The sequence below is a fragment of the Salvia miltiorrhiza genome, chromosome 2, assembly GCF_028751815.1.
Source record: "Salvia miltiorrhiza cultivar Shanhuang (shh) chromosome 2, IMPLAD_Smil_shh, whole genome shotgun sequence".
Taxonomy (NCBI): Eukaryota; Viridiplantae; Streptophyta; class Magnoliopsida; order Lamiales; family Lamiaceae; genus Salvia; species Salvia miltiorrhiza.
The window spans coordinates 69711542-69823280 of record NC_080388.1 but is presented as its reverse complement, the minus strand read 5'-3'; the positions used below and the strand labels follow the sequence as shown (position 1 = coordinate 69823280).

At 35.7% G+C, this 111739-nt stretch overlaps 11 protein-coding genes and 1 non-coding gene across 19 annotated transcripts; 5 read left to right on the top strand and 7 right to left on the bottom strand.

Annotated features, from left to right (window-relative positions):
• Window positions 1–18402: 18402 nt before the first annotated feature.
• Window positions 18403–20283, top strand: LOC131008726 (photosystem I assembly factor PSA3, chloroplastic). Its single transcript, XM_057935749.1, has 3 exons — window positions 18403–19253; window positions 19317–19481; window positions 19758–20283. Exons 1-3 carry the CDS (start codon window positions 18894–18896, stop codon window positions 20079–20081), a joined length of 849 nt encoding a protein of 282 aa, XP_057791732.1. The 5' UTR covers window positions 18403–18893; the 3' UTR covers window positions 20082–20283.
• LOC131008757 (uncharacterized protein At4g28440-like) lies at window positions 20213–22549 on the bottom strand. Its single transcript, XM_057935791.1, has 3 exons — window positions 22353–22549; window positions 21675–21909; window positions 20213–20811 (listed from the first exon to the last, which is right to left on the bottom strand). The coding sequence occupies exons 2-3, from the start codon at window positions 21895–21897 to the stop codon at window positions 20618–20620; spliced, it is 417 nt and encodes a 138-aa protein (XP_057791774.1). The 5' UTR covers window positions 21898–21909; window positions 22353–22549; the 3' UTR covers window positions 20213–20617.
• A 1741-nt stretch (window positions 22550–24290) lies between these two features.
• LOC131008701 (protease Do-like 1, chloroplastic) lies at window positions 24291–28836 on the top strand. The gene is made up of 8 exons (XM_057935712.1): window positions 24291–24863; window positions 25313–25435; window positions 26005–26176; window positions 26641–26678; window positions 27119–27317; window positions 27441–27593; window positions 27746–27880; window positions 28579–28836. Exons 1-8 carry the CDS (start codon window positions 24469–24471, stop codon window positions 28654–28656), a joined length of 1293 nt encoding a protein of 430 aa, XP_057791695.1. The 5' UTR covers window positions 24291–24468; the 3' UTR covers window positions 28657–28836.
• Window positions 28837–29033: 197 nt separating this feature from the next.
• Window positions 29034–31202, bottom strand: LOC131008719 (carbonic anhydrase 2-like). Of its 2 annotated transcripts, none has more exons than XM_057935735.1 (9): window positions 30884–31202; window positions 30690–30754; window positions 30471–30617; window positions 30359–30407; window positions 30139–30255; window positions 29993–30046; window positions 29814–29899; window positions 29530–29635; window positions 29034–29425 (listed from the first exon to the last, which is right to left on the bottom strand). In XM_057935735.1, the coding sequence occupies exons 1-9, from the start codon at window positions 31058–31060 to the stop codon at window positions 29261–29263; spliced, it is 966 nt and encodes a 321-aa protein (XP_057791718.1). In that variant the 5' UTR covers window positions 31061–31202; the 3' UTR covers window positions 29034–29260. The 2 variants fall into 2 exon arrangements, with proteins under 2 accessions (XP_057791718.1, XP_057791717.1); XM_057935734.1 differs by having other exon boundaries at window positions 30471–30635; window positions 30884–31138.
• A 10542-nt stretch (window positions 31203–41744) lies between these two features.
• On the bottom strand, window positions 41745–43161 carry LOC131008738 (uncharacterized). Its single transcript, XM_057935769.1, has one exon. The coding sequence runs from the start codon at window positions 42730–42732 to the stop codon at window positions 41977–41979; it is 756 nt and encodes a 251-aa protein (XP_057791752.1). The 5' UTR covers window positions 42733–43161; the 3' UTR covers window positions 41745–41976.
• A 6783-nt stretch (window positions 43162–49944) lies between these two features.
• Window positions 49945–63122, top strand: LOC131008674 (serine/threonine-protein kinase BLUS1-like). 7 transcript variants are annotated; one of them, XM_057935644.1, is made up of 23 exons: window positions 50050–50278; window positions 50990–51013; window positions 51111–51175; window positions 51286–51601; window positions 53379–53633; window positions 53986–54110; window positions 54220–54264; window positions 54351–54432; window positions 54520–54588; window positions 54657–54827; window positions 54923–54988; window positions 59499–59567; window positions 59652–59771; window positions 59877–59950; window positions 60440–60688; window positions 61187–61278; window positions 61392–61468; window positions 61855–61977; window positions 62049–62091; window positions 62347–62387; window positions 62487–62545; window positions 62624–62675; window positions 62806–63122. In XM_057935644.1, exons 4-23 carry the CDS (start codon window positions 51434–51436, stop codon window positions 62890–62892), a joined length of 2067 nt encoding a protein of 688 aa, XP_057791627.1. In that variant the 5' UTR covers window positions 50050–50278; window positions 50990–51013; window positions 51111–51175; window positions 51286–51433; the 3' UTR covers window positions 62893–63122. The 7 variants fall into 7 exon arrangements, with proteins under 7 accessions (XP_057791630.1, XP_057791626.1, XP_057791633.1 ...); XM_057935648.1 differs by having other exon boundaries at window positions 50052–50278; window positions 62784–63122; XM_057935647.1 differs by having other exon boundaries at window positions 49945–50278; window positions 50990–51175; window positions 62784–63122.
• Window positions 63123–67127: 4005 nt separating this feature from the next.
• Window positions 67128–73400, top strand: LOC131008752 (uncharacterized). The gene is made up of 3 exons (XM_057935786.1): window positions 67128–67267; window positions 68505–68600; window positions 72614–73400. The coding sequence occupies exon 3, from the start codon at window positions 72670–72672 to the stop codon at window positions 73162–73164; it is 495 nt and encodes a 164-aa protein (XP_057791769.1). The 5' UTR covers window positions 67128–67267; window positions 68505–68600; window positions 72614–72669; the 3' UTR covers window positions 73165–73400.
• Window positions 73401–82458: 9058 nt separating this feature from the next.
• Window positions 82459–84622, top strand: LOC131008749 (universal stress protein A-like protein). Its single transcript, XM_057935783.1, has 4 exons — window positions 82459–82764; window positions 83629–83750; window positions 83920–84038; window positions 84216–84622. The coding sequence occupies exons 1-4, from the start codon at window positions 82575–82577 to the stop codon at window positions 84322–84324; spliced, it is 540 nt and encodes a 179-aa protein (XP_057791766.1). The 5' UTR covers window positions 82459–82574; the 3' UTR covers window positions 84325–84622.
• A 1313-nt stretch (window positions 84623–85935) lies between these two features.
• Window positions 85936–89469, bottom strand: LOC131008667 (PWWP domain-containing protein 3-like). The gene is made up of 2 exons (XM_057935633.1): window positions 89157–89469; window positions 85936–88842 (listed from the first exon to the last, which is right to left on the bottom strand). The coding sequence occupies exon 2, from the start codon at window positions 88753–88755 to the stop codon at window positions 86167–86169; it is 2589 nt and encodes an 862-aa protein (XP_057791616.1). The 5' UTR covers window positions 88756–88842; window positions 89157–89469; the 3' UTR covers window positions 85936–86166.
• Window positions 89470–94855: 5386 nt separating this feature from the next.
• Window positions 94856–95653, bottom strand: LOC131008747 (50S ribosomal protein L12, chloroplastic-like). The gene has a single exon (XM_057935781.1). The coding sequence runs from the start codon at window positions 95555–95557 to the stop codon at window positions 95003–95005; it is 555 nt and encodes a 184-aa protein (XP_057791764.1). The 5' UTR covers window positions 95558–95653; the 3' UTR covers window positions 94856–95002.
• A 118-nt stretch (window positions 95654–95771) lies between these two features.
• Window positions 95772–95843, bottom strand: TRNAP-UGG (transfer RNA proline (anticodon UGG)). The gene has a single exon. It is a non-coding gene; the product is annotated as a tRNA-Pro (tRNA).
• A 1014-nt stretch (window positions 95844–96857) lies between these two features.
• LOC131008693 (monodehydroascorbate reductase 4, peroxisomal) lies at window positions 96858–103022 on the bottom strand. The gene is made up of 7 exons (XM_057935702.1): window positions 102664–103022; window positions 101251–101302; window positions 100669–100749; window positions 99447–99565; window positions 98626–98845; window positions 98253–98371; window positions 96858–97813 (listed from the first exon to the last, which is right to left on the bottom strand). The coding sequence occupies exons 1-7, from the start codon at window positions 102781–102783 to the stop codon at window positions 97088–97090; spliced, it is 1437 nt and encodes a 478-aa protein (XP_057791685.1). The 5' UTR covers window positions 102784–103022; the 3' UTR covers window positions 96858–97087.
• Between the last annotated feature and the right edge of the window lie 8717 nt (window positions 103023–111739).

The window sequence follows — 111739 nt, the reverse complement described above, 5'->3', positions numbered from 1 at the left end:
TGTTTCAATTCATGATGAATAATTTTATTTAAACTATATTTATTCTATTAAACACTTATTATTTATCATTTTTGAAGTTGAGTTGATTATTTGATCGTTCTACGATCGTAACAATATTATCAATTTTATTATACACCAAATCAGACGCTATGATTGAGCATTGAATGTGAATGTTAAATTTGATTTGGTTTTGACCGGCTTCGATTTTGGCTCCTTTTTTTTATCTTTTTTCTTATTTATTGAAGTGAAAAATATAGATTCAATCTACAAAATAAATATAAGGAAGAATAAAGTTAACACAAATATTGATGTGCAACCAATTGCATCGTGCAACTGATTTTGAAAATAATAATACTTTATTCGAAAAATGACATTTTATCATTTTTGAATGACATTAATGTCATTCAAAAACTAATTGCACAGGAGAATGCCTCGTTAAGTTAATCGATTAAGACAAATAAGATACTTATCATTTTAATTTTAAGGGTTAATTGCATCAAAATACTTGACCTTTTCCCAAAATTTGATTTTTTGACAAACTTTTTAATTGTAGCAAAAATTTTAGCTACGTTTCAATTTATTGCAATGTCCGTCCCGCATATATTTCCGGCCAAATCCATTCATTTTCGGCCAATTTATTTTAGCTATGTTTCAATTTATTGCAATGGATTTGAGACGACAATGTTTCATTACCCAGCACGACATGCCACCTAAGCTTTACGGAGGTCCACCTCAGCATGAATTTGACCGGAAATATACGCGGGACGGACATTGCAATAAATTGAAACGTAGCTAAATTTTTTACTACAATTAAAAAGTTTGTCAAAAAATCAAATTTTGGGAAAAGATCAGGTATTTTGATGCAATTAACCCTAATTTTAATAATATAAAATAACTAAAAAAAATTGTATTAGTTTCAATCGGTTCGGTAAGAAACCAACTGACCAAAAATTCATTCGATTTTTACATTTAATAATGGGTAACAATTAAAATTGCCCTAAGCCTTAAGTTGTCTATGAAAAATGCCCTTTCTTATAAACTTAAGCATCCTATGCCCTAATTGTTGGCAATGGTCCATTCTACCCTTTAGCATGAAATTCTCAATAAATTCACCATTAATACCATTTTTTGTTCAAATTATCAAAATTCGATTAATACATAATCAGGCCCAACATGCTTCCGTACAACTTCTAAATAATTCAAAACATAAATCAACATTATACCTTTCGTCGACTGATCACCTTCCGGAGTTTTATCGCGTTTTACGGACTTCTTGCCTCCTCGGCCTTCGTCCAACCACCCACTCGCAAGTGATGGTTGCAACCTTCTTCCTTCACTGTGTTCCGGCACTCGCCGAATGGTCACCTTCAGGAATCAGTTTCCCTCCTTCGCTGTGTGTCGACTCCAAATATTTTTGTTGAAAAATGAAAAGAAAATATTTATACTAAACCGGAGTAGTTGGACAAAACTAAGTGTTTATAGAGGAATTATATAATAATTAATTTATTTCATAAAATATCCCCCAAGGGAGGAGACTACTTGTTTAGCTACTCATAGTAGCTAATCCTTGTGTACATAAAATAAATAAAAAGGAACTATACTAAAACGAAAAGCTTTAAAAACAAGAATTTAAAAAAACAAAAGATAATTTCTAGAGAGAGGAAGTGATGTGTGAAAATGTTGTGAATTTTCCCGATGGGTCTTCTTCTCTCCAGCTCTTGTGTTTATATAGAGGTTTGAGCCCCTCTATTATTGCTCGGTTGGTGGCCTCGGATTCCATCTTCGTGGCCAGCTTGCTTGAGTATGACATCCACCTTCTTTTGTCGGCCTTGATTGCCGACACTGGTTGGTGGCATCACATGGTGCTGGACCCTCGCCTTATCTTCTTGTGATAATGCTGGTAGGGGCCGGCTACTTTTCCTTCCACTCACTTTTGTCCTGGAGCGTTTGGTGAGTGGTCCTCCTGTTCTTCCACCCACTTTTGTCGTTTCTTTTGTGGGTGCGATCCTTGCTGTGAATCACATGATTCACCAAGTTTTGTCGGCCACCTTACTTTTTTGGTGCCCGATGTGTTCTTCCTTTTGGTGTCTGACGCTCATCGTGTTCATCAGACCGGAACCTTCTTCTGTCAGGTTTCGGGAGGAAACCTTTGCCGAATTCTGGCTCCTTCTGCGACGAACATTGGTCGCAGATCCTCTCGATCCAATGACTCAGATGAGCCATATTGCAGAATTTGCGACGAGTCTCTTTGCTCCCCGCTATCTTGTTTCCCCATATTGTATGCCTCTTGTTCTCGAAAGACTTTTCGGCAAACTGGGTTGTGGTTCCTGTCATGGTGTTGACCAGGAACGTTCCCAGATCTGAGCTCTGAAAGAACTTAAATCTGGACTTCATTTTGTCCATCTCTGTGAGACAGACCCAAAGACCCCATGCTCGTCTCGTGGAGATTTGATCCTCCGTGAATGTTGAGACGATTGCGGCATTAAACTCAGGAACTTTGATCCGGTTCAAGGCTCCTGTATCTGGTCTCCGAAGCTTGATGAAATGGAAGGCTTCGTAGACTCCTTTGCCAACTAGCTCTGGCGCTGCACTAAAGAAGTACAATTCCAGAACGTCTCCCCTTTTGAGGGACTCGTTGTTCTCCCATGCGTCGAACACCGTTTTCTGGATCCATTTGGGTAGACCCTTGATTTCGGTGAAGGCCGGAGAAGTGGTATAAACTGAGGCTAATGCCCCAAACTCATACCATTCCTTTACATCGTTTGGATTGGCTCCTGGAGTCATCCAAACTCTTGGGTATTTTCCTGCAACATCAACCCGGCAATTTCCCGGATTAATGCCCCTTCTTGTGAGAAGTTTCTCCCACCTGTCCTGATACATCTGCCAAGAAGGAGAAGAAACAATAAAATTAGTATCAACCTTAACTTGGCCTGTCATGGGCCTAAGGCTGATCTCTTCCTCTTTTACCCCAGAGGTGGAGGGTTGACATGTTGATTCAGGGAGTGACCCCTTAACAACATCTTTTCCTCGAGCGTCCGGCTGTGAAGCCATTCTCTCAGGACTTGGGCTAGGGGTACTTGAATCCCCTGCTACAGGTAATCCGCCCTGTACGGAAAGCATTGCTTTTGCCCGATTTTCACGGACAGCGCGCAAGAGCGGCTTTTCAGTTGCTTCCTGAAGATTGAACATCTTCATGAAACAGACATCAATTTGGCTAGATACTTTGGCTTCATCAGCCGCTTGTATCTTTCCCGCTTGTTTAGTGTGTAGTACACACTTCTGCCATTCTTGTTGTAGCAGCTCTAAGCTTTCAAAGAGCTGCCCCTGTATTGCCTCGATGGCCTCCGCTTCAGGGAGCTCCATCCCTTGTAAGGAAATCTGCAAGAACATTCTGATCAGATTTCAAAACGACAATATCATAAACATAATATTGGCATTCTGCTTGCCACCTAATCAATCTAGCCTTTTCAGGTTTAGATTCAAACTTTTTTGTTAAGAAAGCTTTAACGTTAGTGTTATCAACTTTCAAAACGAATTTTTTAGCAAGTAAGAAAAGCGGCCATTTTTTAAACGCCTTTCGCACTGCGAAGAATTCCTTCTCGTTAATGTGCCATCGCACAGCTTCGTCGTCGGAGAAAAGACCACTACAGTATCTGCATGGTTCTTCTCCATAAGGGGTGATCTTTGTAAGCACCGCTGCCCACCAAAAATCACTCGCGTCTGTATAGAGGACCAAATCATCCTCGTCTTGTGGTATTGAAAGCTTTGGGAGATTCTTGCAAATCTCTTTTAACTTCTTCATACCCTCTCGATGTTCTTCCTTCCATATAAATGGAACATCTTTCTTCAGTAAAGGACTGAAGATTTTCCGGTGCTCTGCAAGATTCTTGATAAACATTCCTGCAAAGTTAACAACCCCGAGAAAACTTTGGAGCTGCTTCTTTTCCTTAAGATCTTCCGGAAAATTCTGGACCTTCTCTACAATATGATCCTGTAGAATGATTCCAGACTCGTCGATCTCAATCCCCAGAAACTCCATCTTCTTGGTAGCAATGACTGCCTTCTTTTCTGACAGCACCAGTCCTTCTTGTTGGCAAACCTCTGCGAAGATCTCCAGATGTTTGATATGTTCATGAATATTTTTTGATGCAATAAGAATGTCATCAATATAAACAAACATAAACGAAGAATAATCTTTGAAGAGATTATCCATCTTTCTTTGGAATATCTGAGGCGCGTTGGCAAGCCCCATTGGCATGACATTCCAAACATAATGTCCTTGTGGAGTTGAGAAAGCTGTGAACTTCTTACTCCCTTCCTCCATGCGAATCTGGTAGAAACCTGATTTGCAATCGAACTTTGAGAATACCCTTGCACTTCTGATGCAGTTGATGAGGTGTTCTCTGCTTGGGATAAAGTATCCGTCAAACTCAAGAATGTCATTAATCCCTTTATAATTAATGACCAATCTTGGCTTTCCTCGCTTGATCTCCCCATGATTTCTCACCAGAAATCCAGGACTGCTGTAAGGCGACATCCCTGGTTCGATTAGCTTTAAATCAAGGTGTTCCTTGATTATACTCCTCATATCCTTTTGATCTTGGGTGTTCATTAGGATAGGTCTGAACCTAACAAACTCATGCTCCTTTCCAGTTTTGACTTTCAAGGTTGCTCTGAGCTGGTTCTTGTCCCACCATGCCAAAGGATCCTCGTGATAACACTTCTGGATTCTCCTTTTGACGTCAGCAATGGACACCTGTTCTTCTTCCTTGATATCTTTGTGTGATATCAGGGATACTTTGAGGATTTGAATTTCTTCCTCGGAGAGATCTGGGAATCCCTCAGTTCTGCATTTGAGCAAAACTTCTCCGAATCTCCTTTGATCCTTCATTTGAGCAAAACTTCTCCGAATCTCCTTTGATCCTTCATTTGGGGTCTCCGGAGTCTGCCATCATCACCACGCTTGCTGCGAAATTTGATTGGCATCGAACGATGAAAAGCTCCGTGGAGCCTTTGCACAATGATCTTGTGGTCACAATTGGTTGTGAACACTAGCCTCCTGGCCTCATTGTCTTGTATGTACCTCTTGAAACTTTGCAGAAAATTATTTCCGAATAATATATCTGCTCCGGTATCATGGAAATATATTGGTGGAGTCTTGACCTTGTACCAAGGTGTCTGTCCTGCTCCTCCGATCAATATTTCCGTCTGTTTCACTCCTTTTGATAAAAGCAAAATCGTTTTGGAGAAATCCCTTCCTGCAATTCGAGGTAGATCTTCTTCCACTTCTGCTGGAAAGACTCCTCGTTTTGCTGTACAGATTCCTGCTCCCGAATCCACATAAGCAGCAAAATATTCTGCTTTGTACTTTTCGTATAACATCCCTATAGAGATGTATATCGAGAACGGACTTGTCATTGGATCATCACTCTTTGGCGTCCAATGGTGATCTCCATTCCTCCTGATTTCCATGACCATGGTTTATATTTGTCAAGGAAATCTCGTCCTAAGATTAGGACATCCGCTTCTTGTCCGGCTTGGCCTTCGGTCTGGATTTCAAAATCTCCGACCTTTAGAGTTCCGATATATCGGTTGTCTCCTGGATTCGCCAAATAATACAACGAATTGCAAGGAAACTGGTTTTCCCTGTTGGTTGTATCGATTCTTGTGGAAACCTGTCTCCATCCTTCGGGACATTTGAGCTTAACCCTCATGTCCGGAACTGGTGTTTCCTGGATCGCCCTTCTCTCATATGAATGAGAGAAGCTCCTCGTAATAGGCCCTGAAGTTAGCCTATTTCCTTGAAATGATAGCCTGGGTGCCCCCAGTCTGAGACTCTGGGTATGGCTAAGCACCGGTTTGTCTCCAACATCGATGTCGATTTCCCCAATCTGAGGAGTCTCCACTCTGTTTGGATTTACCGCCTTGGCAACTGCCTTGAATATCTCTGGAATTTCAACAAATTTCTTTCCCAGAAATAACTCTGTGTGATGGGAATTTGATAAGGCATACGAGACTTGATAAGTCAGTGAGTATGGCCTATTTCCATCCGTCATTAGCTCCTTCTTCTTGTAGTCCTGATAGATTGTCAGGGCTCGGCTGAAGGATGAATCCTGCAGATTATAAGCGATTTGTGGGTAGAATTCGGTTATAATCCTCTTGGCATAGAGATTGCCTGAAAATGCTCCAAGAACTGAAGCTTTAGCATCTCTGATTCTTTTGTCGCAAAGTACGACATCAATTGGTTGGTCTGTCCCTGGGGAGAGGGATGATTTGATCACCAACTGGATTGCTCCAATATGAATCCATTTTATCGTGCTTGCGACTTCTGGCTTCATTTTCTGGAGGTCCTGGATAATATCCTCGGCCGGAACCAGCTGGATCTCCACCTGATTACTTGTGATTTCGATTGGAAGCGCCTTTTCTTGGTTTGTGACTCCAAAATAGACATGATGCTTCCTTTTCGTTGGAATCAAGCTATTTAAAACTCGATTCAACCTTCCATTAGAAAACCCCTGGTATGTTTGTACCTCTTCGGATTCCCTATTGAGTTTCTTCACGAGTTTATTCACCACCTCTTCTTGTGGAATCAGAAAATGACTGGAAAATCCATTCTGATCCTCCTTCTGTGTGTGGTGGACCTCGTGCTCCTCTTTAGTCTGACTCGTCTCCGGTTGATCCATTGGTCATCTCCGAATCCTCAGAACTAAAGTTCTCTTCTTGCTCATATATACTCTCATCAGAGGATATATCTTCAAACTGATACACGGGTATCAATTTCTGGTAGAAGATAGCATCTTCGATATCCGGTGTGGATTCGAATCTTCTCATCTCCCTTTTCTCATTGTCTGGGCAATTGGTTGAAATATGCCCCTTTGCACCGCACGTCCAGCAGTTGCAATCCTTGAAACTTTCATTTGCTTTGGCCTGAGTGCGCCTGAAAGTTTTCCTCGCCGGGATTCTCTTTTGATTTGAGAATCGGTTTCTTGATGGTCCGCTCCGTTGGCCTGATTTGTAAGAGCGTGCCTTCTGTCTGGTCCACATAGTTCTTGGCTTCCAAGAACTTCTTCTGGACTTTCTTTCATAGGGTTGATACCTATGTTTCTTCTGGTTCTTCCTTTGATACAGCAACTCCGCACCAATCTCTGTTGGCAGGTCAAGGTTGTCGCACATCAATGGAGATTTCTTGTTGAGTTTTCTCAATCTCTTGAGATTCCTCAGGTCCGCCGCCTTTTGACACCATTCGGACAGCTTCTTGTGAACATATGACATCCTTCTTGATGCACTATCAAGTGGATATTCTCCTGGTGATACGTATTCGTTGATAAGCATCTCCCTCCATGGACTCGGGAACTTTGTGAAAAAGAGGTCCTTGGCGGTTTGCGCATCAACTACCCCCATATGAACATATAGGGTATAAAGACGTAGAAATTCATCAAGAGCTTTTGGCTCTAGCACCATTAATCTTAGATTGTATAGTGCCTGATGATATTTCTTGCGTTTCTCCTCTGCGGATCCTTCGAAAAAACCCATTCCCAAGAAATGGATCTTAATCTGTTTAGTAGCCTCCTTAATGATATCATAAGGTTTTGTGCTAGTAAACAGTTCTTCCCTTGCTGAGATGTCGATTTTATCCCAGTATTGTTTTGCCATTCCTGCAAGACTTGCTTCGAAGATTTTGGCAAACTCCTTTTTATCGTACTCTATTGTGGTGACTACGATATTTAATGATGAAGCCCATTCATCGATCAGATCCTCCCAATCTTTGAAGCTGGCTTCGTCGATGTTGAGAATCAATCCATAGGGATGGATTGGTTCAAGTGTGGCCTTTCCTACAGGAGTATCCCGCATCTGTGGCCTGCGTCTTCTGGTTCGTTGGTAATGGCTTGCATCGTCTGAAGCCCCACCCCTTTTTGACGAACTTTCTTCTTGGTGCTCGGGTTTGGGCACCTCATCTCCTTGGTTCATCTTTAGATCAACCATGTTGAGGTTAGCAAAGGATTCTGTTAACTCCTGTAGATCTTCTAATCCGATTCTGTCAAGGCTATTCATGATATTTGCCTTTCATGATTCGGATTATATCCTTCGGCTGCAACTCCTTGGGTGCTGCATCAAATATAGGGGAATTCGTTGGGTCGTTGGACCATTGCTTCCGAATTTTCCCGGAACATGGTTTCCGCCTTTCGATTTCCTTCATTCTTTTCTGGATATCACACAAGAGGGTTAATATTTCCTCTTGTTTGAGTGATATTCTGCTCAGCTCCATCGGTAGATCGTACAGCTTGACGCCATAATATTCCACCGTCTTTTGGATCTCCAGTAAATTGACGTTGTCGGAAGAGCTTGGCTCGATCTTTTGGTAGCCTGGAAAAGCTACACTCGCCTTGTCTTTTGGGTCCATTAGTAGTGAGACCAATGGGCATCCTCCATGTTTTGTTCAATGGTCGCTCTGGCTGCGGCCATTCTCATGAGGTGCTCGTGGTAGAATTGGATACTCGCGATGATATCACGAATAAGCTCGATATCTCCTCCTTGCCTTAGATTGGTAACGAGGGCTCGATTGTTCCATCTAAGGTCGCCAATTAAGCGACCCATTTCAAACTCCAAATTTTGGAGAGAGTTCCTGTAGTGTACACATCTCGGACACTCGTCCGGATCCATAAACTTTTAATGGAGTCTCCTCCCACATGGGTTAATAATAAAATAAATTAAAAATTACATAATTCCTCTATAAAAACCCGCTCTGATACCATTTTGAGAAGCGCGGGATCAATTTGAACAATTTCCAATTTAAATCATTCTTTGCTTAACAGTACGTGGCGTTGTCTCACAGTCCAGACCCAGTTTACCGAAGTAACCTATCGGGCACGAGGAAAGTTTCCAGCCGATATACTAGTCAAGCTTAATTAGGTAAAATAGGGGAAATAAAGAGAATTTCCAATTGCTCACTTGTCCATAGCAAAATAATTCTGGACATAGTAAGACTAGGAGTGGAAATAGCTTAGGGGTATGGATGTCAATTAGGGTATGAAATGCTTTGATTTATAAGGAAGGGTATTTTTCATCTACAACTTAAGAATTGGGGCATTTTTGCATGTTAACCTTTAATAATTGAGTTGAACAAGAATTCAAATATCAATCAAAACTAAACCAACTGAAATCTATGTTTTGTTTCCTCGTCCCTAACCTCTAGTTAAACAAACTGGTAGTCACAATGGATCACACTAGATATTTAATAACAAAATTAATACTAATATAAAAGTACAATTCAACAATGAGTTTTAAAAATTCTAGGTTAATTTTGAATTTTGATATCAAATGAATATTTAAATCTTAATTCTAGCACTCCCTCCGTCCTGATAAACTTGAGCAATTTCTTTTCGGCACGAATTTTAAGAAATCAGTATTTTGTGTGTTAAATATGGTAGGTGAAAAATGTAAATAAAGGAAAAAAAATTACCATATAAAGAAAATGTTCAAACTTCGTGGGACAATTCAAAAATGAATACTGCTCAAATTTCACGGGAATGAAGGAGTATTTTAAAACCCTATAGTATATTTTAAAAGTTTGACCCGTGAAATATATATTCTCTTTGGGGTGATTGAAATTCATACAAGAATTAAAAATTTATTGAAAATTAAAATATATAAGTAAATTTTCTTGTATGTTCATATTTATTATTAAATAATTAAATAAAATATATATTAAATAACCTATATGTTTGGGACCTTCAAAAAAAGAAAAATAAACCTATAACGGATTGAATAAGTAAATTTTTAAAGATAAACTTGTGATTTATTAGGTTTATAATATTTACATTTACTAGTGTATAATTCGTCGAAATTAAAAGAAAAATATTTAATATTATAATTTATTTAAATAAACTCAAAAATTATACTACCGCTGAAATTTGTTGTGAGGGTAAATCTAAATAGAAATTCCTTCAATCCAAAAACTATTGAAATAAAATTTGAACGTTTAAATTTAATATTAAAGGGCGAGAGGGGTTCAAACTTCAAAGTTTAAATATTGTTGAAATGACGCTGCAACGCTGCAAAGGCAAATTTGAATTGATGTTATATCAGTTTTGAACCTGACCGTGACACCCGTTTAGGTTATGGATCAATCATTATATCACAGATATTTACCTAATCAAATATATTTAATAAATGAAAATCATCCGGACCATCAAAAAGTACATTTATTGGTAGGCTATAAATCTTCGAACTCCATATGAAGTAAAAGAGTGATGCTAAATAGGAATATTGTGGGTGCAAGTAGACTAGTCAATTAGGAAAAAATATTTTATTTAATTCAGCTTTTAAATAAATATAATTTAATTGTTTTATTGTATTTTTAACATTTTGGTAAAAAAAATTGTACTAGTACTATTTTTTATAATTTAGTATTAATAAAATGACCAAAAAAAACAAAAACTACAATATAGAAAATACAATAAAACAAATAAATTATTTTTCATTAAAAAAATAAACATATCCATTTTTTCTATTAAAATAGTGTGGGCAGCTATAATGTGGTTGCATAGCTTTATTGTTATAGAAATGCATGATGCTCAACATAATTAATATACAATATATGTATATATATAAATTAATTTAAAAAGTAATTATTAATATAAATAATAATATCAAAATATAGATTATAATAAATTATATTCTTTCCGTCTTTAAAAAGTACTATATCTATTTGAGAATGACACGAAATTTCAGAAATTAATTGACTGTGTTACAACCAGTAGAATATAAGGCTCCACTTTATTGTATTAATAATAAGGTGATGGTTGATTAAGTTATGGGTAGAATTAGAGTGAGAACTAAAAATACAAGTACGATAAATAAGGGATAGTATTAAAAGTGCTTTTATTTTATATGATTAATAAAAATAAGATACATGATTGAGTATTTGTATCCTCAAAAGTATGATTTATTTAAATTCATTCTTTTAATGAGATATGAATCAAGCAATAACTTTATGATATTTCAAAGTTTCAATGTATCTAAATAAAAATAAGGAATTAGTCTTATTATTTTTATATTTCATTTTTATATTTCAGAACTAATCCTCACGGGCATAAATAGTTTTTTTTTAGTTATGTTTCCACGCATGAATATGAAATTTGTTACATTAATCGTGACATATCTTTTTACATTCAAAGGGCGTGTTTGTTAGGGGTTACAAGGGGGTATTAGCTTATTTATCTCCCCTAATTGCATGTTTGATAGGCAATATGAATAGCCTCGGCCCGCAAGAAAATCGAGGCCCGCTGTAATTCTACTGTTACACTTAGATAATGGAACCCTGCCTCCCCCCCTACCCACAATCCCTTTTCTACAGTAGATGACACTAATTTTGGGTCTTCCAATTTTGGCCTCCCTCGTCTCTCTCACGGTCCTCCTCTCGCCTTCCGTCAACCACGCCGCCGTCTCCCTTCCCTTCCCTCAGCCACGACAGCCTCAGTCAGCCGGAAGGCCGCCATCATCGCCTCCCTCATCAGCCGCTGCCGACCGATGATAGGGCCCCTTCCTTGCCCGCTCTCATTCTTGCGGCTGGACGGCGAACGACGAAGAGTTGCCGCCGCCTCGCCTCCCTTTGAGTCTCGTCCCTTTGGACGGCGAACGACGAAGAGTCGACGAAGATAGGGCCCCGCCTCGCCTCCCTTTGAGTCGCCGCCGCCTCGCCTCGCTTTGGGGGTTGGGCAGATGGGGTTGGATCTGGTGCAAGGGGGTGCATTCTCGTTGAATAAATTGGGCAGATGGGGGTTGGCGAGGCTGAGAAGAAGAAAATGGGTTGGGGGGGGGGCGAGAATGAGAAGAAGATGGGGTTGGATCTGGTGCGGGGGGGGGGGGGGGCGAGAATGAGAAGAAGAAGAAAATGGGGTGGGGGGTACGTGTACAATCACCCCATTTTTGATAGTTTTTTTATATTTTTTTATTTCTTAAATAAAGGGCAAAAAGGTAATTTACTAATTTAATCTTTTTTTTAGACAATTTGTTCATTTAATCTTAACTTATATATTGTCTATCAAACAAAAATATTAGTTATCTCAACGATTATATCTAATTATCAAACACCTATAACATATTAACAATCTCACTCAATCTATATTATTTATCTAGGTTTTATTTATTATCCATTATCTCATTCCAACTATCAAACAGGTATATAAGACTTTAAAGTCAATATCACCGGACATGACAATAATGCAATCGAAATTAAGTTGTGCTTTTTTTTTTACTACTCCCTCCGTCCCTGAAATGGCTTCCTCTTTGGGGACGGCACGGGTTTTAATAAAAAGTTGTAAAGTGTATTGATAGTGGAGAAAAAGTGATATAATTATTATTGGAAGTTGTGAAAAGTGATATAATTAGTATTGGGAGTGGTGAAAAGTGAAAAGTAAGAATAAATAAAGTATTATTAGTAGTGGGGTAGGTTTCCAAAAATGGAAAGAAAGAAAGAGGAAGTTATTTGAGGGACGTCCCAAAATGGAAAAAGAGGAAGTTATTTTAGGGACGGAGGGAGTATTATTTATTATTTAAACTTATGTCTGAACGTGAGACAAAAAAGAAGAAGCAAGATTTAGATTTGGAGTTGCATGTGCAAGACATGTTAGTGTCGGATCCCGCAGCAGAAATGGATCAATGACTACTGCAACACTGCCCATTTCAACGAAACAACGCAAAATGCCAGAATACCACACCACATGGCTCACTAGGCTAGGGGAGGATGTAGGAAAATAAAAACAAAATACTACTATGGGTCATGTAAAAATAGTTTTAATTTTATATTTTAAAACTGTCACAAAAAATAATTATACTCCCTCCGTCCCTGAAATGGCTTCCTCTTTGGGGACGGCACGAGTTTTAATAAAAAGTTGTAAAGTGTATTGATAGTGGAGAAAAAGTGATATAATTATTATTGGAAGTTGTGAAAAGTGTTATAATTAGTATTGGGAGTGGTGAAAAGTGAAAAGTAAGAATAAATAAAGTATTATTAGTGGTGGGGTAGGTTTCCAAAAATGGAAAGAAAGAAAGAGGAAGTTATTTGGGGGACGTCCCAAAATGGAAAAAGAGGAAATTATTTTAGGGACGGAGGGAGTATTTTATTTATACTCTAAACTCCATCTTCTATTCATTAAGGTGTGTCTCTTTGAAGTGAGTCATATTTGTACTCACAATACACTTAATTACAATTATTAAAACTCGTACAATTCACTCTTAAAATTATTTTTATAGGATAAAGGAAGTATATACTTTCTCCATTTACGAAATCGTTTTTACTTTATGGAAGATACGAGTTTTAAAAAGTGAAGGATAATAGTTAATAATAGTGATATTGTTGTAAATGGAGTTTGAGTCTCACTATTATTGTGAGTGGAGGTTCATAGACTTTACTGCTATAAATAAAAGTGAAAACGATATCGTGGACAGACCATAAATGGTAAAAGTGAAAATGATATCATGGACAAAAGGAGTATTAAGAATAATAGACGTTATAATAAAAAAATTCCAACAATATGAATATAAGGTCGAAGAATTGGTTGGGGGAGGTAGAGGGCAAGATCCCCCGAGCACCCCTGCATCCGTCCCGCCTTGTGACGGAGAGGAAGATTCGATTTCGTGCACGCGCAGGGAACATATCATTTATATTTTATTTTAACAACATCATTATATTTAGGGTAAATAATATTTTAAACCTCAAACTATATATTCTCACACTATTAATTATATTTTGAACTATCGAAAATGACTTTTTAAACTTTGAACTATCAATATAAGGGTAAATATCACTTTATTCATTTTTCACCCTTTAAAGTTTTACTAATTAATAAGGCATATAATCACGTAATTTTATATAATATAGGTCAAAAAAGAATAATTTCGGCATGGGGTTATTGACTATGTTCTTTCATTACTTTTGGTGAGATTATAACTTAAATCGAAGTTGCTTGATCTCTTCGTTTTCATGGATGAAAGATTCTACAAATGTCACATGCATGTTACAAGTTTTCTTCAAGAAAATTGTATGTGAGTTGAACAAAAACTGTCTTAAAATTATAAAGCACGAATTATTTATGTCGGACAACTCAGGAATGTTGGGGTGAACTTAAAAAATTGGAATTTGGATAGAGTCAGTCAGATCCTTCGACTTTTAAATTATTAAGATCTATGATCTATTTGTGTAGATTTTCATCGATTTATTAATATATTATTTTTCACAATAAATTCATTATTTTCAGCTTGTTAATTATATCTCATCAAAATACTTTTTTTAATTTTATGGTCGGCTCGTGGGTTGGAGACCCACAATAAGCGTGGATACACTTAGGGGTCAGCCGCGATGATAACACTTACTTTTCTATAGTTTATAATGTTCTTAAGATGTCAATTTAATTTATAGGAAATTGGATATTTGATATATTTGTTTTGTGCTTGAATTGCTTAATCTTGTGAAACATAATACTTATTCGTACTTTAATGAATGTTGCATAAATATTAAGGCTAAATTATGTTGAATAATACGAATGAAAGTTGAAGTTCGTCTTGATACGAGTTCGTGGACACAAACAGATTGCAAATCATAGTTCAAACAAAGAAGATATCATCGAAACAAGAAAATCCGCGCTTAACGGGTGCAAAAACAGCAACAGAAATGGCGGGCACTGTTTTTGCATCGAAAGGGCCATTATCACTCTAGAAATTTTGACAAAAAGGACAATGAAAATGGTGGATGCCGTTCTTGCACTTTTCATGAATAAAAACAGCGACAGATGGAATTGGTCGTCATTTTCATCTCGGATTGAGTTATATTCGAGTATTTTTGTGTATTTTCAGTTTTTGTGTTGTGTTTTTCCTATGTGCCTATATATATAATATAGGTCCTTTTGTTGACCTACTAGACACCTTTTCACACTCTTTTTCGTGCCATAACTTTAGAATTTATTGTTTTCTCATTCTTCATAGCTTAGATTTATATATATATATATATATATATATATATATATATATATATATATATATATATATATAGGGGTGGGCTAGGATGAAAACACTCTTAAGTGTATAAATATAAACGTTTTTTCAAATTACGAATTTTATCCAACAGTGTTACGAATTCATCCAATATGATTACGAATTGTGAAAAATAAATATTTGCTACATTTGGGATTCGAACCCAGGATCACGAATTCGTCCAGGAGGGTTACGAATCAACCGTAGATCTTGATGATCTAAGGGCTGAGATTCATCCATATTTTATACACTTAAAAGTGTTTTTATTCTAGCCCTCCCCTATATATATATATATATATATATATATATATATATAGGGTGCGGTTATAGTGAAAACCACAATTATCGTGAGAACATAAGAACCAATAAAATTACTGCATCTGCTATACAAATTAATGCATCCGCTATTAAATTTAATGCATCCGAAAAAAATAATTTTTTTGCTCCCTTCAGGATTCGAACCCAGCACCTGCATCCATCCACCGTAGATCTTGATGATCGAATGACTTAAAATAGTTCTTCGTTCTTATTTTATTAGTGGTTCTTATTTTATGTGATAGGTGGACTATATGAAGCTATGCCTGTGTGTTATTTGAAGTTAATTTATTGTTTTGAGATTGAATATGAAGCTATACTTGTGTGTTCTTTGAAGTTAATTTATTGTTTTGAGATTGAATATGATAGGGAATTTATTAATTTTTAATGTTTTGTCTAGATATTGAATAAGTATTTGTGCTAAATTATTCATTGTATTAATGCTTGTCAGTTTCTGTAAATACGATACTTTGCTTGTTATATATATATATATATAGGGAGAGGTTCAAATAAGAACCACTAAGAAAATAAGAACGGAGAACCATTTTAAGCCATTCGATCATCAAGATCTACGGTGGATGCATCATCTTGGTGGATGGATGCAGGTGCTGGGTTCGAATCCTGAAGGGAGCAAAAAAATTATTTTTTTCGGATGCATTAAATTTAATAGCGGATGCATTAATTTGTACAGCAGATGCAGTAATTTTATTGGTTCTTATGTTCTCACGATAATTGTGGTTCTCACTATAACCGCACCCTATATATATATATATATATATATATATATATATATATATATATATATATATATATAGGAAGAGGTTCTAATAAAAACCTCTGTTAAAATGAGAACTAGGAACCTAATCTTGACCTTTTAAATATTAGATCAAATGGTTAGAATTTAGTCAACAAAAGAAACTGTGCATCTATTATATTTTACCGTGCACTTAAAAAATATGCAATTTATGCAATTGAAACCAATAATGCAAAATACTCAAGCAAATCGAAATTGTGCATCTATGCAATTGAAACTGTGCATCTAGGGCTGTCTAATTGGTTATCGGGTTTTGGATAATCCGTTAACCGAACCGAAATTTTCGGGTTTGGGTATCCAATAACCGAAATTTCCGGGTATCGGTTCGGTTTCGGGTATCATTTTTAGAAAAATTTCGGGTATCGGTTAACCCAATAACCGAAACGGGTTAACCGAAATAACCGAAAATTATTTAATAAATTATTTAATATATATATTATATATATTTTAATTATTAATTCATTAATTAATTTATTTTTTATTTAAAAATCGAGTCTTAGCTAAAATAAAATTATGATATGTTTAAAGTTTAAGAATAAACTTTAGTCTAGTGGATAAGTTGCTTTGTGTATTTTTAGAGACTAAGGTTCAAATCCTCTATCTAGCAAATTATTTGAATTTTAATTTTTTAAATGGGTATTTCGGATACCCAAATAACCGAATCGGGTAACCGAACACCTAAAACGGTTCGGGAACGGTTAGTGAAATATGACAATTTCGGGTTCGGGTAACCGAAAATTCGGGTATGGGTAACCGAACCCGAACCGATCGACAGCCCTATGTGCATCTATGCAATCGAAATTGTGCATCTGTAGTTTAATCTCAGCCGTCTATTTTATTTAAATCAATGTCTTTAAATTGGTTCCTAGTTTTCATCTTAACAGGGGTTTCTATGTTAACCCTACCATATATATATATATATATATATATATATATATATATATATATATATATATATATATATATATATATATATAGGGTTGAGTTCAATAGAGAATTATCTTTTTATTCATTATGAACAAATCTGGTGAAGCATGAAATCTTACCCTAATTAAGAAACGATAAACGAGACAAGATGTACGTGGTTCGATCATAAATGATCTACGTCCACGGGAGTTCTTCGTTGGTTTCACTATACTTTGAGATAGTATTTACATATTACAAGTGTTGCTCAGAAATAAATCATCCTCTCTAATGCTAATGCTAACCTTCTATTTATAGATGTGATAGTAAACCCTAAAGGCCTTAGGCCCATGAGCTTTGATAATTGGGTTTAGGCCCTTTAAGGCCTTAATACACTTTAGTCCTGATTTGACCCATCTGCGCTGTCCTTCGTTGCCCGTGTTGAGTAGTTCCTTGAGCTGCGCAGGCGAGTCTGCACCGCTAGGTCCCTTCGTCTATGCTGCCGAGTCCGGCTCTTCGTCTACGCTGTCAAGTCCGGCTCTTCGTCTACGCTGCCAAGTCCGGCTCTTCGTCTACGCCGCCAAGTCCGGCTCTTCGTCTACGCTGCCAAGTTCTGGCTCTTTGTCTACGCTGCCGAGTTCTGGCTGTGTAGCTCTTTGTCTACGCTGCCAAGTCTGGTTCTTTGTCTACGCTGCCAAGTTCTGGCTGTGTAGCTCTTTGTCTACGCTGCCAAGTCTGGTTCTTTGTCTACGCTGCCAAGTTCTGGCTGTGTAGCTCTTTGTCTACGCTGCCAAGTCTGGTTCTTTGTCTACGCTGCCAAGTTCTGGCTGTGTAGCTCTTTGTCTACGCTGCCAAGTTCTGGCTGCGCAGCTCTTTGTCTACGCTGCCAAGTTCTGGCCTGCGCCGCTCTAGCTGCGCAGCTCTGCACTTTGGCCAAGACTGATTGACTCTTCGTATTCATTTGTTAGTAAGTCTTTTTAATTAGACATGCGCTCGTTAGTTCCTTTGATAATAATAACAATAATCAGGTAAAGTAGATTTAAGCTACTAAGCACAGCGCTGATGAGTATTCCAGTCCTCATCAAAATCTATTCATTTTACGAACAGATCAACATAAGTAATGAACAGGCGTATTTAGTAAAAATAAAGAAAAACTCGCCACCAGCAGGATTCGAACCCTTGGCAAATTGCTGTTCATGTGGTACATTGATCTGTTCATTAAAATTATAAATATGTTCATTTTTATTTTACGAATTCTCTTTCTCCACAATATTTAGCTTCTATGTTGAACTCTTCTCTCTCTATATATATATATGTGTGTGTGTGTCTATAATTGCACTGTGTTAATTGCAATTATTATTGCTAATAAAATAATGATCAACGATGCTGAAAAAAAAAAAAACAAGTGGCGGCAACGACGTTGGAAAATAGAGAGGGATGCTGGGTGGTGGTGATAGTGGCACGACATGGGGTGGCCGAGTAGTGGCAGTAAGTTTTTTTTTTGGAATTAATTTTTTTTAAAAAAATAATTAAAGATATACTATTAGTATATGTACATAAAAAATGCAAGTATTTCCAATTATTATATTTATGAGTAAAATTTTGTTTTGCTATATGAAATGGAATAAAGTGGTCTATTATCTCATTTTTCTTTTTTGTTTGAAAAAAAAAATTATCTCCTTTTTCTTTCTTACCCATAAAATATTATTCATATTAATTATGCATTATTTACTTTTAAATTGATAAAAATATCTTGGAGATAGTAGAGCAAGCAGCATACTGCATACATGATCCCAAAACGAGAGGTTAGAATTGAAGAAAGAAAGAAATAATGGCAGTAGTCTCCCCCCTCCAAACAAACCCTCAATCCTCCCACATCTACTCCACCATCTGCAAACCCGCCCCTCCATCCCTCCTCCGCCTCCGCCACCTCTACGCCGCTCGCCGCAGCCGCCGCAAGCCCAATGGCGGCGTCCGGGCTTACATGGAGGACTCCAACACCCTCGCCGGCTTCGCCAACAAAGTCCTCGGCTCCCTCCCGGTGATCGGCCTCTTCGCCAGAATCATCAGCGACGAGGGCGGCGTCGGCGGCGACATCATCGACTTCGCCGAGTTCCGGCGGAGAGTGGGCAACAAGTGCTCCGTCAATGACTCCAGGGCTCTCTTCGAGCTCCAAGATCGACGAGGCAAGGTAACCTATATATTGCGCTCTAAATTATTCGATAAAATAAAAACTCGTTTCAATTGATTGTAGGCTGGGGATCCTCTGTATGTGCTTCTATGCTGTTGGCTAGCTGCAGTTGGAGCTGGTCTGCTTAAATCTGAAGACATTTTGGAAGGAGTAGCAAGACTTAGGATTTCCAATGATATTGAATTCGAAGAGGAGAATTTCATTGCCATGATCAAAGAAGCAAGAGAGGTTTGTGCATTTACCATTTTTCACCAACGCACCAAATTAATAATGAAATATCGTGACCATTTTTGGACAAATTATGTCGTATTTGCATTCGTGTTGAGAAGAGGTTTAACGGATCGTGTTTGATCTTAGCATGTCATATCATTATCGTGTCGATACGATAACATGACACGATAATGATACGAAAACAACTTTTCTTAGTAGAGTTGGATAGCAATTCAAATAACTCAAGCTCGACTCATTTACACCTCTACTAACGCGAGTTTGTGTTGCTGGCAGAAACGAGCGCGACTGAATGCTCCAGCACCCAATATTCCGATGGCAGTTCGGGCTGAGAAAGCTCTGGAAGCCATATATGTATGTTGTTTTGGGAGAGATGCTATAGAAGAAGAAGATGAGGAATTGCTGTGTACAATCTTGAATGCTGTGTTCCCGGCCGCCGGAAAGCAAGAGATAGAGAGAATTGTGAGAGAGAAAGCACAGAGAATTGCAGATGGAACCGACGAAATCAAGATCCCAGAGCCTAAACCCTTGCCCAAAGAAGCTGTGCAGCTGCAAATGAAAGACCTCGAATTCCTCAAGCAAGGAAGCGACACATCGTAAACACATCTTGTCTCTCTTCATCTTGTAGCATAAACAACCATGGTTTTAGCATATCTTTCACACACTGTGTTTAGAATATAGAGCATCATTTCGAGCCAGTTTGTGTCGTGTATTAACCCAGAAACCACATAAGAGCAGAAATACTTGCAAATATGATTAATACGACTCGGAATAAGCATTAATACAGTAGTAGTTCATCTCATGGGAGCAGTTCCAAGTTATTCATTGATCCATACAAGAAGACATTTCTTGATAAGAGAGAATTCACGCGGTTAGAATAGACAAGCTAAAGCAAATCTGGACCGTGAACCAAGCTGCGATGATACCTGCTTTTTACGTCCAGCTGCAATGCTTACTTACCATCGAGTAATACTTAAGATCTTCTTTCGTACAGACGGGTTCAAGAAGCTTTTTTGTAAACCAGAACTTCATCACAAAAACGACAAATTATCACCTTGGCTGTCTCCTAAACACACTCCAGTTTCAGCATTTCTTTATAAGCACCGATCGAAGCAAAAAGGAGGATACCAGCAGCTTCACTCCTCAACAATGTTTACTAACTCATATTCAACCAGTGAGAGGTTATTATCTTCTTTGACAGTGAAGGTGGCAGGATCAGCTGCTGCTTCCACACGCCCCCATTTGTCCACAGCTAGTCTCATTGATCCTTTGAACATGTCGATTTTGGCATTTCTCAGAATTACAGTAGTTTCAGGCTTCATGACCTCCACTGCACATTGGAGTTCACATCAAGATCATGAGCAGTTTGTAACGAAGGGGATAAGGCCAATAGTTATGAGGCCTTTCACATAGTGGGGACAAAATTGCACTTAATGTCTATAAAAGAAAAGAACAGAACAACAACCAGTTCAGCTAGATCAGTTGGTCATTAGTCATGATATCCTTTTCCAATCTTAATTCCTAAGGGTACGTTCTCTTCGATGGAAAAGGGTGGAAAATATATATTTTCACCCTTTACCCACCATTTTCACATGTTTTGTAGGAAGGATAATTTTCCTAGGGCAGGATGAAAAAAAAAATTCGGGCAGCCCATTTTCCCTCTTTTTCACTCCAATTCATCGTAGTATTATCATGGAGGATTAATGTGATAAATTATATTTTCCACCTAAAAGAACATGAACATGAGATAAAAAAGATGGGGAGGATAATTTTTTTTAATCTTTTCTTATCCTTCATTTTCTCAATGATAAATTTATAACCAAAGAGAACGCACCCTAATAGTAAAACTACCATACCTCATTATGTCACATCCAAACTTTGTGAATGCCTAGCAAAATATGAACACAAGCAGACATGTATCTTGTGTTTTCTCTATCCTTTTATTGGCACCATCACATTCTGTGATAACCAAATCACTATCTAAAGTAACATCATATCCTATAATTGTGAGATGCAATGCCTCTTATATTCTACTAAGAACCCTATCAAGATCACAAGATATTGAATTTGACCCACAAACAAATCCACCATTTTCAACCTCAACGTAAACATAATAACGATTCAACAAAGGTTACTCATAAAATGATGAATGCATATCATTGTCATCCATTACTCAAGCACAAAGCACCATACCTTGTTCATTCCTAGCCGTAAACAAAATAGTCCCAGTTTCGTCTCCAACCAGACACTCAGCAATCCGCATCTGATGAACTTGAGGCCCATCCGGCCTACCCTTTTGCAACACCATCTTCGAACTCAAAACCTTCACTACGAGATTGTGCCCATTTGTGCCAGGGCGCAGCTGATCAACCTTGGCAAAAACTGGCTTCCTCATAGATGATTTCTTTTCCGCCATTTAAATCAAATCCTAAAATAAGAGGAATTCGTAAATTCTCCTCACTTCAGCAGAATTTCAACTGCGAACACATTTGAAAGCTAAAATTCCATGCATAAATCATCGTTCAAATCTCAAATCATACACACGAGGCAGAATTCATCGCGATCAGAACCAAAGATATAACAAATGGCTAATCAGAAAAAAAAAAAAAAAAAAATGAAAAGGGAAATGAAAGTACGTTAGATGTCTACCGGCCATCACTGATCAGAATTATATATCGAATTTGGACGCAGTGATAAAGATTATCTGAATAGATAAGACCAACACTCTACACTAGTAGCCATACTGAAACCAAATAACAACAAATGAAAACCCTAATTATCAGATCGAATACCAATAAAAATGAAATCTTTTTAGAATTTACACAAATACATGACAAATTGCACATACAAAAATTGTGGCATTCGAATTACCTCGGGAACAAGAACAGAAAAGTGGGATCTTTTGCGGGCGAATTTGGTCTGGCGAGGCGACCGTCGAAATGGCTTTTTGAATGGAAAATTCATCAAGTTTTTGACCGTTGATCTTCCATATTTCCTCAGCAGATCTTGGCCGTTGGTTGTAGTAGTGCTAAAAGCGTGAGAGCTAGAGAACGAGAACTGCTCACTACTAAAGTATGAAGCTTTTTGGTTTGTTTATTTGTTTTTTTCCTACAAATTTAAACTGTAAATTAAATCGAGTTTAATTATATTTATAGGATTTGGTTTGATTTACTATTTAAAAAATATAATTTGATTTATGTATTAAAAAAAATATAATTATCTTTTTAAATATATGAATCAAATTGTAATATAATTAAATTAACTATTAATTATTATTATTACTTCCTCTGTCTCATTTGTATTGACCTTTTACTTTTGAGCACATAGATTAAGAAAGCCTTTATTTATGAGTTAAGTATGTGGAATGCTTTACTTTTGCCCACTTAGAAGCCCTTATTTTTGCTATTTTAAGAAAATTGTCAATACAATTCGGACAACCCAAAATGGCAAGGGGGTCAGTACAAATGGGACGGAGGGAGTATTATTATTACTTTTACGTCCCATTACAAATGTCTTAATGTTTTTGAACACAGAGATAAAAGAATGTGTAATTAGTAAATAAAGTGAATTGATGGGCAAAGAAAATATATTGAAATTTGTAAAAATAAATATAGAGAGAAAGTTAGTAGTGGACTATTAGTTAATTAGTCTTTTTAATTTATTTATTAAAAAAAATGAGACATTTATAATGAGACATTCCAATATAAAAAGTAAGACGTTTGTATTGGGAAGGAGAGAATATTATATACTAAATGATAGTAATATTAACTTGTATTTCTATCTTTTGTCTCTGTTATTATCATTAATATACATTTGGTTGCAGCTGTAGTACTAAAATACGAGTTAAGACCATAATATAGTGAGTTTTTGGGAATAGTGAAATTAATAGTATTGGATATTTTAATTGCATATCTAGATGGTTTTGGAGATCAAATTATTAAATGACTTAAATGAGTAAACTTTACCCTTTGTCTACATAGAAATAAATTAGCATATTTAAGTTCAATATGCAGTTAGTTTGATTCGTGAAAAATTACCAGTTAACACTGACACGAGTTCTATCTATTTCATTGTAGATTTTTTTTTTTGGTATAAAATAAACAATATTTGTAAACCACAAATCAAATCGTACCAAATTGTATTAATACAATTTAATTTGACTCTTGTATTAAATCCCATCAAACCAAACTACGTAGACCTCTGTATACACTACACATTATATGAGTTTCACTTTTAAACAAAATATTAAAATACAATTAGTTTAACAATTAAAAAAAACACACAATTAGTTTAATATCTTAAATTGGAAAAAAAAAGTTAGAGGGTGTTTGGCTGAGCTTATAAGCTCATTTAGAGTGTTTGACAAAATAAGCTCCTAAACAGCTTATAAGCTTAAAAAATAAGCTCTAAAAGCTTATAAGCTTCCCAAAAAATAAGTTCATCTACCCTAACTTATTTTTTTATAATCTCATATGCAACAATCTTTTTACAAATATTTTTCAACTATAATTTATTAGTTTCATCATATATCATTCAAGTTCATTTTCTTCAATTTTCTCTTTTTAAAAAAATATTTTATCTATCTAGCAAAAAAGTTATCTCTCTAACTTATAAGCTCAATTATCCAAACACTTTGATAATTTATAAGCTTTTAAAAATTACATTTTATAAGCTCTTGAAACATCTTATAAGCTCTTGAAGCTCCAAAAACTTATAAGATGTTTAAAATAAACTTAGCCAATCACAATGATTGGAAACTTAAGTTGAGATCGACTTAATACCTTTGGCCCAAATTCCTAACGTTGGGTCTTTCATCTTACAAGGCCGAAAATTAATGCACCCAACTACTTACAATTTACAAAACTCTATAAACCATTTTCAAATAACCCACGGAATAAACACATCCACAAAAATTATAGAGAGAGAAACCAAGCGTAGAAATAATTTGACCAATTACTGAATTCCAACTCCCTCTCTCCACTCCTCAATGGCTGCACTCGCTTCCACGTTCTTCGCCATCACTCCGAAAGCATCGCGCTCGAATTCAATCCCCAAATTACCGCTCGCGAGATCCCTGTCTCAGTTCAATCGAGCTACTTTGATCACTCCGATCATCGTTTCCGCTTTCCGCGACAAGTTTGTTCCGAGCAATTCCACCTCGGAGCTCGGTTCCAGCAATGGGCTGAAGAAGCTCGTGGACTCGCTGTTCGTGCTCTGCACTTCGGTCGCTCTCTCGGCGACGCTGTTCGTCGCCGATGTTGATTCGGCGTCGGCTTTCGTAGTTACTACGCCGCGGAAGTTGCAGTCCGATGAGTTGGCTACAGTTCGTCTCTTTCAAGAGAACACTCCTTCTGTTGTTTACATTACTAATCTAGCTGCGAGGTACTCAGTTTTTGCATATTATGTATCTAAATTTAGTATATCTTGATTGCAAAGGCAATTTTTAACCAACTTAATACTGTTTGATTAGTATTTGTGATGATGTAAATATGTCAGATTGTGCTGGCTGCTTTAATACCTTGTGGTCCTAATCACTGGAGAATTAATGCTACTTCATCCGCGTGTTCTGATGTTAACTAACTAGTTAATATATTATTAAGTCCAATGCAATTTGATTGTAGGCAAATTACAAACAAAATATTTCTTATGCAGCTCAAATAATAGATATGATTTAGACAAAATAACTAAATAAGAGTTGCTTAATAGCAGCCGATGTAATTTCTAGGGTGTTGACTAGAAGCTTGTATATGTTATAGGTGAAGTTGGAAGTAGATATTGAATTTGGAATGAGTTGTTGATGTGGTGAGTTCATAGTGTGCCTTTTGTTTTAGGCAGGATGCCTTTACGTTGGATGTGTTGGAGGTGCCGCAAGGATCAGGATCTGGATTTGTATGGGACACGCAGGGCCACGTTGTCACAAATTATCATGTGATTCGTGGTGCATCTGATCTCAAGTACTATTACCCTCTCTTATGGTTTATGTCTCAGCATTTAATTACTTAGTTATTACCTAACAAAAAGAGTTATTGAATCAGCTAATTAATTCTTTCCGTCTAGGCTTGTTTTGCACTGCCTGGTTGCTTTCTTATTGCGTATTTTCTAGTACATGTGTTGGTTTTCTTATTGAGTAGTTTCTCATACATGTATGCATATAGTTCATAGTATGTGTGTTCTTTTAGCTACAGTTACATCTTCAGAACAAAAGTAAAATGTTTGTTTGATTACTACGAAAATCTTCAGCAATGCATGGGTATCTGTATGCACAAAGCCCCTTCCTTTATGAGAAATAACTAGCAAATTAATTGATGATATGAAGCTTGACAATCCATCCTCAAGATACGATCTCTAGGTAGGAAGCTTGTTATATTATGCAAACTGTGGTAAGAGTTTTGATGACACGAGAAAGTTGCCATGTTGAATATCAGTACTCCATCATATTGATGGTTAGTAGTTGGCCATGTTAACTGTTAAATTAGTGTAATATTTGTTTGCGAGTTTTTGATGAAGTGATGGTTGTGTTCAGGGTCACTCTTGCAGACCAGAGTACATACGATGCAAAAGTTGTTGGGTTTGATCAGGATAAAGATGTTGCTGTTTTGAGTATCGAGGCACCAAAAGGCAAGTTGAGACCAATACCAATTGGCGTATCCGCGGATTTGCTTGTTGGTCAAAAAGTATATGCAATTGGAAATCCTGTAAGTGTGATTCCTGCTTATGCTTTTTCTGGTTTTGGTATCTTTCGCTTTTCTGGTTTCTCATCAAATATACAATTTCAAACATAGACAAGTGGAAAGTGTCAGATGTAGCTTTTGACTAAGTCCATTCTTGATCTCCCATTCTGGAGCAGTCCATAATTCTCATTGTTATAAAACATAGTGGCATGGTTTCAACTGATTGATACCGTTGGACAAAGTTTACGACCCAACCAAGTCCTGTCTATTATAGACATTCCACGGTTTCCTATGCGTTTCTCTAAGTTCTCCCTTCAAGGAACTTTATAACCCTCACACCGCTACTCCCAGATCGTTATGTTTCATCAATGTTGATTGTTATTCCCTTGGAATGACTCAACTAGACACACAATCTTCTTTTATATGGTACCATATCATTTACCTTTCTCTGACAATATGTTTGTGCTTCACTTTTTTCTCCTTGGCAGTTTGGACTTGACCATACGCTTACAACTGGTGTTATCAGGTAGTAACAGTACTTGTAATAATTTCACAATTTATCATTGTACTATCTTTGGTTCGTTATGTAGACCTAGATGGATGGTATTTTTTAGCGAGCAAGTTTGTTGGTTTAGAAGGAAATTGAACAGTGCGACATGTATCTAAAAAGTTTGCACTTATAGTTTTCACATTGTGGAAACTATTATACTTATTACTTATTGTGTTTATAGTATTAGTACCTCAATACAAATCTTAACTTCCAACATATCCCCGATTACCTTGTTTACTTTTGCCTTGTCATGATTATCAATACCAGGAGCATGATTGAATCTTATGTATATTAATGTAGATCAGTTGTTTTCCAACCTTTAGATAATACCAGCTTTTTCAAAATCTGTTAGTACAACTGGCTAATCTTGTATCCTTATTGAATTAGGGTGGCTAACAAATTCATTCTTTTTGTAGTGGGCTCCGGAGAGAAATCAGTTCAGCTGCAACTGGCCGTCCAATCCAGGATGTCATCCAGACAGATGCTGCAATTAATCCAGGCAATAGTGGGGGACCACTGATTGACAGTGCAGGCAATCTTATTGGAATAAACACAGCTATATATTCTCCCTCTGGTGCTTCATCTGGCGTGGGCTTCTCTATTCCAGTTGACACAGTGAGTGACTGTTTTAGTTAGGAAGATTTCTGTACTGTGATATTTTTCTTTTTCTTTTATCAATACTCAGTGTAATATTTATTGCTTACTAATCTTTTACTGAAAATTTTCCTTTACATCCAGGTAAGCGGCATTGTTGATCAATTGGTCAAGTTTGGTAAAGTCACCAGACCAATTTTGGGGATTAAGTTTGCGCCTGATCAGTCAGTGGAGCAACTAGGAGTTAGTGGGGTTCTTGTCCTGGACGCTCCTCCAAATGGGCCAGCAGGCAAAGCAGTATGTCCAATTTTCTAACCTTTCATTCATTTTGGTTTTGATGCTTTTATAGATTGATTTGAAATTTCATTTTGCTTATAGGATCTTCAAAATGTGGTGACTTTAAAAACATGTAATGCTGATTACAGCTTCCGTATTCTTGGTACTTGCAGGGTCTTCAATCAACAAAACGTGATGCCTATGGACGACTTATTTTAGGTGACATAATTACATCCATTAACGGAAAGAAAGTTGCAAATGGGAGTGATTTGTACAGAATCCTCGACCAATGCAAAGTTGGTGATAAGGTAAGTGTTTATAGTAACTGCTACTATGCATCCTCTAAAAATATAGCGTGTGAATGGAGAACTTGTGGTCTTTATTACCTAGTATTGGATATATAGAAACCGGTATCTCATTTTCTTTTTGGAATCAAATCGAACATTGTAATATTTTACCATCATCGTTTAAAAGCGCGCATGGATGTGTGCATATTGTAGTTAAAAGGATGTTGTATAGGAATGTTCAGAGTACTTTCTGAAAGGGTTTTTGGCCTATAAATACACAAACCTTGTAGGCAATTTATGAATTGCACATGAACTCTAATTTTGGTAATGACAATACATAAACTTTCAATTTTATATGATTTTACCACGAAACTAAAGTCCCCAAATTTCGTTAATTTTTTAAGAGAGGTGTAATTTTCGTTATTTGGCATTGTTTTAGCTTGAATTTGTGCATTGTTTTAGCTTATTTCTTCAAACTTTTTCAAAGTCATGGATTTTAGCTTGATTGACTTGAAATGGATTTAAATTTGGGGATTTTAGTTTTGTGGTAAAATCATATCAAAATTAAAGTTTATGAGCAATTCATGAATTGGCTAAAAATTTGTGTATTTACAGGCCAATATCCATTCATGGAATGAACCAATAAGAAGCAATAAAAGATGAGAACCGTAAGAAAACTATGAGAAACTAACTTCATTTTGAAATGTTTTACTTTGCAGGTCACAGTAGAAGTACTTCGTGGTGATAAATTGGAAAAGATTCCTGTACTCCTTGAACCAAAGCCTGACGAATCCTGATGTAGCAAGCGTTGTAAATTGTAATTCATATTTATATTCATATTGCAAGTGGATATTGTTATGTTATATCTGATTAGCCCTCAACGTTGTACATAATCTCGGAATGAAACTACTGCGTTCAAAGCGCTATCTCAATACTGTAAAGCTATAATCCTTATGAAGGAGATGCATTTGCCTGTAGCCATTTATTAGTGGTTTAGTTTTAGTTTCTTATATTCGGACTATAGATTATATCCGTGTCAAGTTACTTAAAATTAAACTAAACTAGTTAACCCTCAATTTTATTTGCATGTTTGACTGCAATATATACATAATATCTCTGTATAGGTAGCATGAGAAGCAGCCCCGTAAACTCTGTATTCAAGTTACAGTTTAAATATCTCAAAGCACGATGATTTTATTCCGCTCTTGCCAGAAGATTTAGGGGTTCGTAGAAGAATTGAATCTCTTATAACTGATGTACAACTTTACATGATTAAGTGTGCTTTGCAGGAAGGCGCTGTAGCACAAAAGGAGGAACCACTGGACTTGCATTCTGTAGCAGAAACTACCAGGTGAAATGAGGGGAAAATAGGTGACATTGACAATGGTAATGGCTCCAGGTTCATAGAGATACAGGTGGAGAAAGGCTGCAATCGAGTCCCCAGAGCTCGAGATTTCCTTTGATGAAATCATAATGGGCACCCTTGAGGGCCAGAGTTCCATTCACCACTCCTTGTCTAACAAATGGATATGATAACAGGTTTTCAAGCGAAACATTCACTGCCTCCTGTAACAATTTGAAAAGTAAGTAGTGTATAATAGATTGATTCTCTAGTCTCTACAATGCTGCAAGATTTATTGTTGGTGAGAAGTTCAAAGTTCTTCTTTTACCTTTTCACACAGCACGCACTGATCACCAAAAGCTGTGTCCCCATGCTCAGCTGTCACCTTGGCCTTTGCAGGTAAGCAGATTTTCACCCAGTCTTCAATGAAATCGCTGAACAACTCAAGCAAATGATGCAATTTGTCACCAAATTTTCCGAATCATCTCAGTATTTTCACTACAAGTCTATAAGTAAGTAGTATAAAGATTCTTTTCTTCTTGTTTGATCCTGATTCTGTTACTGTGCCTATGGAAGTGGAGTTTGTTCGTATAAAGAAAGCAGGCTACTAACGTTGAGGAGGATCCATCGTATGGGAAGGACATGAGCCCCTTGATTCCACCGCAGGCGCTGTGCCCCATCACTACTATCTCTTGTACCTGGGAGATTGGTTGCCTTGTTTACTACCAACTGAAAACCTACTAATCTTAAAAAGGGCAAAGAATGGCTGAAAAGTATCTACGTGGTTTCACCTTCAGGTGCAGAACAGCATACTCTATAGCAGAGCCTGCTCCAGAATATTGGGTCTGTAGCAGCAGAAACAGTTATATGGACTGTCAAAGCAGAAGAAGCCTATGATTTAATGAATCTGGTATAGACTATAGAGTATTTATAAGACCTTGTCATATGCAGGGACCATGTTAGCAACATTTCGAACCACAAACGCCTCCCCCGGTTGGATGTTTAGTACATGCGATGGACACACGCGTGAATCCGAGCATGCAAAGATCATATACTGTGGTGGATAACTGATCGATGTCAATCACTTACAACGTATGGATATAGTCAAGACTCAAGAATATGTACATTGAAGAGTGAAAAGAAATGTGATAATGTACCTTGGGAGTCTGGCCTCTGGCCAGCTCACTGTACAATCCTGGTTTTAAGCTGAAATGTTGAGGGAAAAAAGTTAGAATTCATAAATCTTTCATTGTTCATTTGGTAACTTACTTGTATTTCTTATGTTTGAAGGTGAGGAAGCCGGTCTTCAATCTTTCAACAGTGGGAGAGAGAGCGGCGCTGCCATTGTCTGTCTGCAGCTCCGCTGTGATTTGATCTATTTTTGCCGCCGCCGCAGGTGCTAGTTCTCCCTTATAACTATATGAAAAATGATGGCTAGCATACATCAAAATGTTATAGAAAAAGGTTTTAGATTTAAATAAAGTTAACCTTAGTAGCCTTTCGAGTTCAGCTATGGCTTCCTCGTATGAATATTTTCCCAAGTCATCATCTCTCTGCATCATTTTTTCAAATGCTTCAGAAAGATAGAACACGTACAGATATGAATTCTTAGTCTTATTCTTGTCATAGTTGACTTGATTCTTGAATTCTAGTGAATGAAGCACAAAGATGGAAGAGTGTACCGGAGCAGGGTGGATGATGGGAGCTGGAGCAGCGAAAAACGGCTCGTCTCTGATGAGGCTGGGCGGCGGAGAAGGGGAAGAGCTAAGCTTCGCGGTGGCGGTGATGGGCCGGCATGCCGCTGCCGGCCGTGATAGACGGGCGGCGGGTGGAGTGAGGAAGCCGTTGACGGTCGACATTGCTCAATAGGCCACAGGTATGTGCTCTCTTTAACTGACTGATTTAGAAGCAATGCATGCATGCGAAACCATAGGATAACGAAAGCGAAAGATAAGTAAACCACAGCTTCTACACTTGCAGATTGGATTTCTCCTTTTTTCATGGCCAGAAAATAAGAATAAATAATTTTTTTTATTAGATTATCAATACTAAATTTGACTGTAGGGGAACCCAATTAATTTCGCTAGCACATACTACAGAGCCACAGACGCGGCTGACAGAAAAGCAATAAATCAATAATCAATATATGATAGTATTAAATAATAATCAATATTGTATGGAACTTTTTACTATAGTATAATAATTACTATATTAGGGGCAAATGTTAAAGTAGCCACTTTGATTTTTGAGATTAAAAAAAAAAAAGCATTTCTAGCCACTTATCTAGCCATTTTTCATTTTAAATCCATAAATGCTCCTATTATAAATTTATAATTGAGAGAAAACCGGTTTTGAAGAAGAGAAGAACTGGTAATAATAAATGATGATGTATATGATTGAATAAAATTGTGGGTCCAATAAAAAAAAAGGATATGATTTATTTCAGTTGTTGCATTTCACAAATTAAGATTTTTGGGGACAAAATAAACGTTTTCTTTTTTCATGTTTTGTTTTCAAATTACAAACTACCTAAAATATGCAAAGAAATAATAAAAAAATGTATGTCTATCATTCTATCAGTAATTTATTTCTAAACCTGAAATTAAACGAAAAAAAAAAAGTTATTTCTAAAATTAAGTTATGTTGCATTTGAGGTCCTTTTATTATATTCTCCCTCCGTCTACGAAAGAACTTCATATCTTTCCTTTTTGGAACGTTCACAAAAGAACTTCCTACCTATATTTGGACTATACCCACCACTTATAATCCTCTTACTTTTCACTTTTCACCACTCTCAATATTAATTATAACACATTTTCACCACTCCCAATACACTTAACTTCAATTTTCAATACACTCAACAATATTTTTTCTTAAAACTCGTGTCACTCCCTCCTAAGAAGTTCTTTCATGAACGGAGGGAGTATTTATTTTCCAAAAAATGTCTCTTTTGTTTTTATTGGATTAATTTGTTACTGATGACAATGAATATATATACCAAGATCTATGGGTCAAGGCAAAATATTACCTTTTCGCTTGGATAAAATATAGTAGTATATACTATATACATATCGTAATTTTTATTTATTGCAAATTAATCTTGAAGTAAGAAATAATTATAACCATAAGCAGGATGCAATAAAATTAAATCACATTAAAACATTTTACAAATTTAAAATTTCCTGTATATAATTATATATTAATTGTGTTGACATATGAAAAATAAAGTCAATCAAAATTCCTCTAAATTCAAATAGAAAAGTAATTTGGATAGTGCAAAATCCATTGGTAAACCGTAAAATTCCTCTGAAGAATGATTATTTAATAAGGCCATATAATAAATTTATATATTTCCATCAATGACATCTAATATTAATATAGTTTACTATAGTTAAATAATATTTATATCTTTTTTCTTTCTTTACAATAAATATAAAAAAATTAATTAGGAAGTTGAATAGGGCTCATCGATTTTTTTCTTTTTTCTTTCTCCCTAAATTATTTTATTAATTTCGAGGGTATTGTTGTCTTTTGCCACCAAAAATGGCTAAAAAAATATTTTTTTATCATAGTGGCTATAAAAATATTTTTCGTTATCAACTTTGGCTAATTTTATGTATTACCACTAATAATTATCATTATTCTATTTACTTATTATAGAGAAATATAATGGAGATATCTAAATGGAATATGAAAAAATGGCATATATATTTGATTTAATTCATAACATTTTATTTTCTTTCTCCCCAAAAATAAAGTGTTCACATTACTCCATGAAGCACTCTCCTGTGCAACCGGTTGCACCGTGCAATTGGTTTTATGAATGACACTAATGTTCAAGTGTCATTTTTCGAATAAAGTAGTGTCATTCTGGCAACCAGTTGCACGGTACAACTAGGGATGACAACGAGCCGGATCTGGATCGGATCTCATCAATACCAGATCCAAATCCATTTTTATCTATTAGATCTAGATCCAGATCCAGATCCGCGGATCTGAAAATTTTGGATCCAGATCCGTCAGATCCACGGATCCGCGGGTCCAGATCCATGGATCTACTGTTTTGAAATTAAATTTTAAAAAAATTCACAAAATCAACAACATCTAATTTCCATCTTAAAAAATATTGCACAAAATACATTCATGCAATACAAAATCTTAACATAGAAAATCAAGTCATCAAAACATCAAAATAATTCTAATTTGTCTATTATTTTTAATTTTTAATATATCTAATATTATTAATAAAATAAATATAATAAATAAATAATATATATTTAATAGCAACCGGTTGCACAGGAGTATTTGTGTTATTCTATTGGGTCCCAAAAAATTATTGACTTGTATGTTTATATAAATATGATATACAATGCAATTTTATGTAATTATTTTTATACAAATTATCGAGTTTCTATTTATTAATGTTAAAGTGTAAACTACCAAGCTACTTTTTATTAGGACCTTGTACATTTTTAAATTTAACAACATTTTGATGTCAAAACAATTAAAATTTCTCTGTTCAATTCCAACTCGGCTTTTAGCGGGCACATAGTATTCTTTTTTTCAGCACTGGTATTCCTTGACATAATTCTTAAAAGTTCATATATCTTCTAGACTGCAAAGTATTTGTGAAAAGGTGAATAGTTTATGTTTTCAAGTGTGATTCTTTCTTATCAATTCATACGGAAAAAATTGACACTGAAAATAATAGTACGAGAATATTATCCCTTGTATTTACCTCTGCATCGTTTTACACATAAATAAATAAATAAATAAAAAAGATTATGGCCAATATGGCATGAAAGGATTAAAGTTGAAGGCAAAGAAGGTGGTGAAATCCAGATGTAGGCAGAGGAAAGCATGAAGAAGAAAAAAGTGAAGATGAAGCAATGAGGCCAACAAAACAACGCAACCTCTGACAGCAATATATCTTCTTCTTCACCACTAATTATGTAAATCATGTCCACTCAATCCCACTAAACAACCATTTTGCTCAACCACGTTTTCCGAACTTTCAGAAAAGGAATTCTTATCTTCACATTTATTGATAATAATGGATGTTAGTGGGGCTCAATTTTTGGTTACCCGAACTCGAAATTGTTATATTTCACTAACCGTTTTAGGTGTTCGGTTACCCAATAACCGCTTCGATTATTCGATTCGGTTATTTGGGTATCCGAAATACTCATTTTTAAAAATTCAAATTCAAATAATTTGCTAGATAAAGGATTTGATCCTAATCTCCAGAAAATACACAAAACAACTTATCCACTAGACTAAAGTTCATTCTTATACTTTAAATATATTATAATTTTATTTTACCTAAGAATCGATTTTTTTTATTTAAAAATAAATGAATTAATGAATTAATAATTAAAATTTATATAAAATATATATTAAATAATTTTCGGTTATTTCGGTTAACCCGTTTCGATTATTGGGTTAACCGATACTCGAAAATTTTCTAAAAATGATACCCGAAACCGAACCGATAACCAAAAAATTCGGTTATTAGATATCCAAACCCGGAAATTTCAGTTCGATTAACGGATTATCCAAAATCCGATAACCAATTAAACAGCCCTAGATGTTACGATGCTATATTTATTGTTATCGGATCGTCTCGTATGGTTTTATTGAGTTGCGAAGAGTTTAATTCATCTTATAAATAATATGGCAAAATAGTACATGTGTATTTTTATATAGAATATACATATGCGGTAAATAGATATAACAATAATATATACTACTCTCTCCGTCCCATAAGAGTGTCCCCTTATTTCTATTTAGGACGTCCCACAAGAGTGTGCATTTGTTATTTTTAGACACTACACCACCATTAACTCCTTATTTTTTACTCTTATTTTATAATAAAGTCAATCACTCTTTCAATTCCCAATACATTCATCTAACATTTTATTAAAATTTATGCCACTAAAAGTAATGCACATTCTTGTGGGATGGAAGGAGTATAATTTAACGACGAAGTGAGAATAGATTGTACGACAACAAAAGGAGAAAAGGTGGAAAATAGGGGGAAAGAGAGAAAACAACATAATATGTAGAAAATGGGGGAAAACTTTAATAGGTACACAAATACATAAGTAACATAACAAGAAATAGCCCTAGTGCAAGTCTCTACATCGAAACTTAGAATTACCCACCACGAATTCTATTGGTAAGTTTGTGTTTCTCTCGTTGTGATGATTGATTCCATGTAAGTTTCAAGATACTTACACTATTATTAGGATATTTTAGGTATTTCCATTATAATTGTTTGTATTTACTATTTAAGACTTGAACACTTATTCATAAATTGGGCTAGTGTAGATGCTAGTGTAGATATCTTAACCCAATAACTATTTTGTTTTTCCCCATTACAAACACAATTATAATTCATCTCTTGTCAAACTAACGTTTTTCAAACACTCGAAAAACCATTAGATATACATACCAAACATGCCATCAACATTTAAGGGTGAGTAAGAAGAAAAATGGCTGTCAAGCAAAAAAATGATCCAATCAAATATTTATGCGTTTTATTATGATTGTGCCACATTGTCTGAATGAATTTAATATGTCACAATTTTGGTAGTCCGCTAGCTGTCTTGTCTTCCATTACCTGCCTCACATCATCATACATAGTAATTATATATAGTAGTATAATTTATTTTTTTTAGGTAGCATATAATTAAGCTTTTCCCTCATTTTGAGAGAGAGAGAGAGACTATATACTATATGGTTTAGCAGTTAATTTTTTTTTTTTAAGTTACAAGAGATATCTGAATACAATAATTATGTCAATTAAAGCTTTAGATGTCTGATAAATAATATGAAGTGTTTGTTTTATGAATTAAAACAGAATATATGAAGCTCTGAAATTAAAATAAGGCCTTGGGTTTTTCTTTTCCCCTTTCAAATAAGGCTTTGATCGCTACCTTGCTTGATCCAACCATCATTTAATTAGTTATAATATCGTCATTCTTCCAAACGCAATCTACCTATATTAATCAATTAGATGCAAATCCAAATCCAATTAATACAATGATGCATCAATAAGAAGCTACAATTTTGAGCCATTAATCAGTTACGTATCAAGAATATCACAAGTATTATTCATCTTAAATTATATAATTATATTTGTACTTTATGACAAACGAACATGAAATCGTCATTGTTTTACTTCGTTAATCTCGGTGAGCACTTTTTTTATTATTAATATTGTACTTTATAACAAAAGATTATGATGCTACGTATCTACCGTAAGCACTTTTTACGAGCACCGCTCACAATTAGTCCATTTTAATATTATTTGTTTATTTTATACATTTATATTTGATTTTAATACTTCAAAAATAATTATTGACATCATTAATTTTATAAATTATATAAAAATCAAAGTTCGATTTATTTATTTTTATTCATTTATTTGAAGTTAAAAGAAAAATGAACAGATCAAACTATGATGTTTATGTAAGTTGTAAAATTAATTATATTAATAACAACTTTTGAAGCATTAAAATCAAATTAAATGTATAAAAAAACGCTAATGTAAACTAAACATGATCGGCTAGATATATACCATTTCACTTCACATACTTATATACTCACAACGAGTACACCCCACAAGTTTCTCCTAGTGGTAGGAGGTTAATGCCCAAGACATGAGGTTCTGGGTTCAAGCATCGCCCGGTCTTTAATTTTTTTATTTACTTATGTAATTTATCTCAAAAAAGTGAGGATTAAAAAAAAAAAAAAAAAAGGAGAGATATTAAAACATTAAACACACGATAGTTTCATCAAATCTTTGTTGATCTCGGCGCGATATTTAGAACACTATTATCTCATGAAACAAACACGTTAATGTCCACCTATAAATATGCAATCAGTTTCAAAGAATAATTACTCATGACATAAAGTAGAACTTCAAATAGGACAATACATATTAGAGTTTCGAACGTTTGTATCTCAATAACTTTTGTTTGCGGCGGGTTATTGTCTACGCATTTGTAATTTATAAGCAACTTAATTCCTTGTCTATGAGAAAATTGCAAAAAGTCTTTCTACTTAAAAAAATCTACGAGAAATTCCACTCCAACTATATATTATTATGTTTGTGGTAGGTAACTATTCAGTATTATTTGATAGAGATAATGGTGAGGATTATGAAAGCTCGAAAATTTGAATTTGAATCTGAATTTGGAAAAATTTATAACTGAGAATTTATCCTAGAGAATTTGATTTCGTCCATACAATAATTTTCAAAGACTAGTAGGTAGATTTGTTTTCTGATATTAAATTGGGATGTATTTTTTCATAAAGAAATGTTTACATCATGAGTTGTGAACTTGTGATGTTTCCTTTGCAGGTTGTAGTTGTCGTTTATCAGTCATGAAAATATTGTATTTCATATTAATATCATATACTATATTGTTAGCCTAAAAGTGGATAAAAGCATAACGTTTTGTGATTGTTATGTTATGCATGTTAGACAATTCTTTGGAATTTGTCAATCTAGCCAAATTAAATCTTAACCAATTTGTGATTTTGGTAAAAAAAATATATTAGATATTTGCACATTTTTTTATATTTTTATTTTTGCACATAAATTAAAATTTAGCTATTCTTCATCTTTGTTTCTCCCTTTTTACTAGCTAGATTTTTTTTGTTCTTCAAACCTTGATCATTAACCATGATCTTCATTGCGTTGAAGTGTCAATTTTCTATCATTCTCAAATTGCACAAACTATATATATGGGAGCGCTCCAATGAGACCCCCTATTTTTAGTGAGACCTGAGACACGATCTCATGCGTTTATTTCATCAATCCTATGATTGATATTGTATCTAGAGGGATAATTTTTTTTCTCAGGGTTCGAATCCTGAAGGGAGCGAAATATTTTAAATTTCGATATTCATCAGTATATACTTCATTATTCATTGGTATATAACGTCTTATTCATCAATTTATATGTCTTATTCATTACCAATTTTTTAAATTTCGTTATTCATCAGTATATACTACCTTGTGGCTCTTGTTCATCAATATATACGTCTTATTCATTGTACTCAGTGTCTCACAAAAAATAGGGGGTCTCACTGGAGCGCGCCCCTATATATATATATATATATATATATATATATATATATATATATATGTATGTTTTAGTGAGATTGTTATTTTTCGTGATATGTGATACTAATGAATAGATAAGTATATAGTGGTGAAAAAAGGCAATATATAGTGTGTTGAATAACGATATTCAAAAAATTAGTAAATTTTTTTGTTCCTTCCAAGATTCAAATCTAAGTGAAAAAATTTTCCTTTAAGTAAATATCAGTCATATGAACATTAAATCAATACTTACAAATTAATCTAAGATCTCACCATATATAAGGGATTTAATTGGAACCATTTCTTGTATACGTGAGCGTGTGTTATTTGTTTTGTGAATGTGTCTGTGAAGACAACCAATAATTTTAGAATTATTCATGGCATTCTAGAAGAATAACACTACGAAATCAGTATTTAAATATTTGATCCCTTTTTACGCTATGTATGTCTTCATATATCAGACTTATCAGTTATCACCATTTCAAAATATTGTTATACGGGGATGTATTGTAATAGGACAAGTTGACAAATGCATGCACAATGAAACAAATTAGTAAAATTTAAAAATTTATTTTGAAAATTAAAAATACTCTGTCAAACATTTCCAAAATACCATTATATGCAACTGACATCTATACTATATTAAAAGAACAGTTTTCAATTTGAAATTGATTTCAAATCAATTTGAAATTGATTTGAATGGCGATTTTGTGATTCCTTCAAAAAATAATGTCATATTATATATACACAAAAAATGGATTAAACTAACTTAAATTAAATTACAACTTACAAATCCCACGTCTAAAAAAATGGAGCATGCACTAAAAACTGCATTTTTTTACGTGCAATGCATTACTAATTTATTTCACACTAATTCAACAAAATATATTAATTACTTAGAAAACACTATTCAAATATATTTATTCAATTTGATTTTCTTTTAAATTCATCAACTTTAATTTATAAAAAAATATTCAATATGGATGTTAAATTAAAGATAATGACGATATCTTTAATTTGATGTAAAAATTATAAAAAATAAATTTAAAACCAATAAGTTATTATAGTTTAAAGTCACCAAATTATTTTTTTCTCTCTCCTCTCTCTTCTCTCCTCTATCATCTCCTCTCTCATTTCTCATTTTTTAAAATTCACGGTTCTTTCATTCCTTTTTCCATATTTTTTTTATTTTATTTTTTATGTTTTTACTATAGATCAGTATTTTTTATATTTTACTATTTATATTTTTATTATATCAGTTTAATGCAATTACAATGATGAAACTTATATTTGTTCATTTTAGAAATCTTTAGCTTAAAAATATTTTTTTAAAGGTCAACTTTATATTAATATAAATTTGTAGATAAATAACTAATATATAGTATATCTTAAAAATCGAATTTTTAAGCTTCAAAATTACTCATTGGAAAATCAGTAATTAGAGAACCATTATCGATTTTCTTTAAAAATAAAAAATAAAAGTAAATTGAAGAGTTTAATTTTTTAGTAGCACATTTATTTAAATTTACTGAAATTGTATACATTTTATTTTGGAAAATGAACGACACATATCTCATGTTAAACCCTTTATTTTTTCACTTTCCAATTGAAAAAAAAAATGTATACATTGTAACTTTATTTTAAAATTTGAGCATAAACAAAATGACCTCATAAATATGCATTCGAAAACTATATTAAACTACAGTTATACTATATGTAAATAAATAGTTTTGTACATCTTAGAATATTATATGATCCATAATGATACTCATTATCATCTATACTTGCTTTTGATATTTCATAATTTATTTATTTATAAATTTATACACATTATCAATTAAATCAATTAATTGCTATTTCAATAATTGAAAATTTGAATGTTTTCAGATTGATATTTTTATTGAGATTATATTGTGAATAATTTATTTTTTATTGAGATCATTTATGTTTATATTTACTTATATATATATGTTTAACATTTTTATTATGTTTAACATTTTTATTTATTTATTTAAATTATCGTTCAATTTCGATGATGGTCGTGCATCGCACGAGCGGGCACATACTAGTTAATGCTGAAAATAAGAGATTTAATTCAAGAAATTATTTTGAGCAATAAATTCGTTGTCCTTTGAAGTAGCCAATCAGAGTGGCTAGATTTATATGGAGTGATTTGATAAACTTACCAACAATTCAATTTAATAGTAATAAAGTTTGTTAAATAATTCTTAAATTTGCTTTAAATTAATTTACGCCGACCATTCTGGGAAACAACAAAGAAACTACCTCTCAATACTTGAGCCTTAATTGTTGTCTCACTTCATCATTGCACATGATTCCAATCCTTATCTTTCCCTTTTTTTACAATCTTACAACTATCGAAACTGTTTCTTTATTGTTTCCTAATTCTACCTTAATGTAGAAAGGACAAATGAAGCCGCATAATCTATGCTAATTATATTCACAATTTATATTTAGGGTAGAAATGAACTTGGAAGGAAAAAAAGTATATTTTTATATATAAAAAATTGAAAAAAAAATAATTTAAATATAATTAAAAAGATTGGTAGGGTATTAAACACTTTTTGAATTTTGATTTGATTTTCTACACGTTTTATAAATTATTGTAATAATAACAATATTTTTTTTATTTATAGTAAAACAAAAATATTTACTTTTTTCTGAAAACAAAATAATTGACTCGGTGTGATCTTCTGTCCATGTACAAAAAAATTGATCATTACTTAGCTCACAAAATGAAAACCAACTAATTGAAATATATATACTCCCTCTGTCCATTATAAACACGTTACATTATTTTTGATAGAGATTTTAATAAAATATGAATAAAATTGATAGTGAAATAAGAATCTCATTTTAATTGTCAGTGAAGTGATATAAATCATACCAATAAAATTAAATGTGGCATATTTTTTATGGACGGATGAAAAGAAAATTGTGGCATAATTGTCGTGGTCAAATGTAATATATTAGATATGCCAATTATGCTACAAATTAAAAGAAATTGTGGCATAATTTTCGTGGTCAAAAGTAGAATTAGATATGCCAATTATGCTACAGATGAAAATATATTTCCTATTTTTGAAATATATGTGGCACGAGTTCTAGAAAATGTTAGGTTAATGTATACGAACGAAGAAAATGTCTCACTTTGTTGCAAGTGGAGTGCCGTTATAAAGTGAAAAATGAATATTTTTGGGAGACATTTTAAAATAGCAAATTCCGTATATTTTCGGAAACAGAGCGAGTTGTATTATTATTCTAATTATAATTATAATTATAATAGTATATAAAGTACAGTATGCCAAAATCCGAAGCTGCAGGATTAAAGTTTGTGAATTTTTTCTTATAAGAAAGCAAGCTATGCTTGATTAAATTCATAAAAATATAAACATCACACCAAAAAATACACAAACATATTTATTTGGTTGTTAAAGCTGGTAGATTACCCCATGTAACATTTATGAGAGAGGAAACCAAACAAAATTTCAAAATGAGCGCAGTAGTAATGATCCGTAAAGAAAATAGGCAAGAATCTATGCAACTGCAGCATTTTAAAAATTCTCTCATAGTAGTAAAAAAAGTCCAATTGGCGTACCACCCTACAAAGAAGGCAGTACAATCTATCGATGCACCGTTCTAGAAGTGCGAGAAACTCGTGCGCACACCGCTTACGTTAGCGAAAAACCCGACGAGGTCTCTCCTGTACGGTAGATACGATTTCCTCTTATTCCCTTCCTTCATCGCTCTGTTCTGCACGTAAAAAGCCTCATGAGCTGACGGCGGAGGCGGCGCAGCGGAATGAGATCCTTTACCGTGCACTTTCGCCGGAGCTCGGATTGTTAATTTCTCCAAATTCTCTTCGCGGTGCTTCGGCGTCAGAAACACAAAACTCTCCTTCCCGTCGCTCTTGCTCCGCCGCAACAGATCGCGGATCTTCCACCGCCTCGAAGCCGATCCAGTCGATTTGCTTTTCTCGCACTGGCTCGGCAGCGGCGGCGGCACCGTCCTCGGCCGCCATACGCAGTACGTGCCTGCCGGAACGTTCTCCAGTTCGTCGGCCTCCGACGAGGAACACGAAGGCGGACAGTCGCGCTCCTCGTCGTCCTCTTCGGCGAAAAGTTTACTCAACGGAATCAGATTGTTCGATTCCGAGCCGCTTTCAATCAAATCGCGGTTAAATACGGGGAAAACCGGGCCGTCGTAGAGGAATTCCGAGGCCGAGACCTCCTTATCTTCGCGTAGCAGCAACGCGAACTCAAAATCGTCGTCGCCGCCGGTATCATCGATTCCAGCGGCGTCGCGCGGGTTGTCGCCGGCGACTCTGATTGCGATCTCCGCTAATCGATCTGATGAATAGCTGTTGAAGCTAGGGCATATCACATATGCAAACATCCTCTTGACCGTTATTCATTGCTGATGTGAAATTGTGAATCTCAATCACCTCAGTTTGAATTTCTATGCAGTTGTGTTTGGATGTTTGTATGCAGTTGTGTTTGGTTTGGATGTATGTGTTGTTGAGAGAGAAAGTGAGAGGGTTGTTGAGAGAGAAGAGGAGCAAAAGCGCATAAGCGGAAAAGGCTGAGATATTGAGTTGAAGGAGCGTGGTACTTATATGCAGTGAGTGAGTTATAGCTTTCTTGACTCGCACGAGTGATGTGATGTGATCATCCCACACGTATGCTTCCAGAAAAGAAGCCTCTTGTTCACGCCACTCCACTTTGATTATACCTTTCCTTTGCCAAAAGAAATTAAATAATGTGTTTTATGTAAATTCATCGTGGACTATATTTCTTGTTCTAGAAAAGATATATGGTCAATTAAATACTGTATATTTATAAAGCACTAGTTGTTTTATTAACCTTCTACCTGTTAATATGGGATGATTATTAATATAATGCCAAGCTCCGACAAAAATTAATTAGAATACGATGTCTCGTTTTTATTTTTATTTTTGAGGGGAAAACCATTATTTCATATCCAAAAACTCGATCGAGGCTAAGTTAGAATACGATGTCTCGTTTTTATTTTTATTTTTTAGGGGAAAACCATTATTTCATATCCAAAAACTCGATCGAGGCTAAGTTAGAATACGATGTTTCATTGTGAAGTATATATTCTAGTTGACAAGAGAAACAATTTACCAAAATTTTGTTAAAAAATTGTTCCTTTTCTTTTACATAATTAATCAACCTTCAGTCAAATAATTATCTAAGCATCAATAAAATTATATTTAAATTAGTTTATCTTTCGTTATTGTAGTCATTCTTTGTCTCCTTGGAAATGATATTTAGCGATAAAATAAGTATTTATGATACTAAATTTAGCTCGTTTGGTTTTCAGTAAAAGATTATGTAGGATAATTTGCAATCAGGATATTTAGCGTGGATAATGACAGATTATTAATACTGAGTTGAGTTGATGTTTGCTATCATGGCTAAATACAGAATATCCTGGTTTAAGTTAATCCTAGGGGAGGTGGTATTATTAATCCTAAAAAATCTGGATTAATAATACTGGGTCGTGGGATTAAACCGGGTCATCCGCATTATTATTAAATAATACAAAACACTAGACTGATTTGTACTAAATTAGCTAATACAGTGTATTAGCCAATATCAAGCACGCCCTAAAAGTTTAAGGTTCAAATCTCACCTATGTTTCTCAATGTTTGAGCTTGTACACTATTTACAAGTTATGAAGTTATATATAGATTCACAATACTTTAAAAAAATGAACCAACGATATTAGAACCTTTCTATATATATATATATATATATATATATATATATATATATATATAGAAAGATCAAATGAGAATGGATAAATACGGTGAGGATGGTGAATAATTGCATAAGTTAGTATATATATATATTGCATAAAATGTTTGTAATTTGCATAAGATGATTGTAATGACTGCATAACGAAATTCAATTAATTAGATAAAAATTTTGCTCCATCTAGGATTTGAACCCAGGTAAAAAATTTATTCAATATTATAGTGCAGCTTATGCAACACTATATACTGGCTTAAGCAATCATAGTAGTAGTAGTATTTATCACCAAAGGTAGTATTCTCAATATAACTCATCCATATATATATATATATAGTAATGCTCTTTTTTATTAATTAATGTTAATTTTCGTTCTCCAATGGCTTGGCTTAACGATATTACGCAAAATCTGAATTTCCAAATAGTCTATGTACTATTACTAGTCCATATTATAGTAGAATTTAAGTGCAATGCTATTTTCTTGAATTAGGGAAAAAAAAAAAACATATTTCTAGAAGACAACGACTACAATAAGTCACAGATGATGTTGATTGATGATCCTGCAGAAATCAATTAGTAATACATTTATAGCTTAGTAGTTCACATAGATTCCCAAATATTCACCTGGTAGAATCTACAATACCATATCTATGATTCAATTTTATTTTTTATTCTTTTCCCTTCTACAGCTGTAACATAGCTTTAGATTACTTAAAAACTCGTTTCTAGATTCCTCACCCAAGGAGGAAACTCAGAAAATAAGGATTGTTCAACTCTACAAATTTTAACAAAACAAGTAAGAGAATGGGCTACAATATTAAGGTGGATGGTATCTTGTATGAAGTTTTCGTACAAACTATCAGAAAATAAAATTTTAAAAATAAAAACGAAAAAATTCCTACAGGTATTAATATGACTTAGATTTTTCTGAAAATCGTTTTTAAAAACTTTTAAGAATTCCAGTGAGTAATGTTTGAGTCCATTATTTAAAAAGCACTAACAAAATGAGCTTAGGTTGTTGCATAAATCGTGATACACTACTTTGGAACATTAACAACCAAAAAGAAATTGGTGACGTATTACAATAAAAATAACCGGATTTGGGCCTGTGCGTAGTTTCAGTTAATTAGGTAGAACTTATGAGTAAAATTAGGCCCATACACTTAACCTACTTTAAATGTTTTCGGGCTCCACAAAAAACAGATTTAACCAATAAATCATTATTATTATAGAGTATTAAACGTCATAATAAATAAATTAATATTTTCATATTAAATACTCCCTTCGTCCCAATGAAAATGCCACATTTCTAAATATGGAAAAAATAAGGGATTTTAATTGCACAATTATAACTAATTACTCACTCTCTTATTACCTTCTCTCATATTTTATCACTTTATTACATTCCCTCTCATACTTTATCACTTTTATACTACACACTTAAAACACTAATCTACAACTCCTTAAATCTCGTGCCAAAAAAATGTATCATCTTGGTTGGGACGGAGAGAGTAATAAATAAAAAAGTTGTAAAATGTTATTGAAGAGAAAATTCCTTAAATTATTATTTTTTTTATAATTTACTCATTTTAACTTTATTTTTGATTTTTTTAATATCATATTAAAGATATTTTCACGAAGTTAAATTTAAGATATACTGAGTATTTTTTCATGAATTAAATTTGATGATGTTTAAAAAAATTAAAGAAAAAAAATGGAGAGCAAAATAGTGAAAAAAATTAATGAAAGAAGAGAAAGAAAAGTGGAGGGAAAAGTTATGGGAAAAAGAAAACTCCTCATTTATATAGTAACATATAGTAGAATTTAGATTAACCATCTGATTGAGACATTACACTTGATTTTTTTTTTAAGTATTATCAAGAGAAAAAAAAAGGAAAAAAATACACTTGATTTGAAGTTGGGGTATTTAATGTTTTAGATATATTTATTTATTTATCTAAGCGATGATCGATCACTGAACATGATAGCTATATTAGCATATGCAGATGTGGTCTTCTATGAAGCCGTGTGCATTAAACTACAATTGAGACTTAATTAATACACTGATATGATATTAGGATGTGGATGTGGTCCTATATGTCATGACACCAGACTTGTCTACTGTGAATCGTACTCCCTCCGTCCACCAATTCAAGGCCTACTTGCTTTTTTGGTCCGTCCACAAAAACAAGGCCTACCTATTTTTGGCAAGTTTTTATTCATTATTTAATCAAAAAAGTCAAAAATTCTTTACAAAAAAGTGGGACCATTTTCTTCACTCAACTAATAAAAATACATTTTTTCTTAAAAAGTGGGACCCTTTCTCCACTCAACTAATAAAAATATATTTTTTTCTTAAAACTCGTGTTTTTTCATATAGGCCTTTAATTGGTGGACGGAGGGAGTAATATGCATTCTAACGACTTTAGACTATCTCCCGGGGGAGACTAAAAGATGGTCCCTATCTTAGTGCTTCTTTTTCTCTAGTGCATTAGCTTTATGAAAGGAGTTATAATTTCCATTTTCATTCAATCTCATTTTTATTCTTTTTATTTTAACATTCAACATTGAATTAAAGTTAAAGCGAAAAGGATATAGTATATACAAAGAAAGAAAGAAAAAAATGGACAAGAGTCGTTAGCTTTGCAACAGTATAAATAAATGAAAATCGCCCCACAGTCGCAATATTTTTTTCAAATAGATTTTTTAAAAATATTTTGCGCGTGAATGACACGTGCATCGCTATTCAGCCCTCTGTGCCCGGCACCAACGACCACACTCAACTGGAGCCGTTGCGGCGCCCTAGCGCGGCCTCCTCCACGCGTGTCGACTCGACACGAAGATCCCAACACTGGAACCTGGAGATGCTCACACTCCTCTCGTGATCATATATATGACATATTTCTTTTGTGTACAGATATTAAGGAGAGATAAATTAGTAGAGTAAAGGTGGTGGTCCACATTCTTAAAAAAAATTGTAAGTTAATGATTATTTACTAAAGTTGTTTGACTTTTTAGTAAATGTGGTGGTCCACACATTTGGTGAGTTTTAATTAGAAATTAATTATGTCCCAAAATAAAAACAGATCAATATTATTGGAACACTCCAAAAAGAAAAACAAGCTAGGATTATTGGGACGAAATGAGTATTTTGCATGGCTTATATTATGAATGAATCAAATTATTTTGATTCGGTTCAGTATTCGCTTCAAAATTTTAATATTCGAATGTTAAATTTTATGATTCGAATACACATATAAAAATACATATATTCTTTTTTATTCAATTAATTAAATACGATTCGAAAATCATAATATTTAATTATAAATATAAATAATACTCCATATATATATATATAACATTGAGAATTAAATATATATATATATATATATGAAGTAAAATAAACAAAACAAAAAACATTTACTTAAATAAAAAAAGAATAATAATAAAAAGCTTTAAAAGTAACATTGATTTCAAATTCAATTCAAATGAAAGTATTTTATATTTGAAATCGAATAATAGGAAATTTTTAATCGAATCAAATATTCAATTTATAATGTTTAAAATACACTTGTAAAGCATTGAAATGAATATTCTATTCGATTTGAATATTTGTGAATCGGTGTACGAATCAAATACAAATACTAACAAATAAGACTCGAAAGATATTTGAATACCAATTCGAATTGGCAATTATTTTTACGAATATGAATTGAATATAGTTATATATGCTTTGATTCTATTCGTTTACATCCCTAAATATGTGCTGAAAGATTGATTAATCTATGGAACATGTGGTGAGATATGTCGTAACATGTAATATTAGTATGCACGATGATACTAGTCTCACGAAAAGTACTAAAACAAGAGAGAACAATATGCATAGAATTGTTACCTAGTTCGGTGCATCAGTGATAAAACACTTACGTCTTGAGGACTCGGCTAAGGAAAACAATCCACTAAGTGAAGTTAAAATACAGATGGATTCACACAATAAGACTATTTCTAACTACGCCTTTATACCTTTTCAAAATTTCATCAACGATAGAAAGTTGAAAGCAAGACAACAACTCACTCCCTAAACGTGAATTCAACGCATTCACCACTTAATCCCTCACGTATAATAACTTCACCAATTGTTTAGTGAAACAACGAAACAAGAATCACAAAATCTAAATAATCGCTATCTCACACAATGAAACAATATCGAATCAAACGCACCCTATATTTATGCTCCCCCGTCCATAAAAAATACTAGTATTTTTTTTTTCTATTTTGGAATGTCCACAAAAATTAGTCCCTTTTCATTTTTGGAAAATTATTTATCACATGATCGACCATATCCTTCATTTACAATGCTACAATTAATTATCATTATAAACATAATTTTTAAAATATGATCATTTCTTCACTCACAATATAATAATTATTTTTGTTAAAATTTATATCGACTTTTACTATGACTATTTTTGTGGGCGGAGGGAGTATGACATTACAAACTTTCTTATTTTCTTGCATATTTTTGTGCAGTGCAGGTAATGCCTAGTTGATGAGAATGGTTATTACTCTATATATGGATTTAGTTGAAGCCCGTGGAAATTATCATCTCTAAATCGCCACTGTCAATTAATAGAACTATTGATTTTGCTTCAAAAAGAAAATCGAAATACTGTTTGATCTGAGACACATCATATATACGAGTTTAATAAGTATAATATTTGATACTATATTCTTTAACGAATTTGTTTATTTTCCACGCTCAAGTTATCGTACTTCTATATTTTGTATTATTATATGTTTATCCACAACGAATATTGAAATAAATTAATATAAATATAAAATAAAATTATAATATTAATAAATGTAAAAAATATTTAAAAATAAAATAAAATAATCTACTTCAACTACATAATTCATCAAAAGATATTTTCAATTTTAGATAGAATGTAATGATAATTGTTGTTGTTGAATCTACTATTGCAGTTGCTATGAATAGAATCACCCAAGCCGAAAACGTAGATTTATCCAGTGAATTTTATGAAACCTTCATTATCATTGTACATCACTATGACAAATGATTTCAAATGACTGAATCATACACAATTACTAATTATAAATTGCAATATAAACACGATGTAAATAAATAACAAATTATTTCAAATGACTGAATCATACACTAATTATAAATTGCAACAGAAACACGCTAGCAAATAAAAAAATGGAGTAAATAAAAACTAACCCACTAAGGCTTTCATGGAAGAGTTATTTCAAAGACATTGGGTAAATTTGTTTGATAAATTACACAAGTAAATAAAAAAAAATTAAAAATTGCGCGATGGAGGACTTGAACCAAGAATTTTAGGTTTTGGGCATTAACCTCTTATCGCTAGACATACACACACACTAAATCTTGTATAAATTAACTCTTAAGATTATTGACAATTACCGTATTCACGCATATTAGATAATTTGAGCCTTGGTTAAAGGAAAATATTTTTATGAATTGATATGAACATCATCATTTTATATATAAAAAAACACACTTTATTCGCTCAATTTTGTACAATATATATAAATAATATAATTTACTTCATCTTGAAAAAGAAAAGAGAAACTTATAGCTTGAATCATTGATTACAATACACTAATTTCAGCGACAACTATTGTTATTATTTTGTTTAATTTCATATAACAACAACAAAAAAGAAAAGTTTTGATCCCACACTGCATTCTCTTTTCGACGTCATTTAATTTATATTTCAGCCTAATCTTTTAGGTGCCAGAATTTGAGCTCTAAAATACCTAGTTTAAGATTTAAAGTATAATTCGGTGAAATAAGCAAGAAGAAATAAAAAAAATGAGTCCAAAATTGGCGGAAATGTAACTAAATATGGCTATATGATTTAGTAAGAAGTAAGAAATACCATCCATAAAACTACGTGGTGAAGATTCATTCAACCGAAGACCCGCAAACAGGAAGAGTTTTACATATCTATATAAATATATCTATATACTGAATCAAATGGTGGTTTTCTCGACGACGTCTATGGCGGAGAAGTCGAAACGACGGAGCTAGACGACGCCGTTCTCCCCTCTGCGTCTTTGTTTCCGTCGTTTTTTGGAACTTTCCTTTCGCTTCCGGAGATTATCCGGCCTGGAAACCCTAGGTTTGTCTGCAATGACAATTCGCACGGATGCCGATTAGTTTTCCGATTTCCATTTCTGTGGCTTTGTGCCTGCGTGTTGTGATTACCTTGCTCTGTTTGCCTGAATGCAAGAGTTTGTATTATTTACATCGAGTGTTGGCGCAAAGCTGAATTCTGCGTGTGGACGAATATTTGTGTTATGATTTGATTGGTAGCTTTGTGATAGAATGTGTTTGAGTCTCTGCATTCGGGATTGATCCTTCGGAAATGTCGAGTTATTTGCTATCTTTTTCAATATCGTTACATATTGTAGTGGCATATGTTTAGTTGTGATGCTAGAAGATCGTGAAGGGAGCAATTGTTTATTCGTTACTCGGCGATTAGGTATACAAGCTTCTGCATAGGTTTTTGGGTTTATGAAGTCATTGATTTGATGATTTTGCCAACAATCAGCGACTTGGTTGAAACAAGGTGTAGATTCCATCTGTAATAGCAATTGGCAACTAATTCTGAAGAGTGGAAATTTTCCTAAATTACAGAATTGTTTCAGAATTGTCAGTCAATGGGAAGCAGACTTTCAAACACTGTAATAGCTCACTCTAATTCAACTCATTATCAAAACCTGATATGGATTGTATGAATGCTGAGCATTTTCTTTTTATATTTCTATCCATGTTTACCTAACTGCATGATGTTGATATCCACCTAACATTTATTGTCTGAAATGTGCAGATATATAAAGTTTTGCTGAGTTTGGTCTGACAGTCTTCGCTGAAGTTCTTGAGTTTATATTTCAAGTTTCCTAAAAGAAGTGTGGAACATGATCTGATTTAAAACGGTTTTCTATTCATAGGGCTGGTTAAATTATCACTTCCTCATAAGTGTTGAGATACTATGTTGTTTATCTACACGTATGTGGTGAGTATCTGTTGATGAAATTGAATATTCTGTGGCTGAAAAATAATACAGTTGGAGACTATTTTTGTATAAGCATTGAGTTTAATGAATCTCGTTTCGATTTGTTGCAGCTGCAAATATTGTGTTGGAAAGGGGCAGTGTTAAATTAATTTGTGGGAGGAGAACATTATTTCAACACCAGCCTTCTTTGCGTGTATCCAGTTGATGGTTATTTGGACATCTATGTGTAGAAGACTATTCATTGTGGTCTAAGGAATCATGTCACAAGAACCAGCTAAAAAGTTTCCTCTTGATGCTAAAGATTATGAGTTATATGAGGAAGTTGGAGAGGGTGTCAGTGCTACTGTATATAGAGCTCTTTGTATTCCACTTAATGAGGTTGTTGCAATAAAGGTTCTTGATCTTGAGAAGTGCAACAATGACTTGGTACGTCATCTTATTGTGAACTTATTCTAGTTTGAAATTGAATACGGTCCCAATTTGTTGTACCATGTCACCTTTTGGGTTCATGTTCACTTTCCTGCTTGTTTGCCGTGATAATATATTTTAACTTTGAATTCTTCATTTCTTTCTTTTGTCTTCTACCTGGCATAGATTTATTTTGAAGAATGATTTGCTTGAGTATGTGGAAACGTGATATACTCTACATAAAACATCACTATCTGAGAGTATTGTTCCACATCGACAATAGTCTAATAGCTCTTGCTATACGCTAACTCCACTGTTGTAATGTTTACATGTTTGATTTTGTGAGTAGATGATGTGCATGATTTATTGATTGAAATATTATATGGTTAGATTGCCGGGGAGCCATGGCCATATGGCATAAAAAAGTCTTCCAATTTTCTATCCTAAACTTTTGTTAGGAGTTGCTTATGCCAGAAAATAAGAAGGAACTTGGAGTAAAAGGACTGGTGGACTGCATTTAAGAAGCAGGGATTTGAAAATAACTAATTTGCCACCGAATCTATTCTGCATGATGAATGAATGTTTCCGATTCCCGAGCCCACTTAATATCAGGCTAATAGTTGTCTAAGTTATTCAAAATAGGGACAATACGAGCTTTTAACCTGACCTTTGATGACTTTCATAAAAATGCTCCGACCTTTGATGACTTTCACAAAAACGCTCCGACCTTCAATTAATCACATTATGTTGCCGATCTTTCACTATTTTAACAAATTTAACTACTAAATGAAATTTGGGCACCATAATGTGAGTTGGCTCGTGGATTCCTACATGTAATTTCTACCCAAATTAGAATAACAAGGCTGTAAATTGTAATTCCCCAACTATAATGCCACCTTCATTTCCTGGATTTTTCCATTCTCTCTTCTCCAAATCCTCTTCATTCAAGTTGGAATCAGTTGATTTTTTCATTCGTTCAAAAAGTCATGCATTGTTTCTGTAACCATTCCTACTTTTCCCCTAGTACTGGAAGGTGATTTCCACTCTCGCGAATGTGCTGCTGCTGACAGTGAGCGTCACAACCCAACCACCATCGGGATGTGACACATGAGCGTCATCCTCTGGAGAGGGAGTTGATAGCCCTTGTCAAGCATTGATACTTTTTCCATCGTTTCTGCAATTGGGTTTTGAATAGGTCTAATGGATTGATTTTAAAGCAGCTTGAACAATCTTGCAGCATTTTGTTATTCTTCTATAAGCTAGAAAATCTATTATCGCAGTAGCTGCTGATGGAGGTGATGATCCTCATGGTGGCGGGCCTAGAGTGAGAACGTTGATGAAAAGCTGAAGAAGACTGTTCCAATTGTTTCTCTGTTCTCCAATATTCATGTGCATCCCCACTTTATCTGCAACTGGTCCAGAATCATGTAAAACTTTGCCACAACCGCTGGACCGCCCCCCTTGCTGGCATTTGTTTTTAATTGGTCACATTGATTAAGCTCAGAATTTTAATTTCCCCACACAAATTGTTTATTGAAATGGCACATAAGAATCTGGTGAGCCAGCTCAGGTTTATGGTGCCGTCATTTGATTGGGTGTTGGCTCTGTTAAAATAGCGAAAGTTTTGGTACTGCTTTGTTATTAATTGAAGGTTGGATTTTGTTAAAGTCAAGGTCAGGTTAAAAGCCTCCCTTAAGAATATTACTGCAAAAGTGGTACTTCATGTTGTTGCTAGGTAATCCTCTCCCATATTGTCCTTGTCTTTAATTTTTTCTGTTTGGTTGTAACATAATAGGATGGCATTCGGCGAGAGGTTCAAACCATGATTCTGATTGACCATCCAAATCTCTTGCGGGCTCACTGCTCATTCACCGCTGGTCATAATCTATGGGTTGTAATGCCTTACATGGCAGGTGGATCTTGCCTACACATTATGAAATCATCTTATCCGGAAGGCTTTGAGGAACCTGTTATTGCTACATTATTGCGTGAGACCCTAAGAGCTCTGGTGTACCTTCACAGCCATGGGCATATCCACAGAGATGTGAAGGTATTAACAATATTTCCCTACTTGCTTACTTGATTTTACTTCTATTTTGGCATTTCCCTTGCATGTTCTTATTTCATGTTTGATTTAATTGTTGAGTTAAAACCATGATCTGCTTTTGCACTTGGAACTATTATTGCATTCTGTTATCTGGCAGGACTTCGTGAAATCAAAGCTACTTCTAATTATACTATCAATTCATCTGGCTTGGATGTTTACTAGTTCACATGCAATACATAGTCTCATGTAATGTATGATTTGTCGCATTGTGTGCTCGAAGAAACAATCCTTCTTTTGTTATGCCAATTGCAAATTTGTAATGACTTGATTTACCTCTTTTCATATGATATCACAGGCTGGGAACATACTGCTTGATTCTAATGGTGCCGTTAAATTAGGTGACTATGGAGTCTCTGCATGCATGTATGATACAGGTGATCGTCAGCGTACTCGGAATACTTTTGTTGGAACGCCGTGCTGGTAAAATATCTCTCATGAATGACAATTTTATCATTTAGGTTCTCTCACAGTGGAACAACAATTTGTTATTTGGAGCTTTTTTATTTTTATATATACATTTCTGGAACAGGATGGCACCCGAAGTCATGCAGCAATTACATGGTTATGATTTCAAGTGAGTATCTAAAGAGAGTTATATATCCATCTTCAATATCTAAAGAGAGTTATTTATCTAAAGTCGTTTTGTGACTTATTTCACAGAGCAGACATCTGGTCATTTGGAATCACAGCACTTGAACTTGCTCATGGTCATGCACCTTTCTCCAAGTACCCACCTATGAAGGTTAATAAGACTATTCATTTACTTATATCGTTATTCGCCATATTAAATATGGTGAAAAAATAATTGGTCTTATGATGCTTAATTCAGGTTCTACTGATGACGCTACAAAATGCACCTCCAGGTCTGGACTACGAACGAGACAAGAGGTTCTCTAAGGTATATCCTTTTCTACTAGAAACTAGATCCTGTTCTTTTATTTATTGCTAAGATACAAGTGTCTGCAGTCTTTCAAAGAGATGGTTGCAGCTTGTTTGGTGAAGGATCCCAAAAAACGCCCCACCTCAGAAAAGCTTTTGAGGCATCCCTTCTTTAAACATGCACGCTCAATTGACTATTTGGAGCGCGGCATCCTTGCCGGCATGCCGCCTCTAGGAGAACGTTTTAGGATCCTTAAGGTCTCACGCTCTTTCCTTTCTCTTGTTTGTTACCTTTAAACATAATTTATTACAATTATGCCTAACTATCAGTGTTTTTTTCTTTACTATTACAGGCAAAAGAAGCAGATATGCTTGTACAAAATAAGGCATTGTATGAGGACAAGGAACACCTGTCGCAGGTTAGGAATGAACCATGTCTAATGTTCTGAATTTATCTAAGAACAAAATTTAAATATTACCGTAATCTGTTTAGAAATCTAATACTAATGTTAAGGGACATTCAATAGAATTAGAAGTGATTTCTGTTAGATTGCCTGATCTTCAGTTTTCTCTTGAAATTGATTGAACTTGGGCTATCCATTTTGCAAAGAGAAGTTTAGATTCCTTATCATATCTACTAATATAGAGATTCTATTATTCTCTCTTTTAAAAATCTGATACCTATCAGGAAATTATTCTCCAAAAAATTGTAGGATCAAATTTGATGGTCTGGAAGTTAGAATAAAATATGCATGTTATTATGGCATGCAGTTGATAGGACGTTTGGTATGAGAAATGGTTCATTTTTTGCATTAAGGGACCTTTCATGCCGAGTAATAAAGAACATCAGGGTTGGAATGTCTTCCAAGGAAGCTCTGTCTCCCTGTCAATCCTACTCGCTCACAACCCAGTTCCATGGGAGTTGAGCCTTGAGCACTTCTCACATGGCCAATAACATGTATGCATAGTTGTTGGTAAAATTAGTGTTGGTCAAATAAGGCTACTGCATGGGCTACTATTATAGCCATGCCAATTTTCCAAGCTTTTATGGCAAATGGCTTTAAGGTCAAAAAGGTGCTGCTATTTTCTTCAAGCATTGCGGCCAATCTTTCAACAACTGCTGCAGATACTATTCATTTGGAGGCAGTCTTTTGCCTATAAATAGAGAAGGCAGCAACCTGCAAAAATCACCCCAAAACCCCAGAACAACACCACCAAGCAGAAGGAAAATTTTGCTAGAGAGAGAGAAAAATCTTGTGAGAGAAAACTTCAGTGTGGAAGTTATACACGAGTGATAAAAGTGAGTTGAGAGATAGCCTCTGCGTAGGCAGATACAAAATACAGTATGGTATTTTTGTTGTACTCCTCCTTTTGAGATTCTCTAATATATTGGTGTGGGTCCGTGGACGTAGGCAGTTTGGCCGAACCACGTTAAAAATATCGGTGTCATTCTTCTTCTCGTTTCATATCGGTCGATATCCACAATATTGAGTCACACTTGATCCCGGGCGGAATTAGTTGTGTCTAATTTCCCAACAACAATCCTGGGCGGAATTATTGGCGTCTATAATTCCCAACAACTGGTATCAGAGCCACGGTGGTGGCAGATATTTTCTGATGTTTTTTCGCTGTTACTATTCACGTGAATAGTGAATTTCGTGAATAGTGAAATTTGTCGGCGGTTCCGATTTGTCGACAAAAGGTGTTCTAAACACGGTGGTTAGCTGAAAAATCAGAAACGATCCAAGGAGTCCATATCGAGTGGGAGCAATGTCGACAGACGATAAAATTTCCAAAATTGATAAATTCAACGGTGTGAATTTTGGATTTTTTGGAAAATGCAAATGGAGGATTACTTGTACCAGAAAGACCTGTATAAACCCTTGAAGGAAAATCCAGAAGTCAAGGACATGGACGGAGCAAGTCAAGGAATGGCAGGCAGAGCTCCAGGATCCACAAGAATTCCAACAAATCAAAGTTTATTGAATGTTGGAACTGTGGTCAGGTCGGGCACTACAGAACGCAGTGTAAAGTACCTTCAAAGGGAAACGAGAAAAAGACCGAAGCCAATGTTGTGGCTGAAGGAGAAGTACAGATCAAACTCAATGAATCTGTATGAAGGAGAAGGACGTGAGACATATTCCAAAGTTGAGGAATAACTTGATCTCTGTCAAGCAATTGTCGAGAGAAGGATGTGATACACACCTCTCACGTGATTGTTGGAAAATCACTAGGGGCGCAATGATTCTTGCACGTGGCAAGGATACTGGCAGCCTATACACAACGATGAATGCGTGTGTGACAATTGCAGTTGCTGATAGCAAGAAGAATGCAAATTTGTGGCACCAAAGACTTGGGCACATGAGCCAGAAAGGGCTCAAGTATATGCATTCGAAAGGGAAACTACCAGAAGAGGGTGAGTTTCAACACAAGTGGTAGAACTCTGAAGCAAGTAAAGCTTGAGTTAGTCCACACAGATGTTTGGGGCCCAGTAGCAGTTTCATCCGTTGGCGGAAAGTCTTACCTTTGTGACTTTCACCACTCAAAAAAGGTGTGGGTTTACTTCTTGAGACAAAAGTCAGAGGTGTTTGAGGCGTTCAAGAAGTGGAAGGCCATGGTGGAGAATGAAACTGGCTTACGGATAAAGAGATCCGATAATGGCGGAGAATACGAAGATATGGCGTTCAAGAAATTTTGTTACCAGAATGGCATCAAGTTGGAAATGCCAGGGACCCCACAACAAAATAGAGTCGCAGAACGCATGAACCGGACGTTGACAAAAAGAGCTAGGAGCATGAGGATACATGCAGGATTGCCAACATAATTTTGGGCAAAAGCTGTCAACACAACGACATATCTCGTTAACCGTGGGACATCTGTACCATTGGAGTACAGAATACCGGAGGAAGTTTTGAGTGGCAAAGAAATTAAACTTTCTCACTTAAAAGTATTTGGCTGGGTCGCGTATGTACACATTTGTGATCTCGACCTCAGGTTCCTTGTATCGAAAGTCTTCCTGATAGTGTGGTCAGGCAGCGAGTTCCGTTGCGTGGTAACGGCGGTGCAAGATATACGGAGGTGTACCCCCAGTGAACTCACGATTGAATACGGTGGTTCCTTGTATCGAAAGTCTTCCTGATAATGTGGTCAGGCAGCGAGTCCCGTTGAGTGGTAACGGCGGTGCAAGATGTATGGATTGTCGTTCGAGGGAGGACATGATGTGGTCCTTGGTTTGAGGGGAGGATTTAGGAGAAACAAAGCGAATTCTCGGGATGAGAATTTACAGAGACAAGCAAAAAGGTGTTTTGCAGTTGTCTCAGGCCAAATACGTTGATCGAATCTTGCAAAGATTCAACATGAGCAGTGCTAAGCCGGTTAGCTCAGCGTTAGCTAACCATTTCCGCCTATGCAAAGAGCACTCTCAAAAGACAAAGGAGGAAAGAGACTTCATGGCTAAAATTCCTTACGCCTTAGCCGTTGGAAGTCTGATGTATGCCATGGTCTGTACTAGACCAGATATTGCTCATGCAGTGGGAGTTGTGAGCAGAATTATGGCAAATCCTGGAAAGCAGCATTGGGAAGCAGTAAGGTGGATATTGAGATATCTACGTGGATCTACTGATAGAAGATTGTGCTTTCGACGAGGTGATGTAGCACTACAAGATTTTGTAGATGCAGATTTTGCCGGTGCGGTAGATCGCAGGAGAAGCACTACCGGTTATGTCTTTACAGTTAAGACAGAAAGACTGCTGCGTTGATCGAGGTGTTGAAGACAGATTGAAATCAGTCTTCAAGTGGGAGATTGTTGGTCAAATAAGGCTACTGCATGGGCTACTATTATAGCCATGCCAATTTTCCAAGCTTTTATGGCAAATGGCTTTAAGGTCAAAAAGGTGCTGCTATTTTCTTCAAGCATTGCGGCCAATCTTTCAACAACTGCTGCAGATACTATTCATTTGGAGGCAGTCTTTTGCCTATAAATAGAGAAGGCAGCAACCTGCAAAAATCACCCCAAAACCCCAGAACAACACCACCAAGCTGAAGGAAAATTTTGCTAGAGAGAGAGAAAAATCTTGTGAGAGAAAACTTCAGTGTGGAAGTTATACACGAGTGATAAAAGTGAGTTGAGAGATGGCCTCTGCGTAGGCAGATACAAAATACATTGTGGTATTTTTGTTGTACTCCTCCTTTTGAGATTCTCTAATATATTGGTGTGGGTCCGTGGACGTAGGCAGTTTGGCCGAACCACGTTAAAAATATCGGTGTCATTTTTTCTTGTCGTTTCATATCGGTCGATATCCAAAATATTGCGTCACATTTGATCTTTGATCCTGGGCGGAATTATTGGCGTCTATAATTCCCAACAATTAGAATGGTATCAGAAACCAGCTTCCAAGTTAAAACTGCATGTGTCATACATGTTGAATAACTTGAGTTTGAATAAAATATGAATAAAAAATATGATAAAAAATTGTAGTTGTTTGGGAGTGCATGTCACTGACTCACTTCTTTCCAGGCTGAATAGCTAGGATGCTACATTATGAAACTTGTATTCTGATGCTTACAAATGAAGAGTGCATCAAATCAGCTAGTCAGTAGAGATGAAATAATTGATGAACATGGCTGCAAAAGTACTAGATTAAACGTGATATAGGTAGGAAGACAGGATAGGTGAAGAATATGCAATTTGATTTATTTACATTACATACATCCGAATGTGGTTTTATAGATGGCTGTATCGCGAGATGTTTGACATAATGCTTTGATATGCGTAGAATGCAAGTCTAGCTGCATCTAATGTCAACTTTTACTTTTAGAAAACAAGGACCAGCATGATAAGCTTTATTGGAAATGTGATTTCCCTTATGGCATTATTATGCACTTGTATGATGATTCTAGCCATCCCTTATCGTGAGCTTTTGTATGCAGCAAGAGTACATTCGGGGAATCAGTGCCTGGAATTTCAACTTGGATGATTTGAAGAACCAAGCTGCCCTTGTATGCCATGGCCTCTAATAAATTGGTGATATTGGTTGATTTGTTAAAAGTTCCAGCTTCTGTAATATCTCTTGATGCTTGCAGATTCCAGATGATTGTATCTCAAATTCTGAAGATGCAAGTATTAGTGGGAAGCATGCTGATGCTCAGGAAAGTTTGTTCTCTGAGAAGGATAATGATTCCAAAGCTGCATCTCACTTCGAGGTATTGCTTTTTTATCATTAGCTCCAATTCTTATTATCTCCCTCCATTTTCTTTCTGATGTCTGTAGTTCAATTCTTTTTTAAATATTTGTTTCTATTTTCTTAGGATGAGCTCAATGATTTACCTAATATGGAGGATTCTCTTGCTGCATTTCCAATGAAACCTCTTCAGGCTCTAAAGTATGCTATCAAATCTATTGACCTCTTCTCTTCTTTCTGTACGTTAAGAATGCTTTTTTATTTTAGGTATCAGTAGGGTACGTAGTTGCTGATATGTGATTCTTGTTGATCCTAATATCTAACCTTTATAATAAATGACCTTGTATTCTCTGATAACTTTAAAAGATTATGTCAAAAAGATGACAGTAGAATGATGACTTTGAGCTTTAGTTTTCTTGATTTAGGCCTCTATCAACTGCTTCTAACAAAATTTAAGAGATACTAATGGCCTGCGTCACTTGTTTCTCATGTTGGATCTATAAGTGGGCATATTGTGTGTATGACGTCACGTCTATGTACTCAAACCAACTTCTTGAATTATAGAACTTTTGGGTAGCTGGTTACCAACTTACCGAACATTTCATCTCATCATCTTAATTTCTTTTGGCAGTTAATACTTTTATAGCCGTTTCTTCCTCTAGGTGTATGACTCCCTTTTGTTCAATACAGGGGTTGTTTTGATGTTTGTGAAGACGATATTGCTGCTGGTAGTCCAACTTCAAGAGATTCCGTGCCTTCAGATTCTGAACAGCAAAATCAGCAACAGTCATCTATAAGTGCTGTGGATCGAGAAGCAGGAGCAAATGATGGTGTGGATTCATCTCATTCTTCTATTGCAGGGCGTAGAAAATTTTCCAGCGGCTCACTACTACAGGAATATGTGCTTTCCCCCAAAAAACTTATTGGTAATGGGGATAGGTACATATTCTTCATTAGTAATTCTATTTTGGGTTGCCTCTAATACATTTACCTTCAGATTTACTGTTCTTCAATCTCTGCTTATACTTCCACCATTATGTGGTGCCACGTTTTTGTAAAATGCATCTTTTGTTGAAGATGCCCAATATTTTCTCTGTTCCCTATTTCATCTATAACTTTTAGTTTAGCCTTTTTTGAAACTTTTGAGATCAAATATCTTTCGAGTGAGATCAATATAATTTCCTTCTTGTTGAAAAACTGAATTGTCAAATTGCTTGGAGGTTCAACCTCTCCAGCATTTACTCCACTGCTTTATGATTACATGGGAACATCTTGCATCATGAAACATTCCTGTATTTACTTATGGATAGATCCTGTGATTCATTGGAAACATGTTTATAAATTACACGGATGAAAGTCTATCAAAGTCATCTTATTTCCTACTTATATGCATTGTCTCTTGCATTTCCAAGTAATTCGTTTTTAATTAAAATGTAGGGAACATCTGCAACCAAGATATCAAGTAGAACGGAATTATAGTGGTCCACTGCAGCATCGTCACAAGAAAGATTTTTGTATTCCTAATGCTGGTAATGCATTACACTGTCATATAATTTGCTGATTGAGATGGACATGATGTTCCTTTCCAGTCTTGTTTTTGATTATCTGTATCCTTTGAATATACTAATGTTATCCATTTTAGGGGACGATGCATCAGAAGGTGCTGTTGTAGAACGTAGAGGACGTTTCAAAGTCACATCAGCAGATGTGAGTCCCAAGGTACACTTTTTGAACTCATACTAATATATTATGCGCGTGGAACCAAGATGGGCTCTCTATATGCCCTTTTCCAGTCATTGTTGTGTTTTTCTTTTCTCTTCTATTTGTTTTTATTTGGTTTGTTCGAACACTTGTTGTATTGTGCTCATCTAAGCCTAGTTAAGAAGCTCCTCCCTGCCTCTTGTTGGTCTTGTTAACTGGGCTGCGTGGTTCAGTTAACTCATAGATCACTTAGAATGTATCATAAGGGTGTCAAGTTTCCACATGTATTGGCTATGATAAGTGTGCTGCTAGTTGCACCTAGCACTTTAGTGGTTTTGAAATAGTGACACGGATTGTGGAAGTCTGCAATTTTTGGTTTGATGGATACTTATCTCTTCACTCAGGGTTCGATGAACTTGTTAAGCCCGGTTTCTTGTGGTTCAACTAGCCCAACAATGCCTAGCCATTCAAGTGCTTTAGTTCTTCCATCGTTGCAATTCATCCTGCATCAGAACACTGCACAAAGAGTACGCACCGCTTACTGAGTCAAATCTTCTTTGATGATTTGTTGCTGAAACGTTTCTGTTCATCTTGCCAGGATGAGATACTTAAATTGATGAAGATGTTGGAGCAACCATCTGGTAATGCCATTTATACCTTATATCTACGGCAGTGTGTACTATTTTAACTTTTGATTGCTTGCTTAGTTGGATGTCGCTAATTTTTTTTGGCCGCCCCCTCTGTCAACAAAACACTTTTGTCATGTTCTCTCTTTGTTGTTTCTTGGATTTTTTTTTCTTGACTTGTGAAAAGGTGGGCCCTGCTATAGTGGCTACAGGCCCAAGGGGTCAATCTTTTGTGTCAACTTCAAAGTAGTTGATTTATGCTGTCTGCAGGTAATGGCGCAGAGCTAACAGAAGCTGGAACACTTTCTCCGGTATAAGCTTTTTCTAATAAAACCATTCATTGATGTATAGAGTTTGTAATGCTTGAGAATAAATAATATTTATTCGATTCTTTTTTTCACTCTGTGCAGATAAACCCGACAGTTAAGGAGCGAGAGTTGCAATCTCAGATTATTCAGTTGCAACAAAGGTATGAAATCGAACTCCTGTATACTAAGGGATCGTGTTGTATTATCATCACCTCGCTGAAACGAGTTTCAAATTTCAGCATTGGAAGTGTAGTTGAGGAACTCCAGAGAGTAAAGGCCAAGAATTCTCAGGTTTGTCTGTGTTGCAAATATTGAAATATAACTATTTAAGATTTTCAGATTGATGCAACCTCTCTGCTCAAAACAACATGAATGGTTCTTCTCACTTTCAATTCACAGTTGGAAAGAAAATTAAATGCAGTACTCAAGCAAGACGACAAGATACGATAATATCGAGTTTCCAGGAGAAAAGCGCAAGGAAACGAGGACGGCACACAACGATTTATGATGACGACATTCCCCCTCGTACTTCTTTGATCTGTTTCCTGCAAAGAAGGAGCTGTCGGCATGCTTCGACTCAATGATTTTGTGGGGATATGTGAATTGTGCAGCGTAGTGAATGTTAGCAGTGTTGGTATTCCCAGTGACGAGTGGCATGGTGTTATGTATTTTAAATCGTTGTTCCATTATTGTAATTAATTAATTTGAACCAGCATTCAGAATAATTGCTTAGTACCACTGGCTGCATGCTATGCGACTCAATCATAACCATCATTCACATAAGATGTAAATTACGAGCATGTAAATCAGTCAATTTCGTTGTCATGGACACAATTTAATTCATTTTTGACATATATATACAATAAACAGAATTTGATTCAAAGATGAGCGTTATGTTTGTGTAATATAAGTATAACACGGCTGATCTAATCGATTTTTTATTACATTTGTACGTGGTATAACAATTTAAGGGCTTTAGTAGAGCTCATTGTATGTGTAAAATTTAAGGGGTAATTGTCTTAAAAAACGTGAATTGGAATATTCTCTCCGTCCCATGAATTTTGACACTTTTTTTTTGAGCCGTCCCACGAGTCTTGACACGTTTCTTTTTTGGATAATAATTATTACATTCTCTATTATATTCTCTTTCCTACTTTATCACTTTTATTACCTTTTTTCTCCTACTTTATTAATTTTATACTTTATTAATTACACACTTAAAACACTAATCTACAATTCCTTAATTTCCGTGCCGAACCCAAACGTGTCAAGACTCGCGGGACGGAGGGAGTACATTTTAAAATTAATATGATATGAAAAAGTAATTAGTCAACTTCGTATATTTTGGGACAAATTTTAAGGTTTATGAGCAGAATCAAAGATGGTCAAAATTTTATTATTGTGAGACAATTAACCAAAAATTTAACTACTCCAACAATCTCAAGAATATAGCATTCTTCCTGTTTCACACGTTAGGAACACGAATTTAATACACTCGAAAAAGTGCAAAATGAAAGAAAAAGTTGCATTACATGCAGTTTCCTGCTGAGCTTTTATATAATCTCCCAAAATATTGATTTAGGAGTATTAATGTTAAAAAAGAAATAAATATAAGATTGGAACATAATGGTGAATACAAGATGTTTGTGTAATGCGTCCATAAAGACTTGGGCCCACAGAGCAGAGGCCCTTTTTTCCTTTCAATTGACAAGGGGACGTGCAATTGAATAATTTTGTACCATCAAACCGTAATAGGTAAACTTGTATACAGTCATGTAGGATAGCAAAAGACAAAACATACCATTATCTTTATTATTTTCATTTTTTATAATCAAAAATACCATCTGGTCGCTTAGCATTTCTACATTTTATCATTCTTGTGACAAACAATTAATTATTAATTACATAATATAGTTTAATATTAATTATATATTTACTAAATAATAATTAATTTTAATTAAATTTAATTAGAATTTGTTAATAGATTTATTAATTCTTAATTAGACTTTATTCATTCTTAATTAGAATCTATTAAATAATTTATTTAAAATATTAATTTTTTAATTAACATCAAATAAATAAATAAAGAGACAGGTCTTAAGTAGCAAGCGACCTGATGAGAAACCACTTGTTTTATTTTATCGCCTTCCAAATATCATCATGAAGGTAAGTTTATTTTTTTTGAGTTATGGAGGATGGGAGAACTCGCCTTGAGGACAAAAGACGATGAGGACAACATCGAATTTCCCTTTCTGATTTTTGGATATTCTACATGCCAACTTAAGTGATCTAGCTATTTCTTTTAAAAATCAGATTGAAATTACATATCTATTGTCAAAATTGAAATTTAAATACTCACAATTATCTCATTAACTTATGTGTTAAATTCATGTGATTTTCCTAACTTCATAGTTATGTTACTTATGTATGTTATAACATACTTCCATCATGTGAAATATAATATAGTAATTCATTCGTCCATAAAAAGATGCTTTAAGGAAGGATGACACGGATTTTGAGAAAATTTATGTTGTTTATTTAGTGAGTGAAGAAAGAGATCTGCAAATTAAGAAAAGTAGAAAAAATTAATTAAATTAGTAAGATGAGAAATGGGCTCATAAGTTCGTGAGTGGAGAAAAAGACCCATAAATTATCATTAAAGATAAATTATGACATATATGAAAAATTAAGACATTTTTTTTGTGGAGCGAGGAAAGTATATATTAGCAAGTACAATCAAAATTTAGCCGTGTTACATGCTTTATCAATTTTTTATTTTTGTTTTTTTTGGTATTCATGCATGGGAAGTGGGAACCCACATCCACACACTTTTTTAGTATGCACTGAATGAACGCACATTCACATGCAATAGTCTCCAAATTATATAGACAAATAAATTATATTTGAAAAATTAAGTGTGATAAACTCAAATTTATAATCCATAACCTTCGACGAATTTGAACAAACTCAGCCACTAAGTTATTTTAAAGGGATACTTTATCCGTTTCTTATAATGGAAACATGCCTTTTCAAATATTTAAAATGACTACTATTGCAGTTCATTCGATTTTTTTATTGATCTTAATTTAATGTAAATTTGCAAGTATGGAAAGAGTTGCATTTAATCTAATTTAGAATTACTGCATGTCTTAGTACCATTATCGTTGTAAAAAATAAGTAGTACTCCTTCCATCTTAATAATAATGTCTCCAAAAAAATGAAGCATACAAATTAAGAAAATGTAGATAAAATAAATGTAGATGTATAGATAAAATAAATGAGGAGAAAAATAAAGAGAATAGTGAAAAAGTAAGAGAGAAATAAAGTAAATGAGTAGAGAGAATAGATAAAGTAAATTGTTTCATTTTCTGGGCCGGGACATTATAAATGGGACCTCCAAAAAAGATATGGGACGTTACCATTGGGACGGAGGGGAGAATATAATACTTCTTAATTATATATTTTTCTTATAACAAAATCACATTTTTAAAAAACACTGGAACAACGGTTTTATTTAATTTAATCTATTGAAAAATCATTCAAACTCAGATCACATTCAAACCCTAAACCTCTGGGCACATTTTCTAACCCCTAGTTATATGCTAAATATCAAACAAAGAATCATTTAAATACTTTCTCAGTCAAATACATATATTTTAAGAGGCAGCACCCTAGTCTAGCCAAAACCTTTTAGTCATAGAAAATTCTAGCCATACAAATAAAAATATGTAAATAATAGCATTTCTGACTAAAATACCCTTTTAGTGTGTAACAATATAAAATATATTATTACACACTTTTTAGAAACGAAAAAAGTGTGTAACAGTGTAAAATACACTGTTACACACTTTTGCGAAATAGTGTGTAACAGTATTAAGGGTATAATTGTACATTTACGTTAGAAAAAGGCTAGTTTTTCCATATTTTTATTTGGGTGGACATTTTTTCCTTTTCTTATACAAGAACGGCTAATTGAGCCCATTAAATTTTAAGGCTAATAATTTATAATTTGGTAAACGGGTCTTAGTAACAAAATTAGAATTAAATAAATGGACAATAATTTAAAGGCAATTTTTTTTGTGATGTGCAAAACTAGAATTTGGTCAAAATTTAATAATTTATAGGTTATTATCCCTATCAAATTTCAACAAATTTAGCTATTACTCCTATTATAAAAATATATATTCTTACAAAATTACCTATAGTAACATTCTATACCTTTTTTCAAATAAAATCACCATACATTCTCCATTTGCAATTGAGATTAGTAATTTAATCAAAAAATCTGGTAACTTTGAAAGTGGCCTCAAACCCTCAAGTCACAATTACAATACCATGTGTCACAATTCCGATTGTTGAATTAATTGATCCCAATTGTAATAAATCAATAAGTATTTTTTTTTCTATAACACTTCAAAAGTGGCGCTGTAATTACAAATTCTCCCATAAAAATCGATGATTTTATTTGCAATTAACCAAATTTCTAAAATAATAATAATAATAAGATAAATAAACAATGGAAGTATGCTCCTCTATATTCCCTATACATTAAGTTACTCGAAAAATGCTTTGCTGTAGTCAAGATTTACAAAGCATTATAATATGATCTCAAACCACACTGCCACAGACAACGGCAGGTGAGATATTATATAAAATATACTAAAGCAATATATATATATATATATATATATATATATATATATATATATTTTGCATCTATATTATCTACACACACATAGAGAGAGAGAGAGAGAGAGTGTGTGTGTGTGTGTGTGTTCATATATATCAGAAAAACCGTAAATGAGATGAAAACTTTTGTGAAGGTGAATTAGTTTGATTGTTGGAAATGGTGAAACTCTGCAATGAAATGCTGCATATCTGAGGTACGTAGTTAATTTGTGATGATTAAATTAGATAATTATGCGTGCGTGCGCCTTCACATTCTTGGTCTAAATCATTTCAACCTCTTTTTGACGTTTAAAATTCCAACCACAATTATTTCCAATCTCCTTCGTGGCGACGGGAAATGGGGGCCCGCTTTAGTTTTGTGAGAGAGAGAGAGTTGTGAAATGAGTAGCATCACTTTGAGTTCAGACAACAACTGCTGCATTTTTTTGCTCCAAAAGATTTTTTTATTTTTGGGTATAAAAATGGGGCCATTAGTTGCAGTCTCAATCAAGAGTTTTTAGCCATCTTCTGCTGCTTGAGTTCCCGGCACAAATCTCGCCTCGCCTACTTAATCACTTGCACGTTCTACCTCTTTCCTCACCATATACTAATTATTTATAAACATCGAGCGTAAAATAAAATGAGATTTTAATTTGTAAGTAAGCTTAGGAGTGCATGAATTAATAAGCTTAGTCCTATATATATATGTGTGTGTGTGAAACGACGAACCTTTGAAAATTATAATACCATGTAGTATTATTTATTCACATTACATGCTATATTTAATATTGGTTGAGCTTTTTATATTTTGTTTAATTTCTTCATTTTATTTTCCTTTAAGAGCCTTTTTTTAAAGTGAATTGAAGTCAAAATTGCAATTACTTCTATATATTTTGGTTACACATATCTTGTTTTTTTGTGTTCGATAATCGGTGTAACTATCTTTTACAATTAATTTCAATTCGAATTTCAATCTATATATTTGTCCGAAAGTACCCCACCAACTAAAGCTGCTTTTATAATTTGACTTTTAAAACCAATCTCAAAAAGTCACTGCAAATAAAATTTATCAACACGCACAGACACACACATTGTCATTTTCTAACAAGAATAACGTGAATATGTGATCACAAGAGCCAGAGTCATCACATTTCCCCCTCTGGCCCCGGTTATTTAGTATTACTATTTGATTAGTTTTATTTTGTATTTCATCTTTAATAAAATGAATATTATGGTGTATAGATATATTATTGAATAAGCCCACATAAAAATGTAGCAGAAAATCGAAAAAGAATATATAGATCGAATAGAGTAGGATTAATTTAGGAGTAGAAACCAAGAGAGAGTGATTTCCTTTGTTCTAAAATAAAACATGCATTGAATGCATTAAGATAGGGTTTGTTTTGATTTTGTAATTCTGTGTTAAATTCGAGTGCTGATTTGAATTTTCAGGTGGTGAGTGAGCTGAAGAAATTTAATTGCGTATAAAAATAGGAGGAGTGCCAGCTCAGCATGGATCATAAAACCAGAAGCTAAGATTAACTCTAGGTAACCCCATGTGGAATCTAATTACGAATCATTTCATTGGAACTTGTTCTTTTCTTAATTTATTTTAAATGGATTTTTCTGTCATAAATTAAACCTAAAGTTCTACTTAAAGTAAAAAATACGGATCTTTAGGTAGTTATTGGACTTTGAAGTTAAGTTTCATTAAATTTCCCACTCTATAGTATCAATCTATGCCATGTTCTTATGATTCTTTTGTTACATATTATCATGTCAAGTCTATCAACTAAAGCCATATATAATGCGTGTGCATGATAGAAATATTAAACACATGGACGATTTTGAGGGGTTGCAAGGTGGACGATCGCACAGAGCCCTCGAAAAATGATGACCATCCAATGTATTTTCACCAATATACATATATCTATAAGCTATATATAAAGTAGTTAATTTGGAATTATAACATAGTTGTCAAAGTACTTATTTTTCTAGTGATATTTCAGAATAATACTTCTCCTGTTTCAATTAACTTGATCAATATTTTTTTTGGATCGTCTCATAAGTTTATCAATTTCTTTATATGAAATGACATTTTCTATTTATTCACTTTATTATCAAACACTCTTTAAACACAAAAACTAACTTCCTAATCATGTGCTAAAAAGAAATTGATCAACTTAGGTGGGACGGGGGAGTACTTTTTAAGTGAATGTATTAACTTTTTATTTTATTTTTATTGTATAATTTATTTTTAATTTGTTAATAAAATATCTAATTTAAAAATTTACGCAGGCTCATATATTATCTTTGCCCCACCTCTAACCAAACACCAAAAAGTTTCATTGTGAAGAGTTTGATATTGGAGTATATATATATATGTGTGTGTGTAGAGGTATCAGTTTACCACATAAAAGTTGAATTTAACTACAACACTGGGAATCTATATGTAAGATTCATTTCACAAAGCCTGGGGAAATATACATTATATAGTTAATTGCTAAATAATGCATGAATTTTGGCCCATTTTTGTCATTAGATATAATTCAATCTCTAGAGCGTTTTAATATCTCCCTCTTCTAGCTAGTTGGTAGAAAATTAGACACTTTCAATTCTTTCCACCGCTTAGAATTTTTAAGAAAAAAGTACATGCATGGAAAAAAAATTAAATACTCCCCCGTCTTAGTCTCATTATAAGTGACATGTATTTTATTATGGATTGTTTCATTACAAGTATTTTTGTTTCAAAATGACAAAACTTTTTTTTTTTTGATAAATTAATTCTTGAAAGTGTGGATCCTAGCCTGCAGCTTTTAATCAATTTACACATTATTCTTAATTCGTGTGCCCAAAATTTTATGCCGCATATTTATCGGATGAAGGGAGTAATATTTTTGAAGCCAACAATTTGGGAGTTCGCTAAAAGTAAAAAATGGGGACACTGTTGAAACATTTCAAAATTCGCGACTTATTAGTATATTCCATTAACTGGAGATCTTGCAGATTTGTTTGAGTTCCATAAATAACTTTTCAATTCTCCTTGAAGAAAGACATATAGTAATATAAAAGTATTTTCAAGTACCACCATTTTTCATTTAATTATGCAGCAAGATGTCAAAGTTCCATGCGTCGGTAAAAGATCCTTTCCTTCATTTATACTTAATTTAAATCCTTCCCTAGCCTGCACTGATCAGTATTCAGTACAGGAAAACTATTAAAGCTAAAATATATAGTATAACATATATAAATTGTTATTTTATTTATAATACTGGTGGGTTTTACTTTGGATAGTTCTGTTTTGCAACCAAAAAAAAAAAACGTTGGAATTTGGAAACACCACGCACACGTTATGCTACATGAGTGGCTTCGATAATAGTAATCTAATACACTTAATTAAGTCAAGATAATACAGTTACAAATAATATTCACAGCCACGATTCTGAATATATAGTTCTTGATAGTTAATTTCACCAAAAATGGATTAATTTTTCTTTTATTTTTCCTAGTTTGTGACTTGTAGATAATAGTACATTGTTTTGGGGTGTAATAGTAAAACCAAAAAGTAATTAGCAGAAAATATGTTTGTACAAGTATACTACATCTCCTAGAGTATGACAACATATATAAATAAATAATAGTATATATAATGGGATAAATAGAAATATGATGTGTGTTGATGAGATAGACAAGAAATTAGAGAGAGGTCCCTATTTATGGGCAAGACAAACTAGAAGCAAGCTTTAAAAAGCTTGTCATTTGCAGAAGGCATGCATCTACAATTATATGACAACATTCTACATTCATCCATTTTTTTCACACATTAGGCTTCTGCATTTGCCTTTGCCCTTTGCCTTACTTACTGCTCTCTCTCTCTCTCTCTCTCTCTCTCTCTCTCTATGCTATGCTACACACATTTTGAATCTTTTCTTTCATGTTTTAGTCCACAGTTTAATAATTCCACCCACTCATTCACCCCTCAACTACTTCTCTTTTAGCTCTCCTTTTCTTATGCAGTGCTTCTCACGCTCGCACTACTCTAATACACTTCACATTTTTAACTATTTTTTTATTTTACGTATTATTTCATTTCATATAATACTTACTACATCTCATTATATATACTCCATATGATGTTTCCCTTCTCCAAAACCCACATCTATCTATCTTTTATCATACACAATTTCCAAATAAAATATATTCTCTTTTTCAACATCAATTTTTAGGTACTACTATTTGAAATCCTTCTATTAGTTACATGATATTTTGTGTGTTAATTTGGATGTGTGTATCCTAACTATAGTGGTTTAGCCTCTCTGTTATATTTGGTGTGCATCGCGTCCCAAAAATAAATAAAAAGACCATGTGATTTAAATTTAATATACTCGAATAAAAACATTTCTACTAAATAATTATTCACTCATCCAAAAAGCTGGGACTGAGGGAGTACATAACATCAATTAGGATGAGTCGCTACTAATAACGAAAGTGAAGTATAAGATGATACAAAATTATGAAAGAGGATGTGTTTTGTAAAAATAAAAGTGGTGTGATTTAAATAAAGCAAATGAAAGGCCAATTGGTGGTGATTTTGGTATAATGTGATATTTAGGTAAATGCATTAAAATAGGCATTACTTTATAGCAGGCATTTATCTGTGTAAAATCCACAAAAAATTAACCGAAAGCAGGCTGATATTTCCTCAGGTAGGGCTACCTAGTTTCTGCGCTAGCCTAGTTAATAGTCATGGTACTATGTTATTTTGCGGTCGCTTGGGGCGCACGCGCTCGCCTCTGCGCCTGTGATTTGCTTCCCCCTCTTCTTATTTCAGCAACTCTTTCAACTCTTTCAACACTAAATACATGGATCTCTGCACCTCTTTGGAATTATAAGAATAATTGCATGGGAAAACCCCTCCCTCTCTCTCTCTTTTTACATTATTTTATTACTACTTTTCATTATTAATTAACTCAATCACTAAATTTGATTTAATAACAGATCAGTTCAATTTGATTTAAGATAAAAGTAATTAATAGCTCGAAAGTTAAAATTTGATGTGCTTTCATGAAGACATTAGAGAGATTCTTTCTCTTTTGGAAATGGTTATATATATAAAGGGCAGCTTTAACTTCTCTTTTATGGTATGATCTTATTTTATAACAAAGTTAAAAAAGACGGTTTTAATATGTCAAATTAGCTTTTGTTTTTATACCATTTTTTTGGTTTTACTTTTATTATTCGTCTACAAGTCACAGTGTTTTCACCCGTTGATTTTTTACTGTCCTATATATTAGTGTAAGTGATTTATGCATCTTATCTTGTATATATATATATATGTATGTATACAGTTTCATGTACAGAAACCAAAGAGTTTTTATTTTCCTTTACGCGGCACTGTGTTGCTACAGTAATAAAAAGGAAAAGAAAAAGAAAAGAAAGAAACGTCTCTCATTTTCTCTTTTTTACAGCAGAAATCAAAGAGTAAAAAAAATCCTTTGTTTTTAGCGTGAAAACTTTTGCGGTGGTGTAAATGTGCGTCGTGGAATCTGTTGTCCTCGCAGGAATCGGCGTCCAATTTTAGAGCGAGAGAGAGAGAGAGAGAGAAATCAAATAGAAAATGTGCGATCGCAGCGCCTCCCCACCCTCCTCCTCTTCGTCCTCCTCGTCGAGCGTCGCCGCCGCGAGCCGCTGCCGGAGCCGGCATTTCACTGAGGAAGACGGCGACGCGGCGGCGTGCACGGGGAGGTCGTGCCAGTCGTGCACGGCCGGCGTGATCGCGGACTGCGTGGCCGTGTGCTGCTGCCCGTGCGCGGTGGTGAACCTCCTGACGCTGGCGTTCGTGAAGCTGCCGTGGGCGGTGGCGCGGAGGTGCCTCGGGCGGCGGCGCGAGAGGAGGCGGCGGCTGGCGGAGGAGCGGCGGAAGCGCGGCGGGGATGGGGAGGGGGCGGCGGAGATCGTGGTGAATATCGGCGAGGAGTTGTTAAATGACGAATTTGGGGCTGAGTTGAAATTAGGGGAAGACGTGTGGTTGGAGTTGTATGAGTTGGGGCATTTGGGTGGTTTTGGTAGGGTTTCCTTTACGGGGATTCCTTTCCAAGACAAGGGCGATTAGGGGAATTTCACTTCCACTTTTTTTCACATTTCTTTCCCGAGGGAAAACTTTTACCATTTTTTAACGGTCTTTACTTGTTCCAATTGACCGTTTTACCCTTTTGCACACTTCAAATATATATACCCCATCTCCATCTGTAGTTATTATTGGCTTACCGATTATTAGTGAAACAAAGTTTGAAGAATTTTCCCTCTCTTTTCTCTTCATTTTGGACTATAGTTTTTCGAAATGTCTCATTTTTGTCATTACTAAATATTTACCTCCGTCCTCCAAATATTCATTCAAAAATAACACAAATTTTAATAAAATAATTAAATATATTGTAAGTATAATAAAGGTTCCACCTGTATGAGAGTGTTAAGCAATTAAAATAGAGTAAGGGATTTATATGTTATAGGAATAGGATTGTCTGAAATAATTTTATTAAAAAAATATATATATTAAATTAGGAGACAAATTAGAAATATGCATATTAAATTGGGGTAGGGAGGGAATATATAATATACCAAATAGTTGATGGTGATATATTTTCACTGATATATATTCTTTACAAAAAAAAAGTCAATATAGTAAATTATGGACCATATTTTACACATACCAATATGATGTCTATTTTTATTTCTAAATCATATAATTAAATATGTTCAACAATTATATCTATGTGTAAAGTGGTCGAGTAACTAAATTCTGATATACACGTCACACGTGTGTGTGCGAATCAACATTACTCCATTTTGTTATCCACTCTCATTTTCAACACAGTCTATAGAAATAAAAAGATAAAAAACAATAATCTTACATTATGTGCGAAATAGTAACTTGATAACTCACAATATGAAAGAGTTCGATTACTATTTAAAGAATGTAATTGCATATTAAATTCTGAAATTTGGGCATTGTTGTGAATTCGATCCAAACTTTAAATTATTGCATTTAAAATCTAACTTTTCAATTTTGACATTTATACTATGAAATTCAAAATTGATTGAGGGCTTTTGAAACTCATTGTCTAAGTTATCCTCATGTATGTCAATTTTATCATTTGATGTATGACAATTGATTAATCGAGTCGGAAGTCGGTGCAATGTAATTAGAGCTTTTCTATTGATAGAACTGCGATATGAACTTCCAATGACAAAATTGACAATACGAGAGGACAACCCAAATAATGAGTTTTGAAATCCCACAATCAATTCTAAGTTTCAATGGTTGTATGAGTGACTAAATCTCAACTTTATAGACATGCTTAAAAATAGAATGATCTAATATGTAACTACAAATTATAAAGTTGGGTCTTAATATAAGTTAAAGTTTGATCGAATTTACAAAATTGTCTAAAGCTTGGAATTATATACGTAATTATCTCTTATTTAAAGGATACAACTATAGTAATAGCCATAGACATAGATATTGTACGATCCGATGCAAGTTTTTTTTTAAATTACAAGAGGTATCTAATATATAATAAAATATTAATTAATTACAGATAAAATTTAATTGGAACAAATGCATCATTCATCCAAATATATCAAAGTGTCTCTATTTTAGATGAACCCCAAATAGGCTCACACGTTATCTCTCCCCATTCTTCTAGATTTGGGGACTTCAATTCTTTGAATTGGTAATCGTGATTTGTTTTTTTAGACGAATCGTGATTTTTTTTTTCTTTTTTTCTTTTTTGTGAAGTGATTTGTTTGTTTTATTCTGATCTTTGCCTAAAAATAAAATTGTAGTCGTTGTTGTCACGACTAATTCTTTTTTTTTTTTTAAGGGGAAGTAAGTTGTTAGTGTTGATTGTATAATTTCTGGAATCTGGGCTCTACCTATATGCCAACGGCTAATTCCTAATTTCTCCTTTCAACTCTCCAAGATCAAAATTACCCGCTCAAATAAATAAACATAAAAGTGACCTGATTTTTTGTAAAACATATAAAACTAAAGATGAAAAGATAAGAAAACGTTGAATTTTTTTTTTCACACTTCTACCTTAGTATAATATTATCCAATATTGAAGGAAAAATGAGTGAAAAAAGATTGCCCGAAAAATATTACACCATCTCTGTAAAAAAAAATCCATCATAATAAATATGTGAAAATGATGAGAAATAAGTGAAAATATATTTTTTCTCTTCCTTTCCATCATAGTAAACACACCGTACTTTTGTTCGTTCTTTTTTGTGTATTACAAATTAAAGTTATTAAACTTATAAATTTTGAACTAAGCAGTTTAGTGATTGCCACAGATGGATGCACGACGAAATCGCACATAATGCAGTTGCACATCGTTCATGATGAAATCACAATTTACAAATGATGAAATCTATTTATATTGTACCACACGCTAATATTTTCTAAATACTACATATATTATGTAAATTCATTTATAAGCATAAACACAAAAGTAGGACAATAATTTTTTTTTAAAAAAGAGTTAATCATATTATATGTCCCCAATTTTCATTTTCTATTCAAAAAAACCATCAACTCAAACGTCAAAAAAAATATCATCCACTCTAGTTTTTTATTTAAAAAACCCACCCTCGTTTTACAATTTTCCAAAAACACATCAAACTGTACAAAATTGGACGATAAAATGATAAATCATCTTGTCATATTTTTAGATGAAACAACATCGTATATTGGGTGAGGTGAAAAAGAAAACATCACACCTCACCTATGACGACATATTATAAAGAAAGATTATTTCTATTTTGATCTAATAATAGTATAATTAATGGCTTAAGTCAAAGCTTTCAGATTGGCTTCCGTCTCTCTATTGGGGTAAAATGGGTGTTTTAGACTTATCATTACAAAATGACTTAGCAAAAAAAAAAAAAAAAATACAAGATGACAATAAAACTTTATTTTGGAAGTGGTTATATATATTTTATCATTTTTATTATTAGCCGTCAAACTAATAAATAACTATCGAAATCTTTTGTTTTCTACATATTTTATTTTATCAACACGCAGTATAATTTACTCCCTCCGTCCACGAAAGAACTTCCTATTTTTCTATTTTGGGACGTCCACGAAAGAACTTCCTACTTTTTCCTATTTTGGGACAATACCCCACCACTTAAAAAATACTCTCCTTTTAAGACAATTCCCACCACTCAAATAACATTAATTAAAACAACACAATAAATTATTAATACTTTTTCACAATTCCCAATACACTTTACAATTTTTTCTCCACTATCAATACACTATACAACATTTAATTAAAACCCGTGACACTCCCTCCTAGGAAGTTCTTTCATGGACGGAGGGAGTATTATACTAATAATACATTCGGGAGACTCCAAAGAATTTAATGACGTAAGTTTTGAACAATTAATTGACGTTCACATTACAATTAAATGTGTTTGAAGGGTGAAATTAACACCCTTTTTTGTATTATGTGGCAATCCTCTTAGCTGTCTACAAATAATTTACAAGTTTATGTCGGCCAATAATAAAAAGGATAATGTTTTAGTAGATACGGATTAGATTTGTCTTTTTTCTTGATAACACCGTAGTTTGAGTAGAAATATTTCTTTAAGTCAATCGAATTTTTGGTAGATCATAGTTCGTCACAATTAAGCTACCCTGTTATTACTTCAGTAAAAGAATCTTATATGTTTTTCTATGTTATATATATTAATCATTTCAATACTCTAATATGGAGTATAATATAATCATAAGTAATATGAAATAATATTAGTACATAAATGAAAATAGATTAATAATATTACGTCGTAATACCACACAAGTCGATGATAATTCATCTTATTAATGTGCGACAAAGATAATTTCATAAAGTTAATATGCAACATCATACTATAACACACACACACACACATATATATATATGATAATTAATAATATTATTTTTTTAAATAATATTAATTTATGACCTCATACTATACTATATATAGTGTATGCAATAATTAATATATACACTTTTTAAAGCAAAAGATTAGTTTTGATTCTAACAATATCTTCATAAATAATATCCCCAAACCAACTAAAGAAATCATCGGTTCAAGAAATACACAAGTACAAGGAAATTCTCTCTCGCGACAATATAGTTTCTATGAATGATATGATGCTCTGGCATGAAAGACTAGGGTATGTTAGTGAGAAAGGTTTAACTTAACTAAATAAGCAATATTTCTAGAATGTTGATAGGAAGAAACTCATCTTCATCCTCCTTCTGTGCCATCACTAGCTCGTTGCCAACATGGAGTCATTATACATCTCAATAGGCATGAGATTAATCTCAGTACTATTAAGATATGGCATCATATTATAGTGTATAATTCAGTTGCGACATCATACTAGAATGTTTACAATACAATAATTAACATACACAATAATAATAATAATAATAATAATAATAATAATAATAATAATAAATACTATTAAGACGTACTCCCTCCGTCCCGCGAGTCTTGACACGTTTGGGTTCGGCACGGGAATTAAGGAGTTGTAGATTAGTGTTTTAAGTGTGTAATTAATAAAGTATAAAATTGATAAAGTAGGAGAGAGAAGGTAATAAAAGTGATAAAGTAGGAGAGAAAATATAATAAAGGTGATAAAGTAGGAGAGGGAATGTAATAATTATTGCCAAAAAAGGAAACTTGTCAAGATTCGTGGGACGGCCCAAAAAGGAAAACGTGTCAAGATTCGTGGGACGGAGGGAGTAACATCATACTATAGTATATAAATTGATAAATTTAATGGTATTAAGTTAATACACCACACTATGAGTAGTATGTATTGCCAGAATACTTTGTGCCATTATTTTTTGAGAGTCGATAGTGTTAAGATCGAGCATATTTATTTATTTATTTATTTATTTTTTAAATTATTACAACCAAAGAAATGAAAAAACACACTCACACTCTAGCTCCTAGGGTGACTCGAACCCCCGACATATTGGTTGGATCGGAGGAGAAGCGTCTTACCAACAGACTGCGCTTCAACGTCCATTAAGATACGAGCATATACTACAACATATAAATCACTAATAATTCATAATATTAATATATCATACAAGTAATTAAATAAGAGTATTTCATAATATTAAATTTTGTAACCATACATACTACTATATAATACTCTTTTTGTCCCTTCAAATTATGCATTTATTGAATTGGGTTCGAGTTCTTCGTTGTGCGGTCTTTAAAATTTCTTTATTAATTATGTCATTTATCAAAAAAAAAAAACATATATGAACTTTATATTTTTCGACACTTCCTCACGCACAATTTGATATATTGTTATTTAATGTTGAACTTTTTCTCCATTATCAATGCACTCGATGTGAGACAATTTCTGCAGTATTAATAAGTTTAATAATTTTTTATTAAAATATTTCATGTATAAATATAGGGGACGAATGTGTTATATATATTTAATGATAGTACTCCCTCCGTCCCACCATTTTAGTCCCTTATTCCATTTTGAGATGTCCCAAAAAGATAGTCTACTTTTCTAATTAATACTATATAAAAATATTGTTTTTACTAAATTAACCTTATTTAATGTTTCACTTAAATGTGAAAAGGATGTGTGAAAATAATAAATAAGGGTATAAAAGATAAAAATATAAAAATTAAATGCATTTTCTTAATATGTGTGAAAAATGGGAGGGGACTAAAATGGTGGGACAGAAGGAGTAATTGTTTTCAAGTTTGAAATTTCTGTTAATAAATTATACGTAACTGGAAAGTTGACCGTATTCCACCCACAAATTGTGGGCCACAATCGCGTAGAATTCTCTAAATCTTATTAATAATTCAATAATGTTATTCGGATAAAATATAGTATTTGAATGAAAAATGATTAAGTATTTTAAAAGATACTATATACATTTAAATTTTTTAGCTAAAAATAAAAAAAGGAGTTAATTAGTTTTATTATTTTCTCCATATTGTATTTTTTAAAGTTTTTAATAGTTTTTTTAATTTATTATTTTATAAGTACAAAAATTACACACAAAATTATTAAAAAAATTACAATGTGGAGTATTACTTTTGTGAAATTTTTTAACTTAAAAAAATATTAAAAATACAAAAAAAACTACAATAAAAAAACAATAAAATTAACTAAATTATGTTCTATTTTAAATTAACAAATTTAAATAAATATATTTTTAAAAATATTTAGTCAATTTTTACCCACTTTTGTTTATGAAAGTGGGCAATTTTACAAGTTTTTATAAGGATGTGGGCATTTTTGCAAATGTCCCTTTTTTTATGTGTTAATAGGGAAAAATGCCCCCTTCTTATAAAAACTTATAAAATTACCCACTTTTGTTTATGAAAGTGGGCAATTTTACAAGTTTTTATAAGGATGTGGGCATTTTTGCAAATGTCCCTTTTTTTATCTGGATAGATAGCATTATTATTAAAAATTTTGATTTTCCACATTCAAATTTCAATTGAAATTCTTCCCTCAAATTCGCTATCTTGAGCAGACACTTGAACAAAGTGTTTCAGTAGAGGGAAAAGAAATGCACGCAAAAAGTAGATATTGTCCTAAAAGTTACAAATGCCTAATGAAGGAAAGTACACTTCATTGACGTGACGTGCCAAGACCAAATATCTTTAAGATTTTGGCCATCATTGTTCTTAAACAAAAATTTCAAATTCGTCCCCTAACTTTTTAACAATATAGAAATATCAAAATAAAAACTATACTACGAAGAAAATCACTCAAATTGGCATACCACTTTCATTTAAAAAAAAAAAAAAAACTCTTATATTAGAAAGTGATAATCATGTCAAATTATTAATTTAATCCAATAAAATTTGATATGTAATCATAAAATGGTCCTACTCAATTAGTCATTCCGATCTGCTAGACCCTCCTATTGAACTTTGAAGAATAAAAAAAAGCATCAAATCTAAATAACTTATTCAAAAGGTCTATCAAACAAATAAATTTTTGTGAATCTTTTAGTTGATTAGGTTATAATGAATCTCGAATTTCACTTAAGTGGTCGATATTTATTTTGGGTAGTCGCGTATATTTATGTAAATTTTTAGTTATTCAGATTTTTAGAGCGTTCACAATAGGATTCACGAAGCATGTGTGAGCTTGTCTCGCAAAACTGTACACCACTGCGGGGGTGGGTCGAAGCGAGGCGTATTAGGTGCAGAAGAAGGGAGCGAGAGGCACGTGCAATAAATTAGAGTTAATGTTCGGAAAATACACAAACTATGCCCGAATTTAGAGCCAGAGGATTTTTTAGGACAATAATTTAGGTTGATTTGGAAATTAGGACAATAACCTTCGGACTTCTAAAAATAGGACACTAATTAATAAGCGTTGCACCAGCAGGACATTTATGGACCAATTATTGAATTTTGAGACTTTTTTGCACGGACCAAACACATGACAACCCACACGGATGGGTTGATTATGTGGCAAGTATGTCATTTTTACGACTCTAGATGGGATGTGTCATGTGCTTGGTCCATGCGGGATAGTTCGAAAATTCGATAATTGGCCGAGAAATATCCTGCTAGTGCAATACTTATTAGTTAGTGTCCTATTTTTACAAGTCCGAAAGTTATTGTCCTAATTTACAAATCAACCTAAGTTACTATCCTAAAAAAACCTATGACTCCCCGAATTTGTATTTTGCACATGACCTTTAAAATTAACTCCATAATACATAAACTTTTGATTTAATTGAATTTTGCACACCGCGTTGACCATTACATAAATCGTTGGTGACGTGTCTCCTGAAGATGTATATGTGGACACACTGACGGTCATGTAAACCGACGTTTTTTTTGTCAGGCGTTTAAAAAAAACGTTGTCGGTTCTCCCCCCATTTCTCTCTCTATGCTCGCACAGATGGCCCTCTTCTTCCTCACCGGCGTTTCCAGTTTTCCAAGCACCACCTGTCGCCTCTCCCTTTTCTCACCTCCCTCGAATATCCGGCGGGTATAGGACATTAATCAAACATCCTACTTCAACAGAAGCAGCACACACACAACTAAGATCTAGTAAAAAAAAAAGAGTAGAAAAAGATTTCGAGCTTCTCGTCGCCGCCATTTCCAGAATCCGATGGACCCTCACAGCCGAACCAACATCTCCTCTCCTTCTAAAAAGTGTCACTGTCGCCTTCCTTCTGGTCTCAACGAACGCCGCTGTTTAGACCACGACCGCCCCACAACGCCAGCCACCACAATGTTTCTCTTGTAGAATGGGAAATCCCCAAATCTGCACACGAGCCCATAATCCTTTGAACATCCCCCCGCTCCCCGACCTAATTGAGCTGAAGCAGATAAGGGTTTTCAGGGGGCGAGGCGGCGAAGGGTGGCAGAGCCGTGGAGAGAGGTCAAGGCGGCGACGGCGCTGATCCGTAGAGGGAGAGAAAGAGAGGGTCTCTGGAAGAGGGCGGTAGGGGAGGGTTTTCTGATTTGGATAATAAAACAAAAACGTCGTTTTTTATTTTTATGACACACGTATTACCAGATCATTAAAATATCACGCGTATTACCACCTACATTAAATAATAGTCGTTGCTGGTCAAATGTAATCATAATTGGAGTTCTCGCCGTTTGCAAATTTTAATTGAATCAAAAATTTATGTATTATGGATCTATTTTTTAAGATCGTGTGCAAAATGTAAATTTGGTGAAACTTTGTGTATTTTTTGCCATTAACCCAATAAATTACTATAAAATAATAAAATTTATAATGATGTGATGAAACAACTTATCCATATATAAAAAATGTAACTAGCATTAGACCAAAATATCCTGTCATCTCCACATAAAATCTAGTATTATAACTTTAACAAAGTTACTTATTTATTTGCAAAGAATCGTATTATATGATTTGAGTCATAATTATGCCATATCTGACTCGATAATGTAACAATCGTGCTATAATAATAATAATTTATTGTAACATGATCTTTAAATTTAACGGTTAATTTACCAATAATAATAATAATAATAATAATAATAATAATAATAATAATACCAATGAGACGTATTAAAAAAATGTGAGGGATGAAGTTTAGAATTCGAAAACAAATACTCTCTCTGTCCCACGAATCTTGACACGTTAAGGAGTTGTAGATTAGTATTTTAAGTGTGTAGTTAATAAAGTATAAAAATGATAATATAGGAGAGAGAAGGTAATTATTATCTTATTTAGAAATGTGTCCAAATTCGTGGGACGATCTAAAAAAGAATACGTGTCAAGATTCTTGAGACGGAGGGAGGAGTATAGTAACAATTGATAGGCCTTAAGTATGATAAATTTTAAAAAATGTGAGGGGTGAATTTGTGAATTCGAGAGAAGGAAGTACTAGGAATAAAATAGAGCAACCGACGTTAATTTGTAAATGTAGAGTAGTCCACACTCTTTTCTGCAGCAGTGTGAGTTGTGAGCGAGAGATGGCAGCAGCGGAGGGCGCTGCGCCGACTCGGATAATGGTGGCGGTGAACGAATCAACTATCAAAGGTTATCCCCACGCTTCCATAAGCAGCACTGGAGCTTTCCACTGGACTCTCAACAAAATCGTTCGCACCAACACCTCTGCTTTCAAGCTTCTGTTTCTTCACGTTCAAGTCCCTGACGAAGACGGTATTACTTCTTCGTATTTTCAACTATATGTTGGTGTATTTTCAAGTTTTCGTTGTTGTAGGTGTTTTGATTCTGTGATTATCGCTTCTTATTTGTGTACTTCATTGAGATTTTTGTTAGATTCTCTGTGTTTGGTTTAGATAGGGTTTGTGTATCTCTGGTTTTTTTTTATAAAAAAAATAAAAATTGTTGCTAATCGGAAGGAGATGCTAGAACAGGACGATGATTTCTTTTTACAACTATCCTCATTTGGTCGATCTATTTCGTGATTCCTTTATAAATTATAATCGTTATTGTTATAATTGTTCTTTTGTGGGTGGTTGGGCGAATTAGAGCAATCGGATAGCTGTGAGAATAATTCGCCACCATGGTTATTAAATGATGCTTGTATTTATTTATAATCAACCATGATTTTGAATAATCTTTTGCCGAGAGCTGAGCTCGAAAGGTTTGATATCCATTTGTATATTGCGCTTATAAATGAAGTTGTTGTCTAACTTCTTTTATCTGTTTTTCTGTTTATTTGTTGTATTCTTCATTTCTGATCTTTGTTCCGAATTAGTAATAGGTTGTGACTTCAATGATTATCTATTAGACTATTACTTTATTGATAGCATAATTGGTGAATGATTCCTGCCAATCTTTTTTGGAGTGCATATGTTATTCTTGTCTGACTTTGATGTTTGCTAGAGTGCTATCAGTTATCTCATTGACCGGATCAATACAATCATCTCTGAAGTTTGCCCCTTGTTCAACTTCTTTACTTCCAAACCCAAAATTAAAAATGAAGTTTAAGATGTGTGTTGTCTTAATTTATTTTCTGAGCAGATTGGTGAAAAATGCTAAATTACTCAACTCGTCTAGGTTTTGATGATATGGATAGCATATTTGCCTCCCCTGAAGATTTCAGGACGATGAAGCGTAGAGACAAGATTAGAGGTCTTCATCTTTTGGAGTACTTTGTGAACCACTGTCATGAAATTGGGGTATTAAGATACTACCATTCTGGCTTCCCCTCTTTCCATACCGATCATTATGGCGTATATTGGCACACCTGCACGAGTAACAAGTCCATGCAATTTCATATGTGTCTAAAGATCATAAGGAGAAGAAAGCGGTATTGTACCTAACATAGTTATACTAACATCTTTGTAGGTTGCTTGTGAAGCATGGATCAAGATAGGTGATGCCAAAGAAGTCATCTGCCATGAAGCGAATCGCATCCAGCCAGATTTTCTTGTTCTGGGAAGCAGGGGTCTTGGACCTTTCCAGAGGTGCGTGTGCTTATCAACTTTCACCTTTTTGCCTGCCGTTGCTCAATATGATTTTAGTCCCATGTTAATTTTGAATTTTACCTGCTGTGTGGGGATGGCCATAATGTGCGAATTGTATTGACTGAATATTCAGCTCTTCCTAATGCTCTGGCATTGAATTTGTGATTTGTTTTGTAGGGTTTTCGTGGGAACTGTGAGTGAATTTTGTGTGAAGCATGCTGATTGCCCTGTGATTGCAATCAAGCGCAATGCGTCTCAGACTCCTCAGGATCCTGTTGATGACTGAGTGATACTACTGCTGCCAGTTGATCAACAATCAATCGAGACATATCTTTTGTTCCATTCAATGTAAGTTAATTGATGTTGCTTTTCCCTGCTTTCCGTTTCTTGTATCTGATATTGCGTTGAGTCTCGACCTGTTTACCGTTCTTCGTATATCAGTATATTCACATTTAAGCCAGCTCGAGTGCCTTGTAAAGTAGTAGCAATATTTGTGAACAATATTCTTGTATATCCGTGAAGTATTATGTCGTTTTTTCAATTACTTGAGAGATCACGTTCTGGTCTCTATGTTGATCGATCAATACTCTTTCTTCTATCTCATTTCAAGCTCCAACAGGCCACAAGAGCTGAAACCAGTTATTATTCTTTTCTTTTTTTTTGGTAATTGCAACATTAAATTTAAAGATTATCCTCGGTGAACTCTAATTTGAAATTTTTGGCCTCAAGCATTAACACTTTTAGGCGCGAATGCACAGACTTATTATTATATTTGTTGTTAAGGGTCATTTATCATTTAGGGTGGTTGCGTTTACTTTGATGGAAAATGAGAGAAAAGATATATTTCCACCACTTTTTTATTATTTTCACATGTTTATTATGATGAAAAAATTTCTCCGGACATGATGGAATATTTTCTTGGGTTTTCACTCCTAAAGTAGGGGTGTGAAACTATTTTTAAATATTTTCCTATCTTTTCATCTCTAGTAAACATATGATAAAATAAATGATAAAATAAGAGAAGGATAATATTCTCATATTTTCTTATCCATAATTTTTGAATGAAAATTTTACAATCAAAGTAAATGCATCCTTACAATTAATGTTCGCCCGTTCCATTAAAAGTAGCATGTATTTTATTTCGGATCGTCTTACTATAAGTGGTCTATTTCATTAAATAGAAAAATTTAACCCTTAAAAAATTGTGGACCCTATAACTTTTAATATATTTTCACTTTCTCTTTAATTTTCGTAGTGAAAAGTTTTGAGCCACTTATAATGGAACGGAGGAAGTAATATATATGATTGAGTATTTTTATCATTATGGAAGACCTTGTATATCCAAAATAGGGTTGTTATGGTCCGGTGCGATATTTCGAACTTTCACCTACCTTAATCTGAGGCGTTTGGGAGCGGTGGCTGGTGGGGTTGGGGCAGCCGGCGACTGCCCGTGGTGGTGTGCTGACGATGCATTGGAGCAGAGCGAGAGCGAGAAGGGTATAAAATCGTTTTGCAACTGAAGAGCGTTGTAGTCGGGTATTGGGTAAGGGATAGCATACAGTTAATTAGTCGGGTATAAAATTTGAAATAGAAGAATCTTGAATCGGCAATTCTGGGTATTTCAACTTGTTTAGTAACTCACAAGTTGACCCAAAAGGGACTTCAAGCAAGCGAGACATCTCAACTTCGATTTTCCTTATTTCATGTCTTCTAATTATTATTAGAATTTTATGAAACACGAACTTATATTCGTACCTATCATCATGGTTTTCGTCACAAATTATTTAGAAGCTTCAGTTTTAAATATTAACTAACGTTGTCCAAACTGTTTGAGTTGAACATTCAAACTATTGATTTGGCTCTTGATCCTGCAGATGAGGAAAAGAGAGAGAGAGAATAAAATACCAATGAGAAAGCTAGGGTTGTTTGAATGGTACAGCAGGTGCAGCAGCAGGAGTATATCTAACCAATAGTTTTAATCCAATACACGCAACCCCTGCTAATCCTATTGCCAATTTACAAAAGGCTACAGCAAAAGAAAAATAAAATAAGAAACTGGTGCTCGTCTTCATCCAACTCAACCAAAAACATCTACAACAATTGCAGACAACATCAGATCCACATATTCTTATGATGTGCTTTTCTCAGCAATAACTCTTACCATGTCGCCAACCGTCTCCATTTTCTCCATCAGATGCTTCATTTCGTCCTTCAAACCCGATTTGTCCTCAGATGAGAATTTCGAATGGTAGTTCTCAACGATGGCTGTCGTTATCTCAAGCTTCCGCTTGATGGTATTGAGGTCCGAAACCAAATCCTCAGCTACTCGTGTCTCAGGAGGAGGCACTTTTGGATGAGATCTCCGCGACTTAGAACCAGCTGGAGAGCGCTGCAACGCGTAGCTAACATTCCCTGAACCAAATGGACACCGGCTTGATGATGATTTGAGGGCAGCTTCTGCATCAGACTCCTTCATGTACACAATCCGGATCGAGTTACTATCTTTTTCGACCCTAGTTTCCTTCATATTGAGGCTCCCAAACTTGCCAAACATCCCCACAACTTCTTTCTTTGAAGGCAAAGGGAATCCGGGCGTGAAAGCCAGACTAAGGCACGGCCTAGTTTTAACTTGTTCAGATTCTACGGCAGCCTGAGCGGATTTCTTGGAGTTCTTCGGTGTCTTTGATGATCTGGGAGTATTCTGGTCCGGTGATTTGGCCGTTTTCTCCTCAATTACTTCGTTGCTTACATCCCTTATCTGCGATGGCAGTGATTTTCTGTTCCCACCTGTCTTGCGTTTGAGATATATTTTATAGTCTGCTCCGTGCAAGTAGGTTGAGCTTCTGAGAACAGAGACAAACGCCCAAACCATATCAAGGGAGCCCTTCTTGCTTAGGTGAAATGGGTCGAGAGCTGCGTGCTGTATATCTAACAGCAATTCATTAACCGGGACATCAACATCAGACACAGAGAAACTCAGTTTCTTACCAGCCTTTACTGCCAGCGTACCATTGTCAACAGATGTACTGACACTTCCTGTCGGCCCATTATCCACAGACTTCAAGATAGTCTGAGAAGTAGCAATGTCACGATCCTCTGAGCGCTCACCTGCCTCATCCGTCTTGGGAGCTTCACCGTTCTCAACTTGTGCTTCCGACTTAAAGCTCGAGTTACCCAGTCTCCATGCAAGATTCGTATATGGAGGAGATAAGTATTTGCTCTTCTTCCTCTCCCTCGGGGTAGACACTGTTTCTGAGTCATATCTGGCTTCAGAGGCATCATTTTCAGTAGCAGAAACATCAATTTCCTTTGGTCTTCGTGACGATTTGCCTCCATTTGCACCAACTGAGCTGTCATCTGTTATCATAACCTCAGCCTTTCTGTTCCTACCTCTCTTCCCTGTTGAAGAAGGCTGCTCGCTGCCAGCTCCCTTTAGTTCTCCATCACTATCCTTCTTCCTCTTCCGGGTGGTCCTGGACTTCTCAACATCCGAGCCCTCTTTAACTGAAGCCAACAGCTTCCGACTGTCAGCCTTAGTATTTTTGTTTTCTCCCATGAGCTCAGCCACACTTCTCTGCTTCCTTTTATGCAAAACCTTACTCTCCGATGGAGCCTGTGAGTTCACGGAACGAGCTGTGGGCGAAGAGAGCCAATCATCGTCCTGTGGGCCGAGGATAGGGACTTCAATTGGAACACTGAAATCATCTGCAGCCCCATTTACATCTCGATTCTTGTCTTCCAAACCTTCGATATCAAAGGGTCCATGATACACAGGCAACACATGACCACCTTTGAAATAATAAAATGCAGACAACCAACTCCTCAAGACAGCAACGTCGAGAGCATTCCCCACAGAAACCACCTTTGCTAATTGCATGACTTTATCCAACACATTTGCAGGTTCAAACTTGGGGAAAGAAAGCCGGCAAACATCTACCTCTGGCATGATAACCCCTGCTCTCAATCCGGCATTTGTCACCTCCGGCTTAGCAAGGCTGTCTTTCTTCTCCTCGGGGATACATTTACACGTCATCTCTAACTCCATTAGCCTACCAACCTCATCCGTAGCCCTCTGTACAGCGTTAAGAAAGCTCTTAGAGCAACTATCTCTCGACATCTCTGAAAAATTATCCACAAAGGGTATCATCTGTGACGGTGAGCACCAAGAACAAGAACCATCCCCAAAAAAGGCCACCAGGAGACGACCCTCCTGTTTACGAGTCATAGCAAACTCTGAAGCATCTTTTGGATCATAGACCTGTCCCGGCCACCATGGATGGCTCTTGATTTTACCCCAAACGAAATCCCCCACAAGAAACCCTTTGTCCTCATCATTCTTCTCACCAGTCCCTTCGTCACATCCATCTCCATCCACATCCATAACATCAGTCCCACTTCCATTCAATTGCTTATCACCAGTAGACTCACATTCCTTCGTTTCCTCCAAAGAATTCTCACCAATTTCATTTGTTTCGTTGCAAGTTTTCACAAGTTCGCCCTTGGGACCATTCACATCAATAGTAGACTCCACAATAACTTCACTCTGTACAACTTGTTCGTTAACAACAACATCAGGATCAGAACCACCATCGCATTTCCTCAGAAAAGAAACCCTAGTTTGATCTTCCTCCGGTTTAGAATCCGAGACCCCCATTTCGGAGTCAGGATCATCAGAGAGGATTTTTGTCGCAGCAACAATATCTTCCAGAGTCGCCATTTTTATACACAAACCAAAAAGGAAAAAAAAAAAACCCAAATTTCTTTTCGTTTCAATATATTACCCGAGGCTCTCCAACATTTACAACTGCAATAAAATAAATAAAAAAAAAGGAATAGAAACCGAATAAATAGCAGTAAATTGCAGCTATAACTGAACATTAACTAGCAAGAACACCAAAATAAACTGAAATGAAGAAACACCACCCAAAATCTTGCTCAAACCCCTAAAACTAACACGAAGGCACAACACATCCCACCATGACAAGCAAAATCAATTAAAAATAAATAAAAACAATACTATCCAAAATAAGCACGAGCTAAAAATTCGAAGAACTGAAGCAGACAAAGGATAAAAAATTCCCCAAAAAGAGGGGGGAAATATTCAGCTATTTAACTTACGCCGTCAAATACTTGAGCAAGCATCTTCTCCAAAAAAATACTAAGCATAGAGAAAATCGAGAGAAGTTTTGTAGCAATGAGCTTAAGAATTAGGGTTTTGGGAGATAATGATTTTTCGGACAAACTGAAATGAAAAGCGAGTAATATTTTATTTTCGAGAGAGAATAAAAGAAGGGATTCTATGAAAAATAAAAGCTGCGGGAGATGTTCGAGTGGAGCGCGGCGCACCAGACACAAGTGATGAGTTTGGGCGATGGGAATTTGTTGTTGGAAGAAAGCATTGATTGTTAGAATCATACTGCTGGGAGCAATGACGGTGTATTGCACCAGATGCAGTGAAAGCGAACTAAATTCATACCGCGGTGCGCAAAATTGGATAGGGTTTTTGAAATGATTTCACCGGCAGCTACCGGTTACCTTCCGGTATGTTCCACATGCCAGATTGTTTTTGAAAAATTCATTTTCTTAGCCCAAAAGAAATACTCATTGTGCCTACCAGTCTTAATTGAATTATTATAATTACGATTAAAAAAATTAACTCATATTAATAATCAAACTAACGATTAATAATTTATACGATATGAAATTAATTAATAATTACGATTTACGATTGTGCACTGTGTGAAACGATTGTACATGGCTTGCCTAATAATTACTCCCTCCGTCCCACTCTAATAGGCTCAGTTTCCTTTTTGGGTTGTCCCACTCCAATAGGCTCAGTTTCCTTTTTAGGTAAAAAAGTTGTACTTAATTGGTGTGGACCACACCACTTTACTACCACTTTCCTACTAAAAAGTAAGTTTTCTTAATCTCTGTGCCCAAAAGAAGTGAGCCTATTGGAGTGGGACGGAGGGAGTACGATTTTTTTACTAACAATACCATGTGTTGAACTTTAATGACTTAGATATTCTTAACTTTTCTATGTTAAATTGTTATTCTAATTTAAACGGCACACGTCGAACAAGTTTGCCGGTCACAAAAATTGGATGTTTTAATTTCTGCAATTGAAAATATAATGGTGCAATTACAATGTGTCAGTTGATAACAAAAAGTTTAGTTTAACTACATATTTTTCCTCTCATTAATAAATTCGAGTCACCACGATAGAAATAAATAATTTTTAGAGTTAATAGCCGAAAAATACACGAACTTTCACCGGATTTGCATATTGCACATGACCTTCAAAAATAGCCCCAAAATACACCATCTTTTAATTTAATTGCAAATTGCACCCATGTTGACTACCACCTTGATCGGTGGTGACGTGGCTGTCGAATTTTGTTGACGTGGGCAATTTTTCGATGTAGGAATACGACGTCATTTTGTTGTTACATTACAACACCCAAAACGACGTCGTTTCGTTTGTTTACGACTTAAAATTAAAATCTTTGTCTTCCCCACTTTAATTAGGGTGTTGTAGAATAAAAACTGTTCTTGGAGCACAATTCAGAGAAAACGACGACTAACCATCCACATCTTCCCACATTTCCTCATCTTCAACAATCCAAGAAAATCATAGAAAATCGACAAATTTCAATTTAGGGTTTTGTTATTGGAGCACAATTCTTTAGTACTTAAGGAGCATCAGTTTCTGGCACTTTTCCTGAGCTTCCCCAAAACTCTACTTCCACAAGGCCACCACGCCGGATCTCATAAATTAGGGCACGAGGAAGGGCGGCGAAAATCGTGGGGAAAAGAGTAGGGCGGGGGGTGGCGAAAATCGTGGGGAAAGAAGAAGGGCAGCGGAAATTGTGGGGAAAGATGGAGGGCGGCGGGGTGGCGAAAATCGTGGGGAAGGAGACGACCTTGTTGTCGTAGAGCAGCTGCATATGTGTTGCGGCGGCGGTGGTGATGGAGTAGCGGGAGACGGCAGAGACATTGTAGTGGCGGCGGCGGAGTTGGCATAATGTGGGAGTGTGGCGAGAAAGATGAGGAGAGAGATTCTTGACCGCCATTGATGAGGTTTCTTGAACTTAATTGGTTTCTTGATTTGATTATCCGTATAAATATTGGGTAATTATATATGCCTTTAATTAAAACGACCTCGTTTTTACACGCGTGACATGCCACTGTGTAAAAAATTCAACGTGTAATCCATGTAGTTTAAAATAGTTTCCACGTCATCACCGGTCAAACATAAAGGTAGTCGGAACTTCCACCGTGTGCAATTTGCAATTAAATTAAAAGCTGATGTATTATGTAGCTATTTTTGAAGGTCATGTGCAATATGCAAATTCGGTGAAAGTTCATGTATTTTCCGGCTATTAACCCTAATTTTTATTAATTTAAAAAATAAAGTTAGTCCTAATTTTCCTTAATAAAGTGTCAACAAAAAATAATCATATTTCATTTATGTACATTATTATCCTACAATATATTATCATCCATATACTATTTTCTTTTTTGAAGTTACAAGTTACAAGAGGTATCTGAATACAAACCTCAACACCACACAACAGTGGAAAAACATCACTACACGCAGGCGAGCACGCCCTGCATGTGGGACCAACAAACAATCAGACAAACAATAATACATCACCACCTTAAAGTGGGAAAACATCGCCGCTAGGGCTGGGAATCGGGTCGGGTTCGGGTACCCTACCCGAAAAAATCGGGTACCCGAACCCGAAAATACCCTAAACCCACTACCCGAACCCGACCCCGAATTTGAAATCGGGTACCCGAAATGAGCTTGAACATGGCGGAGTCGAGCTGCCGGGCCGCCGTCACCATTTTCTTCAAGCTCTCCACCTCCATCGCCACCTCACTACCTTCTTCCATCTCCCTCATCTGTTGCTGTTGCTGCACTGGTTTGTTTCCTTTCACACCAACATTCTACATTCCAAAACCACCTCTCAACATTTGTTCCACATTCAATTGATTATACATGTATGTGTGTGCTTATATACCTCGGATAAATTCGAAACGAATTTGAGGGCGCTGGCATCAATCTGTGCCGAGATTGCATCTCCTCTGCAGAGCTTCGAGGGAGAAAGAGGCGATAATGAGAGAGAGAGTCGAGCAGACTGGGCGAGGTCGCGGCTGGGGCTGGGGCGAGGTCGCGGCTGGGGCGGCTGGAGTGGGGGCGGCGGCGGCAGGAAGAGGGAGGGGGGTTACAGCTAGGGCTGGGATTGGGGATTAAGTGGGCTGGGGGTTACTTTGAAATGGGAACGGGCCGGCAGTGGGCTGGGATTGGGGATTAAGTGGGCTGGGGGTTAATTTAAAATATATTAATTAAAAAATCGGGTAATTCGGGTATACCCGATACCCGATTTTTTCACACCCTAAATACCCGACCCCGACCCCGATCCCGAATTTTTCGGGTATAGGGTACCCGATACCCGATTTTTTCGGGTCGGGTATCGGGTACCCGATTACCCGATCCCGAAATTCCCACCCCTAATCGCCGCCAAGCGGGATCGAACTCAAGACCTCTCACAAATAATAGTCTTTGAGTGCTTCAACTTTACAACTAGAGATCATCGGCATATATTAACTTATTTATCTTTTATAGCACATGATAAATCATTTTTTCCATTCATAATACAATTAATTATCATTATTAATTATGCGTGTGTTAACTTATTTACCTTTTCTAACACACGGTAATCCTTTTTTTTTCACTCAATAGTATTCTTTCTTAAAACTATTTTCAGAAACAGAGAGTGTGTAATTTTAGAAAATCTCTAAATAGTGTATATACATACAAATGATCAAAATATACTCCAATTAATTTTGTTCATCAATTGTTGGGTCCATGCACGAATTTTTTAGTGCAACATCTTTATTAGAGTATCCGCAATGGGCTTACTTGATAGCCTAGTTGATAGTGCATTGGGGTTACTTGATAGCCTACTTGATAACATTAGTTTTGATTTTTATGTTTTTCATTTACATTTAATTGCTCAAATTTAAATAACATATTTTTCTAATAGTTAAATACGCCATTAAACTAAAACATCATTAAAAATTACATAAAATTTAAAAACACCTAAAACACCATAAAAAATTACATAAAAATTAAAAACACCTAAAACCATCATTAAAATTACATAATTAAAATCATAGTCTAGACCACGATGCCCGAGCACGTCGGCGACCATGGACGCGTGCAATGCTCTTTGTGCGTCGTATCCGCACTCAGGAGCTGCATATCGAGCTCCCTCTCCTTGATATCGTTCCTCCGCGTGTACTGGGCGGTGAATGCTCTCATCTGTTGGTCGGACCTGTCCAACCTCTCCACTATTTCGGGTGGAGGCTCCGAGCTCATCTGCGACGCTGACGCCTTCCCTTTCCCCTTTACCGCCGCCTTCGCCGCCTTGTTGCCAATGGGCCGAAAAAAGAGATCTCCTCGCCCGACGCCGAGGTTGTAAAGCCGCCCTCCTCCGTAGTCTTTGTCCTCTTGGAGGCATGCACATCTCCAACGAGGTATATCGACTTGAACTTGGGATTGTTCCGGAGAACTTTCCACGCGTTCCAAAAATTGAATGCGGCCTTTTGTGGGCTTCGAGCCTTGAAGAGGATTTGGGCCTTGTCACGAAGCATATCGTCCGAATGACCGGAAGGCCAATTGTTGCGCGTCTCCACCCAAATAGCTTCCCAGAGACGCACATCCGCGCTCACTCGGGCCCAGTGGCCTTGAAGTTGCCGGATCTTAAGGTCGACGCCGATGATGGGGTAGACACGTGCGCGGATCCGTCCCCAATACGCCTCCCCCTTCTGATCCGTCCCAAGGATGGCGTCGTTGGTCTCCTCCGCCCAAACTTGGACGATGAGATCCGTATGCTCGGGAAGGTAAGTATGACGGATCCTTACTTCCTTGTCGTGCTTGATTTTGGTGGCCATTTCCTTCCTCCGGCCGCCCTTCTTTGGTTTGGAGGCACTCTGCTCTGCACTGACCGGTTCCTCCTCGGGTGGGGTCTCCTCCAAGTTGATTCCTCCCATATCGGGGTGACAATCGGCGGAGAGATCGGGGCACCAATTATGATCATAGAAAGGGTTGTGTGGATCCATGAAGGAAGAAAATTATACAAGAGAAATGGAGGAGAAGAAAATTGGAGAAGAAAATATGTGAAGAAAAATGGAGGAGATGGAGTTTTTTAAAGAAGAGAAGAAGAAGAAAAAAAATAAAAAATTGGAAACGATCGGTCAAAGTACGCATATCGAGGAAAAACAGTCAAAATTCGAATTTAAAATTCGAATTTCTCTATTTTTTTTTTATTATTGCACGCGCCTTCCCTCTCCCCCGATCGTGCATACTCGAAGACTCGAGTATCCCTCGAATAGATGCCCCCTGCAACGCCCTACTCGAGTGCAACGCTCTACTCGAGTAGGCACTCGAGTGCCTACTCGAATAAGGGCGTTGACAATGCTCTTAGTCTTTACCAGTCTCGAGTTTTGGTTGTGCATAATAAATTTTGAGGATCAAAACTTTCATTATTCGTATACTCGAGTGCAAAATGTTATTTCATCAAAAGAGACAAATATTGATTTTTTATTCTACAATAAAAAATAATAATAATGTACTATATTATAGAACTTGCTATGAAAATCCAGAGTAATATTTGACGAACAATGAAACAAAAGGAACAAATATTAAAGAAAAAAAAAACGGGAGAATGGCTTTATATTTTGAAACAGTATTCGTTTGCAAAAACATTTCAACTACATCACCCAACTTGTTTATATGAATCTCGAAATGCCAGAAACCCATAAATAACGATAAAATTTTGGAATGGAAATTACAAATCCCCAATGTTACTGCATCTACATCTACTACCAAATTTAAGAAAAATAATAATAATCCGAGAAAAAGAGAAACATGGAATACAATTTTACCGCGAAAATCAGACAATGGAGACCTTGGCGCCGGCCTCTTCGAGCTGCTTCTTGGCCTCCTCGGCCTCCTCCTTGGAAACCCCCTCCTTGAATTTCTTCGGCAAACCTTCAATCAGCTCCTTCGCCTCCTTCAGCGCAAGGCTCGTCAACGCCCTAACCACCTTAATCGTTGCGATTCTCATGTTGCTCGGCACATCCTCGATCACCACATCGAATTCCGTCTTCTCCTCCACCACCGCCGGCGCTTCGCCAGCCGCGGGAGCCGCCGCCACGGCGGCCGCGGGGGCGAAGGACGCGGCGGATACGCCGAGCTTGTCCTGGAGGTACTCGACGAGCTTCTGCGCGTCGGCGAGGGTGAGGTTCGAGATCTCGTCGCCGAGCTCGATGACCTTCTCGGGGGCGTCGACGGCGGCGAGGGGGCGGACGAAGTGCGCGCGCCGCCGGAGGGGTTTGGGGGCGGATTTGGGTAGGAATTCGAGCGGCTGCTTGGGGAAGGTGGCGGCGGGGAGTGTAGGATAAGCGGCGGAGCGGAGGGTGGCGGAGGATAGCGTGGTTGAAGCCATGTGGAGATTTGGAGATGGAGCAGCGAAAGGGCGTAGTGAGGTGCAAGAAGAAGATAGGATAAGGATTGTTCCACTTCAATACTTAACAGACTTCCACTCTCTATTTACTAAATTACCCTCTGGGCTTCTCAAAAAATGACCCGGCCCGATCAAACTCTATTTACTTAATTACCCTTTGGGCTTGTGGTAAGGCAAAAAGAAATTAAAAAAAATGGGGGCATTCCGAGAATCGAACTCGGGACCTCTCGCACCCAAAGCGAGAATCATACCACTAGACCAAATGCCCACTATGAATTTATGATATTTTTGTATATAAATATCAAAAATTTAGTTTTTATTTCAACAATTGTGAGTTTAAAAAATTTTGTTTATCTAAAGGGAGTGTTTACTTTCATAATTGGTAATATACATGAGTGAGAATTTTTATTCTAGAATTCTCCAATCCTATTCTTTTAATGGATATGAATCAACCAAAATTAGTTCACATGATCTTATATTATCAAGTTCTTTGACTATCTCAAAATTGTAATCCATTTTAATAAACAATAGATTTAACTTATACTCCCCTCATTCCACGAATCTTGACACGTTTGGTTTCGAGACGGGAATTAAGGAGTTGTAGATTAGTGTTTTAAGTGTGTAGTTAATAAAGTATAAAAGTGATAAAATAGGAGAGAGAATGTAATAAAAGTGATAAAGTATGAAAGATAATGTAATAATTATTACCTTATTTGGAAATGTGTCAAGATTCGTGGGACGACCCATAATGAAAAATGTGTCAAGATTCGTGGGATGGAGGGAGTACTATTTTTTATCTATTTAGATTAATCATTAAAACTAAACGCCCTTAAAAGTTCAAAATTAAGGATTCGTCACCAAATGTAAGCTATCACAATTGGAAACCATTCAAGAACAATAATATACGTGATTGTGTACTTTTTTATCTTCATCACTAGGATTTTTTTTCAATCCTATCATTTTCAGTTCATTATTAAACCAAACAAATTAGCTCAAGTTTGTAGAAATTATCAAGGTTTTAGGAAATGTCAAAGTTTAGTTCCATCTTAATAAATGGATCAATGAATTACTCTAAAGCATTCATATCTATCTAGGCTAATTTTTAATAAGTAATAAATTAATCTACAGTATTCATATCTATCTAGGCTAATTCTGAATAGTAAACGCTCCTAAATAAACCGAGATAGTAGCTAAGTTTTGGTTGCAGCAATCTAGATAGGAAAAATTCGAAATCTAAAACCTGAATGAGCAAAAGTTATAAGTGCATTTCCAGCTCTCCCGCTACAAGAAAAAATTATTATGTATAATTACTTCATTACATGTAGGATGTAGCTGCCTCAAACTCGAACAAGTTCGAGAACAATGTATTGATATTGATTAAACTTCCTCTCTTTCTGAATGAAAATAAATTGCACAAAGAGTATTGAGCTTTTTCTCTTGACATACAAAATGCTACAACAGGTGAAGTGCATTATACAATAATGAATCTTCAAAGAAGCAGAAGGTAACTTTTCACCACCTCTTGCGCTTTCTCCCATACCAGTATGCGAAGGCCGCCACAGATGCGGCGACAATAACCCCTGCAGTAGCATGCCACACGTGCAGTGGTTTGTCGAGGACGAGAGTAGAGCCACCGACTTCTGCTGAGCGTGTAGACGGAGGTTTCTGGATCACGGATAAGGCGTATTCCAAACCCTGGCTCTCGAGCTCAGCCAAGTCTTCGATTTTTGGTTTAAGTCTCGTGGCCTGGGCTAATGCCTCATACTGTTCCTTCGTTCCACCCTCGAGAAAAGATCCGACCAAATGGCCTTTGTTCATCCAGTACGCTCCAAAAGTATTTCCAGTGAAGTCTCCAAAATGGACGACTTCCCCCGCATTGTCCCCATAAAACTGCCAAGACAAAGTGAAGACCCTGGAGTAGAAGAAGGGTAAATAGTCGAATTCGCCCGTCTTTTCAGGTTCCATGATAGCGGCAACGACATGCCTCGCTGCCTTCCGTGCAGAGTCAACATGCTCAAGCCTGCGCGTTTCACCGACTATTTTGACTGGAAAAGCAGCTACATCCCCAATTGCATAGACTGAGCTGTTGCTCGATTGCATTTTGCCATTTACTTTGATTCCCCCCTTTTCCATGGTTAATTGGCCTTCAAACAGACTTGTGTTTGGACGAATCCCTATACCAATCACAACCATGTCTGCAGGAAGCTTGCTCCCGTCTCGAAGATTAACAGAACAGACCTATTAAAAGAGTAGGCCAATGCAAGTGTAAGAATATCTTGTTGGAGACAGATGAAGCCGTATCATACTTGAACATTTCATATACGATTGTCTTCTGTTACTAAATGGCTAACTGGCTCATACCCTAACCGAGAGTTGTTTAGTATCTGATTTCATATATTCGGATAACCAAACAAGTGAAAACTATAATGTGACAAACACATTACCCAACTTAACTTTTCATTTGGACCTTTACATAGTAATGTAGTAACCTTGAATCTTCCAAAAACATTGTTTCCTCAAAATTCACTCTCAAGGGTGAAAATTTTCTTTTGAATTTCCTTATAAAATAATGTGCCAGCTTGAAACTGGGCCATAATGATGCTACCAATGGAGCGCCCACCTTGAGTACCTCAGAAGTTGGAAAGAATTAAACAAGCAAAGGGAAGAACAGTAATACCTTCCCATCAGCGTTAAAATCGAATGATGTCAAGACAGTTCCTTTGACAAACTTCACCCCTTTGGACTGATAAAATTCTTCATAGAAAGCCGCAATCTTGGGGGTGAATAAGCGGGCCACTGCAGAAGCCAGAATATGAAAACATTGCATAGGAAGATTAACGGAAATAGTTCCCCAATTAGTATAACTAAGATGAGTTCTCATTTGAAACAGTAGAGAGTGTGTGTGTGGTGTGCGCGTGCGCACGCGCGAGAGACAGAGAGGTGTTCCACTCTTTAACATATCATATCTGGCAGCATGACCCAAAACAATAAAATTTAATGCATAATAAAAATGAAATGAAGAATATAGAAAATATAAGAAAACTACTTACTACACTGTGCCTCTGGAAAGACCATAGTCACATTTAAGCTGTTTATCACCAAAGATGCAGCACATTCCATTCCAATATAGCCACCACCAATAACAACAGCATGTCCACCACTGCAAGATCGCATCACATCTACAAGTCTGTCCGCATCGGCCACATCTCGTAAATAACATACATTAGGTGCATCTAAAGCATTTACACCAAACTCTTCAAGCTTCAAAGCCTACAAAATGATGAGAAACAATAACAGTTATAAACTCTGTCATCTAACTCTGTTAATTACATGAAGTTATGATAGATGTGCTTTCACCATAGAGGAGGGGGGGGGGGGGGGGTTCAAAGTTGACTTTGGTTGGTAATAAGTTGTGTCATACATGCATATGCTTCAATTTTTCATTAGTCAATGAAACACTAAGCCCAGGCATAAGTTCTGAAATCGGCAGATCAACACTATGCTCGGGTATGCTTCAAATTTACTCACACTCCAAATTGGATGCAAATAATGAGGATATAACACACAAATTCTTGAAAGAAATACAGAATTTAAGATCCACGTGCAGCTTATTTGGGGCTTAAATTATTCCAGAATCTGCTTTACTAGGACAAGGTTTTACATTACTTCCCATGCATTCGGAAGAACTAAATACACCTCGATACTTGGCCAAGTACAATAACCAGCATTATGGCAAAACAATCAGAGGATTGACGATTAAAGTAATGTGTAAATCTCTTCCATTGCCTTCCATTTCAGTGCAAAATAACAGAACTAACGTATTCTTACAGCATAAAACTACCAGAACATGAAAACAGAATAGCTTCAGTACCCGAGCACCTGTTGCAACGATGAGATACTTGTAGCTTATTGTTTCTCCTGTTGCAGTAAGAAGTGTCTTCCGCCTTACATCAGCAGACTTAACTCGAGTTCCAAGAATCAGCTCAATACCTGAAGAATTGAATCAGAAGAAGTAATTACACAAAATCTTACGTAAAAGATACTGCTCAAGTAATAAATTGTCTAACAAAAACTAGAAGCAACAATGTTTAATACATTGGGACTAATACCCAAATTTAGCTTAAATTTTGCTTTTGTTGTGGTGGGAATGTCCTTTTGATTCCAAAATGCAATCATACACTGAGCGATGTGATATTCTAGAAATTCACCTTAGAAATAGTATCTTCAAGATGGACAACAAGGAAGAAAAATGTAGTTATAAATAACAAACAGATCACTCATCAAATTAAGGTGGTCATGAGTAAGTTGTGTTTCTAGAAATTCATATGAGAACATGTTTTACTGGCAATTTTGTTTGGATTTGAGTTCTGACAATAAATTTCTTTTGAAACCCTTTGCATCATTTTTTTCAAATATATATCTAAGCTAAAACACTTCTGCCAATAAAATCATTTCCATTTTATTCCACATTCAGACTCATTGCAGAAACCCATTCCATTTTTCCTATCACTGTTTTATCTTACTTTTTCAGTCATATACGAGTGACTGATGAATCAAGCAGCCATATCCTAAATGGTTTTCCATCCTGATCGGTCATATATTAGTGACTGAATCTGTTACAATAGACTACAAAAGATAATACTTTTCCTCAATAGAAAATTGACAAAGAAAAAGACAACATGTTCATTCTCCACATGTCCCTCGTATTATTTTCTAAAAGAAACTAAAAAATAAACCAACCAAGCCTTAGTGACCATTTCAAGTAAACTATTGCCATAAAGAAGCAATTCTACAGCAGCCACTTCAGAAATCTAATTAAAAAGTTTTTGCCCTGGGAGGTGGGAGAACTAATTCTTTCAAGTAGTGGTATACCAAGGAAACCAGGTAACAAATATGTCGATCACAAAGAGGGTGACACATTGCAACTAAATAAGTTATAATTAAAATCTAGTGTCCCGTATTCTTGAGGAAAGTTCGTGACTCCAACAAGACTGCTTGCTCTGCCCTCCACATAGATGCATACTCTCAAACAAATGCCAGTTTAATAACTCAAAAGTACAACTACAATTGCTACATCACTAACAGAGAATTACCATTATCATTGTACCATTTTGGAGCCAACCTTTCCCCATTGGTACCTACACAACAGTGAAATGAAGGTAGGCGCGCAGGAGCTGCAAGGAGTACCAAGTACAGATGGTTATATCATATAAAATGTCAAACCTTTATTCTCAAACAGATAAGGATCTAATAGTAGAGACATTCACGTGTGCACACAGCACAAAAAAAAACTAAATAAAGTATCAGTGAGCATGATTCAGAACTTTTAATCTGACAGATAATTATTACATAAATAACGTTTTATGCAGCTTAAGGACTTTGATCTGCATTTTTACATGGAAAAGTACCTTACGAATTTAATAAATAACGTTCATAAATATAAATTTAACAGGGATCATAGAAACAATTTTGATTCTATATGTCAAAGCAGAAAACAAATATAGATCCGACGTAACCAAAAAATTTCTTTGTCCAAATTGTCAATCAGACATTCAGTTGTTCCCATCTTTTTGTAACAAATTAACTTAGGGTAAATAAATGTAGAAGTGTATGCTGCAGTACTTCATGAAGGGAATTTTTTTTTACTAATCTCCAAGGCCACAGGGAGTAAATACCTTCAGGAAGTAAGTAACCTTTGCTCAATGCAGGCCTTTCATAGGGTGCAACCTGCAAAGTGCACTAGTATGAATAGCATATTGAATAAAGAAAAAGGAAATAAATAAACTAACCAAGCAAACAAACATTAAGGAAATAGCATTAGCCAAGCATACTAAGATTACCTGACCTTGACCTTAACTCATTAAAAACAAAAGATATTCATATGAAATACTTCCATTCTCAAACCTAGAAACATGATCATATCCTCATCTCAATGTACACAATATTAGGGGGCGTTTACCTTTGAGGATTATTAGCCTTGATAGATAAATATAGTAAGCCTAATCCCTTGTTTAAAAAGATGAATTGGAACTTTGGGATATCTAAAGGCCATTGATAATTTATATTTGAACTAATTTTGCTTGATTCATATCCTATTGAGAGGGTGGGATTGAAGATATCCTAGTAATGAGGATAAAAATAATCAATCATTGATATGCATCTTATCAATCACCAAAAGTAAATGCCGCCTTAATGGACTGATGATGATATTGCTACTTAAAATTTAAAAAGCTACCAAAAAATGAGAACTCATATGGACATGCATAGTTTTGCTCATATAATTGTAACTATCTTACTGGCTCCACAAAGCTTCACCTATTTAAATTCTTCTCTTGTTTCTCAGGTTATTGGGGGAACGAGACAAATACAACATGTAATCCATGGAGAGAACATGCCACTGAAACCCTCTATTGAGACAAAGATATGCAACCAAGAACGTAGAGGAAGTAGGATTGCCATTTGATCAGACCCCTGAGATCATCGGAACTTTTGATCCAGCAGTCAAGGGGTCATCGACATACTAACGTTGACTCACCCCTTACTAATTACAATGCACAGACTGACAGAAGTCCTGGCAAATAGGAGATTGTAGACTGGAACTTGAAATTGAAGTTACTGGAACCATTATTTTTAGATTCTAACCAGTGCTCTGGAAACCGAATTAGAGATTTCCACCAAACCTTAACTAGATAAAGAGGAGAAACCTAATATATTGTGGCCTTCCAACAGGGATCCCTAATAATATCTGGGAATTCAAATTTACTGTACTGATGCAAAAGATAACAGAGATTGCAAAATTCCTTGATGCCGAGTTCCTTCACCTGGATTAAGCACAAAAACTCCAAAATCCTCGGTTTTTCAGCACTCAATCATATCTAGAGAAGTATAAATACATGACATCACATATCAAGTTCGAATTAATATCATCCTTCCAGCTGATTGAACAGGACTGCCATAATTACTAACCAAAACGAAACGTATGCGGATGAGGAATAAACTAATTGCCACAAACAAATGCAGGCAGCAATTAATATCATTTTGCATACACACACGCACGCGCGAACACGGGAAGAGAGAGAGTGAGTTACAGGCTCTTCGGAGATGATGCAGAGTTCACCAAAGGAGACGCCGGCCTGAACGAATTCATGGGCGGCGTAGCCAGCTGCCACCCCTCCTCCGATTATGACGTACACAAACGCTCTCCCCATTTCCTGCTGCACGCCACCTTCCCTCTCTCTCTGTATTTGTATATACTATATACAATGGAATCTATATGTATAGTGATGAGCAGACTAGAAAATCATCGTTTCTTGAGAGTTGCGCCACCTCTTCACACTTGAGCCATTACCAAAATAACTGCCCAATTGACTTTTCTCTTTTTTTCTTTATATTTATTTCATTTTCAAAAGGAGATAAATATAAATGAATTTTGAAAAATAGGGTTCATGGATTCCAACAAAAAACAGGGTTCATCCATTCTCAATCTTCGTTTTCCCCAAAATTACCATATTGCCCTTTCACGAGGCGTATTTTTTATTATTACTACTATTTTTTTTTTGAATTCATTATTGCTACTATTTTTATTTATTTAATTTTCAAATAATACGTTAATGATTCTTGTAACAGAACCTGTTATGTCGGTCAAAATTCAATTCCCCTCGTTATTATTTAAAATTGTGTGTTTTTTAATTTTGTACTCCCTCCGTCCCACGAATCTTGACACGTTTGGTTTCGATACGGAAATTAAGGAGTTGTAGATTAGTATTTTAAGTGTGTAATTAATAAAGTATAAAAGTGATAAAATAGAAGAGAGAAGATAATAAAAGTGATAAAGTACAAGAGAGAAGGCAATAATTATTACTTTATTTAGAAATGTGTCAAGATTCGTGGGACGGCCCAAAAAAGAATACGTATCAAGATTTGTGGGACGGAGGGACTAGTATATTATTTTATTATAATTTTTTTATTTTTATTCTTATTATCGTAACATTATAATAAAATACTTTTTATTGGGTGCGGTTAACCGCATAGTATGCGGACGGTTTGAAAGTTTACATTTCTTCACAATAATGTTTACTTTTATTCATAAGAACTTTTATTTTTCGTTATTTTCACTCATTATTACCTTTATTATTAACTATTTGGTCAAATAATCATTGTCGTAATAAAAAATATTATTCCAATGAAATGTACTCTCTCTGTCCCATGAATCTTGACACGTTTCGGCACGAGAATTAAAGAGTTGTAAATTAGTATTTTAAGTGTATAGGTAAGGTGATAAAGTAGGAGAGATAAGATAATAAAGTGATAAAGTATGAGAGATAATGTAATAATTGTTACTATATTTATAAACGTGTCAAGATTCGTGGGACGGCTCAAAAAAAAATACTACGTGTCAAGATTCGTGGGGAGGGAGTAATATTTATAAATTATTATATTTATTCACAATAAGTGTTACTTTTATAATTTTATTTATGAGAACTTGTACTATTACATAAGTATATTGTGTGCATAAATATATATATTATGCATATTAAAAATAAGGGACAGTTTCGTATAATATCACCAACTATGATGAAATTCCAATTTTCCCACGAATTCCAAATTTTCCAAAATTTACCACGAAATGAATTTTTGGTCCAAATTTCCCACGATCTCAAATTGCTGAAATTCAAAATTGACCCCTTCAAAAAAAAAATTTGCGCAAAGCCCCAACTATTTTACAAAAGGTACCAAAAACCCCAGATTGAAAATCAAAATTTTCTTATAATTATGCTTAAATGGTATATCGGCTGGAAACTTTCCTCGTGCCCGATAGATTACTTTGTAATCTGGGTCTGGACTGTGAGACAACGCCACGTACTTTTAAGCAAAAAACAGTTAATTTGATCCTTGTTGAAAATGGTATCAGAGCGGGTTTTTATAGAGGAATTATATAGTTTTTAATTTATTTTATAATTAACCTATGTGGGAGGAGACTCCATTAAAATTCATGGATCCGGACGAATGTCCGAGATGTCTTGTTTACAGGATTTCTCTCCAATCTTTGGAGAGAGATAACAGTCGCCTGCTAGGCGAATTACGATGGTTTTGGAGAGCACTCATGCTCAACATTAACGACGACGAGGAAGATGTTCGTGAAATCATTACGAATATCCAGGAGCATCTTGATGCTCTATTAAGTAATGCTATGGCTAGAGCTGCAAATAGGCGAGCCAGAGACAACCTCCATCAACAATATCATACTTGATGGAACAAAAAGACAAGGCGGGAGTAGCTTATTCGAGCTACCACAAGATCGAGCCAGACTCTTCCGACAACGTCAACTTGCGGGAGATTCAGAAAACGGTGGAATATTACGGCAACAAGCTGTATGAACTACCGATGGAGATAAGCAGAATATCACTCAAACAAGAGGAAATACTTACCCTCTTGCGTGATATCCAGAGAAGAATGGAGGAGATCGAAAGGCGAAAACCATGTTCCGGGAAAATTCGGAATCCATGGTCCAAAGACCCGACGTCTACATCTCTATTCGATGCAAAACCCAAGGAGTTGCAGCCGGAAGACATAATCTGAATCATGAAAGGCAAATATCATGAATAGCCTTGACAGAATCGGACTAGAAGATCTACAAGAGTTAGCAGAATCCTTTGCTAACCTTAATATGGTTGATCTAAAGATGAACCAAGGAGATGAGGGCCCCAAAATTGAGCCTCAAGAAGAAGAATCGTCAGGAAAAGGGTCAGCCCAAGACGATGCAAGCCAGTTCCAGCGAACCAGACGACGGAGGCCTCAGATGCAGAATACTCCGGTTGGAAAGGTTACATTGGAACCAGTCCATCCATATGGATTGATCCTCAACCTTGACGAAGCCAGCTTCAAAGAATGGGAGGGTCTCATCGACGAATGGGCTTCATCATTGAAAGTCGTAATCGCTACCATTGATTATGACAAAAAGGAATTTGCCAGAGTCTTTGAAGCCAGTTTGGCAGGCATGGCAAAACAATACTGGGATAAACTTGAGATCCCAGTAAGAGAAGAAATGTTTAGTAGCACCTCCATGTATGACATCATCAAGGAGATTACTAAGCAGATTAAAATCCATTTCTTGGGAATGGGTTTTTTCGAAGGATCTGCGGAGGAGAAGCGCAAGAAATATCAACAGGCACTTCAAAATCTGAGATTGATGGTGCTAGAGCCAAAAGCTCTCGATGAATTTCTGCGCCTTTATACCCTATATGTCCATATGGGGGAAGTGGAAAATCAGACGGCCATGGACCTCTTTTTCCCAAAGTTTCCGAGTCCATGGAGAGAGATGCTCATCAAGGAGTATGTTTCACCAGGAGGATATCCCCTCGATAGTGCTTCAAGGAGGATGTCTTATGTCCATAAGAAGCTGTCCGAATGGTGCCAAAAGGCAGCGGACCAGAGGAATCTCAAGAGATTGAGGAGACTCAACAAGAAATCCCCATTGATGTGCGACAACATTGATCTTCCAACAGAGATTGGTGCTGAGTTGCTATATCAAAAGAGGAGCCGAAAGAAACATAGGTATCAGCCCTATGAAAGAAAGTCCAGAAGAAGTTCTTGGAAGCCAAGAACTATGTGGACAAGACAGAAGGCACGCTCCTACAAGTCAGGCCAACGGAGCGGACCATCCAGAAACCGATTCTCAAATCAAAAGAGAATCCCGGCGAGAAAAACTTTCAGGCGCACTCAGGCCAAAGCAAATGAAAGTTTCAAAGATTGCAACTGCTGGACGTGCGGTGCAAAGGGGCATATCTCTACAAATTGCCCAGACAACAAGATGAGGAAATTCGAATCCACACCGGATATCGAAGACGCCATTTACCACCAGGATTTGATACCCGTGTATCAGTTCGAAAATATATCCTCTGATGAGAGTATATATGAGCAAGAGGAAATCTTTAGTTCTGAAGATTCGGAGATGTCCGATGGATCAACCGGAGCCGAGTCAGACTAAAGAAGAGCACGAGGTTCACCACACCCAGCAGGAGGATCAGAATGGATTTACTAGCCATTTCTTGATCCCACAAAAAGAAGTGGTGAAGCAGCTCGTGAAAAAACTCAAGAAGGAAACTGAGGAGGTTCAAACCTACCAAGGATTTTCCAATGGAAGATTGAATCGAGTTCTTAATAGCTTGATTCCAACCAAGAGGAAGCATCATGTCTATTTTGGCGTCACAAGCCAAGAAACGGCGCTTCCAATTGAGATCACAAGTAACCAGGTGGAAATTCAGCTGGTTCCGGCCGAGGATATTAGGCAGGATCTCAAGAAGATGAAGCCAGAAATCGCAAGTACGATGAAATGGATTCATATTGGAGCAATTCAATTGGTACTCAAATCTTCCCTTTTCCCAGGGACAGACCAACCAATTGACGTCGCACTCTGCGATAAAAGGGTCCGAGATGCCAGAGAATCAGTTATTGGAGCTTTTTCAGGCAATCTCTATGCCAAAAAGATTATAACCGAGTTCTACCCACAGATCGCTTATAATCTACAAGATTCATCCTTCAGCCGAGCCCTGACTCTCTATCAGGACTACAAAAAGAAGGAGTACATGACAGATGGAAATAGGCCATACTCACTGACTTATCAAGTCTCGTATGCCTTATCAAATTCCCATCATACGGAGTTATTTCTGGGAAAAGAATTTATTGAAATCCCAGAAATATTCAAAGAAGTTGCCAAGGCAGCCCTTCCAAACCGAGTAGAAATTCCCCAAGTCAGGGAAATCGACATCGACGTGGGAGACAAACCAGTGCTTAGCCATACCCAGAGTCTCAGACTGGGAGAACCAAGGCTATCATTCCAAGGAAATAGGCTAACTTCAGGGCCTATAACAAGAAGCTTCTCTCATTCCTATGAGAGAAGGGCAATCCAGGAAACACCAGTCCCAGACATAAGGGTCAAATTCAAATGCCCCGAAGGATGGAGACAGGTTTCCACAAGATTTGATACAACAAGCATGGAAAACAAGTTTCCTTGTAGTATGTTGTATTATTTGGCAAATCCAGGTGACAACCGATACATCGGAACTCTGGAGGTTGGAGGTTTTGAAATTCAGACCGAAGGCCAAGCCGGACAAGAAGCAGATGTCCTAATCTTAGGACGAAATTTCCTTGACAAATATAAACCATGGTCATGGAAAGCAGGAGGAATGGAGATCACCATTGGGCGCCAAAGAGTGATGATCCAATGACCAGTCCATTCTCGATATACATCTCTGTAGGGATGTTATATGAGAAATTCAAAGCAGAATATTTTGCTGCTTATGTGGATTCAGGAGCAGGAATCTGTACAGCAAAACGAGGAGTCTTTCCACCAGAAGTGGAAGAAGATCTACCTCGAATTGCAGGAAGGGATTTCTCCAAGAAAATTTTACTCTTATCAAAAGGAGTAAAACAAACGGAAATATTGATAGGCGGAGCGGGACAGACACCTTGGTACAAGGTCAAGACTCCACCGATTTATTTCCATGATACCGGAGCAGATATATTATTCGGAAATAATTTTCTGCAAAGCTTCAAGAGGTACATACAGGACAATGAAGCTAAGAGGCTAGTGTTCACAACCAATTGTGATCACAAAATCATTGTGCAAAGGCTCAAAGGAGCTTTTCATCGTTCGATGCCAATCAACTTTCGCAGCAAGCGTGGTGATGATGGCAGACTCCGGAGACCCCAAATGAAGGATCAAAGGAGATTCGGAGAAGTTTTGCTCAAATGCAGAACTGAGGGATTCCCAGATCTCTCTAAGGAAGAAACTCAAATCCTCAAAGTATCCCTGATATCGCACAAAGATATCAAGGAAGAAGAACAGGTGTCCATTGCCGATGTCAAAAGGAGAATCCAGAAGTGTTACCACGAGGATCCTTTGGCATGGTGGGACAAGAACCAGCTCAGAGCAACCTTGAAAGTTAAAACTGGAAAGGAGTATGAGCTCGTAAGATTCAAACCTATCCTGATGAACCCTCAAGATCAACAGGATATGATGAGTATAATCAAGGAACACCTTGATTTGAAATTAATTGAAGAAGGAAGATCACCCTACAGCAGTCCGGGATTTCTGGTGAGAAATCATGGGGAGATCAAGCGAGGAAAACCAAGATTGGTCATTAATTATAAAGGGATTAATGACATTCTTGAGTTTGATGGATATTTCATCCCAAGCAGAGAACACCTCATCAACTGCATTAGAAGTGCAAGGGTATTCTCAAAGTTCGATTGCAAATCAGGCTTCTACCAGATTCGCATGGAAGAAGGGAGTAAGAAGTTCACAGCCTTCTCAACTCCACAAGGACATTATGTCTGGAATGTCATGCCAATGGGGTTAGCCAACGCGCCTCAGATATTCCAAAGGAAGATGGATAATCTCTTCAAAGATTATTCTTCGTTTATGTTTGTTTACATTGATGACATCCTTATTGCATCAAAAAAAAACATTCATGAACATGTTAGGCATCTGGAGATATTTGCGGATGTTTGTCAACAAGAAGGACTAGTGCTGTCAGAAAAGAAGGCAGTCATAGCCACCCAGAAGATGGAGTTTCTGGGGATTGAGATCGATGAATCGGGAATAATTCTACAAGATCATATTGTGGAAAAAGTCCAGGGATTCCCGGAGGATCTCAAGGAGAAAAAATAGCTCCAAAGCTTTCTCAGAGTTGTCAATTTTGCAGGGATGTTTATCAAAAACCTTGCAGAACATAGAAAGATCTTCAGTCCACTTCTGAAGAAAGATGTTCCATTCATATGGAAGGAGGAACATCGGGAGGGTATGAAGAAGTTGAAAGAGATTTGCAAAAATCTCCCGAAACTTTCAATACCACAAGACGAGGATGACTTAGTCCTCTATACAGATGCGAGTGATTTCTGGTGGGCAGCAGTGCTTACAAAGATCACCCCTTTTGGAGAAGAACCTTGCAGATACTGTAGCGGTCTTTTCTCCGACGACGAAGCTGTGCGATGGCACATCAACGAAAAGGAATTCTTTGCAGTGCGAAAGGCGTTTAAAAAATGGTCGCTTTTCTTACTTGCCAAGAAATTTGTTTTGAAAGTAGATAACACTAACGTTAAAGCTTTCTTAACAAAAAAGATTGAATCTAAGCCTGAAAAATCTAGATTGCTTAGATGGCAAGCCGAATGTCAATATTATGATTATGATATTGTCGTTTTGAAATCTGATCAGAATGTTCTTGCAGATTTCCTTACAAGGGATGGAGCTCCCTGAAGTGGAGGCCATCGAGACAATACATGGGCAGCTCTTTGCAAGTCTAGAGCTGCTACAACAAGAATGGCAGAAGTGTGTACTACACACTAAACAAGCTGGAAAGATACAAGCGGCTGACGAAGCCCAAGTATCCAACCAAATCGATGATTGCTTCATGAAGATGTTCAATCTTCAGGAAGTACTCAGCAAGCCGCTCTTGCGCGTTGTCCGTGAAAACTGGGCTAAAGCAATGCTTTTCGTACAGGGCGGATTACCTGTAGCAGGGGATTCAAGTACCCCTAGCACAAGTCCTGAGAGAATGGCTTCACGGCCGGACGCTCGAGGAAAAAATGTTGTTAAGGGGTCACTCCCTGAATCAACATGTCAACCCACCACCTCTGGGGTAAAAGAGGGAGAGATCAATCTTAGGCCGATGACTGGCCAACTTAAGATTGATACTAATTTTGTTGATATTTCTCCTTCTTGGCAGATTTATCAAGACCGATGGGAGAAACTCATCACGAGGAAGGGCATTAATCCGGGAAATTGCCGGGTTGATGTTGCAGGGAGATACCCTAGGATCTGGACAACTCCGGGAGCTAATCCAGACCACATCAAAGAATGGTATGAGTTTGGGGCTTTGGCCTCAGTTTATACCACTGCTCCAGCCTTCAACGAAATCAAGGGTCTACCCAAGTGGATCCAGAGAACGGTGTTTGAAGCCTGGGAGAACAACGAGTCCCTTAAACGAGGAGACGTTCTGGAACTGTACTTCTTCAGCGCAGCACCAGAACCTGTCGGAAAAGGAGTCTATGAAGCTTTCCATTTCATCAAGCTTCGGAGACCAGATACAGGAGCTTTGAATCGGATCAAAGTTCCTGATTTTCAAGTCCCAATCGCCTCAACATTCACGGAGGAACAAATCTCCACGAGACGAGCATGGGGGCTATGGGTCTGTCTTACAGAGATGGACAAAATGAAGTCCAGATTCAAGTTCTTTCAAAGTTCTGATCTGGGAACGTTCCTGGTAAACACAATGACAGGGACAACAACCGAGTTTGCCGAAAAATCTTTCGAGAAAAAGAGGCAAACGATATGGGACAACAAGATGGCGGGGAGCAAAGAGACTCGTCGTAAATTCTGCAACATGGCTCATTCGGGCCTGTGGATCGAGAAAATCTGCGATCAATGTTCGTTGCAGAAGGAGCCAGAATTCGGCAAGGGTTTCTTCCCGAAACCCGATAGAAGGAGGTTCCGGTCTGATGAACACGACAAGCATCAGACTCCAAAGGGGAGGACCCCTCGGGCACCAAAAAAGTAAGGTGGCCGACAAAGCAAAGTGAATCATGTGATTCACAGCAAGGAATGCACCCACAAAAACGACAAAAGTGGGTGGAATGACAGAAGGACCACTCAGCACTCCAGGACAAAGGTGAGTGGAAAGAAAGCAGCCGGCCCCTACCAGCATTATCACAAAGCGATAAAGCAAGGGCCCAGCACAGGTGACAACACCAACAAGTGTCGGCAATAATGGCCAACAATAGAAGGTGGCTGTCAATTTCAAGCAAGCTGGCCACGAAAAAAGGATCCGAGGCCAACTACCAAGCAATAATAGAGGGTATCAGACCTCTATAAAACCACAAGTGCTGGAGAGAAGAAGAGCATCCGAAAATTCACAACATTTTCACACACCACTTCCTCTCTCTAGAAATTATCTTTGTAATTTTTAAATTTTTGTTTTTCAAAGTTTTTCATTATTTAGTTTAGTTTCTTTTTATGTACACAAGTATTGGCTACTATGAGTAGCTAAACAAGTTGTCTCCTCCCTTGGGGAGAATTTTATGAAATAAATTAATTATTATATAATTCCTCTATAAACGCTTAGTTTTATCCAACTATTCCGGGTTGAGTAAAAATATTTTCTTTAA

Coding starts and splice junctions, on each gene's coding strand:
- LOC131008701 (XM_057935712.1), top strand. CDS start 24,469: ATGGCTGCACTCGCTTCCACGTTCTTCGCCATCACTCCGAAAGCATCG. Junction 24,864..25,312: donor ATTACTAATCTAGCTGCGAG/GTACTCAGTTTT, acceptor CTTTTGTTTTAG/GCAGGATGCCTTTACGTTGG. Junction 27,318..27,440: donor TCTCTATTCCAGTTGACACA/GTGAGTGACTGT, acceptor CTTTACATCCAG/GTAAGCGGCATTGTTGATCA.
- LOC131008674 (XM_057935643.1), top strand. CDS start 51,434: ATGTCACAAGAACCAGCTAAAAAGTTTCCTCTTGATGCTAAAGATTAT. Junction 59,772..59,876: donor AAGCTGCATCTCACTTCGAG/GTATTGCTTTTT, acceptor CTATTTTCTTAG/GATGAGCTCAATGATTTACC. Junction 61,279..61,391: donor TTTTTGTATTCCTAATGCTG/GTAATGCATTAC, acceptor TATCCATTTTAG/GGGACGATGCATCAGAAGGT.
- LOC131008719 (XM_057935734.1), bottom strand. CDS start 31,060: ATGTCGACCGTCAACGGCTTCCTCACTCCACCCGCCGCCCGTCTATCA. Junction 29,900..29,992: donor ATGCTGTTCTGCACCTGAAG/GTGAAACCACGT, acceptor CCAATCTCCCAG/GTACAAGAGATAGTAGTGAT. Junction 29,636..29,813: donor TACGATGGATCCTCCTCAAC/GTTAGTAGCCTG, acceptor TGAGTTGTTCAG/CGATTTCATTGAAGACTGGG.
- LOC131008667 (XM_057935633.1), bottom strand. CDS start 88,755: ATGGCGACTCTGGAAGATATTGTTGCTGCGACAAAAATCCTCTCTGAT.
- LOC131008749 (XM_057935783.1), top strand. CDS start 82,575: ATGGCAGCAGCGGAGGGCGCTGCGCCGACTCGGATAATGGTGGCGGTG. Junction 82,765..83,628: donor TCAAGTCCCTGACGAAGACG/GTATTACTTCTT, acceptor CAACTCGTCTAG/GTTTTGATGATATGGATAGC. Junction 83,751..83,919: donor ACCACTGTCATGAAATTGGG/GTATTAAGATAC, acceptor ACATCTTTGTAG/GTTGCTTGTGAAGCATGGAT.
- LOC131008738 (XM_057935769.1), bottom strand. CDS start 42,732: ATGTTTGCATATGTGATATGCCCTAGCTTCAACAGCTATTCATCAGAT.
- LOC131008693 (XM_057935702.1), bottom strand. CDS start 102,783: ATGGGGAGAGCGTTTGTGTACGTCATAATCGGAGGAGGGGTGGCAGCT. Junction 98,372..98,625: donor CTTTCCAGAGGCACAGTGTA/GTAAGTAGTTTT, acceptor TGGCTTCTGCAG/TGGCCCGCTTATTCACCCCC. Junction 97,814..98,252: donor ATTTTAACGCTGATGGGAAG/GTATTACTGTTC, acceptor CTCTTTTAATAG/GTCTGTTCTGTTAATCTTCG.
- LOC131008726 (XM_057935749.1), top strand. CDS start 18,894: ATGGCAGTAGTCTCCCCCCTCCAAACAAACCCTCAATCCTCCCACATC. Junction 19,254..19,316: donor TCCAAGATCGACGAGGCAAG/GTAACCTATATA, acceptor AATTGATTGTAG/GCTGGGGATCCTCTGTATGT. Junction 19,482..19,757: donor TGATCAAAGAAGCAAGAGAG/GTTTGTGCATTT, acceptor TGTTGCTGGCAG/AAACGAGCGCGACTGAATGC.
- LOC131008757 (XM_057935791.1), bottom strand. CDS start 21,897: ATGGCGGAAAAGAAATCATCTATGAGGAAGCCAGTTTTTGCCAAGGTT. Junction 20,812..21,674: donor TACGGCTAGGAATGAACAAG/GTATGGTGCTTT, acceptor TCCAATGTGCAG/TGGAGGTCATGAAGCCTGAA.
- LOC131008752 (XM_057935786.1), top strand. CDS start 72,670: ATGTGCGATCGCAGCGCCTCCCCACCCTCCTCCTCTTCGTCCTCCTCG.
- LOC131008747 (XM_057935781.1), bottom strand. CDS start 95,557: ATGGCTTCAACCACGCTATCCTCCGCCACCCTCCGCTCCGCCGCTTAT.